General features: G+C 49.6%; 3 protein-coding genes across 8 annotated transcripts; all 3 read left to right on the top strand.

Annotated features, from left to right (window-relative positions):
- Positions 1-15,663: 15,663 nt before the first annotated feature.
- Positions 15,664-99,300, top strand: EDA (ectodysplasin A). 4 transcript variants are annotated; one of them, XM_074882787.1, is made up of 8 exons: positions 15,664-16,042; positions 66,841-66,946; positions 84,711-84,740; positions 88,463-88,642; positions 89,861-89,895; positions 90,301-90,352; positions 93,239-93,369; positions 95,327-99,300. In XM_074882787.1, the coding sequence occupies exons 1-8, from the start codon at positions 15,758-15,760 to the stop codon at positions 95,576-95,578; spliced, it is 1,071 nt and encodes a 356-aa protein (XP_074738888.1). In that variant the 5' UTR covers positions 15,664-15,757; the 3' UTR covers positions 95,579-99,300. The 4 variants fall into 4 exon arrangements, with proteins under 4 accessions (XP_074738888.1, XP_074738889.1, XP_074738890.1 ...); XM_074882788.1 differs by having other exon boundaries at positions 93,239-93,363; XM_074882789.1 differs by having other exon boundaries at positions 93,248-93,369.
- A 2,472-nt stretch (positions 99,301-101,772) lies between these two features.
- Positions 101,773-105,034, top strand: LOC141949170 (transforming growth factor beta activator LRRC32-like). Its single transcript, XM_074882432.1, has 2 exons — positions 101,773-101,938; positions 102,787-105,034. The coding sequence occupies exons 1-2, from the start codon at positions 101,819-101,821 to the stop codon at positions 104,773-104,775; spliced, it is 2,109 nt and encodes a 702-aa protein (XP_074738533.1). The 5' UTR covers positions 101,773-101,818; the 3' UTR covers positions 104,776-105,034.
- A 4,583-nt stretch (positions 105,035-109,617) lies between these two features.
- On the top strand, positions 109,618-124,531 carry LOC141949212 (protein Wnt-11b-like). 3 transcript variants are annotated; one of them, XM_074882535.1, is made up of 6 exons: positions 109,618-109,647; positions 114,470-115,680; positions 116,694-116,929; positions 117,356-117,633; positions 118,351-118,643; positions 120,055-124,531. In XM_074882535.1, the coding sequence occupies exons 2-6, from the start codon at positions 115,586-115,588 to the stop codon at positions 120,227-120,229; spliced, it is 1,077 nt and encodes a 358-aa protein (XP_074738636.1). In that variant the 5' UTR covers positions 109,618-109,647; positions 114,470-115,585; the 3' UTR covers positions 120,230-124,531. The 3 variants fall into 3 exon arrangements, with proteins under 3 accessions (XP_074738636.1, XP_074738637.1, XP_074738638.1); XM_074882536.1 differs by lacking the exon at positions 109,618-109,647 and adding an exon at positions 113,186-113,205; XM_074882537.1 differs by lacking the exons at positions 109,618-109,647; positions 114,470-115,680 and adding an exon at positions 116,482-116,549.
- The last annotated feature ends 2,256 nt before the right edge of the window (positions 124,532-126,787 follow it).

Raw genomic sequence — 126,787 nt, forward strand, 5'->3', positions numbered from 1 at the left:
ATTCAGTTGTATTAAAAATATTATCCTACTACTCTCTGTGTTCAATAGTCTCTGTACCTGTAATGCTTTCAGTTCTGTTGTATTTTGGGGCAGAGGTTTTCTCCGCTCCTTGTTTAACCCAGTAAAGAAATAAAATGTTAAGAATTGATGATAACTTCCTCCTCCCTTTCTCTGCGGTTTAATTTGGGCCGTGTAGGTCCCGGCGTGCTGCTCGCCATCCGGGGAGACACGGGGGGACAGGCTGCCAGCCCCTGCTCTCCACCAGATCCTGCCCTGCAAACTCGCTCTGTCTGTCCTACGGGTGTTTTTTTCCTGCAAAATCCAATCTCAGATGGAGGACAGAAGAGGCAGAATGGAGGGACAATAACCCTGCCTTACTGAATTTGATTTCGTAACCTTTCTTTATATTCTTTTGTTTCTTGCCTTCACATTTCTTGCCATGGGGCTCACCTCAGAACAATAGGGGCAAAGACTGTCACCAAGAGATTCATCAGAGAATAATGACTAAACCAGGGTATCCAAATTTTGCCCAGCTGAAGTCCACACCCACATATAATCTGGAATTAATTCATCTGGACAACAGATCTCGGCATGCAACAGAGCTAGGACACTTCACTCCAAATTGAATGCTGCATGCTAGGCTGCAAAAGGCCATGTCGTAAAACTCTGAAGTTACACTTTGGCCATTCCTCCCCCGAGCTGAAAAGTCTCCCTTTGGAAAGAAGATGAGGAAAAAAAAGAGCAAAAAGAATTAAATTTTTTTTTTAAAGCGGATGGGTGCAGAAGGCGAATACGAGGGGGAGGGTGCTGGGAGGCGTCGGCTCCCGGAGACGGAGAGGAAGAAGCGGGGGGTGCAGGAGGGGAGACACGGGGAGCACAGCCAGGAGGGGGGTCTCTGGTGTGTAACCAACTGCATGAGGGGCTGGGGGGGTAAATCATGAGTTTGGATATATCATGGCTAGAACTGAAGAAGCATTTCCTGGCCTCTCGCTAGGTCCTTGTTCCCTTCTGCCTAAACCAAATCATCTCTACAAGAGACAGGTGTCCTTTGTGGCTCAGAGAGGGAAAAAAAAAAAAAAAAATATATACATTCAGCAGAGTTCCTCAAACAGAGGAGGTGGCCCAGGAGGCTGTGCTGGAGGCGTGGAGCCGGGGCTGCTGGCACCCGGCTGGGCTGAGCGCCGGGGTCCCACTGCCGCACCATCCCCTTCCCTCTCCCTTCGCCTCCGAGGATGCCTGTGGCTCTTCTCTTTGCCCCGCGCAGGGCCAATATCATAGAATCACAGAATCATTCAGGTTGGAAAAAACACTTGGGATCATCGAGTCCAACCATCAGCCTGACTCTACAAAGTTCTTCCCGTTCAGCCCTTCAGCTGAGAAATCCAAAGTGTTCCAGGGCTGCCTGTCCCTGCTGGCACCTTTTCACACGCGGGCACAGGCACGCACACGCCTCTTCCCCAGCCACCGTGGCAGATGGATGGTACCCGATTTTCATTTCCATGATGCTTTGCTCGGGTAGAAGATGGCATCACACCTCCTTTCAGAGGGAGCCACTTTGTTGCTACCTGGTTGTCTTTTTGCCCTGGTTGTTTTTTTGTCTCAACCACCTGATTGTCTTTTTGCCCACAGAACCCAGAGGCAGGAGGTTCAGGATATCGGGACAGGCGGTTGGGGGGGGTCACGGTGCGACTCCCACTTTGGGCAACTAGAGATCAGCATCCTCCCAGCCCATTTTTATCGGAAACCGTGCTGCTCACTTGTTTCTTCAGTCACATTAAGTCATCTACAACCTCTCACAAGGTCTCCAGCAGCAGTAATTGTGTGAATTCCCACCAAATTTCTCAGGTGACCTTCACAGTGGTAGGGAAGTGAGAGGAGAGTGTAGATGCTGTACAGGAGCACTGTAGATGTAAATCAGGGACAGTGGGGTCCTTTGTTCTAAAATCCATCTGTCCTGGTTTCTTCCAGCCTATAGTTTTGATTTTCAGCCAGTTCTGGTGCCGTCAAAGTGTAAAAATCAGGCAAAGTCAAGATGGTTTCCAGGACAAAGCATGAACGTGAACTTCTGACGTAGAAGCATGATGGCCAGCTAACAGAAACGGGGCAGGGGGGGTCTTTATTATTCGTGTAGCGGGGATAATGCTCAGCCCCCCAGACAAACACAAAAGCACACACCAGAGCCCTCTCCAGAGCAGCATTCAGGTGTCTCAGGTTAGCATAAACCCTGCTGAAGGCACTTAAATCCCACCCAGCCATTTCCTAATGCCTGCAGCCCCCACCCCACTTGCTTTGAAGGTACTTTCAATAGTGGTTCCTCAGGGGTGTGTCCTGAACCACCCCAATTTGAGCAGCTCTGGGCCTCAGCTGGGCTCTAGAAACTACATATAAGAGTCCTGCAAAGGGTTGTTAAATAGTCTCAGGATGCAGAAAGCAACAGATTTTTCAGAAGGTGGGTTTGGGAGCACTTTTTGTTCCAGGAGCACTGCTGGCAGGATGGGTCCCAGCAAGCCACGTCCCTTCCCACCAACCTCCTGCTGCAGCACCGAGGAAGCACTGGCTGGCGTCTCTGCCACGTGTGGGGTAGGTGGTAGCTGGTTGCTACAAAGCCTTTCAAAAAGGACCTGCTGCTGGAGATCTGGAGGTTGAGGCCCTGGCCAGGGAGGGAGAGCACAGCTGGAGAGGTGGAGGTGTAGCTTGAGCCTGTAGCGTGGCTCTGCTGGGCTGGGCTCAGGGCATTTAGAGAAGCCCTACAAGAGCAGGGCAACCAAACTGCTCCTGAATAGCCCTACATCAACATGCAATTAATGGGATTTCTGAGCCAAGTGCAAGGGATTTCCTCGTATCTCTTTGTATAACAGCTCTGGATTGATGTTGAACTGCTGAATTGTGGAGCTGCTTCCTTGGACCCAGCTGCTCCCCTGGTATCCCCCCTCCCATGGCACTGACTGCCGCAGCGCTGCATCGTGTGCTTGAGAAACTCTTTGTTCTTGGCAGCTCCTTTTGATGTCCCTGTGCCTCGTCACCTGGGACACCCCATCCCTCACCTGTGCTCTCCAGGCCTCTCGTGGCTTAACAGACCCTGAGCATCTCTCCCCTCCCTCACTGCCTTTCCAGGAAGAGACTGTGAGCAAGCCCTGTCTCCCTGCCTCCAGGATGCCCTGAAAGAGGCGTCTGTTGGGCTTGGCCACTCTATAAAAGACCTCAAAATTTATGGGGCTGGAGAAGGGGACTAGAAGGCCCAGGAATGCCCAGCATGGGGAGTAGCGATGCTGTTCCTGAGCTTGCAATGAGCGTTGAGCAAAGCACAGGGAAAGGTTTTGGTGGCCACACAGTGCCTGAACTGATGCAGCAGCTGAAAATCCGCCCAGGAACATGCCAGTTCCCAGGGATTCTGTTAGCAGGGATTTGAAGTTGATGTGAGTTAAGTGGATATAAATTTTCATGCCTATAGGCCTGTGGACATCAAAGCTGGAAGGCAGCTGGAAGTGAGAGAAAAATTTCTGAGCTGTAAATTTGTCTTGTGATTCCATAAAATCTGAAATGGGCAGTGTAAAAAATATTTGTGCGGGAAAGAGCAAAGAAAATGCTGCACCCCTGAGAAAACAAGACAAAGTGCTGCAGACCCAAACCAAACTCCAAGCTTGGAAATGCTCTGAGGTGCCAGATGGGACTCCCCAGACGCTGAAATCATGGGTGGGGGCCAGATTTCTAACACCACCTCTTCTGGATATGAACTAGGAGTTCCCTTTGTTTCTATATTTATTTATATAGTTTAATAGATGATGCATAAGGTTCTGCATTCTGGTTTATCAAAAAATAAATATTGTTTTCAAACACGTGCATCTAGGAAACATGCTAACTGTGCAATTACATTTCAGAACAATTTCAGAGCTCCTGAATCTTCTCCATCTCCCCTGGGCACAGGAGTACTCGGGACTCACGAAAATCAGGCAACTTGTTACCTCAGATCTAAAAATGTGCTTGAGGGCCTCGCTTTTCACACCAACATTGGAAGGTGGGAGACTGAGAATCCTGAAGAGAGAGCCTGTGTTTTATTGTCCCTCCCACTCTTCACTATAAGAGTGCAGGTTCAGGTTGTGTTTTCCACCTACCAGGAAGCTCAAGGAAGTTTCTAGGCCTCTCAAAGTCTGTATGTTCTGGATACATTCAAATTGGGGTGCTCTGATGTTGGCGAGGAGTTCTTCACTTATTTTTATGGGGTCAAACAGGTATTTTTTTTTTGGTGGATTTATGGATTTTTGTGACTGGAAAGTTAGTGTAATGCCACCTCAGAAAACTGATGAAAATCTTGTAGTTAAGAGTTGAAGAAATTATTAATGATTGTAATTTTCCACATTTTTTGCCTAGAGGACTCCTTTGTTCTCTTCTTTTTGTCTAAAATTTGTGTTAAGTAAGAGCTTACAATTTAATTTTCATTAGCAACCCCTTTGCAGTCGCAGAGCAGGGTTTGGCTGGATGGGCTGTAGAAGGTGGGCTTATGTGGTTTTATGTGTTAGATCCTATGAGCCAGGTGGGTTTTACTGTGCGACTTCTTCCTCTCTTGTTCTGTTTCTCCTGGTGCCCGCTTTGGATCAGATCCTTGACACTGCACGACAGCCTGTGTCATTCTATTAGATCTGGTTTGGTCGCTGGGGAAGATCAAGGACATACTGAGGTGTTTCCTCCACTGAAAACATCAACATCTTTATTAATTCACCTTTAGTTGTATTGAAGTGAAGGCCCTTGGTGGGAAAAGGCTGGGAAGGAGTTTATTTTCTGCCTTCACGTGAGAGCAGTGGAAGTTCCTTTCCTTTATTTCATCAATATTCAGAGAGATGCATATTTCAAGGAAAGGATCAGGCACAGAAGAAGGTGTTGCTGGACTTGGATGATTGTCCTCTCTCGTGAGCTTTACCCAAAAACCCTGTTAATTAAACCACAGCAGGTAAACCTGTAGGTCCTGGTATTCTGAAAAAAATAAAACAAAAAATTCAAAGGCCTGCAAAGGAAGCACTGGAGGTGGGATGGCCTTGGTCATGTGTTCCGAGGGCAGATCCCCAGCAGCAGAGAAAACCTGGTGGTGGTCAGCAGGAATGTGCTGGTCCCATCCTGGGGACTTCTCTTTAAATAACGACAGAGGAGACTTCGTGAGGTTGGGCTGGATGTTGTAGGTTGAGTTTGGGAAGGCCTGGACATGCTCCTCCTCCTATTGCCCTAATGAGTAAATAGATCTGGAAGGTGGGATGTGCTTAGTTATGAGTTATTTCCAGTCCAACTGTATTATCCAAAAAGTCCACTGGTGTTTTTTTTATTCCCTGTCAACCCTCTACTCTTCTTGGGCCCCAAGGAGTCTTTCCTCCTGCAGCCCTGTTCCAGCCATGACCCCTCAGAGCAGTGTCCTGTTTCTCTCCTTCACCAGCATATCATCCCTGTGATAAAATCAGTTGTACGTTAAGAAAACTCGCTCCTGGTGAGAGCAAGCAAGAGCCTTCAGCTGGTGAAGGTGAGGGCTCCCAGGACGAGGTCCTGGAGGTGAATCTGGCATTGTGTTAGGGGAGCACCACAGGCATGGCAGGTCCAGGATGCCACGGGTATTCATCTGGTGCTACCCAACACTGATCCACCCCTTGTGCTGCCCTTTCGGCTGCTTTCTGTAAGGAAAAATGTGCTGGATCTGGTTTTCCTTTGTGGAGGGAAGTGTTAAGTGCAAGCAAAGATCACAGACATGATAAATTCAAGGGATGTCAAATTGCATCAAACTTCCTTGTCTTAACGTGGAAACATCAAGTGACCTGAACCAAGTAACAGAAATTGCTCTCTGAGAGCAATTCCTTGTATTGTTATCTTTGTATTGTCCGTGGCACATCACTCATTTACACGCGTTCCTTTTCCCTCCCGGTCCTGTTCATGTTTTTAGTACAAAATGAGTCCCATGTATGTGATAATTAGGATTATAGCTTCTGTCTTGCTCTCAGGCTTCCTAGCAACCCTTCACATTTGATCTGTCACCTTTTCCAAGGTTTGCTCCAGCAAGTTCTCACCCTCTTCTTCCTCCAGTCTTTCTCAGCTCCTTCCCACCACCCTCCTCTCTATCACTCAGCCTTCTTGCCGGTGACTTGATCCTTGCTCCAAAACTAATCAGGATTGCCCCACACCACCTCTGCACAGGGATCATTTGGTCATATCTAGCCCAGCATTTGTTCCTTGCAAAATCTGCCTTCCCTAGAGCCATTTCTCCCATCGCTGGGTGCTAACCTGGGCTTCCAGTAAACCCCCAGGTAAGCTTGCGACCAGCTCGGAGGGAAGTCTTGCTGCCAGAGGATCCCCTGACATGTTTGTATTCACAAGCTTGTCAACATTTGGCTTTTTTTTTCTCTTGGGGAAAGTTGCTACTGTTTCTAACACCATTTCAGATCTTCCGAGCCTAGTTGTGAACAAGTCTAGCATCAGTGCTAAAATGCCAGATGCTGTGGAGACCCGTTCCGGGTAAGTCTACGCTAGAAACTGTCACTATGTTGGCATTAGGGATGGTGGAGTTAGGAAGCCAAAGAGAGAACCTCTTTTATATAAACTGTAAGTTTTTCATAAAAGCCTTTCTAATTTGTACCAAAGAGACTCTAGCACACCCTTGGGACTGGTAAAAATAATAATAGCTTAAGTGGTAGAAGACTGTGAATTTGAAACAGAAGGTTATGAGATGTAGAAGTATTACAAAAAGTCAACGTTGTATATCAATAAATGTAATTTAGATATACAAAGGAGATAGCAAAGATTTCAGCAAAGACCTGTCAAGTCTTACCTCTTCAGATCTCTTTGAAATAAAGCAGATGTCTTCATCCAATTGATCCAGACTGAAGAAACTGGCCTTCACATCCAAAAGTATGTTATTTCAAATCACGGATGAATTACTCCTTTCAAAAATTACATGGTTTGCTATTTTTCAATCATTTTTTTTTTTATTCCGAGATGAAACACACATGTTTATATTGGCTGGTTTAGCCTAGAAACGCGGCATTCCCCAAAGCTAGAGATCCAGAGCTTGTGGAGCCACGGCTGCTGGACCTGTAATAAAGGAGGTGAAGGCAAATGGCACTCGTTAGAGCTCTGTCTGCTTGGGGCTTGAAATGTGCCTCTCTAATAAGCAATTTAATTTTTACAATTCCGTACCATAACAAACAGCTACTGCCCCTCTCCAAATCCTCTAATCGATGCTCAAAGGACGTGCTTTAGCAAGCCTTGACCTGATGTGGGCTCCACAGAGGAAATTGCTGGTTTAAGGCTGCGTTACTCTAGGATATTACGTCTGAGCCTTGTCATCTTTCTCCTTGCTTAAATCTGCAACTGCCAGGATGCCTCTAAGAACAAACACTCGGTTTTTCCTTCCCCTGCTTATTGCTGTCATGTAATATTCACAGTCTCGAGGTTACAAATTGCTGAAATCCTGGGTCAGCTGGAAACTAAGCCCCTTATGTTGGAGGTCCTGGAGCTGGATCAGGGCCTTGTGTGTGCAGTTTCCAACAACTTGAGTGAGCAGACAAAGCCGGTTCCATGTGTCCTCCTTATGACTGCTCCTCCTTTGATAGAAATTACTTGGATTTACCCTTCCCAAAGCCTTCAGTGCTTTACCCTGGACTCACCCTACCTTACCCGAGATGCTTAAAAATTCATGTTTAGTCCAAAACTATGTGGGAAGACTCTGATCCCTGGCTCCCAACAACTACTGGCCTCTCCTCCCCACTGGCACCTTTGCAGGTGCAGCTTTGAGGGGAAACACTTGACCTTCAGGAGGGTAGGGATGAGAGGGATTCCCTCCCCTGTCTCCCACCCTGCAGCAGCTTTCTTTGCTGGGCAGACTGGGGCTGCAGGACAGCTGAGCTGGGACCCTCCACATCTGGCCCTGGCCACTGAGGAAACGCTGCTGGGAGGCAGTGTATTTGCATGGACACCCATGTGCATCGGGCACAAGGACACGCTGGTCACCGCACTACCAAAACCCACTGCCATCTGGCTAATTTGTCATTCTTTTTTCATTCTTCAATAATGTTTAATTTATTACTCTTTTTTTGCTTAGCCCAGAAGAGCCACTTACAGCAGCCTGAATCGTCTGTGCAGCTGTGACCAGAGAGACGTGGTGTGTTACCAGAACCAAAGCGCAAGGCCTCCCCCAGACCCTGCGCTTTGTGATGCTAATAACGAAGCACCGTTAATCTATCTACGTGGTGGCTCCGGGGGGGTTCTGGAGGGCAAATGGGCTCGGGTGACAAAGGAGAGACGCTGCAGCCCACAACACCTCCCTTGTGAGGAGTAATAAGCCCATGGCGTCGGTCCTGCGCGAGTCCCTGCTCTATGAGAAGGGACAGGTGAGGGGGAGATGGGCCACTGGTCAGTGCCACGGGGCTCTCCAGAGCCTCCGCCCACCCCGAGCACTGCTCGCTGTGCTGATGGACCCTGAGGACTTCAGCAGCACAAGACAAGTCTGTGGCTTTCCTTCGAGGTGCAGACTAAATGTAGGTTTAGCTGGTGAGTACCAAACCTTCAGGTCTGTTGAGCTGTAGGACAGGGCTGTGGGGTCAGGACAACGCCGTACAGCCAGGCTGGGAAGAGCCTTGCACAGACCAGGTTAGATCAGCAGGGAGAGATGTGAGCACGGGGTAGTCCTTGAGCTCACAGAAATCGAGCTTATATCATTTAGAATTAACTCTGCTGACACACTGGTGCATTTTGTGCATAGGCTTATCCCTGCAGAGCAGGTTGTAACCCCCTTTCATGACCGCAATGTCTCCTCCAGCCAGAGGGAAATCTGACAGAAGATGTCCTGGAAACCCCCTGCCCGGGGTTTGTGGCGTGTGTGAGTATTTCAGCCTCTTTGGCTTCTGCTTCTCTTGCTTTAGAGCTTTAAATTCTGTGGATAATAATTTAATCAGGTTTGTTTCTTCAAAGAGGTAATTTGTGCCATGCGTTAACAGAGACAAATATAAAGTGACCGAAATCATTTGCAGATGGACCAGGGCCACAGCTTGAGCACCGGGACAGGCAAAGAGTGCTGCAAGAGCCCTCTGCTTCTGCTCTGAGGGCGCTCGCTGGGTCTGGCTTAGGTGGGAAGGGACGTGCTTTGGGGGTCTACCCCCTGCACAGAGGGAGCACGACGCTGCAGGATGGCTTCCTCCCCCTCCCTGAGAAGTACCAAATCCAGAGCCGTGCTCCCCGGCAGACAGGTCAGGCAAATGCTGGAGCCTGGGGAAAGCCCTGCCATCCTCTGGCAACTCGCAGAGAAGAGGAGCACCCTCCCCTTGTCAAGCGAAGCGTGAGCTGGATGGTGCAGCTCCCTCCTCCTCCTCCCTGTTTTCACACGGGCTGTTGGTCGAGCGAGTGTTACCGATACAAGGGGCAAAGCAGGCTCGGGGCTTTCTGGAAGGATGTCTTTCATATATCACGTATATTCCTTGAGGCAAAGATCATATCCTCTTTCACTGGCAACAGCAAATCCTGAAACCAGCACTCCAGGACAATAACTTGGAAGAGTCCTCCGCTGCCCGCTCGCCTGAGCGACCTGGGATGTGGGGAGCCGAAGGGTCAGGGGCGCTGAGGCAGCGAGTACCGGGGAGGTTGTATAACGTGGTGTGGAATATCATTGTTCCAGCCAGGATGAGTAAGAGCACAGCTGATGCTGGTCACCGACTGCACTTCCATGTGTCTGAGGGAGGGGGAGGCTGAGAGACGGTTGCACAGTTGAAAATAAAGACAATAAGTCTATAAAAGTTTAAGAACTGAATAGATTCCTGACATTTGCTTTTCATTATCACCAAATAACATATAAATAAACATACAACAGAACCAAGAGCAACATCCTAGTTACCCTCTCTAGAAGAAGCTGTGTTTAGACTCAACTGAGCCTTCTTTGCCCAAACCTCCTCCTCGTGTACTCTGTCATGAAATGAAATAGCAAAGCTGGCTAAGCAGTTAGGCCTCCATCTTCGTTTAAAACAGAAAGCAAAGCAAAGGCTTGTCTATACAGGAAAGCTAGATGTCAACGTGCTGCTAATTCTTAGAAGTCAGTAGTATAGGGGGAAGAACGTGTGAAAATAAGCACAGGAGGAATCAATAGACCCTTTTTTCCCTCTCTCTCTGTAAAAAGGACACGAGCATGCATAACTCTTTTTGTTATTATTATCGCTTGCTGCTAATTATTAGTGAATCTCAAAGACGAAATGTCTGTCAACACGTGGCGGTAGGTGTTGCTTTTCCTTTTCTCATGTTTAATGATGTAAAATGGCCCCTCGAGCAGTGCTGTGCGCACGGCTCTCTGTAAACACTGCCTAGTGCTGGCAAGAAAAAAAATAATCCAGGCTTAAAATGAAGTGGCTGCCTAGACACGGGGATATCGAGTGGTTTCTAATTATCCTCTGTCTTGCACATCTTGGAGAAGCCTGTTACATTGACTGCCAGTCCGGGGGGGGGACTGGGATGATCCTGGTGCGGGAGAGTTTGAGGAGTGAGAAGCTTGGTAGGTGTCATGTTAAATGACAGTTGTAAGAATTGTGGAGTATGATGGGAGGGACAGAGGAATGATCAGAGAGAGGAAGTGATGGCCTGAGAGAGGGAAAATCTCAGAGGAGTTGTAGAGAGAGCCAGGAAAGAGGCATCCCATGAATGCAATTGCTTGGTACATGTTGCTCTTGTAACATGAACATCTTGTTCAATCCGTGCCCCTGTGGAAGCAGCCGGACGCAAATAACCACCTCTTCTGTGCAGGCAGAACTCGTAGTGAGTGAAAAAACGATCTTAAGTAAACCAGATTGTGTGAAACAGCTCGGCTCTCGTTGAGGAAAAATAACTGTAATTGCAGTGATGTGTGGAGGCTTTATACAAGCCAGGATCCTTTGTCCTAAGGGCTTATAAACATACCTGAGGACACACTGTTGGTATTATGACTTCAGGCGACTTTATTGTACTGATGTTGTTGCTAACATCACCGAGAGAGTGAAAGAGATGGTTTTCCTGCAATTTAGCAGCGCTTTTCTCAAAGGAAAGTCATGAATTCCAAAGCTTTTAGGTCACGCATGTTAAAATCTACCCTATTGCTGCTGCAAATATTACAGCTGTTGCCAAAATGTAAATGGGGAATGGGCTAAAATCTTCTTTACAACATCCTCCTAAGAGATCCCCCCATCTGCTGAATATGCACAGCAACTGGCACTTGGACCTGCCATAAAGCACCCTGTGTTATGCTGAGAGAGTTTTACCTAGACGCCAAAAGAAAGGGAGATCTTCTAAACTGACAAGGCTGCTGTCGCAGGTCCTCCTCCCACCTTTGCTTAAATCCTGCTGGGACGGGAAGGCTCTGCTGCACTGTGATGCTGGAAAAAAACAGCGAGTTTAGGAATCCAGAAGAAAAGTCCCCTGGCATTAGAGACGTTGTCTCTGTGCTTTCTTCTCCTCTTCGGCCTCTGCCCACCCTCCAGAGGACTCTGTCGCACTACATGGGCTGGAGGGAACAATGCCTTTATTTTTGGAATGTTTCCTTTTTTCCTAGATTTCTCTCCATTGTTCAGAGGAAAAAAAAGCAGGGGCAGCTGGACCCAATAAAGTCCAGCAGATATAAAGGGGCAAAATTTGGGTGGGGGGACCTCTTCCTTGTGAAAGAAGTAATGTTTGCTGATTAAAAAGAACTGTTCTTTATTTTCCTATTGTGGACCCTGCCTTTGATCAGCCCATCCGAAGCATTACAAATCGGTGTCATTTCGGCAGCCGTTAGGAGCGGGAGGTTTTTCTGTCCGCTGGCTCCTGCCTCGCCTGGACTGGGACTCCACGGAGCGATGAGGCTGGGCTACAGAACACAACTGACACCTTTGAGCTTCTCCATCCATAAAACGAAGTTTCTCAGGGGTGGCATAGCAAAAGGGGATGAAACTCGTAAAAGAAGCGGCACCGGTTGCATTCATCAGCAAAAGAGGACCCACGGCTCAGAAAGAAAACTTCTGTGGCAGGGGAGGGCCCCCCTGCCACACACTCTCACCAAAGCCTGAAGTTGGCAGCAATGCTTAGAACAAGAGAAATTAAGATAAAATCCTGGAGAAACAGTGCAACACCTCCGTTTGTGGAGCTTGACAGGTGCCACGGGGTCAATGCATGAGGATCTCTCTCAGGTCTGGGATGACACATTAATTAGATATGAATTATATCATCAGATGGGATTTCTTTTTAATTGGTGGGATGTTGCACGATGACCTGTTCTAGGAGGCAGAAGTACCTTAATCCGAGGATTTGGCAAATGTCCCTAATGAAATCTGAGCAGAAATGGTGGACTCACTTCTTATGCACAGTTAATATTAATAACCACTTGACCCAGCTACACCGCTCGGACTTAGGACATCTGCAATACCGACCCTATGAATATACATGCTACAAAGTATTTCAGGGACTTCTGGGCTTACTTGACCTCTAAAATTAATCTTAAAAGTAACATAAATTACTCTTGACAATGGAACTAGGCTATTGCGAGTCTCAGTAGGTCAATGTATGACTGTTTTTAAATAATTTGGCTCTTGATCTTGAAAAACAGTAACAACCCTAAGCATTCAAGTAATTATAAATTGTCCTAAAATAACTAAGAGAATTTTAAACAGAGGGTTCATTTGCTTTTATTTGCTTTTTGCTCTTGAGATGTTAGGGTTGGCAGTAGTTAATGCTTCCAGTTTTTTCTTCACAAATATTAGGGAAACATTTCTTTCTTAAATGAAAACAGAGACTCTCATATAATTTCATGACTGTTACACAGAACTTACAGAAAAAAAACCTTACTGCAGAAAAATAAGGCTAGGAAGGACTACAAAGAGGTCATCTAGTTCATCCTCCTCCCCAAAGGCAGGATAAACAGCAACTATAGTATTCTTTATAGATGTAATCTATGAAATACTGAGCGATGGAGACCCCACAAATTCCCAGGCAATCTGTTCCAGGGCTTGGAAGGCTTTTCTCCTGGAAAGGACAGCCTTGTGTAAAACTCACCCTGCCCAGGGGATGACAGAGCAGGGGAACACAGCCCTGCAAGGGACCACCCAGCTCGCCAAGTCGAGCCCCGGCAGCTGGGCATCGTCACCCAGAAGCCCTGAGCCTCGGGGATTTGTTAGGTGACAGTCCCTGGTGCGGCCACCTTTCCTGTAGATCTGTGAGAATGACAACACGTCCTCTCAGCGCTCGCTTCCCCAGCTCTGCTGATCTGCTCTGCGTTATCTGAGCCTCCAAAACCAGCTGGACCTCAGCAGTGCCACCTAGCCACTCCTGCCTCACCCTCTGCAGCCTCAGCTGCTCCTTCTTCCTTCCATTAAGACCTTTGCACTCTTTTTTTTGTCCCTTTTTATTCTTTCCATCTTTCAAATGGTATCCCATTTTCTTCAGGCCACCTCTCCAATTTGTTAAGATAATTTCTAACGCTCTATTTGAACTTCCTTGCAGCCTGTGGCATGCAGGCATCATACAGAATCTTATTAATCACAGAATCATCTAGCTTGGAAAAGACCTTGAAGATTGTCTAGTCCAACCATTAACCTTTTAATCTCACCATTAACCATTAATCTCACTCTCTATTTCATTATCAAGTGAAACCCCTGATTGGTAATAGACCCAAGGGGTTCCTGCCTTCCTCCCGCATCTGCTCTTGCAAGCCCAGGGGCTGGTGGGCCTTACAGTGACCCAGACGAGGGAGCCAGTCAGCAGGAACGTCAAAGCATCGTGGAAATCAAGATAAAGCAGCTGCCAGTTTTGCTGTACCTGCTCACCAAGGAGGTCAGATTGGCCTGACAGGGTCACCCTCACCAAATCCCCGTTAGCTGTGCTGCCCATCTCACCATCCAGGTGCTAACAGACACCTGGATTATGTGCAGTGGTTTGGGGATATTTAGCCAAGCTGTGTGGCCTCTATAACAACATTTTATTCATCCTCACCCAGTCTTTTAAGCTCTCCCTGACCCCACGAATTCCCAATGATAACCCTAACGATTTGGCTAAAACACCATCTTCATTAGGCCCAGCTATTTGCAAAAATCCTGATGTTTCTGCCCTACTCCACCTTCCCTTCCCTAGTACCTGTTGCTGGCGTTAGCAATTGCCTGACTGAAACTTGAATGGTTTTTTTTTTAATATAATTTCTCACTGAAATTGTTCCCAACCCTTCACTTCCATTCCAGCTGTCCATGTTCCTCTCCTGTGAGGAGAACCACCTGGTTTTTCTCTCCTTGTTTACTGACATACTTGTTGATGTTTCCTTATCTCCCACGCCACTTGCTGTCTGTCCTCGCACTCCCCTGCGGTCGGAGCCTTGCTCCTTCCAGCTCTGTCCCCACAGGCTTGTGCTATTCTTTTACACTTGGTATTAGGGACTGGTCTGATTTATACTTTCTGTGCGTGTTCATTATTGTGTTGGAGATGACCAAGCTGATCTCATGCTATTCTTTCTATCTCGCTTCTGCATTGGGATGGTCTGCAGATGTGCCATTATTCTAATTCTAATAAGGAACCAGCAACTCCCTGGACATCTTCCCCCACCCCTTGTTTTCTGAGGGATATATACCCAAACTCATGGTTTATTCAAGACTGTTTTCTTGAAGTTCACGGTCTTCCCTCTCAGAACCCACACTTCTTCCTGGTTAACTTCTGCCCATGATGTTTTCCACCTTTGATTTGTTTCTAGCAGTCAGAATCAACCTTTAAAAAGCTGGAGAAGGTGTTGATAGTTGCCCCAAAAAATCCAAAAAACCTGCTGGGCACCCAGCACTCCGCTGCATTCGCCTTCCAAGCGGTGCCGATGGAATTAAAGTCAGCCTGCTGAGCTAGCTGCTTGCAGAAATCCTCCTCTGCCGTCTCACTGCAGAGAATCCTCCACACATGCAGCCGCTGGGCAATGAAACTCATTTTGAGAGACGATTTGCCTAACGTGACCACACTCTCAGGTGTTCACAGTCCCACGGGGGGGCTGCAGCAAACCGCCCTTCCTACGAGACGACCTCTGGGTTTCCACCCTCGTCTAGCTCACGCCCAACGCTAGTGATGTAGAACCCCGGGCCCCAGCAGCCGCCCAGCCCCTTATTTGCAGCTTTGGTTTGTAACTCTTTTGCTGTATTTGCTTAAAGAACAAAGAAGGGGTTGGAAGCCCCAGGTGTGTTGGGGCAGAGCAGGGGTATGGCCACTGAGGAGGCCTGGGGGTGGGAGACGTGGCCTGGGGGTGAGAGACGTGTCTTGTGGGTGGGAGATGAGTCCTGGGGGTGGGAGACGTGGCCTGTGGTGTGGGCACTGCGCAAGGCGGCTTCACACCCCTCTGTGGGCTCCGCTCCTGCACCCGTCCCCCATTCCCTGCGTGCTGGCAGCCCCCACACCCCCTCATGCCAAAATACCGCCCCTCCCTCGGGCTGCCGCCACCCCACCCTGGCTGCCCTCCAGCATGCCGCTGCCCACCGACATCCCACCCCGGGCCTTGCCCTCACCCCGGGCCTTGCCCTCACCCCGGGCCTTGCCCTCACCCCGGGCCTTGCCCTCACCCCGGGCCTTGCCCTCACCCCGGGCCTTGCCCTCACTGGGGCGGGGCTCGGGCGCGCTTTGGCCACGCCCCCCCGGCGCGGAGCCCCGCCCCCGGCGCGGGGCCCCGCCCACTGGCGGGGCGCTGGGGCGGCCCCGGCCGCGCAGCCCCGCGGCGGCTCGGCGCGCCCCGGCCGAGCATGGAGCAGTAGCGGCTCGGCGCCTCTTCGCTCCGGTACCGCCGGCCATGGGTGCGGAGCGCAGGGGGGAGGCGGCGGCGGTGCCCCGCGGTGGCTGCGCCTGCGGTGGCGGCGGCGGCGGCGGGAGCTGGCGGCTCTTCCTCGGTTTCTTCGCGCTGTCGCTGGCGCTGCACGTCCTGACGCTGGGCTGTTACCTGGAGCTGCGCTCCGAGCTCCGCCGAGGCCCGCAGCCCGTCGCCCCGCCGCGGCGGGACGGGACGGCGGCAGCACCGGGGTCTCCCACCGCCGGCCGGCCGCAGCGGCCCGCCGAGGGAGCGGACCGGCGACAGCAGGTGGGTGCCCGCCGGGGGATGGGATGGGATTGGGGGGGGGGTCCCGAGCGGGACCGCACTTGTCGAGGAGCCCCGCGCACCCCAACCCCCCCCCGCGCACCCCCAACCCCCCCCCCCACACCCCCGTACCCGGGGGATCCCGGCGGTGGCGGCTCCATCCTTCCGCCCGCGGATGCGGTTTCGGGCCGTCCCCCTCCCGTCGGCGCTTTTAAAAAAGAAACCAAACTCCAAACCCTTGTGTTTATTTAGAAAAATGGGGGGGGGAAGCCCCACACTCGCGCTGGCGGGAGTTAAATTTGGAGAGAACTTGGCTGCCGCCGCCTTGGCCGGGAGCGCGCAGGGGGCGCCGGGGGTCTCGGAGGGGCTGCCCGGGGCCGCCCGCGCTCCACCTGCCGCTTCCCGGTCGTGCCAGCCCCGCCGTGTCGGCTCCGCTCCCGGCAGCCGGGGCCTGTTGTGGGGCTGCTGCGGACGGGAGGAGGCGGCTCGGCCCGGGGAGCGGGGGGGGGGGGGGGGGGGGGTCGGGGTCTCCTCCCCGGGATGGGGAGGGGGAGGCCGGGACGGCGTCTCCCCCGCGGCCATCCTGGCGCTGAAGAGCTCAGCCCAGCTCTGCTTTAACTCCGCTCCTCCGGTGAAAATCCTGTTCCCTGCACACCCCGTGCTTGCTTCTCCCCTCCTGGGGTGGTTTTGATTATTTAAAATTTTTTTATTCGCGCGCCCCCCCGCCCCACAACCAAGATGCATCAAGTTTTTTGGTGATGGCTGGGCATCCCCCCACCCTTACCCCAGCAGCAGTTTATAAATCTGAATTGTGCAGGACAGGTTGGCTTCTGCCTCTGGTTTTCCTCGCTGCAGCATCGAGCCCCTGGGAGTGATGGTGCCCGGAGGGGCTCGCCTGTCCCGAGAGCCTCCGGGAGAGCAGGAGTGGAGCCGGGGCCTCCGCTCGCAAACTTAGCTCATTTTTTCCAGGCACGAAACTTCGCTGCAAGCAGGAGAAGCTGGAGGGAAGGAGTTTCCTCCCCTTCGAGCCTCGTGAGCGGATGGCCCGCTCCCCAAAGTGTGCCGGGTGGCTTTGCCGGGGGGTCCCGGGGGGAGCGGGGACACACAGCCCTGCCTCGGCACCCCAGCAGGCCTTGCCATGTTGGTTATCAATGCGTGGAGGGGGGGAAGCAGGACAAAAATAGCTTTGATAAAGCTGCGAGTTTGGAAACTCTTCCTCCTACTTGGCAGCGGGCAGCCTGTTCCGCTGTGCCGGCCTCGGCTGCTCCCGGGAAAGCCGGGCTCATGCCTTCCAGTGGGTCTTTGGATTCTGCAGCTTCCGATCATAAAATGGAAGTAAGCGTTGAACCGGAGAGAACCTGTGCTATCTGCACATCGCTTTTTTTTTCCCCCTCTTCGGTACTTAAGTGGTGTCAACATAAAGCGGGTCAGAGCGGCTTGATGTAGTTGAATTCTTAGGTTGTCTTGTAATAGCATGCGGCTGAAGTTGCTTTCGTGTTATCGTGCTGGATCTGTTTAGTCTTTAGAGCTTTTCTTTCCAGTGAATGTATAATGAAATACCAGGGTAAATAGTTGAGGCATTCATAAATTACAGTGTTAGATAATTTGTCTCTGGATGTGTACGAAGATCCAAGCGTCGCTCGCTACAGCTGACATACTCCAGATAAGGTAACGCTAATTATTTATTTCTTTATTTTACATCTGGCCTGTCAGGCGTAAGATGAAAAATTCTCTTGGACATATTGAAGCAGTTGGTCGTGAGAGAAAGTTTCCTCGTGGTAAGGGCAGGCGAAACGCTGAGCTTAATGGGCAGCGTACAGCTTGCAGCCCAACTGCTGGCACTGAAAACGCCCTGTTTGGAAACTGGTGCTGTGACAACGTGTAATTAATATTATTTGTAGTAGCGCTGCTCTCCTGTGCCTCACTCACTTTTCTGCCTTACTGTTTGCTTGAGTATGTGCAGCTAAAAAACACCTTCTGTGGCTTATGGTGCTGTGAATATATCCCTTCTGTGATTAAAGGAATGAAATGAGGTATTTGCAAACAGCCTTATTTAAAAAGTTATCAGCAATAATGTTGAAATCCTTGGGGTACGTACAGGGTTCTTAGCTGCTTCCCAACCTGTCACAGCCAAGCTGCGCTGCTGGTAAACCCAAAGTGCGGTCCCAGGCACGTGTATCGGGAGACAGATGCTTACATAAATCAAGCAGAAATTACTAAATAATGACTTCAAGAGATCTGATCGATGACATGTCCCTCCCAGGGACCTGGGGATGGGGCGGTCAGAGTCGGGGTGCGTTGGGGGGATCCAGCATCCCGATACACGCGGTGCTCTGAGCCCTCAAACCATCCTTGCACCGTGTTTCGCTGTGTGAAGTGTTTTCAGTCAAGAGGCCGAGTAATTGCTACATATATTACGATTGTACACGCTGATTTAAAAACAAAAAGTATTCCCCTCCCTGACCTTGGGGTTTGGGTTTTTTTTTTTTTCTTATTTTCCTTTCCTGACCTGAGGCAGGAGGGAGAGGAGCAGGGGGAAGGTCTGGGAGCGATGGTCAGCACCGAGCTTTTGGCAGAAATCTCACCTGGCCGCCTGCCAGAAATGACCTCATGACAGGAGTGAGATCTGGCAGCTCGATAACGGCCCGCTTCCCTATCTTACAGGGTATTCGAATGTGTAACTCATTTAAGATACAAGGGCAATTTTTCATGGCAGAGGTTGAGGCATTGTAGTTCACATCTTTGTCCCAGAAGCTGCGGGGTGTTGCATCACTGGTTTGGCTTCGAGATGAAAAGTTGGTTGATGCCGCTTTAATTCATCGATTGCTGGTCCCTCGGAGAGGCGATAGCGGATTTGGGGATTGCTGGTACATTCAGCCTTGCCTGATGTTCTAAAATCTAAATAATCCCTTCAGATGGATGTGCTGTGGAATACAAAAGTGATTCTGTCAGCGTGTTCGTTAGCGTTTGGCAGGCGCTTCGCTAATGGCTCCGCTCGCGGAGAACAGGCAGCAGAGTACAACGTACCGCTCATTAAAATATTTTATGCCTTAACTAGGTTGCGTTTTGTTGTCAAAAAAAATCATCCCTGTAATATTTGAGCCTCGCGGAGCGTTGTTTCTGTGTTTTTTCTCCGAGCAAGTCTGTGTCATGCCACGTTTCTGCAAAAACTTGTTTTTTCCGCAAACACCAAAAAGTAGCAGTCGGGGTCCTCCTGTTCCAGCAGTCGTTAGGTGGTACATGGCCACGTTCATTTATATCTGCCTTGTAAAAGCCTGCTTGCTCATTTGATGAGGGAATTGTAGGAATAAAGCTTTAGAGGTGAATTTTGTTTGTAGTCACGGATAACATACAGTGAGGGTGTGCAACGTAGTCTATGCACGCTGCTTTTTGTTATATCTAGTGAAAATGAGTAACTGGCTTTACTTGAGAGGGAGGCAGGAAAAGATTTAGGGAGTAATATATAGATTTTTCTCTGTTTCTGGTCAGGGTGCTGTGGCAGAGTAATTCTTGGTGAATTATTTGTGCTGTTTCACCTGGAGAAGGGTCGTGGCGTGTTGGCCCCTGTAACTGGCCGTGGGAAAGGGCTGTAGGTTGGAGAGGACAGACGGACATCGTGTTGTCTTTCACGCTTAGCCTGTTGCCTGCCCTCTGCCACGGAAGGGTCGTAACCGAAAATAGGGAATTGTGGCCAGGTACTTGCTGCCGTTTATCCTCAGAATAATTGTGCGGTGTTTCTCAAAATAATGTTGTTGGTCTAGTGTAAGTAGCTCTATATGGAAACGCAGCTTTGGAGGTTGGTCAGAACGTCTAGGCAAGGCTTATCTGGTGTAAAAGCAGAAGGGTATTAGTGCTCAGCCGTGAGGGCACCTGGGTGTCTTTTGCCTCACCAATGTGAAATTGCAGTTATTTTGTCCTTCCTTCTCAATTCCAGCTCCGGAGTACAAGACGGCATTCGGGTGCGATTTGCACAACGTTTAGATGGGTCTAAAAGGCCCTGAAGCTGCTTTGGAGGCTTCTCCCTCCCCAAGCATGCCTCGAACTCATCCAGGCGCGCTCATCCCTGTGCCTGCTTCCCGCACCCCGAGCCGGGAGGCTGCACCGGCGCGTGATGGATCAGGGACGAGCTGAAACCCGACAGCGTGCTGAAAGCTTTGAGCAGGGCGTCTTGTTGGAAACACTGCTCCGGCATGAGCCGCCTCCCTGCGGGGCACAAACCTTTAAATACCTGCTCAGGGCTCGTGCTTTGGGGTTTCATGGCTTCTGATCTCGGGTTATGAAAACCCCGGGTCGGTGCAGGCGGGCTGTGGAGCAGAAGGAAGATGGTGTTTCGGGATGTGCTTCGTGGTGGGTTTTCCCTTGAATTACGCTCGGCGGTCTTGGTTGTAGCTGGAGGAAGCTCTTTGGGGGCAATAAAGGGCGACTGCAGTGCGTTATCTGGCTAATAACACATCGGGGCTCTGGTAAACTTCACTCATGTTTTAATGGTGCCCATCCCTCGACAGAGGATAACATTCCTGAGGCTGCGTGAGGTTCAGGGTCTGTGCTGGGGAGAGGGGGCTGCAGCAGGGTTGCCTGAAATCAAATAGAAAACATATTTCTGCTACTATGCCTATGAATATTCTGTGCAAAATCTGGCATGAATCCATCAAACTCCTCCTTTTAAAAAGAAAATGGTACAGAGCATCAGGAGAGTGGCAGTGACTGCTGGGTGTGCTTCATTAATTGGTAAATTAACCGTGTCGTGCACTTTGCCCGGAGGGTTTGAGGCGCATCCGTGCGCTGTGGGTTTAACCGCCAGCGTGCAGAGGAACCGTGTCCTTCGGCTGCGCGGGGGCTGCCCGGCTGGGGCACTGCCCTGGCACCTTTCCAGTGAGCTCATTTACAGAGATTTACGCCGCTGCTTGGGTGCGTTTTGTTCCGCCTCCTCGCACCAAGCAGGTGAGGTGGACGCCGTGTCGGATGCGGTGGGATGTCGTTGCTCCCAAGCTGTTCAGCTGCGAGGGCTGGAGCTCAGGAATTCCCCTTTGGGAAGGGGGAAACAGTCAGTGAGAAAATAAATAACTGTGGCTGTGGGTTCCTGGGGTGCCTGGACACATCTCACCGGGGACACCCTCAGAGTGCTGGGGATGGTGGCGAGAATAGTGAAGCGGTAAAAAAAGAAGAATCTCATGTCGGGAGAGAAGAAGCAGTTGGAAAACATTAAATATATTTTGCAACTGCTGTGTCGAAGCTTGCGGCCACGTCAGGCGGGTTATCTACCCGGGCAGCCTCGCTCCGTGGCCAGTGGGGGACAGGTGTGACATTAATTCAGCGATGCACAGGAAGGGGGACGGGCTTCAGCTCACCTGGGAACATGGGGATGCTGGTATCTTGCTGGAAACAGAAAAACACAAATAACAGAGGAATAAGGCACCAGGACGGGGCGGCCCCAGCATCCTGCCCGCGCCGGGAGGAGCGGATGCCAAGGGAAGCGTGCAGCAGTGCTCTAGAAATAATTTAAGCGAGCAAGAGCGCAGCCGAAGAGAGCCGGCGCGGGGTTAGCCGCTGTCCTGAGGAGGCTGGGCGCTGGGACGGCGGGCACATGGAGCACGGTGCTTCCTTCCTTCCCAGGCTCTAGTGAGCTCTGCCCCGTCTTCCTCTTCCGGAGCTGAATTTGATGGTGTATTTTCTTTATTTTTTATTTTCTGCTTGTTCCATGACAGATAAATATTGCAACTTCGCGTGAGGACTCAGGACTTTTTATCAGCATTTAGTGAATTCCTTGATGGAGAATGTAGTTGCTGTTGCCAAAGTAAGTGTTTGACTGACACGTGACCAAAGTTGCAGAGTTTTTCCACAATTTTGAGATAACTGGCAAACACTCAAACCTGTGTTTTAAGGAACACTCAGTGGCATTCCAAAGTTATCTTTCCCTTAACCTCAGAGTACATAGTGCTTTATCAAACTGATATTATTCTAACCTTTTAACATTTTTTTTTTACCACATAATACTATAAATCTTCTCTGCTCTTCCATACACATGTAGTATCTTGTAATGCTAATTAAACTGCACATTATCCTAATTTTGCTCTCATACTAATCCAATATATTTTTCTTGACTGGAAGCCAAACCCTGAGAGCTTCAGAGCATGTGAAGCTCTCATTCCAGTCTTATTATATGTTAATGACTTTATATTTTAATATCTTTCAACACTTTAAGAGGATGTTATTTTTAGAGGTGTCTGGCTGCGAAAGGTAACCTGTATGTGAGAGGCCAAGGGGATTTTGTGAGTATAAAGCACTAAGTAAACTCTGTGCAATGAGTGTGTCTCTGAAGATGTGTAATCTGTCAGGACTCATTGTGCACGAGTACAAAATTACAGTGATATTTGGATGCAATTTTAAAATAGTTAACTGCCTTTATAGGAAAGAAAAATAAAACTCTTGCCTGGACGTTTACATGTTGCAGTTGTAAGTGCTCTCTTGTTAAACTCTTGGGGAAACACACTGTTTTTGTATGCTAATGGTGCTGATGCCAGTTGGGCCTGGATGCTACTATAACAGAAATAATTACTCACAGATGGGTGGATATTAAAATGAGCTCTTTCCATAAGCCCGAATAAAATTCTGTTGTAAGTGCAAAGTACTAAATATGCAAGATCGTATTGATGAAATGCCAGTGCTGTAATGTATTCCAAATGGCGAGTGCCAGCATCCTCCTGCTGAAGCTGCACCTCGGCTGCAGCCTGTCGTTCTCCAGTCTATCTGCACTTCCTCAGAAATGGCTCTCGCAGCAGGAGAGACAGAACAGCGACTTGAAATGAGATGTAAATCTGCAAGCGATTTCGCTCTGCCTCCTGTCTGTGCGTGGAAAGGAGGAATACGGCGCGAGGCTGAGCGCCTGCCGCCAGAGCCTTCCTCTCGGAGTCGTTCAGGAGACCTGAATGCGTTCAGAAACGCCTGGGATGCCAGCGGCGGGCACCGCGTTGCGTGGCTTTGCAGCCGTGGGCACTGCATGGCATGATTCTGTGGTGGATGTTGCGTGGTGTGACGTTGCAGTCATGGGCATTGCATGGCATGATTCTGTGGCGGGTGTTGCGTGGAGCGGCGCGTGGTGTGGGGTTGTGTTGCGTGGCTTTGCGGCCGTGGGCTTTGCATGCCATGATGCTGTGGTGGATGTTGCGTTGCGTGGCGTTGCAGCTGTCGGCATTACATGGCATGACACTGGCGGGCATTGCATGGCATTGCGTGGCATGGGGTTGCATTACATGGCTTTGCAGCCGTGGGCATTGCATGCCGTGATTCTGCGGTGGATGTTGTGTTGCGTGGTGTGGTATTGTGTGGCATTGAAGGAGCTGGGACTGTTCAGTGTGAGGAGGAGAAGGCTGAGGGGAGACCTCATCACTCTCTACAGCTCCCTGAAAGGACATTGTAGAGAGGTTGGTGCTGGTCTCTTCTCACAGGTGATTAGTGACAGAACAAGAGGGAACGGCTTTAAACTGCAACAGGGGAGGTTCAGACTGGACATGAGGAACAAATGTTTCACAGAAAGAGTGATCAGACAATGAATAGGCTGCCCAGGGAGGGGGTGGAGTCCCCATCCCTGGGTGTGTTTAAGGGTCGTTTAGATGAGCTGTGGGGGGATGTGGTGTAAGGGAGAACTTTGTAGAGTTGGGCTGAGGGTTGGACTTGATGATCCTGAGGGGCTTTTCCAACCTGAATGATTCTGGGATTCTGTGGTTGTGTGGTGTCACAGCTGTGGGTGTTTTGTGGCATGGTGTTGCGCTGCGTGGCTTTGCAGCTCTGGGCGTTGCGTGGCGTTGTGTGGTGTGGCGTTGCATGGCTTTGCTGCAGTGGGCATCGCGTGGTGTGACACTGGGGTGGATGATGCTTTGCGTGGCTTTGCAACAGCAGGTGTTGCGTGGTGTGGGGGTTGCGTTGTGTGGCTTTGCAGCCGTGGGCATCGCATGGCGTGATGTGGTGGGGTGGCGTGGCATTGCCGCAGCAGGCATTGCGTGGCATGCTGTTGTGTTTCACGACACGGCGGGGCGTTGCAGCGGCGTGTCTTTGTGTTGTGTGGCTTTGCCGTGGCGGGCGCCGCTCGCCGCGGTGTTGCCGCGGGCCTCGCCTGGCACGACGAGGCATTGTGGTGGTGCATGGGGCCACGCGGGGTGGGCATCGTGGTGTCACAGGGCTCTGCAGAGTGGGGCTGGCGCCGCATGGCAGCAGGACTTCGCAGCGGCTGGCAGAGCCCTGGCCGGGAGCCACTGCCTGGTCCGGCGGCCAGGAGGGTGTAGGAGAGGCCTGGGGCAGGCGCCCTGCCTGCTCTCCCTGCCCGCCATGCCTGTGCTGACAGAGCTGCCCCTGGTTTGGCCCAGCCATGAGCTACACGTGGGCCAGCACAGAGCTTCCAGCCAGCCACAGAAATGATGGCAAATGTGGCTTTGCAAGATCAGGCCCCCCTCGTCTCTGCTGGTTTTGCCTCCGCCATGCCACCACAGACACAGTGTCCCGGTGGCAGCCAGGAGTGACAAAGCCCCCATCCCCTGCGGCCATGCGGTGCTGGCTCCCTCCTGGTCCCTCTGTCCTTCCTGTGCTGCCTTTGTCCGGCCGCCCTTAATCCCGCTTTGCAATGCAATTCACCTCTGTGCTTTAAATCTCTCTTGAGGCGCATAACAAGGTGGGAGGGGGAAGATGGTGAGGAAATTTAAGCCAGGATTTGAGTAAAATCCACCTCAGAGCACACAACAGCTCTATAATTGTAAATTATATATGGGTGGAAGGGTTGGGGAGATGCTGTGTTGGGGCTCTGGTCTCCACCGTGGTCGAGGCTGAGCCACATCCGTGCTCAGACCAGCACTGATGCTCCTGGCCCTGCTCCGGGTTGTCGCGTGGCTTTGCTGCTGCTCCCTGCATGAACCTCATCACGCTTCTTAAATCAGCTTTTCTGTTGTCTTGTCCCTTCTCCAGTTTCTGTTTTGTTGTTTTAGAGGAGTGCGACATCTCCTCCGTCCCCGGCACCCTGGCAGCCCCCGTCCTGCGCTGGGGAGCAGGAGGTGGCCGGGTGCTCCCTTACCAAGAGACCCTCTGTCCCCCAGAATAAGGCTTGTGCCGTCTCAAAGAAGTGCTGTCCCTTGGCTTTTGGCTCTTCAGTTGTTTTATTCAATGTTTTCTATCTCCGTTACAGTCAGCATTTCTCTGTAGGTCTGCACTTGTGGGGTTGTAAAAAATAAATAAAACACTGAGCACTTGCAACAGGCAAAAAGGTGAGACCAGCGCTCTTGATGGTAGATCCTGTGCTGAGCAAGAAGATGGATATTTAGGCTGTGTTGGCTGCAGGTGCTCATCTGCCCCCACCCCTGCTCCCTCCAAGGGCAGCCCCCGTGAGGAAGGGGCTGCTTGGGGAGGATAAAATAATATCCTGCATCCAGATACACAGCCAATAACTGGTTAGCGGTAGTGGCGAGAAAGCATAAATGCAGCATATGTTGTCCAGCAGAAAAAAAAAATCTTTGAATTCTTCCTTTTATTTTCTCGTGGGTGAAGTGGCAGCAGCGTTTCCCGGGGAGGCGTGGGGCTGTGGGCACCGCGTGGGGCAGGCGCTGATGGCCTAAACAGACTTCACATGATCCTTCCAGTCTTCTCCGCATGCCGGCCTCGGTGAAATTAATCCAGGAAATAATTTTGGAGCAATTATTTCCTTCGACCTGTGCAAATAAGTTGCTGAGCTACTGCAAACCTTAACCAGCGCTTTTTAAAATTTTCCCCATGGGATAGAAAAATAGGATAAATCATTTAAAGCTGATAGCTGGAACTGTTGCTAACCTGCTGTGACACTGAGAGGACTAAACAGTTCAAAATCAAAAATTAGATTTTTTTTTTTTTTCTTTTTTCCTGCAGTTGCAGGGTGCTGCCTTAATGCCTGTCAGTGCGTTTCGGCCAGGGTCTCATCAGGCGTGGAGAAACCTGGGGCTGCCAGAGTTAGGAGGAGTGTTGTTTTGGCCTGGAAAGCTTTCATTCTCATGCCTTCCCATAAAACATACCCTATGGCGGAAAAACTAGATCAAAATAGGAATTGCTGGACGTGCAGCTGATGGGGTGTATCTAGAGAGCAGGATGAAAACGTGTAAAGAAAATAGTTGTTTTTTAACTGCAGCTGTTACTATCTTTTTAGTGATAATGAACTAAATGAGTAGGTTGGCTGCCTTTGAGCTATAGGATAGGCTTGTCGGTGCTTGCTGGGTTTGTGGTGTTAACTCTTGGCGGAGAGTGGGGGATCCTGTCCGAGGGGCCCTCTGGGCTGGGCGGGGGGAAGCCCCGCTCCATGGACCCGAATTACCTCTGTTGTGCCCTTGCGAGTCGATTGTGGGAGATTTTCGCTTTTAAAGATCAGAAGGAGACCTTTTCTGTGTGCTGGGAGATGTAAAGTTTAAAGATGTTAATTGTCATTTTTAAAGGATTATTGTATCTTCTTTTTAGCAACATCTTTATTGCTGACTTGGAGTTTTCTTCTGCTGTTGGAAGGGGTTGTTTTGACTCGGAATATGGCTCATGTGCAGATACCCAGACTGCTCAGAACTTGGTGGTATTCAGCAGAATAAGCAGCTGTTTTACTGGTGATGCTGTGCTTTAATTCCAGCTCCTCTGCCAGCACAGAGGGATCGTCACACTGCCGGTCCTCTTTGGTGCCTGCTGGCCCATCCTCATCCCTTCCCAAAGGTGGTGGAACTTAATTTTGAAAGCCCCGACGTACAAGTAAACTGTATGTGTAGGATTTGAGCTCCGATCCAGGAATTGGTGATTTTTGCAGCATTGGTGAAGTTTTCTGGGCTCTGGTGGTAGCAAAGAGCAGGTAAACGGGGGGAAAAAGAGGTTTCCCACACCAAGGGTCATGTGGCAGAGCTTCCCGAGGCACTTCTGCAGGAAAATGTGGCAGTGATGGGCTTTCAGGCGCAGGATGCTGCTGCACTGGAATGGGCTGGATGTGCAGAATCACCCCAGTGAGGTTCAATCCTGCTGCTGTGATAACTGCTAGAAAAAAATTGAGATACCCAGATATTTTTTTTTTTTAAAGCGAGGAACGGGTGTTTCCCAGGGCATTCCTGGGCAGGGGCTGTGGGTGAACCACCTGCCTGAGAAGAGCATCCCGGGGGCTCCTGGTCGTGGGGCTCGCTGCGGAGCAGCCCTTGGCCCAGGCACGGGGGAAGGTGGCCTCTGCGCTTTTCCAGACATGGTTAGAAGCAGGTTTGGAGACTTCAGTTAACTCTGTGTGATCTCTTGGTTGCTTGGTAGTCACCAGCACAGTGTAGCCAGAAGCTGCCTATCTGCTGGCTGCTGCTTTTGGGTGGGTTTTTTTCCCCTTCTTTTTTGAAACCCAGTCGGCCTGTTGTGTGAGACCAATTAACCCCAAATCACTTTGTTCTGGTGCTGCTTCTGTTGGAGTTGAAGTATTCTTCTGGGGAAAGCTTGTATCACCCGAGCACTGTCCTGGGGTTGCTTGGGGTTTTGGAGGGTTTGGTGGTTTTTTTGGTTTTGGTTTTCCTCATCTCTGCTTTACTGTAAGTGTGGGAAATCCCAGGACTGCTGCTAGCAAACAAGCTGTTTGGGTAGCAAAGCTCACGGGATGATGGAGACCTTCCCTTGTTGAAGGAGAACACACAAACCTCTTTCCTTCTGCATGCTTCTCTTCTAGGCTATGTATGTTTTCATGAATGAGTTTTTGCTTGTTTTCCTTAAGCAAAAGGTTCAGCCACAGCTGGACTTTGCAGCAGATATTTGCTTTTAGTGGTGAGCGATGGGATTGAAGCTCATTTTTCAACAGGAGTGGTGCTGGGATCTCGTTCGATGTAGAAGAAGGGAATGTGTGCAGGAAAAGCCTGACTAAAGCCTTCAGCTGAGCCTGGGGAGGCTCAGCACTAATCTTGCTCAGCTGCACTTGGCCTCTGCATCTGGCAAGACACCAGATCGATGAGAAATACCAAACCTTTTGCTCGTAGGGTGGATTTTCCTTAGGAGTTGGAGGGAGCCTCTATGCTCAGTAGTCATGTGGACGGTGACATTTTTAATCCGGAGAGACCCTGTATCGCGTCGAGCCCTGCAAAGCTCTGACTCTGTCCTGCGTGTTGCCGCTGCATGCCAGCATGGTGCATGGGGGCTGATTCTCATTTTGGGCTCAGCACTGGCAGCAGGTGGGGAGTGGGGAGCCCTGTACCCCCATGTGGGAGCCAGGCTGGGCTCCGTGGCTGCACCCCGCTACCTCGGCATCACCCCTCGCTGCAAATACCCCAGCTGGCGGCGAAGTCACGTAGCAGGGAGCGGCAGCCGGTGCAGCGCTCTGAAGAGGAAAGCAGCACACCCCTAATAAAAGCAGGATCTGACTTCAAACAAATGTGTACTGCACAGTTGTTGTTAGCACTCTGATGTGCGGCTGCAAGGCTTGGACAATTTATAGGCGCTGCATCAAGCGCCTTAGTCGGTTCCATATGTGCTGTCTTCGTGCGCTGGCTGGTATGAAGTGGTAGGATGAGCTCTCGGAAGTTGAGGTCTTCAAGTGTTAAATACAAAGCGTTGCTCCTGCAGGCTCAGCTCTGCCGATCCAGGCGTCTGGCGCACATTTCTAGCAACAGGCTGGATTTGCCAAAGAAAATTACGCTAGATACAGCAAATAGCTGTCAACTCTTTCCTCCCTAGCCTGCCAGTCTGCTTTTCTCTCGCTTTTCAGAATAACCGGGCTATTTGGAAGTGATATGGAAGTCGGGGCTTCTCAACACCTTAGCGATGCTTCCACTCGCTCAGCAAAGCCCCATCCCCTTCCCGCTGTCCTTGCAGCCCCTTCCAGCCAACAGCACCCCGCGCGAGGGCCGTTGGATCCCTCTGCAAACCCATTTTGGAGGTGAGGGTTGAGGGTCGCATCAGGCTGAGAATAACTTGAGTTCATCTCAGCTGGTACCTAAATATTGTACCAAAGTATTCAAGGGGGGAATGTTTGGCTGGAATATTAACTATTCCCATTTTAAATATTAACTGTTCCTGTTTAATGAAGACTTTGGGGTTTCTGAGCCCAGTTGTGTGCAGGTGGCTGCCGTTGGGCTCAGAAGAAAAGCAGAGACCCCTGGGCTGGTGACCTGGACTGTGAGCTGCTCTGCTGTTGGTTCCTCCTGACTCAAAACCATTTCTTCTTCCCATGTCTGAAGATGCTGGAAAACCAATTTTATAAATGATAATTCTGATAACAATAGTCTATGGGGGCAGTTGGGGCAGTTAAACTTTCCGCCAGGTCCCAGTGAAGGTTCCAGTGTGGCTTCAAGCTACTTGTCAGATCAGGTACTCAAGCAGTTAAATATTCCTACTGCTGGTGTGCAAAAGCCACGCCAGGTATCTTCCAGGGGATCCAAGTTTGCTATCTGAAATCTGGCAAATAGCAAAAATTTTTGTCGTGAACAGAAATCACACCCCAAGGCTACGGCTGACAGGGAAGGTCTCACTGACATATTTACCTAGCAATTTTGTTATCGTGCAGTACGCTTTCTCGAAAAGCCCAAACCCTGAGAACAATAGCAACAAAAAACCACTGCAGGTTTTGTGAGCAGATGCAGCTTCGAGATAACAAATTATTTTTGCTCTTTGTTTGACTACTTGGCGTTTAGTGGTTAATTAGAGTGAGGCCAAGTATAGTTAGTTCATAAAGTTAAAAAAAAAAAAGCTGGAATTGAAAGTGTTTGCATTACGCTTTTAACTTCAGTCCATGAGGCTGTTAGAGGCAGGCAAAGCAGCGGTTTAGAAACAACTAAAAGTAAACATTTGTTTTGGACAGTAAAAGATTGAGTTTGGAAAGGGCAGGAAGGCGGGGGGGGAATAGCTTGTGCAGCCCTTCCTGCAGGGATTTATCCTGAGGGTGCTGTGGAAATGGCACCGAAAAGCCAGCTTTCCCCCCGCCCCGCCCGCGCTTCGGCTTCGCCTTGCGCTGGGACTGGAATTGGTCTTAAACGTTGCTGGGAGGAGGTGGGCTGCCATGCCATGCGTTCATCTGCTGCCCTGTCTGTCCTGGTGCTTTTGGAGAATGAAGCAAAATTTGTAAGAAATAGGGGCACTCTGCTGTGAAAAATCAGTAATAGTTCAGGTTATTAGTTCTGATTCAGCTGTTCCCCTTTCTTTTAAGATTAATTTACATGATACAGAAAGGCACTGACATTGAAGTTGGTCCAAACGACATCTAGGATGCTCTGTTAACGTTGGCATTTATAATACCGAGTAATAAAACATTGTCTGGACTTAGAGGGTTATTGTACAAAGAAGGGCATAAGAAACATGACACTCAAATTGTGATTCCTGGCAGAAATGCTTTGCAATGGGGAAATTTCAGTTTAGCTAGGGTTGCTTACATGCCTTTCTTCTAGCTGAAGGGCAAATGACACTGTTAGCATTAAATGTTAGTAAATGACATCTTAACATGAAATATGCCTTACGTCTCCAAAACTGAGTTGAAGTTATTGCTGTTCCAGAAATTCTTCTTCCCTGGTCTTTATTTTCAGTCTTGCCCCAAAATGGACCCAAATTAAATGTTCATGCTACTAAAGAGCTTGGTTGTGAAGGAAAAACACAGATTAATTGTGCTTCGGGGAAAGGTCTGACAAAGAGCAAGAGAATACATGGGGGAGCTGGACAGCCCCGTGGTTCATTTTGTTGGTTCGCCTGTGGGCTCTCGTGTCGGTACGTGTCAGGCTGATGGGTGCCTGCGATGTAACAACAGTAACAAAACCCAGGGCAATTTCTTGGGTTTATTTTTTTTCTGGCTTTTAGTTTTTTTAAGGCCAAGAACTCTGATCTTGGACTTTTGTGGGGAAATTTTATGGTGGTTACCAGTGGTTTAGAGATTGAAGAGATTGTCCGTGTTGTAAGCGATGCCCTGCATCCCAGGCAGCTGCTGTTGTGGTGGCTCTTGGGTTGGTTGGTATAGCTGGGCTAGGTGTACTAATGGCTTTCACACCTTACGATGAGTGATTTAGGAAGAGCTGCTTTGATGTAGGTTGACTGAAAGCTAGTGAAGATGTGTTTGACAGCTTGAGCTGCAGGAAGAATGGACCGTCTTGCACAGCGCTCAGTTTTAGCTTTAGGTGCAATGAATTGTGCCACTTGTTTCAGAGATAATGAATTGGTGGTTGTTTTGGGCTCTTCATCTACAGAAGTTTTTTTCCAACACAATCTGCCAGGGTGGTTGTCCACGGGGAAAAGAGAGGTGTCAATCTGTTTAGGAAGTGCCGAATGCTACATCTGCAGAAGATCAGCAGAGTTGGGCTTTGCTGGTAAAGAAGCTTCAGTGACACGCTGGACTTAATCCATTGCTGCTTGACTTTCTTCAAGAAGATGCTGGAAGATGTAGTTGAGTATTGGGTGAGAATGATGGCTGTGTTGCAGGTTGGGTTCTCAGCTCCACCTCCAAGACCGGAGAGAGGTCCAGCCGTGTCATTGAGGCGGGGAGGTTCACCCTCTGTGGTGGCCTGAGGGCTAATTCTGAGGGGGGCTGTGGTAGCCCATGCAGGGCTTTGATGCAAACGATGGTTTTGGGACCCCTAGGCTGGTGGCTCTTATCTCTGAGTGAACCTCTGAGCAAAATAAGCACTTAGAAAAGGAAAGGAGGACAAGTTGGCTTCTTGGTGGAGCTGTTAAATCTTTTGGACATTGCCCACTTTTTCAAGCCTTGCCTATTTTTGTGGGGACACTTCTCTTTTATCACCAGTATGGTACTACCTGCTGCTCTTCTGGCCAGCCTGGGTCTGTTTTGCAGCAAGTAAGTAGTGTTTTGAAAGTTCTTGAACTTTGCAGGCTTCGAAACTGTTTTTGTTCAGTTGGAGGCAGCAGAGCATGTAATCTGGCGGGGTGGATATTTTTTCCAGGCAGCTCTATACGTTTTCAGTTTATTATATCAGTGGAGTATGTTGACAGCTCTGTGTACCATTCGGTGTTCGGGGCTCGTGTCTGGACTGCGCGGGCTGTGTCGCGCTGTTGATTCCCTACACAAAATAGCTTTCAGGCCTGTAAAGCTGTCACTCAATCGGTAATGGCTACGCCGAGCGGCGGCTGGGGAGAAACGTCTCCTGCTTTAATTGTTGGATAAAAGCAAGTGAGTGCATGTGCAAATTGTATGTCTGTGGCAGGATTTCCCTTTTGCTATTCTTCTGTTGCCTGCTTTCTCCAAGACCCCGATGAAATGACTTTTGGCTGGAGTCGGTTCTTACCGCAACCAGCTTTTGGTTCGCTCTCAGGCTACATCCACCCCCCAAAAATATCAGACTTTTTCTGTTAGCGCAGCAGGGCTTTGTAGAAATTTTTTCTTTTTTTCTTGGCCAAAAATCCAAAGGAATTTTGGTGAGGACCAAAAGACCTGAAATGAGGTGCAGCCTCGGGCGATGCCACGCTGGGTCTGAGCGTGACCCGGTGCTGCCGAAGGAGAGCAGGCAGCCGAGGTTTGCAGGGCCCTCGCTTTGCCTTTTGGAGCACTTGTCTGTGTTTGTAAATAGCTGCAAGGGGAATGAAACTTTTTCTTTGCAGATTCAGTTAGGGTGAGGTGGGTCATGGGTCTCTGAGGAGCACAGATCAAACCAACAAGCCTTGGTTTGATCTCACACCTCTCAAGTATTACTTTGATAATACCAAGCCTCGGATATTCTTAAAAAATTGCTGTAGGTTAAAATTGGATTAAGTTTTAAATTTTCATGCTACCCAGCTGGAAACACATCATTATGTATATTTTTCCACTTTGAGGATCCCTTTGGTGAATAAAAATATTTTGCTTTTTCCCAGTCTCATGCTAAGAATGAAGAAGATTATTCTCAGGTTTCTGCTGTCATTGCACAATGCCGACATTTTCAGATTGCAAAGATTTGGGTTATTTCTTACAGGATCCTAGTTCCGCCCCCTGCCCCGATATCTCCATATCGTAACTGTTTGCACATAAATTAAGCAGAATTCTTTGGCTGACTCTTGTGCACACCTGTGCACTCACATGTTCTGCCAATAAATTGCTGCAATTAAATGTTGCTTCTAAAACACTTGCTGAGGAATGATTTTGGAAATCTAAAAATTATTCTTCGAAGACTTGGACTTCTTACATCATCATTTGTGAATTAAGGCTACATGAAAATAGGTTATTGTTGAAGCAAATGAACTGTTCTTGAAAGTAGTCCGTTGGGTCTTCTGGAGCCGCAGCCAAGTCCCGTTTCTTCAATTTGAGGGTAAATTTGTCGGTGCCGCGGACTCCTCGGCACGCCATCTCCCCTCTGCTGCCAGAGTGGGCTCCCTCCTTCTGGAGCTTCAGCCATCAGGGGGGACTTTTTGTTCACTGACGGTGGTTAAAACCCCCCTGATGTTGGGGAGCATCTTCTCTTGAAGACTCCCCCAAAGACACTACCCACCAGTGCTGCTGTAAGGCATCATGACCCCGGCCAGGGCGGTGGGTGCTCGGTGCAGGTGTCACCCTGGGTGTTCGCTTTCAGGTGACCTCTTCCCCTACAGCCCATTGTTACTGGTATTGTTACCTGCATGAGGAACCCCCAGCAGACCTGCAGGCAAGGTGTTACCCAACAGGCCTGGAGGGAAAATTATAATAAGGCAAACAGGGAGAACCGCAGCAAGTTTGGAGTGTTCGGTGAAGGCTCCTGAGGCTCGGGCTGGTGTTGGGGTGATGTGCTGGAGATGTGGGGCTGCTGTGATGGAGCTGGACCAGCAAGTCTGGGGAACTGCAAAGAGACTTGGCCAGTTGTGAAATAATTTGGCTTTCGGGAAACGTGCTTCTTCCCTTGTACAGCTAGGATGTCTCTTGGATGTTGAATAATGAGCATTTCTATCTCTCTCTAATTTTATGCTATCTTTTGTTATTTTGTGCGATCTTGTTGTCCAAATGGGTGAGTATTGCCTGTAATTATTTGAGGCTCTTGACTGTGGTGATACCTGACAGCAAAGAATTCCCTAGGTACAACTTTTAATGGTTATCAGGATGAGGTTTTAGTCTTACATGAAAGGCTGAATGCATTGGATTTTCCTGTCATTCCCTGCTTTTTATTTCAAGCTGTTTCAGAATTGGCAATTATCAGGACTGGCCGTAGAGGTTTGAGAATGCTAATTATCATCCTGGTTATGAGGAGTTACCATAAGGGTAATTTCTTGCTGGTAAGGTGACGGTCCATCTGCTGTTATTACAATTAACCCATAAAGTTCCTCAGTGAGCTGAGTACGCAAGAAAGCTGCTTGTCATAGCATTAACGAAATATCACAGCACCAAGCTTTTCTTTCAAGTCTCAGGGTCACAGCCCTGCACCTTGGAATAAAAGGGGGGTGTTTATGGCTCCATATCAATCACCTCCAGACCAAGAGGTGTCCTGTGAGCTGTTGCCCTTCCCAGGGCTCCCCGTCCCAGTGTCTGACCTATGCTGGTGTGATAAAGTGATGAAAAACGCTGGGCTCTGATGAATATGTATAGGGTTATTTAATTTTTTTTTTTTTTAACTAGCTCTCTATTTGTAATCAGTGGCTAAGGTTAGCCGAGGTGACGGGAAGAAGATGCTGAGGATAATGCAGCGAGCCCCTGTGTGCTGCAGAGGTAGGATTTACAGTAGGAGAATGCCCTCCGAAGAGCGTGTGTTTGTGCCCACAGCCATTAAGCTTAATAATCTTGCTGTCTGTATCGACTTACAAATGAAAGCTTGCAGTAATTTGGAGCAGCATTTGAATTGTGAGTGGTAGTGATGATGCTGAGCTTGTCTTTTAATGCTGAGTTTAGAGTCTTTGAGGTTTGGATTAAAAAAAACTTCAATGAAACCACAAAAAAGACATTGGAAGCATAACTGAACAGGTGGAACAAATTTGTTAAATCTGTTATTGGGAAAACAGCAACTTGCTTTTAAGAAATAAATCAATCTGCAGCTCAGTGTTTCATAATGAGGAGTGGGATAGGAAAATCTAAAAATATCTACAAATGAGAGCTAATGCTCTGAAGGAACAGATCCAAACTAGAATATAATATTGCCCATTGTGGTGACAATAAGTATTTTAAAGTTCATTGAGATCCTTGCTGTGATGCAGATGGGACTTTAAGAGCCAGCATATTTCACTTGGCTGAGTCCAGTTTTTATTTGCATAATAACTTATTATATGTATTGCCAGTAGCTCGCAGAGCCCCTGGTCAGGATTGGGAAACCACGATGAGTTCATACTCCTCTGCCTGGTGAGACAATATATTCAGCGAAGAATTGGGAGGGAGGCGTCTCTAGCAACTAATGCAAGTGATTATGTGCTTGAAATGGCAGGAAAAAAACACAGCTTTTAACCCCTGCTTTGGGATGGGGGTGACCTTTGTGTATCTTGGCTCTTCTCTCCAAGTGCTGTTTCAAGGGTCTTTGTCCTTCAGCCGCGTTTGTCCCCGGTCCCCCCGCCTGTGGCCTGAGCTCTAGCAGCTTATTTTAATAAAGTGAAGGAGTTTATCCAGGTGGAAAATACGTCCATTGGCACCTGGGTTGTCAGGAGATGGGTGTCACCGTTGTGCTCTGCGTTCTGCTGCTTTTCTTGATTTCCCCTTCACCGTTCGGGCAGCAGAGCCAGCTCTGCTTCCATTTTTCTTGGAAAGCTTATTCCATATCCTCATCCCTCTCAGCAGGTCTTCCTAGCATTATTCCAGAGTTTTCCTTGCTTGGCTGAGCCCGGGAGCTCTGTCACACCCGGCCAGGCGAGTCTTGGCCATTGCCATCGGCTTTCGTGATCTGTCCTATCTTTCTTCACTCTTTGATATTTGCCGAGAGCTTCTCTGCGCAGGGGGTTTCTTGTGAGCGCCATTTCGGAGTAGCTGCTCCGAAATAACTGAATCCACATGGACAGCTGTTGCTCAGAGGGGAGTAGGTAAGTGCATCCATAAAGCTTTGGGTTTTCTGCCGCAGGGAGCGCGGCGTGGCCAGTGCAGCTGGTGCACGGCGATGGCCCGTCTGTAGAGCCCTGTGCGCTGGGGCTTTTCTTACAGTGCTTAAATTGAGGGGGAAAAAAACCCAAAAATGCTCCATCTTTCAAATTCTGGTTGGTGGGGAGAATCGGGGAGTTCAGGAGTTGTAAATGAGCTGGGCCGTTTTTCACAGCCGGGTATTTTAGACTGGCTCTTAGGAAGTATTTCTTTGCAGAAGGGGTTGTTGGGCGTTGGAATGGGCTGCCCAGGGCAGGGGGGGAGTCCCCATCCCTGGAGGGGTTGAAGAGTCGGGTTGACCCAGCGCTGAGGGATCTGGTGGAGTTGAGAACGGTCAGTGTGAGGTTCATGGTTGGACTGGAGGATCTTCAGGGGCTTTTCCAACCCAGATGATTCTGGGATTCTGTGTTGCTTGTGCTGGGACAGCGACGGTTGCTCGTGCTTGGCTGTTCCAGAGTGGCTCCTTGGCTTTGGGGCTGCAGAAGGTTTAGCTGAAACCAGTTTTGGCGGAACCAGGGCAGGCAACGGCGGAGTATCTGGGTGGCAATGCCGCTGTCGTCTTCTGTGGCAGGTCGAGATGCCTTCAGGGTGCTGGAGCACGGGGCCATGGCTGCCCACACACTTGTTGCTCAGCGTTGATGTTTGGCCAGTGCACGGGACCAGGTTGCCCAGAGAGGTGGTAGGTGGCCCATCCGTGGAAACGTTCAAGGCCAGGTTAGGACAGGGCTTGGAGCAACCTGATCTAGTTGAGTGTGTCCCTGCTCATCACAGAGGGGTTGTACTAGATCAGCTTTACAGGTCCCTTCCAACCCAAACTATTCTATGAATCTGTGAAACCGGCCAGGGCTGCCATTTTGCTTTGCAAGAGGTGCCGAGGGCTGTCGCCGGGTCCGGGAGTGCAGGGGATGCTTTTGCATGGCTGGGATTCCCTGAGCGTACTGCAACACGGCTTTCTGCCCCAAACCTCATCGCAAACTTAAAGGACTTTTTTTTTTTTTTTCCTCAACTAGCTGGGCTTTGGAAAGCCAAGTCATAACCGTCATCAACCTGATTATTAATGTGCTGGGCTCTGGAAGGATCCGTGGTTTTTAGAAACTCCGCCTGTTGCTTTAATGAAGAGTGGGGCTCTGCTTTCGGGGCTCGTGTGGCAATTGTGCTGACTCCTCCTGATGCTGCTGGAAGCCCTGCTCGCCTTCTGTTTCCGTGGTTTGCGAGCACTTTTATGTGATGCTCGGGCCATGAGAGAGCATCTCTGCTCCAGCCATGAGGAGCCGCACAATGGCGATGGGCTGCGCCCGGCAGCCCGGGGCAGGGGTGGAGGGGAACCGGAGAGGGGAGGGGAGGGGAGGGGAGGGGGGGACCCGCTGGCCAGGAGCCACCGTGGGTTTAGAGCCACCGGGAGTGGCCGAGAGGCAGGGAGCTGGCACCCATGGGTGCTGACGGAGGTGCGGAGGCTTTCAGGAGGTACACCGGCCACGCTGTCGGCGATTTTTCAAGGCCAAGGGGTTCATGGAGGCTTTGTGTTCCCGCTTTGAAGCTCGGGTCTGAAAGTGTTGTAATGAGATTTTATTATGTATTCTGGCAAGGTCTTGTTATTTTGTGTGTGGATTTATTGTATAATGAATTGAGTGATTTTGAAATGTTTTGTGCAACAATTTTTTGGAAAGGACATTGTATTTTGTTTATGGGATGTGTGAGTTTTTATGAAACTTTATTTAGCTTTTAGCAAGAATAATCTTTATTCAACAAATAGTGCAAATAAATCTTTAATTGAACAAATATGTGCCAACTTTCAAACACAGTAACAAACAATGACATGAAACAAGGAAACTTTGGAACAATATACAACTTTAAACATAGTATTTAAAAAAACCCCCACAACCCCAAAACCCTAACAGAGCAGAGTTTGGACCGTATAGCAGGGGAGCAGCTACGTGCACATATATGTGGGACCTGCCCAGCTGGAGGGAGCAGAGGAGGGAGCTTGGTGCCTGTCGGCTTTCCAGGGGTGCCCAGTGGGTTGGGGGGCAGCGGGTGCCCCCCCCCAAGCCGGGGTTCGGAGGGAGCCGCTGCTGCCAGCTCGCACCGGGCTGCCAGACGTGACTGGGCTGCGCGAGCGCTCGTAGCTGTGGGGCGATGTGGAAACATGGTCTCCAGCAAAGCCGGCTGTCTCCGCGGCCGCTCCAGGAAACGTTTCATATATGTCCCTGTCCTTTCTCAGCCGCCTTCCCAGGGCGGCCGATGCTCCCCTCTTCGCGGGGGCATCTCCAGCCCCCCTCCCGGCCTCTCTGAGGAGGGGTGACAGGGTGCACCGCAGGGTCGAAGCTTTGCATCTTCCAGCCCGGCATTATTTTCGGGCTCTTTGCAGGCAGCCGAGTGCCGTCAGTCTCTCGACGTTTCTGCGTCTCACGTTCACGAGTCTTGTAGTAGCTGCAAACTTGTGCAGGCCGTTGCTCAACCAGGGAAATGACGTTAGCATCCCCTTACTCCTCTCTGTTTCATCTTTTGCCGCTTGTGCTGCCATTAAAGTTCATCTTTCACTCCCGTCTGAGCTTGCTGCTGGGAGCAGAGCTCTGGGAAGGGCCGAGGCAGCGGCGTGGGGAGGGCAGGCAGCACATCCCCGTGCCCAGGCTTGGCTGCTGCAGCCTGGGTTGAAAATGGAGCTTTCCATCGCCATCCCCGCTTGGGCTGCACGGCGAGAGGCAGCAAGAGCCTTTCCCGGGACGGCCGGTGCCGTTGCTGAGATAGTTGTGTCGTGGGTGGTGATAAAATGGTCCACATTGTGCACGTCATGCCGTTCTCAACCCCTGGGTGCTGGAGCCAGGATGGCACAGCGGTGCTGCCGGATTGAGGATTGCACAGCAGCTGCGTGAAAGTTTGTACCAACTTGGCTGGAAATTACTGCAAAACTCTCCTATCCACCGTGAAAGGGATTTAAATGAGTGTAGGGAGCCAAAGGGCAGTAGTTTGTGATACCTAGAAACAGGCAGGCTCGTAGTATTTTGTGTGCGGTTTTCTTAGAGCTTTATTAGCCCACATCCTCCATCTCTGCTGATTTTTACTCCTCTGTGAAATCTCCTTTTACTTGTTAAAGTACCTTTATCAGGAGTAAATATTTGCAATTGATCCTGGATTTCCCAGAGTTTTGCATCGACTCTGTACAAAGAGATTGCAGTACTAAATTTCTCATCTGTAAAACATACGCTAGTTTTCAAAAAAACCTCCTTTTGCAACCTGATGAGTGACTTTTATTCCTCTTTTTACCTTCAGGGCTGTCTCAGCATTTGTTTCACTTCACTTTTTTGAATGTTAGCCTTTAGGGAAGAAGGGCAGAGTCACCTTGCTGTTTATATTAATCTGATTCTACTGGATTTCCTTCCTTGTTCCAACACCTCTAGCTGGATTATGCTTTTCTCTTTACATGCCAATAATTATCCTAATGTATGGAAGGAGCTTATTAATGAAGGTGCTCATATCCCTGTATGGCTGCTGCTTTCCCTGGGGTTTGTGGGGTTCCTATATTGAAGAGAAAATAACTTGGCAGTTTATGGCAGGAGGAGACCAAACTCTGCTTCTAAGTGGCTTCCCTACACTTTCTAACCTCTGAAATATCAGGAATATGAAGCCTGATATTGCTTATTTCTGTGGGCAATCTTGTGTAGCGAATCCATTGTTATGGGGAGGAGCATTTTCAGCCCTTCATTGGCCTTTTCAGCCCCTACAAATTTTAACAAAAGAGCTTTTCTTCTAATAGTGAGCAATGGAATTGGGTGTTAATGAAAACAAATTAATTCTGAATGGAAAATTCCTTCTTGTCTGTGTTGTGCCATTCTCTTTTTATAGCACAAACCTACCAGATCTCTCTTCAGTTGCCCATACTTTTCCAGGAAGAATAAATGAGGCTTATGTTTCCAGAACTGTGAGCTAGGGGCATCTCGCCTTTCCACGCACCCTTGGGTTGAACCAGCCAACCTTCATCAGACCTTTTGTATGACCCCAAAAGGGCACAACGCTGCCCTTTGCTGTGCACCTCACTATTAAGCATTGCTTTTTCTTTGGTTTTGGCCTCATTTTCTGTGTCTCTCCAAGCCTCAGCTCCTTCGTCTTTCTTGCACATTGCGGTTATTTTATATACCTAGAGAATCTGGTCAAGGCTCTTCCTTTTCAGCTGCAAATATAGGCTTTGCTTTTCGTTTCCAGTCATGTTTGCAACATGGGTGGACTTTGTCCTTGCAGGAGCTGTGCAGAGCAGGAGGAGGCCAGTTGGGTTGGGGACAGTGTCACCCCGGTTCATAAATGGAAGATGTTGGTGCAGAGCAGCCTCGTTGGCCAAAGGTTGTGCCGGAGGCTTGTGGCGGAGCCAACATTTTGAATCCAGATCTCCTGGAACGCAGCCCAGCGTGCTGAGACACCATGCCACCACCTCCAGCCAGACCCGTGCCACTTTCCTAAAGCTCCCGTTAGCTGTTCTTGCATATAAAACAGAGACAAAAGGCCAACTGCAGAGAAGAACACCTGCCTGCGTGTTTTATTTTGAAACCCATATTAACTTCTGAGATCAATGAGCTGATGTCACTTGCACCATGCAGAAGGGATCAAGGAAAGCCATTGATGTGCCAGATGTGGGGTTGTAAGATCTGCCGCCTTCAGAGCAGTTGGTGGTGGTTTTGCCCAGGATTTCTCATCTTTGGTCAGGAAAGTAGGTAGGGAGGTGGTGACTGAAAAGGCTGCGAGCGGTGGTCTCCTCTCTGTGATAAATCCTCCTTTCAGCCAGCGCTTGAGCTGCAGCAGGCAGGAAAACTGATCAGGCAGGGGCATTTGCTAGTGAAACATTGGCATTTCAGCAAAAGGTACTTAAATATTGATTATAGGATTGTTCTCTAAACATCTTTTGCCTTAGGTAGGACATGGCCTGAATCTATGGAATGGCTAGTGATGGTGTTAAGGATAGACTTTCTTGATTCATGGTTTGATTTTTTTTTTTTTTTTAACTACTTAATTTCCCATTTAGTAAGAAGGGTATGATTCCTCTCAGGACCAAACTATAAGCATCAAAGCTCTCTCTCCGTGCTGAGCTGGTGCTCCAAACGCACAGCCTTCGTACCTCCCTCCAGCAGAAAGTGAGATGGTGATCTTGGTGTCCAGCCTGTTGGGAGCCACCAGTAAGGAGAAGATCCACATCCTCCTCTTCTGGGCGAACCACCCCCAGCACTGTGCGGAGGAAAGGGACGTTCCTTGGGCTGAGGCTGCATCATCCCTGGACCCACAAGAGGTGCCATGAGGACCACGGGGGCCGATTACATCGGTGTTGGAGCTGGTGTCCTTCCGAAAAGTGGGAGAGGAGGAGTGTCAGCAGGATCTTGGTGCTGGTGCTTGGTCAACCTTGGCCGGTTTGGAGTTGGGTGGAGGTCAAGGATGGCGAGGTGCAGAGAACGGGGCCAGTGTCCTGCTCACCAGCAAGGTGTATTCATATCGCTGTCTCATTTCTGACCTGTGAGAGAGATTTGCTTCTTGCTAATTGACTATATTTAAGTGCCTTTTCAGATCTCCCCACGTCTCGGCCCCAGTGTGTAGCTGCGGCTGCTCCTCTGCAGGTTGAGGGCTCAGATCTGCCTCGTGGGACGTGGTGGCCCAGGGTGGGAGGACATCCCTGCATCCCTGTGGGATGTGCAGGTGTCTGTGTCACAGCACAGGGCTGCCAAACGGTTTTACCTCGGATAGACCAGGATCCCGTGCAAGCCCTGGCTGGCAGCAGTGCTGCATTTCATATCAGCAGATCACCTGCTGCACGTTGGAAGTGGTAAGCCTTTTCTGGCTCCGTGTCAACAGTATATCAGGCATGTAAACGTGTTGGCAGGCAACCTTCATCTTTCTCAGACTTTTGAATCACGAGGGGAGGATCAACCAGATGTCTTCAAAATCCTGCCTATCCTGTAGCCAGCCTGAAGTCCAACAAGGAGAACTTTGCTGCTTGGCTCCGTGTCCGGGTCTGCCGAATCTCTCCCAGGTCTTGTAACCTCCGCCGGGGAACGCGCCGTGCCCCTGCCTGGGCACCCTTGGTGGGGTTTTGGCAAAGCCATCCCCTCCTGGCAGTCACCGGCCAGGAGCTGGAGTTCAGAGCCAATCACACACAGCCTGGCCCCTCGCTCCATCCCTCCTGCCACTCAGTCAGTGTTTCTGCCTTGGGCTGCAGGCTGAGAGCAGGTTAAGGTGAGACCTTATTCCACCCATGTGGAAGACTAGAAAGGCGCCGAGCTTGTCCTGCACGTACTGCAAGGAAGGAACGTGTTTGACAGTGCAGCTGATTTTCCCTGCAGACTGAAGAAAGGGGATCAGGGCTGCATGGCTTGGAGGATATCAGTTGTTCGAATAAAGAAATAATTTATTTGCACCAAGCTTGGCATTTAAATGGTCACTGCTAAGAAGAAATAATGAGTGGCGCTTCATGGTACCTGTCTAAAATAGCTTAGTTGGAGTCCCAAGTCCAGACATTGAGGTTTTTGGTTTCCATGTCTTTGGTTTCAGAGTGTCCGCTTGCTCCAGGATCTTCCTTTGGAAAGAATGCAACGCTCTGCGTCAGCACTTGCAGCTTGTAGTTGCCACAAAGATCCTCATCCTGGTTTTAGGATGGAGATTTTGATCTTAACCTGTGAGTCAAAGCACGCACTTCAACAGCATCTTAATGAGCTTATGGTTCAAAGCTATTTATTATCTGTTATAACAGGCCTTTTATTACACTGGAAGACTAATTTGCATTGCTTATTGTAATTAACACTGTAAAATGTTTAAACAAAAGTACAGATAGAAATTAAATTTACAGGCATTGAATTCAATAGCATTAAAATAAACCTTTGATTTGTTTTTCTCCTTTGGCAAGAAAGTGATTAGCTCAAATTAAATTTACGGAAAGCTCTCAACTTGGAACGAGTGATTTAATGAAAAAAAGGCATCCCAAACTGCCAGAGCAGCTTGAGGAAGAGCCCAGCTTTCACTTGCAGAAGGCTGTCAAAGTCAAACTTAACTGTTTCAGGTGGGAGAGGCACATGCCCTGAAAACCTTCATCAGCCGGCGGGACGCGTGCGGGCAGGACAGTGGCTTGGCTTTTGCGAGCCGTCGGTTCCATTTCTCCGTGCCCTAGCAACTCTTTTGGAGGCACTGAGGGGTTTCTATGGAGTGGGACAGCGATATTTATTCCCTGTTAAGAACCGCGTGCGGTGGCGAGCGCCACGTCAGGTTTCGGAGCAGGATCTTGCCCAGCACGGCCGCGGGATGCTGGCCCTGTGTCGTGCCTTTGCTCTGAGCCTCGGGGCATCGAGGTGGGCAGGTCGAATGGAGCTGGCACGGAGCACCCCATGCTGCAGGAGTGTTTTACTCCAGTGCCGCAGGTTAACCATCCTGTCGGGTTAAATGGAAAAGGATTGTGGGTTATTTTGGGGTGGTTTGGGGTTTTTTTTTGCCTACCAGTTCTCCCTCTCCACCGCTGCCTGTCTTGTGGCAGGACGGCGGGCATCTTCCTCTTGCCTAAGTGCCAGGTACGGGCAGGCTGTTCCATGGAGATGAGAAACATTGGAAAATCAGCCTTTTTAGCTGCTACTGGTCCCTGAGCAAAGGGGATGGGAACCATGCCACGTCCCCTCTGCTCCCTGGGCACTGGCACAGGCACCCCTGCGAACCTGCCATCAGTAAATCTGCTGCAGAGCACGTCAGGTGAATCTGGAAAAGTCTTTTTTTGCTCTAGAAGAGGCTTCGACGCATTCATCCTCAAATGAAGTCATCAAAACCGGGCCATTTCTGCTCTGATTTATGGAGCAAGCTTTGACAAAAAATTACATTGCGAGAAAATGGTCTCTTGGTAAGGTTTGGATTCTCTTCTATTGTTTTGAATTTTTTTGTTTTATGGCTGTGATTTGCATAGTTAGAACTAATTTGTAGCGTCTGGGACCAAGGCTCTGAGTTGTCCATGTGTTGGTATTGAGCTGCTGCAGAGATTAATGGGTGAGTACGTGTTCCCCGGTGTCGGGACTGCCATGATTTATGGCTTCTAGACCTCTCGGGGACTGCTCCAGTCTGTCTGGCAGAAAGTTATGGTAGTCAAAAAAATAAAAAAGGTAGGGTATAGTGTGCCCCTGCGTCTCTTTGGGTCTTCTGTGACGCTGAGTTGCCCAGGAAAGTTGGGGTTTGGAGGGTGATTTGCAGCCGCAGGGAAATGCTCTGCAAACCTGAGGGTATTTGCTCAAAACCGATTTAGTGGGGTATCACCATAGAGGATGTTCAGCAACAGGCTTGGGTTTGTAGTAGTTAAAAATGTCTGTCCCGGAGGTTTGTGGGATGAAGATTCGGGTACTGATGAAGTGGATTGGAAGTTTCGGGTCTTTGCCTGCTGCTGGGTGGTTTGGTAGCCTTAAAATGGCATTTCCTCCTGAAATCCCTCCTGCGTCAGGGTGAAAACCACCAACAAGGACGTGCCTGTATAGAGGACATGAAAAACTGAGAGGAACTGAACTAAAAGCAACAATTAAAAGCAAGTTAAAAAAAAAAAAGCTAGCATGCACTGATGCCTTGGAGCAGCGATAGAAATTGCATTTTCTTGGGCAGATCATGCACAAACCAGATTTTTTTAGAAATTTTTATTTGAAGGTTTCTGTCACCCTGCAGCAGGTAGTTTTCCTTGTTGGTTTGTTCTCTCTTTTGAAGCATTTTTATTTTTAGATCGAGCTCATATTGCTCCTCCATCCAATGGTTGCTTCTCACTATTTGCAAAATAAATCTTTAAAAGTTCAAGTATCGGTGCATTATCTGTGTTAATCTGGAAAGATTGTCAGCTGATACGGAATCTCTTTCAAACCCTGCCAGAGTATTCGGTAACCTTTATTCTTTTTTTTTTTTCCAGGCTCTTTGCTTATGTAGGCACTGTGTTTATGTACTGTTCTTTCTCCAGATTATTTTGTAAAGTCTCTTAGGCAACATATGACTTCAAGCTGGCGAAATGCACTTCAAACCCATGTGCATATTTTCATTACAACTGTTTGAAACGATTCTTGAAATTGCATCGCTCCGTCGTCTCCGCTGAAAAATGAGCGATAAGCCTGTAAATCTGCTGATGGGTGGGTGTTGGTTAAAATTGTTTAAATGTGATACATAATTCCTTCTCACCCCAAAAATTGCTGTACTGGGTCCTGCAAATAGAGGCTCTGCTAGCGAGGCACTGCAGCGGCGGAGCAGGCTCCTAACTGATTCCTCAACAGAACTGGCCTGTGCTTGCATTTGCATGAGCTTATTTTTTTCCTCCTAACACTAATTTTTTTTAGTTTTTATTTTTATGTTCGTTATAATATCTCCTCGCCTCTCCATTTTATCTGTGTGCCCCAGCTACCCAGTACATTTGAGATGAGCATTGTCCCTTCTACCAGAAGAAAGACAAACATGACCTCAAGCTATATAAAAGCTCATGTTTTGTGTCTTGTTTAATTCCTTTTTTGCTGTTGCTGTTGTTGATTTGTGAAGAGAAAGCCAGCCCTTCAGACATTGAGTAATGGAGCTTCTGAGCATTTGCTCTACAGAAAATAAGAATTAATTTTGCACAAGTTGTTTGACCTAGGATAAACTGGAAAGAAGGAGCATCTTGCTAGCTGTGACAGTGTCTGCGAACAGAGCGCTCTTCTGTTTTCAGAGGGATTTGTCATGCCCAAACTACTGATTGCAAAGCATGAATAAAGCTTTTTTTCCTCTCGTTCTGCTTGGCTGTGCTTTTTGATGTAATGGGCCACCGAGGGGCCCTATTCTTGGATTTGAAGTTTAAGTCTCTTAATCAGTTGTTAGGAAAAGAGAGGTTGCGTAATTAGTGAAGATACAGGATTTAATGCCTAGAGTTTGATAAATGCGTTCTGTTGGGTTTGTTGGGGTTTTTTTTAAACTTAAAATTAGAGTTTTGGTAACATGGCAAGCTGGCAGTATGCACATCAGAGGCACAGGACTTTAATTTGAAATTTGTTTTCTCTAATAGTTTTTTTTCAAGAGCAGATTCTCTCTGTATTTACTGTCAGTTACTCTGGCTTTCTCTAGTGGCACATGTAGAAATGACAAATTAGGACCAATGTTGTTAGAGTTTGAGGGGGCTTGGGGTGGGATTTTCTTGGCTCAGGCAATCACGACCGAGTTTTTGGCTGAGGAGTCCTGGTCGGCCTCGCAGCTGACGTGGCCCGTGCCGAATGTGACCCAAGGTGTTTGTGGTGTCAGCTGAAGTCTGTGAGCAGCTCGCGCCTCGTGCATGCCCGGGCAGATGGCAGGAGTGAAATGGGGAGCGGAGCAGCTATTTAAGGGTATTATCCCAACCTTGTTTGTAACCTATGAATGATAGCCCTCCCCTACGTGATGTGACCGTGGAGGTCTTCTCCAAGCACTCCTGTGAGACATTGGTCTTGTGCTCTGGGCTCCTCGTGCTTGTAACCCAGGGTTTTGCGGGTACATTTCTGCTTTTCCCTAGGTCAGAGGTTTTCTGATCTGGTTACAGCAAGAGGCATTGACTACCATGACCACATGGATGGAAAGACTCCCGTACCACGTCATGACACGTCTCAAAATCTGCTTGCCAGTAAATAACTGCTCTTAAACGATATGGTCTGACACTGGTGTCAAGAACGGATGCTGGAACGTGGATGAACCTCTAACTGCAGCACGATCTTCTCCTACAGTGGGTGTTCTTCATTCTCCCAGTGAAGCCTTTGCCTTCTGTGTCTTGGGTGGTGTGACTGAAGCACTTGTTGGTGAAGACTGAGGCAAAAAACAGAGTACCTCAGCCTTCTCCATATTCTGGGTAACCAGGTCTCCTGTTTCCTTCCAGAGAGGGCTCACATTTTCCCTAGTTTTCCTTTTATCACCGATGTACCTATGGAAGCTTTTCTTGTTGCCCTTGTCGCCCCTGGCCAGATTTAATTCTCTCAGGGCTTTGGCCTTCCTAACCTGATCCCTGGCTGCTCGGACAGTTTCTCTGTATCCCTCCCAGGCTCGCGGTCTGTGCTTCCACCCTCTGTAGGCTTCCGTTTTGTGTTTGAGCTTGTCCAGGAGCTTCTTGTTGATCCATGCAGCCTCCTGGTGTTCTTGCCTGACTTCCTCTTTGTCAGGATGCGTCGCTCCTAAGCTTGGAGGAGGTGATCCGTGAATATTAACCAGCTTTCTTGGGCCCCTATTCCCTCCAGGGCTTTATCCCATGCTACTCTGCCAAGCAGATCCCTGAAGAGGCCAGAGGCTGCTCTCCTGAAGTCCAGGGCAGCGAGCTTGCTGTGTACCCTCCTCGCTGCCCTAAGGACCTTGAACTCCACCATTTCATGGATGCTGCAGCTGAGGCTGCCCTTGAGCTTCCACACTCCCCTCCAGCCCCTCCTGGTTGGTGAGAACAAGGTCCAGCACAGCAAACAAGGTCCAACATAGCAACAAGTTTGTTATGGTGCTTTAAAGTGTTTCTAACTTTTATTGAGTATTCTGCTTAATGCATGTGTAAGAGAATTATCTTGATAAATACACAGTACAAGTACTGCTCCTGGCTAGAAGGATGATAGCAGCTAATCCACAGAAACATGCGCAGCCCAACCTTTTGTTGCTTTCCATTTTGCATAATTCTGCAGAACAGGATATGTCAACACTCCGGTGTCTGACAAAGAGCCACTTAAGGGGTGTGGGTGAGATGATAAGGCAGCACCAAAGGGGTAGGTGTTGGGACATGCTGCTGGATATCGTGTCTGCACAGAAACAGCTGTTTTATAAATCCCTGCTGTCTTTTGCTAATGGAAGACTGACAGCATCTGAGAAGAAAGCAAATTCAGGAGGTGCAGAGTGGTTTGCACGTTTGGTTGAAGTGGTTTCTTAGCAGAGTTAGCTGACTTTTGGGGGGATTTACCTCTAGTGCTTCTAGGGTGCTGGGCATATTTCATCCCTTTCAGATACTCCTTTTCCTTTTTTTTCCTCCACTCTAAAAGTTGAAAGAGGACTTGGATTTCTTCTCCTTTTGAATGTTGACCTTGCTGCATAAAGTTGTCTGACTTTCTGCTATCCCTGCCGAGTGATATATGTGAGCATCTGGTACCGAGGCAGGGGCTGATCATCATTTTTTCTGGATTTCTGTAACTAAGGTCACGCGTGTACTTCAGGATCTCTTCCCAGTATTGCTGTACTGGGGAAGCATTCCCACTTTGAACTCAGCCCTGCGTGCAGAGCCGCAGTGTGAAGGGCTGTAGGCAGAAACGTGCCCTTTTGGGGGCCTAGAATATTCTGGTATTGCGAAGTGTATCTGAATTAGTCCGATGTATGTATCTGTTATTTGAGTTTACCTCTGACCCGAAGCAATATGGTCTCCTTCTGTCTTTCTGGGCATGTCGTGTTTTGGTAGGCTGCTGTATGTCGTCAGTATTGGTCGTGACATTACTATTAACGTTAGGATGGTTTTAGCGTTCTCGTTTCACTGAGCTCGTGGGGCTGCTGTGGGAAGAGAGGTGCTGGGTGAAGGCTTGAGCCCCCATCGTACCCATTTCAGATGTGTGTGGCAGCTCTGGCCTCGCTGGGGGGCTGCACTGCAAAGCCCTCCCAAGCCATAGGGTCTTGGTTTGTTCGCATCTTAAAAACTTGACCTCAGCTGCTCTTTGGCAGCAGTCAGTGCAGAAGGGAGCATTTCCTTCCCTCCTCCTCCTCCTCAGCTGCCTCTGCTCTCCTGCGGTCAGACCTTTGCTGAGCAAACCTGCCTGACACCGGTGTCTGGGCAGCCCATGGGTGTCACCCGGTGTCACACATCGCACCCAGCGGTGAGGAGCCCAGCCACCCTTCCTGACACCTCGGGGCAGAGGCAGCTGCAGCTCTGGTGTTTCTCCTCTTGGCATCACAGCATCTTGCTCTTCTCTTGATGCCGGGGCTGCCGCAGCTCCTCCACGGGAACCTGTGGAGCCTGGAGAGCAGAGAGAGGTGAGATCAGCCGGGGTTTGGCACACCGCGTAGGCACACCAGCTTTTAATGCTCTGCCTTCTCCAAAGTTTTGGATTGCTCTGAGCATCAAGACATTTCCTCGCATGTTAAAGCCCCTATCTTACCTCCTCGGTGGGTTTGTTCTTCTGTAGGACACTTGTAGGACACTCCTGAGAGATGGGATTCAAATCAAATGTGGGTTGAGCTGGGCAATTGGTTGTTGACCTACCGAGTGTCAACAGAGCGCGGTCTGAGTTCATGGGAAGGAGCAGGGCTACGCTTTAAAAAGCTTAACCCCAGTCCAGCTAAATATTTACCTTGCCTGGTGCTGCTTCTGCATGTTTGGCAGATGGATTTCACGGATACTGGGGAGGAAGCTGAGGGTGTGGGAGCAGACAGGACCCTGAGTCTCATCAATAATACAGCATTTTTAATTTTTTGTAAAATAAAAACTCAGCTGTGAGTGAAGGTGTTGCCAGAGGAGCGGGAGTGACCCTCCGGAGGGACACAAATCCGGTGGACTGCTGCTACCAAAATACCATCATCTCAGTGTTGGTGTAATTCCAAAATAATCCATTTTATAAGGCTGTTTTATTGGTAGTTTCTATTCTTTGCTACTTCCTGTTTATGGAGGTTTTCTTCTTTTGAGTAAGGACAGTCAGGTCCAGCACAAGAGCCTGGTTCCTCACACTGGCTGTGTTCGCTCTGCTTCCCCAGTCTGCTAATAAAACCCCAAACTGTTCTTTCTGTGCACGAAAAGCTAAGGAAGGCCAGAACTGAGTCTGAATATGATCCAGACCAAGCATCTCCATCTCCTTTTGGCTGTTGGGCATCAGATCTCTGTGGTAATAAAACCACCAAAAGCATTTCCCACCTTGGGGACCTTAAGACCTCTGCATCAGCATTTCCAGCATCCTTCTCTCCATGTGAGATCCTTTATCATTTGTTCTTTTCTCATCACAATATTACTAATTTCTACTGTCCTGGATTTTATTTGTGGGCTTTTTCAGGATAAGCAGGTAATGCTTATAAATTGAAATTTGACTGCGTAACGTGGTTTCTGGCTGCAGTTGAATTCATTCCTCGTGGGCGTGGGGACGTATCCCATGTGTTGCTCTGCAGTGCAAATGATGAAAACATCCATCTGCTTTATCTGCTGTTGTGTTTGCAATTGCCCTTTGTAGTTCCTGGCAGCATCTTGTCCCCTCTGCTTTTTGTTTATTTAAGGTTGTGGTAAAATATCCCTTTTCTTTGGGGGTGCGTGGGAGCCTTCCCCAGTTTGGCTGATCCCAGGGTCAGGGGAATAAAACATCATGACACCAAAATCATCCCAGGAGCTCCGGTGTGACCCAGACAGTGGCAGTTCCAGCCGGTCGCTGATGCTGTTGCTCCTTAGGAACAGGATTTTAGCCAGATCCTGCCCTTGACCTGAGTTGGGCTTTGCAGGCAGCATGGCCGGCTGCATCGATGACCAGTTTTTAGCAGATTCAGTGTGTACTATGGGAAAAATAAAGGCTTTGGTGCACTTAATTTGTAGCAAAACCTGGCCAGTGGAATAATTTTTGTTTGGTTATTGAATCAGGGTGATGTCCCTATTTGTTTGTCTGACTAGGATGATTTAGAAAGCCAGTTTCAGCTTTAGAAAAAAAAATAAAAATACAACAAACAAACACAAACCAAACTGTCTGAAAAATCCAGTGAGGATATATTTGATACTTTTTCCTGGCAAAAGTTAAACAGTTTCCATCCTTCTTCAGTTTCAAGCTCTCAGAAGGTTTGTGGGTCCGTCCTTAGCACGTGCTGCTGCGGGTGCATGCCCGCGCTGGCAGCGCCGCGGGGCTGGCGGCTGCACGGTGCCGCGTGGGGCTGCGCAGGCTTCGGCGTTGTGCTCAGGTTTTGTGTCCCCATCACGGGCAAAAATATGACCTGGGGTGACGTTTGGAGAGGTTGCAAAATTCTGTCTGTAGACAGTATTTTTTTTGTTATACCGAGCCCCAAGCTATGTAGCTGTTCGTCTCACCCGGAAAAGTAGGAAAATGCTCCCTGGCTTGTAGGAGTGGGTTGTTTTCCTAATTTTCCTCCGCTGCAGCAGTGTTTCCCATTAACGGTGAGCGTGCGGAGTGTGTGGATGAGACCCCCCCATCCGTGTGCCGCACCGAGCTGTGGGTTTGGGGATCTGCGGGACACAGTGGTGTGTTCCCCGTCCTCTGCTCCTGGGCTTGTTGCCTGTTTCCCAGTGCCCAAAGTCAAGCAAAAAGCTACTGGCCAGCTCCAGTAGTCCAAGGAGTTCTGCTGGTCCATATGTGGTACCCAGCAGTTTTCTGGGTTAAAAGAAGAGGATAATGATACAATGAATGATTGTAAAAAAAGAGAGAGTGGTAAAATCAGATTTTTCCTGGGGAAGAGTCGGTGGGGTTCACTTCAGAGGAGCAGCTCAGGAATACCCTCGTGCACCATGTGTACACTTAGAACTGAACGTTGAGCTTTAAAGGATTGGGAGTAAGCTGGGGGTAAGTGGTATTTCAGAAAGACGAGAGCCCGCTTGCAAATCTTACAAGCCAGTTTAGTCCTCGTTTTAGGAATTGAGCGTGGACAGAACTATTTATGAAGTTGTTTTCCTGACTTTTTTCTTTATACCTCAAGAAAGTCTTTTCAGTGCCTTGGTCTACAGTGTCCATATGATGGAGAAAGCAGCTACTGCAGTGGCACAAGCAGTACCCACCAGCTTAAAATAATACTTAAACACTTTAATTCATCTTGGCAAACTGATAGGACTGTACAAAACCATTTTGTTTCTGCGTCAGAAAGTAAGAACCTGTAAGCGAGCCACGAGCGAGCGCTTCCCCATCGCGGCTTTTGCACCAGAGCTAACAAAGCCCGGCTTGAGGCAGCTGTGCAGCAGCTGGCCTGGCTCACTGGATGGAAACATCTGGATGGTCTGACAACGTATGGACCCTCGCAGTGTGAGACGCTGTGCTGACTGCTGCTGTGTGCAGCATCTTGCTGCCGCTGCTCTCGCCTGCTTGAAAGACACGCTCTCCAGTTCATCACATCAAAGTCTGAAGCAGAAGGGCTTGGCTTGCACAAAACTAACACCTCTCTTTTCTTGCCTGGTGCTGCTGCGTCTCTTGCCCGCAACCAGAGACCAAGTGGCGTAATTGAGGTTTGTTTGCTGAAAAGAAAATGTAATTCTTTTGCTCAGCTTCAAAATGCACTTGCTAGTGCTGTGCCAGCTGCGCCGCCTCCTCGATGGACGGCTGCTCAGAGGATGGCGTGGTGTAGTGCAGTTTTATTTCGATTAAAAGCAGTCTTTGCTTCCATGTAGGGAGTGAACAGAGAATGTTTTTCTGATTATGAACCCGTCTGGGCCTTACAGCAGCAAGTGGAGCTGGGTTGTTTGGCAGCCCCAAAGCTCAGCCCAGAACGTGGCTGGGGATGTGCACGTTGCCGGTATTCAGGACCAACTGTGTGAGATAGCGTGTTACGGAAAATTCACATTCCTGAATTCCTCCCAGCTCTTTTCCCATAGTTTCCATTTCTACAGCCCATCCTGGGGTTTCTCGTGCAGATCAGCCAGGCACCATGAGCTCCTTCAAAGCTCAGTTTTCTGCTGTTCCACTGGGTGGTTTATGCAGTCCCTGGGTAGACCCAGTGACACTCGCTCGGTCTCTGCGTGACCGGGCAGTGCCGGCTGCTGGCGTGGCAACCTGGCAAGCACAGCCTCTGCCTTTGCAGAGCCATCAGAGCTGCAGAAGGAATTTCCAGCAGAGGGTCGTTTATCCCTCCTGTTATACTCTGAATTTTCCTGGCGTTCCTACGTGTCACCCCTTCCTCCCTCTGCCTAAATAACCAAGAGCAAGCTGGGAGGGGTGGTGAGATGGCACAGCTGGCAGACGAGGTCAGGCTGCTGTAGGCTTGACTTCTTGAAGGAGCCACATGTGAAGTGCTGTGGGTGGGGTTTTTTTATCATGCTGGTGGTTTCAGCAGGGGCCAGGGCGGTGGGAGCGTGCTTCGGGTGTCTCTGCTTCCAGAGGAGACAACTACTGAGCTAACACAGCCAAGGGAAGCCAAGCCAGGAGGGAACTAAACAGCAGCATAATTTCAATTTTTAGCAAGAAATACGTAGATCTGAAGACAGCTTGCTTCCCAGGTGCCACGTACTGGGTCTGGAGCACAGGTCTTATGACGAGCAGCTGAGGGAACTGGGGGAGTTTAGTCTGGAGAAGAGGAGGCTGAGGGGAGACCTCATGGCCCTCTACAACTCCCTGAAAGGAGGGTGCAGAGAGGAGGGATGAGTCTCTTGAGCCAAGGAACAAGCTCCAGGACAAGAGGGAATGGCCTCAAGCTGCGCCAGGGCAGGGTCAGACTGGCTCTTAGGAAGTATTTCTTTGCAGAAGGGGTTGTTGGGCGTTGGAATGGGCTGCCCAGGGCAGGGGTGGAGTCCCCATCCCTGGAGGGGTTGAAGAGTGGGGTTGACCCAGCGCTGAGGGATCTGGTGGAGTTGGGAACGGTCAGTGTGAGGTTCATGGTTGGCCTGGAGGAGCTTCAAGGGCTTTTCCAACCCAGATGATTCTGGGATTCTGTACTGAGCAGTACCCTGGCGCACCCTGTTTTCTGGAGCCGGAGCTCGAGGGGTCGTTCCCTCCTTCCCCCCTTCCCGTGCTGTGTCCCGTTTGCTCCCGACACGTCCCGGTTTGCACGACGTTCCTTGCAGGATGTGGTGGTTTACAGTTCCCACACGGAAGGAGCGTTGCTGGCACGCCGCGGCGCCGCACCCCGCCTCTGCCGTGCGGTGACTTGTTTGCATCGCCATGCCCTGGAACAAAACGAGCGCTTTCAGAGCTTTTAATCCTGTTTGTATGAGCTCATAGTCTCTTTTGACATTAATTGCAGTGGATCTGATTAATTAGGCAACAAAGCATAATTTATTTGAACAGATTAATTTTATAGAATTAAACTGGCAGCCGCCATCTCCTACCATAATACCACGTGTTCCTGCAGGTACGGGAATCGGCGTTAAAACCTTCACCGTCTAAGTAGATGTTTTTATAAAACAATTCAAGTCCAAGGTTGTGAACTGTCTGATGTGCCAGCCGGGGGCCGGCACGGCAGGTCCGGGCACATCGCGGTGCCGCTGTCTAACCCCTGTGATGAGGGGTGCGCTGCTTGCAAGATGGGAATTGGCAACTGAAAAGTGGACAATTAGTTTATTCTTGGTTTTCAGGCTTTTTTTCATTAAGGGCTTGAGTATAGAATCTATTTTAAATACACAGGTAATAATTTGATTGAGATTATTTCCCAGTTGCTGTAGTGGACTTTTCATCCTTATATTGGATGCATTATTTCATGGATGTTACATTTACAGTGGACTTGTTTTTCTTTTAACCATAATGCTATTTGATTTGTACTACTTGATTCCCTCCTCCTGTTTCCTTCCCTTCCGTTTTTTTCCTTCCAATAAAATGTCATAAAAATTAATCATAGCTGAAGGCCAGTTTTAACATCCAGATTTAGAAAACAGGATTTTAAAACCCTTGTGCTGAAAGGAAAAGTGCACTCTGAGAGGAAATCTTTGTTTTGTTATGGAACAAGGAAAAATGTTTTTAAAACTTTATCTGTCTAAGCAGTTTATAGCAAAAAGTTTTCAAAATTATGAAGATTTTTAAAGATTTCCAAAAAAAAAGGGGTGGGAGTGGATGTCTGATAGCAAGGGCAGAATGAAGTTTGTCAGTTCCATTGTCTGACAAATGTTCTACTGTAGGGGTCATCTCAGGGAGTGAATCCAAACCCATTCTTTGCTGCAACTGCTCCTATCTCATACAATGGGTTTATGTAGAACTTTGAAAGATAAAAGGATGAATACCAGAGAACTGAAAAATGTCATAAATTCAGGTGCTGTGGCCGTGTTCTCAATGGGAAGTTCCACAGCAGGATCTGGTTGCATCTCTTCCACTGGTTGGTTACTTCTTGCAAGAAGAGGTGGCTTTATGACCTTGGGTGTATGTCTGCTTTGGAGATGGGGTTCAAAAAAGAGATGGCTGTTCATTCAAGAAGCTGTTCTTCTCAGCTATCTCAGATGTTGAGACTTCAGTGCTCCTGTCTCATAAGAAACATCTGAAAGTGGTGCAAGTTGAAGGTGTTGGGTAGAAGAGAACCACACTCAGTGGAGAGTGGCCCAACGGCATCTTCTGGGAACAGTCTCTCCGTCTCATTATGGTTCACGTTATATTGGTTGTGGAAGCCAGATGAGGTCAGTGTTTCAGTAACAGAACATGCCAGGTAGTCCTAAAAATGTTTTCAAACACAGCAAAAGGAAAGTTCCTCCTAAGGAGGAGACCCAAGGGTGGTTGAAGGCGAGTCTTTGCAGGCTGGAGAGAACCCAATTCTTGATTTCACAGGGCAACGGAGGTGCTCCAAGTAGAGTAGCGGAGCCCTGCAGCTCTTTGCTGGAGCAGCGCCTGATTTCGGGAGGGTTTTTTAAGAGGTATTATGGCTTTGAGGAGGATTGTGCTGTTGATCTCATGCTGTCCTGGATGTACTGGAGAAGATCCAGGTCATGGGAAAGCATGAATAAAAGCACAGATGGAGAAACAGGCAAAAGGAGAAAATAGAGCTGATATTGAGTCACTTAAACTTACAGGGTTTCCCCCCAAAGCAAGCACACACAGTGCTTTTTAAAGTGCACAAATGCTTTGATAATATAAATGCTAAAATAAGAAAAGAATTGCTGTTGGTATGCAGGAGAAGAAACTGTGACCTCCATATGGAGGGGGACGTAACCCAGCTGGCTGAAAATGGGACTGAAAAAGACTATGAAGGCTAATTAAAATGTGAAAAACTGAGAATTCATACTAATAGACAGCAGATCTCTGTCTGGCACTGGTTCACAGCTAAATTTGATTTCCTTGGGAGACGAAAGGAACTGATTTAAGTTCCTTACCTTGCACTGACATTGATACTTTTCAGAACCAGTATGTTCCCAGCGAAGCGCTCGGTTCCTGCAGGTCTGCTGTGCCCGGACAGGAAGGGCTGCAGCAGGAATCTCTTACTCCTGCTCCCATTAAAAAATTTACTACAGGTGTCTTCATATATGGTGTTAAACTTGGCTTTGACCTTGTTCTACCTCACATCTGGGTTGTGGTTTTAGCTTTCCCTTTCGGTGCCAACAGGTGTAATAAATTGGAAAGCTCAGCCCTCGTGCCGTGCCGTACGTCGCGTGCGCGCTGCTGAGGTCACGTCTGCCTGCAGCGCCAGCGGCATCATGCCACCATCCAGCGTCCTCACGGGAGGCACCGGCTCCCCTCCAGAGCAAGGCAGCTCCACCAAGGGTGTCTCAAGACAAACGTTTGGGCAGACAACCTTATAAAGCAAGTTGTGGTCTTCTAGGCTTGAGGTGATGCTGGTTTGATATCAAATTTAGCTATTTAGGTGCTCCTGCAAAGTCAAAGTTGTGATGTACATGTAACTCAGGGATTTGGACTGTGTACCTGGTTCCATTTTATGCTAGAAAAAAATTTTATATGGAGATTTATGACAGAAGCTGTGTTTCTCAGGGTTGTATGGGTTATTCTGCCTGTGCAGAAGGAATGCCAGAACCCTTCCTTCTCCAAAGTTACACTCTTCCCTTCTCCCATGAAGAGCAAATCCATCTGTCCGCTGCTTCTGCCATGTTCTTCCTTGTCAGGGTTTAAGTGCATTTCACAGAATCATTCAGGTTGGAAAAGACCCTCGGGATCATCGAGTCCAGCCATCAGCCCGACTCTACAAAGTTCTCCCTTACACCACATCCCCCAACAGCTCATCTAAACGACCCTTAAACACACCCAGGGATGGGGACTCCACCCCCTCCCTGGGCAGCCTATTCCACTCTCTGACCACTCTTGCTGGGAAACATTTGTTCCTCATGTCCAGTCTGAACCTCCCCTGTTGCAGTTTAAAGCCGTTCCCTCTTGTTCTGTCACTAATCACCTGTGAGAAGAGACCAGCACCAACCTCTCTACAATGTCCTTTCAGGGAGCTGTAGAGAGTGATGAGGTCTCCCCTCACCTTCTCCTCCTCACACTGAACAGTCCCAGCTCCTTCAATCACTCCTCATAGGATTTATTCTCCAGGCCCTTCACCAGCTTCGTTGCCCTCCTCTGCACTCGCTCCAGCACCTCGAGATCTCTCTCGTATTGAGGTGCCCAAAACTGGACACAATACTCCAGGTGTCATTTCCTTCAGGTTCCCTGATCTGACAGAAAATGAAAAGCAAGTGGTATGTTCAGTTGGATCAGGTTTTCCCTTCACTTACACTTTTATATCCTGTTTCAAAAAGTGCAGAAAACACCGCTGTTTGTAGAGTTGTTCCCTGAAGCCCATTCTCCCAGGGTTGGCTTCTGTTTAAGATGTACCAGGGTGAAATCCTTGGGTAGTCATCCATGTGGGAAGTGAAGACCTGCACCCATGGTCACCACTCCGTGCTTCCAGGTGGAAGTAAGGGATGTTGTACATGGACACTGGCACCTCTCATGCCCTTGCCCCACAGCCCAGATGTGACTGCTAAGGGAAATTGTGAAAATAATACCACGAGGAGTTATTCCCCAGTGCGTCATGATATCAGTGTTGGCCCAGAACCGCTTTCGTCTTGCGTTTAGCCTGCGGCTCTGACTTGAGCCTCAAATTTTGTCTCCTCGGCAGTGTCTGTGGAGCTCCTGCTTTAATTACTGTGGCTCAGATTTTCACGTGAGCGAAACTCTCCCTCTAGGCTAAATTCATGTACCAGCAGCTGAAAATATGGAAGAGCAGCCGTAGCCTGGATAATAAATGTTTGAGCCAAGTCAGAGTGATCACCAAACAAGACTTGGACTCCCAAGTCAGTAGAAAGTCCTGTTGCCTGGTGGAGCCACCGAAACCAGGGGCTGGAAGAGCGTACCTTGTGCCTCGCTGTCCAGTGGGCTGCGACTGCTGGGCTTCAACCTGCAGGATTTAAAGCACGTTGCTATTGAAAATTTCCTTTTGCATGCGTGTGTGGGGTCCATGATTAACAGAAATATACGGAAGGAATGAAGCTGTTGCTGATTTGATCCTTCACAAACAACAGTTAACAGGTGGAAAAGTAGAAATGAGTCAGTGGTGGAAATATAAATACTTGGTACGTTGCATATTGAACTAAACGCTAAATTCATGGAACGCGCAGAAGTTGGGCTTGATCCGCTGTCCGGAGCCTCTAGACTTGATGTGGTCGGAGAAACCACCATGAGACAGCATTGTAGTGTTGGAAATACGTGGTGAGGCTCTTCATATTGGGAAGTAATGTCTTTTATCACGAGCTGAGCAGTTTCAGTAGCAGTTGGATCGGTGTGCAGCTTTAACTTGCCTTCCTGCCTGCATTGCTGGAATTTGCTACCTGGAGCAGGTGGCACGAGAGTGGCCTGCTCCTGATTTTGAGGGCCTTTTGGTAGGGGAAGAAAATGCTTTTGTTTTCAAAATAGACTTGTTTCTGGAAAATGGTATGGCATTTGGTGGGTTAGTTTGATCTAGCCATTTTGCTGCTGAAGTTCAAATGAAATTTTGAAATAATCTGTGTTCTGGTTTACCTCCGCTGGGACAGGTTATCCACTTTGACAGTAAAAGCTGTAACTGGGAGTTTGCAGTGTGTGAAAAGATGACTGCTGTTGTAGATCCAGGACTCCTAAAAGCTCTGTAACCCCTGGGAGGGAGGAAGGGAGAGGAAGGTTTCTGGGAAGGGTTCAGTTCCAAAGGGAAGCTTATGAGCTGCGCTATACCCTCCAATGGCAATTAATTCACTATGTTCGTCACTTTGTAATGAGGCTTGAACTGATAACTGGCAATCAGATTTAATGTTCTGTGCTGAAAAATACAGTGGCTTTCCTGGGTAATGAAGTTAAAATACCAATAAAAACTTAGGAAAATATGCTCCCTCCTCTTTTATTGTTCTCTAATGATTTTCTGTTACCACAGTGCCTAGAAGACCCAGGAGTGTGACTCACTGGCCTTCTGAAAACTGGGATTGCGCAGTCCTCTTTGTAAAGGCTTTTCAACCCAAGGACAGAAATGCTCAGTAGATCAAAAGCATCTCAAATCCGCTTCTTAAAAGCAGCGGTGGCATGTTAAGGGCCGTAGATTTACCGAGGCAGGCGTTCCTGCCCGCTGGCAGGAGCTGGTGCAGTGCCACTGGTCCATGGCGTTACCTGGTCCACCTCCGTCTATGAGAGCAAGGTCATTTCTGTTTTCTAACGGCCAAATATTTGCTTGGCTCCTCGGTCGTCACTCGTCAGGAAGCTCCTCATGAGTACTGGGATGGAGGTGGCTCTGCTGTTACAGCTCACACCCGGAGGCACAGCTCAATCCTTCCTTCCACCCAAACTTCCCGCCCAGCTTTGGATAAGCTTCTCAGCATCGCTGGTGCTTTTAGTCTCTAGATTATCGAATTGCTTTGCCTCATCGCTTTGGGTGGAGAAAGCTTTGAAAGATCACCGTTGGGTCTAAAAGCCTCAGCATGGATCCTTGCGTGCAGATGAGAATGAGGGGGAGTTGTGGTGGGTTTCCTATGAACTTGCCCCTGGGCCCTCAGGCTCCAGGGTGAAGAGCTGGTGAGAGCAGGGATGTGGCTGGTGTCGGGAGGGGAGGAAGGGTGACGGGGAGTGATGAGAGATGAAGCAATAGGGATGAGAAGAGTTATGGGCAGTCTTGAAGGGAAGGACCATACTTGAGCTTTCAGGCAGAAAAAAAGCCGGTGGAGGGGTTTGCAGAAGACAGCGTGTAACCTACTCCAGACCCCGGGAAAGGATGCACGCAGCCAGGCTGGGCTGAAAGCACCAGATTTGGGGGAGGAAGATGGGTTATGAGAATTCCGGCTTAGGGAAAGTCTAATCTCTACTCTCCCCATCGCTATCTCTGACCACCTTCTGGCTCCTGGTATATATCACGTTACAAGAGTTCTGCGTTCGGGGCTGTGGCTTGTCTTGCAGACAAGACATCGTGTATAAATTTTTGTCATGTTGAAATGGGAATTGTTCACTCTTTCGCTGCTTGCGTTTTTATGAGGAAAAAGTAATGATGACAAAAACAAGACTTAAAATATGTTGAATGGTTGGGGTTTTTTTTCAATAAAGCAAAGCTACTCCCCAAGCTTCTTTCTAGTCTATTTGAAAATAAATAATCTACTTAATTTTTTTTTTTTTTTTGCACCACGTGTTACCAGAGGCGAATTTCTCATGGAGGACAATGGGGTTGATATTCAAGTAGCTGCTACTCTGAACCGCAACCTCCGACAGCTGAACTTCAGAGCACCAGAAAAACAACAGTATTGCTTGCAAAGAATGCCTCTACAGAGTTTGGTCTTGTTATTAGTCTTCTCACACTAATGATCTTCAAAACTGCAAATGATGAGGGAATTTGACTTTAACAATACCATTAAACAATAATGCAAGGGGATGATTTCATGCTTTTTTGTTGGGGTTTTTTTTTTTCCTCTGGTGCTTTAAGACACTGTGCTGTAGGACAGCGTGGGTTTTAGTGATTAGATCTAAAGCTGGCTGGTCTGGCTTTCTCATGATGGATTGGAAGACAACTTTGTAATACAGCATGCAGAGAATTCTTTGGGGGGTTTGGTAGTGAGAAATATGCTCTAAAAGACTTTGCAGGAATGCACTTTTCACTGAAAAGGGCTTGTGCACCTGAGTGCTTGCGTGCTTTTCCCAATCCTGCTGTTAATCAGGAGGAAGACACCAGTTCTTCCTACCAACTTGGCTTTGCCTAAGGAAAAAAACCACACCTTTTGTGCCTAATTGCATAGGTTGGGTTATATTTTTCCATTTCTCTCATTTTCACACTGTTTGACCGTTGGAGATACATTCCCTTGGTGTCCAGTGGATGTTCATTCCTGTGAAGTGTGTCTGAGGGCTGTGCATTATTTCAGGCATTTACAGAGGGCTGCAATTAGATATGCAAACCTTAACAGTTATTTCAGCATCCCAGCATTGTTTTCCTTATTGCGTGTGGTTTGTATATCCAGCCAGAGCTCTGTGGTACATTTGGGTTTCACAGCCTGAAGAAAGCTTCCTATTTAATGGTACCTTTACAAAAAATAAAATAAAAAAAAATATATCTTTATTCTTACTTCTGTGGAGCGTGGAACATCCATCCCTATAAACCAGACGAGTTTCTGAGTGACTGCAGGCTACATTATTTTGGGGGTTCCCACTGTGCTCCCTTGACATCCCAGAGCTGCTTTGTTCCACATTTCCAGAGCGGGTTCTGCATGTGGCTGCAGAGAAAATCAGCACTTTTGTATGCATGCCTTTGTTTTTCTTTATTTTGCTGAGAGAAAACAAGGTAGAACCGATTCATTCTGGTGAGGCATGCCTTTACTATTGTTTCAGAGGTTATTTTGAGGTATGGTTTCCCCTGGGATTTTTCCTCTCGGCTTTTTGACCTTTTTGCATCCTATAGCGATTTTCTTGATTAAAAGTATGGAGTCGTAATGGGTTTACATGGTGTTTCTAAAATTAAGGTAATCTGAGGGCTTTGGGTTGGAAGAGGAGGGAAATGGTGATTGTTCCAGACTTTTCTGCCACTGTTCTGTAGCTATTCAGAGAAAATACGACTTCTTTTTTGGGAGCAGGTATGTGCTTGCTGGGCTCCTCAAAAATACTCTCGCTCTACAAGCGCGGAGGCCGAGAGAATCAGTTCTCCGTGACTTTGAGGATGAGGAGTTTCAGTGAAATGATGGACCAGGAGAGTAATTTCTTTTTAGACCTCCCCAGAAGGGATGGGTGCCGCAGGCAGGGTGCTCCAGCGAAGCCCTGCCCTGCCCTGGCTGCCTCACTGGCGCGGGGGGCTCGGCCGGCGCAGATGTGTTTGTGCCGCACCCCACCTCCTCATCCTCCCGGCCCTCGGCCAGGGCCACCCACGCTCCTGGTCCTTCTCTATCAGCTCCAGCATCTCATCTCCTAGACCCGGCAAAGGTCTGGGTCTTGCACCTCCAAATCACCGGCCGCGACTGGGGGGGTGAGCGTGGGGCACCCGAGCAGGTGCCCCTTCGATCTCTGCAAGTGTGTTGGCTCCACTTTTTTCTAAAAGGATGCAACTGATACTTGTGCAAAGTATTTCTGGGTGGTTTTAAAAATGCTGGGAAGCGTTCAGCCGTGGGAATGGCTGCGGTGGGTTGACCAAGACGCCTGCCCAGCCCACTGCTTTGCTCCCCACGCACCGAGGGAACCCACGGAAGCCGTCCTTGCTCTTCAGCATGTTTTTTCAGCCATGTGAAGCGTAGCTTTCAGCGGCCCCCGTGTTGTAATGCTGTGCTAGTGTCCAGCCAGCAGCGGTTTCACTGAAGGTTATTTCTCCTTTTGCATCTGTCTGTGTGGCTGCATCATATTTTGCTAGATGGGTGGCAAACATCTGCTAGTTCTGCTCCGCAAATCCTCTCCCTTGTTGTGGCCACACCGAGGAACAGGGAGTAGATGAGTTTAGTTTAAGGCACAACAACATGCACCCTTACATCCAGACCAAAAGCTGCAGAGTCCAAGAGCTGCGAGCGAATATATTAATCATATCTCAGGGGTGGTGAATGGAAAAAGCATTGCTTGCTCGTCCAGCCGGCGCAGCTGTGCCAGGCGCCGGGCCCCGGCCGGACAGCGCGGCCCTTCACAGGCTGACCCGGCGGCCGAGCATCCCCCGACCTCCCGCAGCTGCAGCCCCTGGAACAACGAATCCCTTGAGTCATCGGGGAGAAACTTTTTGCCTTCCTCAGTGTGGGGAGCTCGCAGCAGAGCGGGGTGTTTCTGGTGTAGCTGCACCCCAGCAAGCAGCTTGGCCGCCCTCTAACCTGCCCCTGCGCTCCGGAGCGTGATCCTGGGCAGCTCCCTCCATCCCGAGCTGGACCTCTGGGAGCCCCAGTACGCTGCTTGCCAGAGGTTAAATGCCGTTCCTTGCATAATTAAAAGTGTTGTGGAAGTTGTCCCTAGGACAAACTCTTCTCTTTCTCTTTTTGCTTGCACCAGTGGTGTCCATTACCGGGAGGACTGGTGTGTTACTTCTTCAGGAAAGTTGGTTTCATAGAGGTCGGTGTCAAAGCAGGGTGTGCTCGTAGCTGGTGTGGTCACAACTGCTGTCAGAAGCTTTTTCTTTTTTTTTTTTAATTTTTATCCCCTAAGTAAAAGCTATGTTTCAGTCATTTGCCCTCCCTGTCATTTCTCTTTCTGACTTGGTCTTATTAGAAAGACAAAGTTCAACAGGTAGATTACTTTTAGCCAATATTTAGTATTTTTCTGACTGATCAGTGGTAAGTGTGCTATAAAAATAAAACTTCTGTGAGAACAGAGTATAGTGGAGTTGGGATTGTTCAGCCTGGAGAAGAGAAGGCTCCAGGGAGACCGTAGAGTGGCCTCCCAGGACTGAAAGGGGCTACAGGAAAGGGGGGAGGGACTCTTGATCAGAGGGGTAGGGATAGGACAAGGGGTAACGGTTTTAAACTGACAGAGGGGAGATTTAGATGAGATCTAAGGAAGAAATTCTTCCCTGTGAGGGGGGTGAGGCCCTGGCACAGGTTGCCCAGAGAAGCTGTGGCTGCCCCCTCCCTGGAAGGGTTCAAGGCCAGGTTGGACGGGGCTTTGGGCAACCTGGGCTAGTGGAAGGTGTCCCTGCCCAGGGCAGGGGGTGGGACTGGGTGGGCTTTAAGGTCCCTTCCAACCCAAACCATTCTGTGATCCTATGAAGGTTTGAGCAATTGTCTTTATTTAAAAAAAAAAATCACAAGAATGCTCATCAATGTTGAATGTTTGTTCTCCCAGCCAAAACCAAATAGCTTTGTACACCACGTTCGTGATCTGAAGAGCCTCTTCTGAGGACGAGAGGGGGTGTGGCAGATGCTGCAGGTGACATGGGTGGCACAAGCCGTGGGTGCCTGTGATGATTCCAGTGACAGCAGGCAGGGCCACACCGCGGGACCTGCCCAGGGGAGGCGGCTTCTGGAAAGGTGCTCTGGCTCCGGAGGGACACGGCGCAGCCGAGAGGCTGCTTGGGGGGCTCAGGAGGGGCCCAGGGACAGGGACAGGGCAGGGGGTCAGTCCCAATTTCAATGCTTTCCAGTGTTAGTTTTGTGGAAGTGGCAATGGAGGGCTGGGACTGTGCTGGTGGCTCTCACTGCATCCGTGGTGGGAGGAGGAGGAAGGTCCGGCTGGGTGATGTGCTTCGGTAGCCATCATTTGAGTTTGTGTTTTATTTGCTTTTTTAATTTTTAATCTGAGGTTTCACGTTACTATTAACGCTGACCAAAGCATGCTTAGAGCCCCATTACTCAAGTTTTGTGAAGAAAAGGGTTATTTTCATGAACTGTCCAGGAAAATAAACATATTGTGTCAATCTCTTGTATTTCCCCTTCTGAGACTAAACTTTAATGGTTTTGTTTAGATTATGAAAAGCTTTCAAGTCTCTTAAGAAATTTTGATTGTTTCACTGAAAACGACAAGGCCCGTCGCTCAAAATGAGAAATTGGGCTTTTTCATCTGTTCTAAATCCTTATGATTTTCCAGGTGAAACTCTCCTCTGAATTATTCTAAGCCAACTGGTAGTTCTGTTTCTGTACAGTGTGAGGGGAGCATGGCATGCAAGGATCCAGCTTATACCTGGCAGGAGAAGGAATCAGTGTATTAATCAATAATCTTTGTGACAATGCCCAGATGTGGAGAAGGAGGTGGCGTGGAGTGGGCTGTATGTTATGCTGCAGCTTTTCAAAATTGTGGTTAATGTTGTGTTAAAGTGGTATTTGTAATAGCGGGGAAAGGAAGCCTGTTTGTTTTGACACGATGAGGGTGGTGCCCTTACAAAAATCTCATGATGAAAAACGTCGTTTTTAGCCCTAGCGCTGGGTGCCGCTTTGACAAAGTCAGCAGGGTTATTTGGGGTGGGAAGCTGCACATCTTAACGGGCTGGTCCCCACCACTTCATTTTCAGTGCTTTTATTTAGTTGTGTTTTCCAAAGCTCAAATAAGACAGCCAAGCAATAACAGCATTCAAAAGCAGCGCTGATGGTTTCGTTGAATTTTTAACCTGAATTACAATGCAATCTGTTCCTTCAACTAGTTCTACAGTTTGAACTTGATTTAAAGATGTGGTTTAAAATAAAAACCTTCCGTTTTTGCTCATCCCTTGGCCTGCTTCGTTGTGTAGGGGCAGGTACCGGCGGTGCCTGCAGGAGCATCCTGCTCCATGTCGGGGTCAGCGTGGTGGGATGCAGGAGGTTGGGGAGGATGTTGTAAATGGGAGATTTCAGTTCTCCATCCAACCATGGCTGGTCCTTGCCTAGGCCGGTAAGTGCCAGTTTTACTTGTCATTGCTTTTTAGGCACACTTAAGAGTATAACTGTGCTTGTGAGGCTGCGGGGAGCTGGGCCCAGGCCATCCCGCAGCGTTTCGGGGTCCTTTTGGACACAACATCATTGCAATGACAAAATATCAGGAATTCCAGTAAATTCAGATCAGCCTGCACACAGGCGGAAATAAATAGCAACAGCTGGGAATTTGGGAAACCCTTTGGGGTTATTTTTTTGGGGGGGAAACCCTTTGGTTTTCCAAATTCCCTTTTATGCGGCTGCATTGGGGTTTATTGGAGTAAAGCAGATGCAAATGTAAAATCCAGCAGCTGCTCCTTAGGGAACAGGAATGGGGTGTTCTTGGGCTGGAAGAAGAGTGTGGCTGGGGGAAATAACTTGGAAATAGGCGTTTGTGCTGGGGCTGGGGGGGTGGGAGAGGGGAGGCGAGAGCCCCAGGGCATGTCAAAGGCAAAGAGACCTTGAATAATCATTACTTTTGATAGGGATTTTTATGGCCTGTAGCTTAATGAGCCACCCTTTTTAACTAGCAATTCACGGAAGAAATTTATTCTCTGCTATTTCAAAGATGCTTTTGATGCCACAGGTTTTGTTCTCAGAACAATAACGCACTTGATAAGCTTTGGTGCTGCTTTTTTGAAGCCTCTTCGTTCTTGTCTTGGGCTGTATTTGGCTTGTGTGTTTATTTATGGCTTAAATAATTGTGATTAAGTTTCTTCAGCATAAAGAAAACCCCATCCCAGTCAGAGCAGCCCTGGTTGGAAGCGGGTGCGGTAACACACAGAACAAGATGTTTGGCTCCTAATTCATCTTTCATCAAATTCCTTGTTTTAGGAAGTGGAAATACCTGTGGGAAATGCTGCTGGTGATGAGCTGCCACACCCTGGGGTGACTGGGAGGACTGGTCAAGTTTCTAAACCAAAATTCCAGTTTCTGGGTAGGGATGTTGATTTAATAACTGTCAGAGAGTTTTTAATGTAGTAACTATTTTTTCATGAATAAGAGGTCGCTACATAAAATTTTTTGCCCCTTGGCAAAAATCATGTTACAAAGATGTGCTTGCTCTAGGTTTAAAGTGTTAATTTATGTGGTATACTGAATTGGATTTAAAGGTCCCTGAAGACCTTTGAATCTCAGCGGCTAATGAGCCTTGCAGAAGAGAGCTTGAGAGAGGAAAAACTTACTGGCAGTGAGTAATACTGGTGAAAGAGCTCCAGGATTGAGCAAGTTTTGCAGAGAATAATTAGAAATGATCGCACTGGCATTTGGGGTGTTTGATTATTTCCAGCTATAGATCTCCCCTGACGCTGCCCACGTCCCTGTCCCTGCAGCCCCTTGTGCCCCGGAGGGATCTTTCTCCCTGCCGAAACCCTTCAGGTTGAGCTTTCCCAAGTCTTGGGCTGATCCAAGGGGACACAGCTCCTTGTGGTTTCCCTTGGGATGAGCTGAGCATCCATGGGCAGCCATCTCACATCTCCTGTGTCTCTCCCCCCTCGGCTCCTGATGGAAAGGATTTGGTGTTCCGGCTCCGATCTCTCCGCTCGGCTCAGTCACGCTTGCCAAAGATGTTTAAACTTGTCCTTCTTCTTCCAGCTGGCCTTGCCAAACTTCTTTCACCCTGAAGAAAAGCTGCACGTTGGAGAAGAAGGTAGACGCGTCCGTCGAAATAAAAGGAGTAAAGGCAGCGAAGGGCCAGACGGTGAGTCCCGCTTTGTTCCTCGCCGCTGCACTTCTTGTCTTCGCACAGACAAGCAGAAGGCTGACTTTTTTTTTTCAGATCATGGTTATGATCATGCTACAGAATTCTGTGTGTGGGGAAAAACAAATTAGGATCTGTGGCTTTTAATAGTTTCTATCTGATTTTGATTGCCTTCCAGATGAAGAGTTCCAGTAGTTCTGGTTTCTGCAACTGTAAGTCTAGTGATTTTGTGCAAATTCATGCTGCTTAGTAATTTCGCCCTTGACTCTTCTTCTTTAATAGTGAGGCTCTGTGCTCATTTAAGGCTATAAATTTGTACTTATATACCTGTATCTGTTGTTCTGTACACCTGTCTGCTTAAAATCATCAAGTAGCTGTTCGTAGTCTAACAAACAGCTTGAACATCTGCATCAGGGTAACTGCTCTAACAGGGTTTCGCAGTGCCGTGGATTCTCAGGTGGGTTCAAAGCCCATGTGAAGGGAGGTCAGAGTTGTACAGAGCCTGTATTAAGAGGGCGCAGAGTTATAAAAAAAAAAATCACAATTATGTATCTGTGATTTGATAAATATGAGTATGTATGATAAAACCCCCAGGGATATTGGGCTTCCTTGGTGGTGGAGATGTCCCTGGTGTGATGATGCTGTCGCTTTCCTTTGCTGTCACCGTCCCTTGGTGAGATCATCGTCCTCCTCATGTCCTGCTCTGCTACACTCAGATGCCAGAGCCCTTCTCTTCTATCTGGTCTCTTTATTTTAGACCTTCTGGTTGGTTTTGGACTTGATGTCTGACAACGCGTGTCCTCTGCGTGGACAGTCCCACCACCCTCTCCATGATGGGATGGGCCATGCCATGATTTGTTGTACATGCACCTTATGCAAGTACTAAATATTAGAACTTGCTGCTGTCTGAGAGGGGTGTTTCTTAAAGCATTTTAATCTTTAATCTGGGAAGTTCTGGAAGACAGAGGCCATTCCTGATGGCTACGAAGGTGCTGAGCTTTTCACATGGCAGGTGTCCTCTGAAGGCCCTGGACATCTGAAGGGTGCTTTGAAATGGAGAATGAACCCTACCAAAGTTACATTTCATACTTGACGTCATGTAATGTCACCTTTTTTGTTCTTCTAAGGAGTGCCAAAATCCCTAGGTAGAGCATAATTTAGGGTAAGTCCTGTGACATCTTTATTGCGCCAAAAACACTCTCAACACTTATTGAGAACTTAAGTAATAAATACGAAAATAATTAAAATCTCCTTCACCTTCAGTCCTTTCCCCCAGCTTGAATCCTGCCTGATTTCAGTATGAGGAATTTTATTTCTGTCTTTTTGTTTTGTCCAGCTACACTGAGACACGAGGACTGCCTCCCGTGTCGAGCTGCTGGAAGAGCTCCCACACTTCCCTGCTGTGGAAGAGCACGGGCCCATTTTTATACAGAGAGGAGAAGGGGACTGGGTGCCAGGGAAAGAAATAATGGAGTAGTGGTCTGTGCGTGGCTTGATGCAAAACCCAAGTCCTGACTGCATTACAAACCTCTCGGCCATCGTTAGTTTTCCCCTCCAGCTCCATGAGTTTCCCATCTCCCCTGCAGCCCTCACAATTTCACAGTGGAAAAGCGTTTCCCTGTGGCTCTGCTCCAAGAAAAAGCTTCATGAAACTGCCCAGATTCCTCCTCCCCGAAACACTGACAAGTATAATGCATTTGGTACAGACTCCCTGAGTGATTCCAGCGAAATGTGGTCCATCATCTTTCGAGCCGGTGTCGCTCTGATGCTCAGATGGCTCAGGCGGGATCCAAGTCCTGTTGCTCTGACTCCTTGAAATCTATTCCAGTGTCTTCACAAGTCGGTTGTGTAAGTAGCAAGTTTTCCCTGTACACGAGCGGTGGAAGTGGAGCGCTGCAGGCAGATGTTCCGAGGAGTTAGCCTGGCCCTAAGTGCTGCCTTTCTATTGCCAGATGTGCAGAGAATTAGAATTAGGTGAGCAATAGATGCTGCGAGTCGGTGGACTGACGAAGGCTCTTCTCACTGACCTTGTGCCCGGGTGAAAGCGTGTCATACTTTTATAACTTCCACTCCTTGCCCAGATTTCCTTTATGTTCCCTGAATGCATCGGAGTTGAGTCACTCCAGAAACGTCACACGCTTCCACCGATTATATATGTCTTTTAGTAAATTGACTGCCATAAAATGACCCCATAGCGTGATGGAGATGGGGAACATTGCCAGATTTCCCCAGTGGCGTTAGCAAGGCGGGTTATGTTGGCAAGCAGTTACTTCGTGTTTGGTCATCTCAGTTTTATTAGGAAGAGCAGTATTTAACAAGTGTAAGCTGTCAGGGCAGGGACTGACCTTGTAACAACCATAAAATCAATAAATAAACAGAATAGCTTTCTTGTGTAACTTGTGCTGTTTGTTTTAGACCTACGCGAAGGAATCTTACTTTTTAGAGAAGGGTGATTAAAAAAAAATAAAGTCATGTCACAGTACTGATAACACCGTTTTCTTCATGAGTTTTGCAAAGGGAAAGTTGATCAAATCTTTGATCTCCAAAGAGCCTCCAGAAGATAAAAGTGGATGAACTATAAATTCCCAGAAGGAAGGAGATGTGCTTTCCACTTGAGGCCTCACTAATATTTGTCTGGAATTAATTTTATGAACTTTCAAGTCCTTTCACACATGCAGTGAAAGACCAAAGTGATCCAAGTGTGGAAGCCGTGGTTGGAGGGAGGCTGCTCAGTCTCCTTCCACGGCTGTTTGAGTCCTGCTCATCTTGGTACCAACCACGGGATGGCTTTGATGATTTATAAATGTCAAAGATAACATGGTTCCTTTCCTAAAAGTTTTTTTCTTTTAGGAAAATTTGCTTTCAGGTCTTTTGATTTGAAAAAGGTGGTTTTGATACAGGTCAGAGCAGGTCCCGTGGGGCCAGGGGAGGGTGATGGCCACAGCTGTGCCCAGAGCTACAGGGACAGGACATGGGAGGCCACGAGTAGCAAAGCTGCTTCGGTGCCTCCTTGTTCCTTGCTGAAAAACCCCAAGAAAAACTGTGTGTGATGGTGCAAAGCTCTCGGTTGGATCCTGTCACTTCCAAACATGACTCCAGTATTTTGAGGACTCCAGCTTCACTCCTCCTACCTGCTTCTCATGTTTTGTGATCATGTTTGCTTAATTTTTGTTTGTGTCCCTCCACGCACAGTGCCCTGGCAGCGGTGAAGCCGAGATCGTGTCCTGGGCGGAGGTGCCTGCCTGGCTGCCTTGCTCTGCCGTGGGTCACCCTGCCCCGGGCAGAGGGGATTGATGGGAGGCTGGTGCCTGGCCCAGTCCTGAGGAGCACAGATCATCTTTCAAGTCAGCTTCCTGTCCATGCCCCCAAAACCAACATTTGCACAGCTTTAAAACTTGCTGCTATTTTTTTCTACTTCTCAAGGACCAGGATTATCCCCTTTACAGCTCAGTTTTACAGTGTTCTTTCTAGTTCGTGTTACCGACTCCACCTGTCACTTTATTTGCTTTAGTTCACTAAAACTTGACCCTCTTCAATGTCTCTCTCTTATTTTTCTTTTTCCCCTCCTTCCTGCTTTTTCTTGGTGTATTTATGCTGCTGTGGAACTGCTGCTGCTCCCAGATTAACAAATCATTCTGGAGCTGGTAATTAGCAACAGTTGTGCTAAAAGGAACCATCAAGAATGTTAAATTAGTCCACTTTTAAATAAACTGTGTATGAAATGTTAGATCTCTATTCCCAGAGCACCAGTAAAAATGCTGCTGGCTCTTTGCTAACAAAGCCAAAATATGGGAGTAGCATGGTTGTAACTACAGAGACAATTCCGTGCTCTTGAGGTTATAAATAATGACAGAGCATTTACAAAGCAGATGTCAATAGGACTCTTTAAAAAACATTGTTTTAAAAAAAAAAATAGTTTCTTTTTCTCCTACTTTCATCTCTGTTCCCAGTTAGATCCCTGCCGTGCTGCTTTCCTGGTTTGTTTGGTTTTTGCTTTTTGGTTTGCCTTTTTTTTTTTTTTTTTCCCCCTTCCTAGATTTTTTCATATTGAGCTTGGTGAGAAACATAAGTGATTGTTATCCATTCTTTGATTTGGAGCATGGCAGCTGGGAAGAGGCTGAGCAGATGGCTGTCCTTAAGCTGACAACAATTTGGTTCCTACTACTTTGGCAGTCCTTACTGCCGAGGAAAGTCCTTGATGAGAACTCACGGGTTTCAGCGCTGCAAATGGCTTTTGTGGAAATGAAAATTAAATTCTGGGAGAGCAGAAGCTCATCTCCATCCCTGCTTCTACCTGAAGCTTTGGAAGGGATGTGCCAGCTACGTGGGTCCAGCGTTTCACCCTGCTGTTAGTATTCTTTGGTGGGTTTAGGATGGGTTTAGGATGATTTAGCTCCCTGCATCCCCCCCGGCAGCCCCCGGTCCTGCAGGTGCTGTGTCTCGGCCGTGTCCCCCCTTCTGACCTGGCAGTACTGACGATGCAATAGGGCTTTTTTTTTTTTTTTTATATCCAGATCACAATAGCAACTTTTCCTGCTGGCTTCCTCTCCTTTGGAAAGGGCAGGTTCGTCCCTCTGCCTCCAGAACAATCAGTGCCTTTGTGTCGGCCCCGTGCAATTCCCCAAAGCCCAGGCATTCCCAGAAACGCAGATGTATGAAGGGCGATAGAGCCTTATTGTGCTCCGAAACCATGGTGATGAGCACGCAGTAAATACAGAACATTTCCTGGATACTGGAGCGCAGGAGACGGTCCCAAAAGAAAGACTCACCACAAAGTGCTTGCACTGACTGATTTCCCCCAGAATTTCTGTGTGATTTCCACCAGAATGGGAGAAGGGAGGAGTTGAGATGATGTTTGAATCTTCATGGACAGTCTCCATCCCTTTCGTGTGACGTGGCTGTCAGTACTTGTTATTACTATGGTAAAATTAAGACTACAGCTCCTTTACAGATCCTTACTTACATGTTAGACCTATGCTTAGGTTAATAAGGCAGGTATCTGTATGAGGTCTTATTCCTCAGGCACTTTTCAGCCATGAAGATGCATAAATATATGGGTAACTTATTTCAGACCATGGTCTTGTGTCTGTGCTCATTTCTAACCAACTGAGAAAGATCCAGAGAAGCTTAACAACTGGCTAAAACCCCAGAATGACGTTTAGGTCCTGGTTTCAGCTCTGTTACAGCAGTGGTAGATTAATACCATGTCATTTCTGGAAACAAGTGAAAGCAAAGGTGAAGATGATATTAAAGGGGATCTTCCTGCGTTAGGTAAAGCTTTTAAGAGAATATCTTTTTAGACAGCTGACACATTTTCATCGTAACCTTGGGTCAAACTACTCTGAATCCATTTTTTTTACTACTGAAATTACTTTGAGCTCAAGTTTGCTGTAGTGTCCATTAACAACCTTTGCTGAAGCCTGTCTTGGGAAACCACAGGCGGTTGTTTGTCATCCAGCAGCATGATGTGCTAGATACTCAAGTAAGACTTAATTTGAGGGAAGCTCAACGTAGCCTGGGCACCTTGGGAAAGCAGAGGTGTTAACATCTAGGCTTGAGCCAATATGCTATTTCAGCTTAAAAATTTTGGAGTCACTTTCTGTGCCTAGAAAGTCTGTGAGATGCCGGAAGCCCAAGTGGTGACGTTCGTTCCCGCAGTACGTGTTGAGGGTGATAGTTTCGTGAGGATGTGCTGCGTCAGCCAGCAAGAGGGAAACAGGGTCTGGAAACTGATGGAGTCCAGAATTCTTCACTGAACTCGGGTATGTTGCTGTCCAAGCTGGGTCTTAAATATTAAAAGCAATTAACTTGCTGGGAGAGGTACAAGCCTAATTGTGTGGCAGCCGTGATGAGGAATCGTTCCAGGTCACAGGGTTCACAGTGTAATGATTAACCTGTCTTGATCCATACACAACCTCCGTTTGCCTCCTGTCTTTTTCACCAGCCCTTCCAGTTGTGATCTGGATTGTTCCAAAAGAAACCCTGCTTCATTATTCTTAATATTTATAAAACCCTGCTTCATTATTCTTAATATTTATAAACCCGTGATGAGGTGCTGTTGATTTGTTCCATCCGTAGAGCTGCTTTGATGTGTGTTTGTCCTTCCCTGATACCTCCCGTCTGGTTTGGATAAGGTGGTGGGATGACCACTGGAAGATTTTGAGATGCTGAGGATATTCAGGAGGCTTGAGAAGGAATTCTCTGCTCAGAATCTCACCTCGGTTGCGTTTTCAGATACTTGCATTGATTCCACTGATGGGGTGGATTTCAGAGTTGTCCTGATGGATCCTCAGTGCGTAGCCTACGGTGTGTGCTCCAGCAGGCTTTGCTGAAACTTGAACTAAACTTCGAAGCTTTTTTTACAACTGCATGTTAAGCAGGGACCAACGTTATTAGAAGTGACTGGTGATGCCGTATGAATTCCACTTCTGAAAACCGGGGCTTTTCATAACGCCTCGGGTCAAATACTGAAGTTCAGGAATCTCAGATAGTTTCTTCTATTACAAAACACGGCCAGGACTAATGAGAGGGGAACAGATGTTCCAGCCGGACAGGAATGCGATTGCATCTGAGCTATGTGTGCATCTGAACTATGGATGCCATGCACCAAGCGTTGTAAATGCTGAACTCAACTAGTAGCTGCTGATTTCTTTCCCACAGCATGAGAGGCTCTATTGTCTGTCTTGCTGAAGTATTTGCAGCTGAGCTTTGATTTCTGTGAATAAACTGGCTCTCTGGCCACATCCACAGAGTATTTTGCAGGCAGATGCAAGTTTGCTTAGCACATGCTCCAAGCCCATCTGGTTGCAGATCGGCTCTAGCACAAAAGTTGAGGAACTGGTGCTGAGCTGGAGCACGTGCACCTTTGCGAAGGGCCAGGTATGGGAGTCCAGGCTCAGGGTCCTGCTGCAGCGACTGCAGGGTGTCTGCCTTCTGCAGATCTTGGGCTGAATAAGTGTATTTTTCTGTCTGCGGGGGCCGGGGCGGGACTGAATAGCCAAACCCAGAGCAGCTGCACTAGCGGTGGGAATTATGAAGTTGTCTTCAGTTGTGGCCTGTCTGGGCACTCATTAAAAATCCGCTTGGTTATAGCAGACCAGATACATTAGCCATAAGAAAAGTACTGTTGCATGAAGCTGAAGAACACCACCACTGGGAAACTCTTTGGGGAAAAAGTTGTGAATGAGGCACGGCAGTTGCATGTTTTCATTAGGACTTTGTGGGCCGTGATGTATAGCAACATTGTTGGATTCGTAACTGATCTCGTTAATACGAGCAGGATTTGGTGAAGTCCATTAATCTGTTTGAAATGCTGTAAATGGGTAAACTCAAGAGTTGGCTGAGCCAGGCAACACTTTGCTGCGTCAGGACTGCTGCAGGGACTTGACTTTGGCTTCCCTGAGAGCAGAGGGGTCTCTCGTGGGCTTCCTTCAGACCCCCTGTTCAGATTCATACAAATAGAAGCACATGTATGCGCATACAGATCTATCCTTGGGTGTAGATCCCATGCTAACCCCTGTAATTAAACCATCCGTTTACAGACAGCTGTTCAACACTACAGAGATTTTCGATCCAATTAGGCAGAATTACATACGGGAGGAAGAAAACCATGTAGAGTTCTGCAGGGATGAGGTAGTCGAAGAGATTTCCTCCACCTGCCCTCGATTCCTTATGGATAGCTGTGGTGGGGAAGAGTGCATTTAAAACATTCAGCAAACGATTTAAGAGAGCCTTTCGTATGCTTGGTTAAAACCTTGCTGCAGCACCACTTGGGAATCATTTCTACTGGAATTCATGACATATGTTAGTTGTTTATCTTAGTGGGATATGACTTAAAATGTCAGAATGTTTTGTGTTAAGCAACAACCGAATAAAACAAACAAAATAAAAACACAGCTGTAATACTATGCTTTAAATTGTTGAATTCAAATATGTGGTATTGATAAAGTAAGCAATAGGGTGCAGTGGTGTATAGAAAATAAGCCTTGTGAGTCCAGCCAGCAAGCCAAAAAAAGCCTTGAGATACTTGAATTAGAAATAGTAATGTTGTTTGTCAGCTCTGCTGTAAAGATCCAGCATTTGGAATCCAACCTAAATGCCTGAAGGAAAACAAAAGGCACATCATATTCTTCTTCCATAGCCAGTGAGAGTGTGGAAAATGAAATATGATGGCCACAGGTTCTGGTGTGAACCCCAGGAACTTGGCTGGGACTGATTATGTGGGAGCGGAGTTAAGAAGGGTGGAGATTTATGTTTGATTGGTTTTTTGTGTTTTTGAGAAGGCAGTGCAAAATTATTTTGCCAGCAACAGTGGCTCTGTAGTTAATTGGGAGCAGGATTTTGTCTTTGTTCATGAACACATTTGCACTGTGGTGTGCTTGCACCTACTCAGTGGAGACTGGATATTTTTTCTAAAAGCTTTCAGGGGATCAGTAGGCTGTCCTGGTACCTGGACACCGATCCCAGAGTGGATCTGGATGGGGCTGAGGAGACAAATCAACTTGGTTGTTCTTTATGTCATATAAAGTGATGGAAATTCCTGTTGCAGTAAGGATACCTCTGCCTTACTCAAGAAAGCAGCGAGTAGTGATTTTCAGCAGAGCTCTGGCAGTTGGAGAAGCAGAGCTGAGGTTGTGGAGTAGCGTAGAGTGGAGGGGACCCCGGGAGGTGACGGGATCCAGCCCTCTTGAGACCCCAAAGAGGGACCAACACCATGACAGAGGTGACAACGGCAGAGGTGACAGACTTCTAAAGGACAGTTGCTGTTCCAACCTGATTCCTCTATAACTCTGCACCTTGTTGTTCCTCATGCCAAAAAGCCCTTAGGAGATACACAGGGCTGGTGGGTCTCTGCATGCTCCAGCACGGGACCCTTCAAACAGCAACTGGTGTTCTGTGAGTCTCACCATCCTTTTTAAGGTGGAAAAAAACTGGTAAATGCATGAGAGCAATTACATTCATCCTACTCCTTCCTCCTCTCCAGCTGGGGCAGAGGGTGGTCGCTCAACAAGGCGCCTTTACCTGGACCAGTGGTATGGGTTGTTGAGTGATGGTCTCTTAGGTCTGTCTCTTTTGCTCTCACTTCATTTCTGATCATCTTGAACTGCAGTAACTGAAGATTTTTTCCCTTTAATGAGGTTAAAGATCAGTGTAAAGTACATCACAACCTACTGCCACTGTTGGTCAGTATCTCTGTATCTTTAACTGTCCTCCCATTCCTTATGAGCTTGACCAAGTTATTCCCCGACTTGAAGAATCCTGGTTTTTAATTGCCAAACCAGGCAAAAATCTCTCTGAGTACTGGCAGGAGAAAAAAAACTTTGGCAACAACAACAAAAAAAAACCTGTTACGTGATGAGATCTTACATGGTCTGAAGCTGTCTGAGGAAGAGAGATTGTGGCTCTCTGGAATCTAGTGTCACTCCAAGGACTCGAAAGATGGGGCAGGAATGAGCTGTGACTTCTCTCCATTTGTTTTCAGACTGATAAGCTTGAACTGGGGTCTGGTGTATGGGATCAGAGGAATAGGGAGGGAGCAGGCTACTGATCCATGGAGCTCCTGGAGCAGCATCGGATCATCTGGATGACACATGGATGTAGGCTTGTCCTTTGGCAGAGTGCTCAGAGGAGAAGAGCAGTGAGGCAGCAGAAGGCCATTCTCATACCTAACTCACCACAAGAGAAATGATTCTCAGCCTTTGGTGTTGATGCACAAGCTCTTCCCAGACCCTCTGGCCAAGCAGCATAGTGTCCAGAAGTGTTGGAGGAGACCTCAGTGCAGGATACTTCCTCTGGAGACGTATGGAGACGTGTGAAAAGTCTGTAATAGAGATGAGGAATAGCCTTAAAAAGTGGATGTAGCCAAGGGAGTCCCTCAAAAGAGTTACAGAATGAGCTGCAAACTCTTCTGGATCTGTCGGGCTGGAGGAGACTGGCTTTGAACGTTAGGCAGTTTAGTTCAGCACAGGGGTGGGATATCAGAAGAAGCGTCAGCTATAAATTGGCTCTGAGCCAGTGTTGGGGACTTAGCAGCCTATAACTCCAGAATATGACAGGGCTACCACCCAGTACAGACTCCTGAAATTTAGGGCCTGTGTTTCTACTGTGCACAGAGTTTAAATGCAGTGAAGGCAGAGCATCAGGCTGGGATGGCCTCCAGGCATGACTCCAGATGACTCTTGGTCTTGCAGTGGAAGGAAGATGCCATTTGCTGAAGGACAAGGAGGGAACACTGCTTTATGGGCTGCTGTCGTGGAACATCTCAATTTAAGATGTAACCAGAAAACGGCAATTAAGGGTGACTGTGTTCACACATGAATTTTGAAGGGTTTAAAACAAATGGAAACAAAAGCAGAGAGAAAAGCAACAATGGTGGTTGAGGAAAAACTGAATGGCCTTGGGCTCTGCCTTACGTACTAATATATCAAGCAGCACTGTTTCATTCTTCCCCCACTCTGTACAATGAGTTCTTCATTCGGTTATGTAATATATTCACCATATTTTGATTTATTGAAATTAGTACTAGCCTTGTACCAGGGACATCACATCCCTAACTTGGATTCACCCATCCTGCCTGTAATTGCAGGCAGTGTCTTTCCTCCACACTTATCAGAAGACCTCCCTTCCTCATCCTACCCCCCCAAAAAAACCCACTTTGGCAATGCCTGCCAGAACTTTTGAGTAGCACACAATGTGTTTTACTTCTGGTATAGTTTTTCCTAGATCTTTAATTTATCATATTTTCTAAATATTCTGAACGAATAATACCAAAGCTGTACTTCAAGATCTGTTGCCTTTTTCTCTGCAATTGGTGAAGAAGCACTTTATTTTTCAGGGAATGGGAAAAAATTCATCTTGTTTCAGTATTTGTATCACTGACTGGTATTTCAGTAGGGTCCAAGAAGCTTTCATCTGGATAGACCAAATTTCCTGAAAACGTTGAAAACATATTGGTTCCAAACCTCCCCCAAAACCACATGTTCTAGATTAAGCATGTGTTTGGGAGCTAACATCCCTCTTTCCCCAACTCCACCATAGTCTGGCATTAATGACACCACACTTAAGAATATTTGAAAAGCCTTACATATCTCATACCTATGTCAATGAAGTAAATATCATTACACCAGATCTGGAAATGAAACAACTGAGTTTTGGTGGATTGACTAAGTGGAGTTTTTTGATCTTGTTCATTGGGACAACTTACATCAAAAAAGGTAGTAGATTCTTTATTGCTTGAAATCTCAAGTAACACTTAAGCTTTTCTTTCCACCCCCTCCACCTTTAGTATTGGTCAAATAGAGATGGAGGGATTGATGGAAGGCTTAACGTGTAGAACTTCTTTAATATTTGGTCATCATAAAGGTTCCTTCTGCTCTTAATGTCTGTGAAAGTTGATGGGACTGGTTAATTCCCAGGCACGGGTCAGGAACAGTAACATTTTCATAGCTGCTTTGCCCCTCTTCTTTAGGAAGCCCCAAGTGGCAGAGAACTTCCTTCCTGGAGAGGTGGAAATTCTCACAGCTGGAGGGCACTTGGTGGTCAGAGCTTTCTGTGAGAGATGGCAACACCCTGCATTGTTGGGTTGAACGATTGGCAGGACTTGAGTCCAGGGACACTCATCCGCTCTACTACAGAGCCTGGTTGTCGTGCTCGGCTTCTGTTTCTTCTCCATTAGTAATGGTAACCCAACTAATCTCCAGAAACTCATTTCAAATTCTGTAAGCTATCAATTCTCCAGAAGTTACTGGTGGATTTGGGCAGTACTCAGAGCTTTGTCTGAGATTTAGCAAGTGGTCTCTTTGTTAAACCAGATGGTTAGCAGGGTTTGGAAAAATACTTTACACAAATTTCCATAGCTGTTGAGAACAGTGATCATTAAACGTAATATTCTTCTTCCAACTACAGCCAGAAGCTCATACTTCAAAGAAAAAGCTGCATTTTTTTTTTTAGTGCACAAAGACAATATTGTTTTGAAAATGTGCATATTAGATAAGTCACATAGAGTTCCCCGCTTCTGTTTTCATGTTCAAAATTAGACATTCATCTTGAAAGTTAGCTGTGGACTTAACGATTTCAGGTCATCTTATGCTTATTTTACGAATGAGTGAGAAGTGATGTGGTGTTTGTGGAAGAGAACAACATCTCATTAATCACTGAGATTTTGTCTCTGAGTCTGTTGGTAACCTGGGATGAGGTTAACTTCTCAGTACCTCCACCTTCTTATCTCTTGGAGGCAGAGCGGTGATGGTAATATGGAGATGGCTCAGGTGTGTTAATCTGGTTTTACATATTCCCCAAACCAGAGTCGTGCTTAGGTACAAAGATTGATGATACACCACAGTAACTTAGGAAAGTAGAAGACGGATGCCTTGATAATCCTAGGGGCGAGCAGGGAATGCTGAAAACAGGTTGGCACAGCCCGTAGAGGACATGTGGCTGCTGCAGCCGAAACTGGTTGAACACCTTGAAGACATCAGTAGATGTCTTTGTTCTGAATTGAATGTGGACACTGCTAGAAGATGGTAGTGGCACTCGCTGACTTTGTTATGCTCTTGGCAGCTGAGAATTTGAGGAAGTTCAGCAGCCTTCCTAGGTACTCGTCCTTTGTTTGACTCATTTCTATAATGGTCAACCTTTTATAGGCTTTATATAAAATAAGCGTAATTACAAAGATCTGTTCCCATCAATAAAAGCAGTTTGAACTGTTTTGCAGGAATTTAAACTATTTCTTGTTAATCTACACACACAACTAATAAGTGAATGCAGGGTTTTTTTAATATGCTATTTATATCAGCATATGTCCTAAAGAAGTTTTTGATATTTTTGTATTTATAGTAAATCATAGCAGTGTGTAGCGTGCAGAAAGAAAAATAAGGGGGGGGAAGTAAACTCTATTAATCTTTATAAGAGAAAACATGTCATATGTAATATCCTCGAGTTGCATCACCATCTGTTTTTTTTTCTGAAGCCCTTGGAAATGATCCAGCAGATGCTAGGGCTGCAGGAGCTGGGGGCTGGAACCTGCTCCCTGAAGCACGGTTAGATGTCTTCTACTGCTTGCTGGGCCACAGCTGCGGTTTTACACAACAAGAACTCATCTACTGCAAATATTTTCTTCAGCTTAAGTGAGAAGCTTGCATCTGAACTGCCTCATCACGGAAACCGTGGTCAAAGTGCTTCTGCTAGAAGAATTGACTTGGCATGGCTTGGAGCCTTCCCCTCGCAGATGCCCAGCTCTGCGGGCGGGCTTCCAAGGTGGCTCTTCTGTTGGGGTTGGGGTATTTTCTTATCATATAGAGCTGTCTTTTCCTGCTTGTGCCTTTCCCTCAGAGTTTACCACTCTTTCTGGTTTTATATTCCCTCCTTTTCTGTTATCATTCCCTTTTATTTTCCCAACAGATGTGGAAAATAAGCTTTTGGAGAAGTCTAGGTCTTGAGTGCTGTTCAAAGCCAGGGTCTTCAAAAGCCCAGTGTGCAGCATTGCTGCTCTAAGACCTTTGCTGGGGTAATCCCTTCCTGTGATGAAGAACTCGGCTGGCAGATGATAGAGCTGGCCTGAGTTATTATGGCAGGAGTCAGTGGACTTTTCCTACAGGAAATCCAATGAAAGAGATTATAAATTTTAGAAGTAGATCAGGTTAAATGTTTCAAGTCAGGCTACCAGCCCGCTTCATAGCTTAGTAGCTATGTCTTTACTAGTTAGGCAAAAAATAACCTCACCACTTTCCAAAGGGACTGATGAACTTTTGAGACTTTTAAGCCATGACCTGTGACACCTGAGGGCTTGCTCTGAGCCAGACACCCCCTCCAAACCTGTGCTCCTCCTCCTGGAGATTAGAAGAAGCCTTCTCATTCTCAGCTTAATGGTCTTGGGGAGCAATTTGCACACATGAGGACATGCCAGTGCTGTTCTTTAAGCCCTGACAGGTCTTCTCCCTCCATGCCCATCACCTTTCCCATTGGTGGTCTCATCCCTTTCCCAGCATTGATGGCCAACCAGGCAAGCTCTGCTCGACCACTTCTTAACCTTCCCAGGAGCCCTTCTGTGAAATTATTCTCATTTAAATTCATCTTTCTTTATGTAGATGATCAGGGTTAACTGCATTACTCCCAGGATTTTCACCCCCACCTACTGAGCGGCATCAGTATTGCCCCATGTCTGCCAGATGTATTTCCACGGATCCGTTTTAGGATTGTATTTCTGCCTTTCCTGGCTGTGCGACAGCAACTCAGCGCGTGCAGACGTTGACCTCCACAGCTCCATTTGAGGAGCTCCACCAATCCAGCAGAAAAGTTAATTATTCCCCGTGTATATATAATTTATAGGGCTATACATTTTGTATGACTGAATCTCATTCCATGCTTATTATCCTTCAAAGCCATCCAGCCTGTCCTCTCTGATATCCCAGTCCTCTTCTGTATTAGCAGTTCTTGTCAACTTTCCTTCCTCTGCAGAGCGAAGCTAAAATGAGGGGTGGAATAGAGCTGACAGCTCTTTCAAGGACGGATTAGAGCATAAGCATAAATTTAATTTCAGATGAAAGACAGGAAATGTAGAATGGGATGGACTTCCCTAGGTCTGGGGTCTGGTTTGACCTCAAACATGAGCAGACAGCATGCAGAAAGGAGGTGGGAGATAGGTGGGATTAGTAGGAAGAAGCACAAAAGCTGAGCACAAGCACATATGGAGAAGAATAGCTGTGCTTGGGTGGCTGTCGTGTTTAATACCAGCAGTCCAGACCACGAGCTTGATCTCTGGGGCGTTCATAACAGATACTTAAAGGAATTCATGAGGACCGGAGGTGATGCCAGAAAAGTGCAGAAAAGCGAACTCGAGGTTATTTTTATAAAGAAGGGAAAAGAGGTGCTGGGGAACAGCTGACCCTGGTCGGGTCGCTCTCGGATCCCACCAGGAGTTCAATAAATCCTCAAATGCGCTGCGGGGAAACCCCAGAAAGCAGAGACGAGGGTGGTAGCAGACAACGTTGATCAGTGGAAAACTGAGTCAAACAAATTTTTTTCTGCAAGAAGATGGCAGGTCTTGTGGACTCCAGAGCAGCAGTAGGGATCCTGTGACATGGGTTTTTATAAGGCTTTTGATACTGTAGAGAAACGTAGCGCATTGCCTGTAGTCTGCATCTTGGAGCGGAAAAAAGTGTCTTCTCCTGGACCTTCCTTGGAATCAAGTCATCTAATGGCCCCCATGAAACTACGCTAAATAAACGTGGGTAGTGTGAAAGGCTCTGAGACCAGGAGCCTCTCCCCAGGAGGAGTGGGATGGCGGGGTGGGATTAACGGCGTAGGGGAAAACTCTAGGAAAGATTTAGGCTTGCCTAACGTGTAGGTATTTAACCCACTCCATCAATTAACAGATAACTAGTGGGTCACGTGCATTCAACCGCTGCAGCGTTTAACAAGCTTTATTACTTAAATATCGGGGTGTGGCCTCAGAAAAGCATGGCAGAAAGGATCTTCTTTTTTTTTTCCTCCTCTGCACACAAGTGTTGGGACAATGTACAGCAAGTAAAGTTTTCAAGCCTTGTGCCTCAGCACCTTTTGTCCTGAGGGGAATACAGATCTGATGTTCCAGTGGCACTCTGCTTCTCAAACTCAGTAAGAGGCTTTGTTACCAATTTAGACTAAATTGGGAAAGAGACAATGAGTTTACCATTTTGAGCAAAAATGAGGAAAATTCTGTCTTCTGGTGTATCGGATGAACCTTATGGCTCCCTGCTACAATTAAATTATCCACCCCCTCCTATTGGGAGATGAACAGATGCAAACCCCAGAGACCCAGAAGCTCCCAGGGCTAATAATGCTGTGTTTTTTTCATGTCAGAAGTATTTTTGTGTTTGTCGAAAGATTCACTTGCACAGCCGTAACATCTCTCTCTGCCGTGCCTGGAACAGATGCGTGTGTTGTAATATAGACTGTGAACATTGACATCGCATGTGGTTCTCATTCCTCCCATTCATCTTTGAAGCTAATTGGTTCCATCCATTTCAAATGTGTTTGGCTCGCCGCAGCTATTTGTACTTTCACTCTGGTTATAGCGCTAATGGTGTGATATATATAACATGAAATAAACTCTCGTGACTCCGAGGTCTGAAGAGACACATACGTAGCACTTGCATTTTGCTTGCTGTGTTAGGTTTTGGTTGTGGGGGTTTTTTTGTTAAATTATGTCCCCCAGACAATTTTTTCCTCTTCACTGGAAATGTTATGAACTAGCTGGTGCTTAAGATGAGGGCCGGTGTGATCGCGGCTCATTCTGCCTCACGGGAGCTCAGAAAATGCAAAAAGAGGAGCCTGTTGGTGTTTGCCAAACATAAAAGGTTTTGCAGTTCATCTGCTGGTGGTGGACCTGCTGGTTGGCTTTGGTGCAGCTCCCTGGCAGATACCGAGACTGGCATTGTTAGAAACCCATGTGTTGTCCTATCTATGTGGTTTAATACTGTGAATATATGGATTAGTAAAAAAAACAGTAAATTAGCAGAAATAATAAATCAGATAATACCATTATTTTCCTGTGACTCAAGAGCATAATGTAGGCAAATTAATATTCCTGTTGAAAAGGCATCAGTAAGGCTATAGGGTATTTCTCTGGTCCTTCTCCCATCTTTCCTCTAACTAACCCTGGGAATATGGCACTTTGGTACTAATTGGTAATTTGTCTTTCTTTACCAACACCGACCCAAAGCAACCTCATTACCTTGCATTCATTATACACAAATCCCAGTTAAAAGTCGTTTCAGTCTTTGATGTGTGCTTAGACCCAGATTTTAGAGGCATTTCACTGATGAACAGCGAGGGAATATTTGGGGATTTTTGCAGTTCTTTCCCATCCATGACTAATTTTTGAGGAAGCAATGGAACATGTTTCACACTTCAGCTTTTGCTCAAAAAGTCATGTAGTTCCTCAGCTTCACTATAAATATTTTCACTTCTTGCTCGGGAGGCTTGTACTCCCATTGTTTAAATAAGCTGTTCATACTAATTCTTTGCTTTTGTTTTTTTTTAGGGTTTGTTTTTTTTTTAAACAACTTGAGTTGCAAGTATTTGGGTTACTGCTCTCAGCTGAGAGTCATGCGAACTTCCTTCTACCCTGTCCTCATTGGGAAGTAAACTGTGTCAGCTTTAAATGTTAATGTTGGTGATTTCAGGCTAACAGAGAGAATTCATGTATGGCTGCATAGACCACGAATGCATCCATTGTCCACTTGAAAAATAATCTGCTGTTTAGGGACCGTATTTTTAAATGGTTTCAGTTGAGTCTCAGGATTTTTGCTGTCTGAAGGTTTGACGTGCTGTACTTCTGTCAGCGACTTTGGTGGATACAGATGGCAAAACTCTGAGCAGTGTTGAGCAGAGCTGGGACTAAGCTGGTACCTGAGAGTAAAGCTCTGGCTCAAGATTGAAGAGCATCTGTCACCTGCGCTTTGCCATTGGCCACAAGCAGATGGTTTAACTCTTCGCAGGAAGGGGTAGAGGTGCCCACCAAAACTCATGCACTCGCGTTATACCAGCCACGGGTTGCTAGTTTGAGAGAGGGTACATCAGGTCTGGGTCTGGTAACATCGTTATGCCTTCTCAGCAGTTGTTTGTAGAGAACAGAAGAATACATCTTTGGCTTACCAGTTTCATGGCCAGTTTTGTTCCAGCTCTGGAGAGACACCCTCTGGGTTGGTGGGTGTTGATAGAAGTGGGGATTTTCTAAGTTGAAATGACCGCTGAATTTCATTCGTTTTCTTCCTTTCCTTTGTAGGTCCAAGTTCAGTCAAAAACAAGAAAAAGGGTAAGTTTGAGTTTTAATTTAATTTTCCTTTCTGTGCCTGCGGTACCCATCTATGAATTTTCTGTAGCCAACATGAAGGAGAAAGCAAGGAGAGGTTCCCTCTCCAGGAAGGGCAGGGATGAGCGTGGTGCGTGGGCCCACAACACGGACCACGAGCTGCTCTCACACGCCTTTGCCATGGCAGGACTGTGTGACCCAGTGGTGGTGGGGAGCATCAGCGCTCGTTAAAACCTGCCTGAAAAGCTAAAGGAAGTTAATTACATTGTATAGAAGTCATTCTGAAGATGATATAATTAAATAGTTGAGTGAAGCTGAGTCACGTACCAGCTATCAGGAGCCGCTTGCTGTTTGCCAGGCCGAAGCAGTTTTAGCTTTCATCCCTGTCCTGCTATGGGTCTGCTGCAGGTTGGGGTCTCCTTCCGACCCACCAAAGTCAACATTGATATGCTCTGCATCTCATATATGGTTGTGTATTAACTGCAGAAGTATTATTTTATGTGTCCATTCTGAGTGTAGGTCAGCCCCCAGGTATTTTATCTGGCTTGTTTATGTTCCGCGAGCTGTTTGCGATGGGTAATTGGGAATTTTTTAAATCGCGTATCACTGAGTTGTGGTGACTTGGGTTATTCAGGAGGCAGCCCTGTGTTTCCATGGGGTGCCTGATGCCGTCCCTGTTTGTGTAGGACTCTTGAGGGATGCTCATGGTCACACACTTGCTCCCAGGAACTTGAGCGAGTCAAAGAATCTGAGGTGCTTCATGCTGCAGTCTTGAATTCAGGCCAACGCAGTCAGATTGCCCGTTTTTCCTCCTTGTAACCATCAAAACGCTTCTGTGCACGTTTTAAAAACTGCAGTGCATGCTGGCAACGGGCTGTGGGTCGTGAGAAGTGCAGAAACTGTGAGCAACTCGGGGTCGTGCTGCCTCTGAAGCCCAGGGAGCTCGATTTATCAAGAGGCTCGTGCCGGCGTCAGTGTGCAGCACGTGCTCGTGGCCAGGCCTGTGCAGCAAAGCGCTGACACGTGCAACGGCAGCTCTCTGCTTACTACCTATTGCACTTAACGTATATTTAATTAACAGGAAAGTTAGCTGTTTGACACTTTGCTGTGTCCCCTGAGAGACTTCCAGGAGCATGCTGGTCCATGGCCTGGGCTCCAGCCCACCGTGGCAACCTGCGGCAGCAAGAGCAGCCGAGCTTTGCACGTCTTTGCTACTTTAATAGCACAGCAAATCGCTTTTAATCCTTGGATACAAACTCCAGTTATGGCTCAGAGGTTGAGACAGGCCACAGTTAGAAACTTAGTTTATATTTACCCTCAAAAGCAGCATAAAATTTTATGTTTGAGAAGCTTGTCCTAACAAAACTCTGAAACCCTAAACCCGTGTTAAATCAGCTGAACTAATAACAAATGATGACTGTGGTATTCATAGCGATTCTGGAGTAGCTGGGAAATCTCATAGGGCTGTATTACATACAGCTGTAACGCTGTATAAAATAGTTTAATTTTATGGTATTGTCACATTTAATTTTTTTTAGAATTAGAGCTTATTGTTTGGCAAACAATGATTAAGGAAAACTTACTGTTCTGCCTGCTTTGAGTTTTGGAGCCTGCCTAGTGCATGTGGGTAAAGACGGAGCCTTGGCATGCTGGGACTTGGGTGCTGGAGACCCTCCCTGGAGAGCTGCTCATGGGGGGGCTGGGCTCCCCTCCTTTCGAAGATGAATCAAGAGCTTTATACTTACTGAATACCTATTTTTTGCCTCATGACTTTAATAAGCAAGGTGCCATTAATGCAGAAAAGTAGTTGAAAATACTTGAGTGAGCGGGAATGCACAGAAAATAAGTGTCCCTGTGCGGCATCAGAATTATGTGCAATTGTTTTACTGCTATAAACTAGCAGCTCATTTAGTAGCAGACCAGATTTCTGAGACAGATTAGTTAAACCAGCTGTAATGTGTATCCCTCATGGGAAGGAAAGCAAGGAGTGACAGCAGCAGGATTCCTGACTCACTGCATGTGATCCTTCGTTCGGGTGGCCTGGATCGGAGGGGATGTGAACGAAAAGAATTTAGTAAGTGTGCTTTAGGGGAAATAGGTAAGGGGTTTGATTCAAGGTGATAATTTCCAAATCGTGACGTTATCCCAAGGAGGAGGAGAATTGCTGGATTAGAGGAAGGCTGGCTTGTTGCCAGCTTAGATTTGACCACACAGCTGCTAATCTGGGCAGAAATACTGTGGGCGGTTTGTCCCCCTAAGCCTTTGCCCCGTTTTTGTAGGATACCAGTATTATTTAATCACCCATGTTTACTTGAACTTAAGTTTTCTGCACGTTGAAGCTAAACCGCACATTTGTCCTGCGCTGATTTCCGTGTTTGTGGCTAGTGGCCATCTAGAGATTTCCACTTCTGTGCTAACTAAAATAGATGGGGTTTTCCTTATAGTTTTGTTCCATGGCAAAGACAGATGAATATTTAATGGAGAAACAAGTACATAAATATCCTCAGAAACCATTCCCATAACCATTATTTCATATCCTAACTGCTGCTGTCATCTAAAGAAATGTTTAATTCTGTCCTACAGCAGAGTTTGTTTCAGCAATTGAAGCAATTTTGCTAAGTTAATAAAGCTCTTTGGCATAAAAGCTGTTATAAAGTTTCAGTTTAAAAGCTATCTCAAAAAAACATAAATTGTATCAGGGTTCTGGAGAATCCGGAGAGCACAGATCAGACTTTCCCTGCAGACCTTCTTTCGAGTCCACTGTGTTTGTGCCTGATAAGGGTCTTTACTTGCATGGTTGCGCTATTTCTCTTCCTGGGACCGCGTGTTGGGATGTGTTTGAGGATTGTGGCAATTCTGCAGTGCTTTCATCCTCCTGAGTGGGTTAGTCCCCGCCTTACCCGTCCACCCAAAGCCCAAAACGCACGTGTGATTCTTTGGAGGCATTGTAGCACCTAAGTCTTTGGTGGATGTTCAGTGCATCCTGGTAGAAAGGTGTGAAGCAGCAGGGATGTGGGGATGCAGGGATGTGGGGATGCCTCCTGCATGGCCCTGGGCGCTCAGCAGCTGGCGGAGAGGAGCTGAAGCTCAGCTCTGAACTGCCCTCTGGAGGCACCTCTCTCCCTCAGACGGGAGATCAAGCCACGGGGATTATGTGCTAATGTATGCATACACAGCAGGTAGAAAAGATTGCAGCTGTTTTCCATCAAAAAATGGAAAAATTGAGAAACTGCAGAGCAGTTCACCTCTGCTTTTAATACTCCAACTTTTGCCATGTTGCAGTGCAGCTGGTCAAAGGGAGCATCCCACCCTGCCGTCGGGGTACGACCCGCTGCCTTTGGGGGCTGCGGGACCACCCAGCCCCGTGCCCAGAGCAGTGTGGCCAGGCCAGGGCTGCAGCCAGAGCTCTGGGACAGAGACCATCTGAGCCTCCATCTCTTGGGAGGCCTCAGAGAGTCCACATGCCTTGTTTAAATGTAATTACATATGCTGGGAGGAGTCTGCAAGGCAGCGACCTGCTCCTGCCATGCCGGTAGAGTTGTCCTCATGGTGCCATGGGACCCCCACCCTGGCCGCTTGGGTGCTCCTCCTTGTCCCAGCCCTCCAGCCAGCAATGAGCTACCCCCAACCTTCTGCTTCCCTTGTTCCCGGGGCTTTCCCATAGGTAAAAGACCATCCCACGCTCCATGTGCAGAGAAGCTAATGTTTGACCTTCTATTTTTCAGGTAAGAAGGCTGGTCCTCCAGGACCCAACGGTCCCCAAGGGCCACCAGGTCCTCCTGGGCCCCAGGGTCCCCCCGGCATTCCTGGCATCCCAGGGATTCCTGGCACAACCGTCATGGGACCGCCCGGGCCCCCCGGCCCGCCAGGCCCTCAGGGACCACCTGGACTGCAGGGCCCCTCAGGTAACGGGGTTTGTCCCCTTCTCTGCTCAGAGCCTTTCCGAAGGGACGCAGGAGATGCCACGGCGGCACCGCCGCTCTACAAAGAAATAAATAAGCGCCAGGTTTCCACCCGAGGCCAGCGTAGGGCCCAAATACCGATGGCGCAGCACCTTTGTGTAGGGCTCAGGCGTTCCTGGGCTCATCCTTGCACCCGCGGCGGGACGAGAGGAGCAGCCAAGACCTGCAGAGCCTCAGTTGCTTCGGAAGTCTGCCGGTGACCGATGGCTGTGTGCGCAAACCGGCTGCGGGGCGGCTCTTCCCGTCGTGTTTGTGTTCATTCCTCTTCAGCTGAGGCAAAGCCGAGCTTTGCATCGGCACCGGGAAGGCTGACACTGAGCACGGCCGCTGAGCCAGCCCAGGAACTGCATGAACCGCGGCAGCTTGCCCTCCCAGATGAAAATAGGGTTTTTCTCCTGCAGTTCTTGGTTTCGTTTTCCTTTGTTTCTTTGTATCTGCACTATATTGTTTCTCCACGGAGTCCTGTGCCAACTATTTTGTTAAAATCCTGGCATTTAATAACTCTTTAAAATGCGGATTAATGGAAGTTCACATAAGTGTTGTTTGTTTTACATATATACAGTCTAGTATTAAAAAATACATCTTTAGAGAAATCAGGCCTATTACCCTATAGCTCACATGGCTCTCAAAGGAAAACTTGGTTGTCTTCTCAGTTTATATCTCAGAAATTGCCAAAGCAGAGGCCAGGAGCAGCATGAGGTCCTTAGCACTCCAGAGTGCTGCCCACAAGCATGTCCTCTTTAATAGAGATTTGGCTCTCGGAGAAAAGAGATTTCAGCATGTAGCTTGAATGCAATGAATGACCTGAGTTACTGCAGAGTGAAACTTGTAATCTTTGCAGCCAAGAGGCTTTATTGCCACTACCGATCAGGAAAGGGGTTGTGCAATTTGTCCTTCTAGTGGAAACTGGTTGAATAACGATGGGGAATTTTGATGTTAGACAGAAATGTAAGAATAAAGTAGGGAAAAGTAGGAGGAATCTTTTTCTTGTTTATGTACTTTTTAACATTAACCTGCACCCCATACCACTGATACTGTCCTCCTCCTGGTAAAAATGGGGTTTTAATGGTTATTACGGGGTGAGAGAAGTTTTCTTTATAGGAGTGTTTACTGCAGCTCTTTCACACTTCCTCTTCAATGATGTGAAATTGCATTTTGCAGGTGCCACAGACAAGGCCGGCTCCAGAGACATCCAGGTTGGTTGATCTTCTTCGAAGGGAAAAAACAGCTTTGGCTGGATTTTTGTAAACATTACCGGCTATGTTTGCTAATGTTGTGTTTGATGTGTCTGAAAAAACCGCCCCCCCTTCCTGTGTGTGCTGAATCCCAGCCACACAGAGTGACTGCCTGAGCTCACCCTTTTTATTGCTCAAAAAAAAAGCCACATTAATCTGGCTTGGGCTTCTCACCCCTTCTCCAGTACCTAAACATGTTGTTGTCAGCTGCTCTGATCTTCTTTTTTCATTTATGAACAGCATTAATGATTTCAGGGTACTGTCATGCCTCTGTACTGGTCAGCAGTGCTGCGGAGGTGTGTCGAGTGGCTGTGAAACGACACAGTGTTCCCCATTAACTTCAGATCCCTCTGATCTTGTTTGCAGCCAGCTGTGGTCCACCTTCAAGGCCAAGGCTCAGCAATCCAAGTGAAGAATGGTAAGGATCTCATGATATTGACAGTTGTTGAAAAGAGCCCATCCTGCACCCGTAGCCTCGTATCTGGGTTGGAGTCCCTCCTGTAACACAGGTCCCTGATTATCCCTGCTGTTGGCCTCCCCCCTGAGATAGACTCATTCCCCTCCTTAGAGGGGTCTTCTGCTGAGTCCCCATTTCTCCTGCACTCCTGTTTCTCTCCCAGATTATCTTGTGTGCATCCCAGTAATTCTGTCCCACTGAATCTCACTTCTTGACCTCCAGATCCGTGTTGTGCCTCCTCCAACCTGCTGTTGTATCACCAATTTTCCTCAGCTCCTCAAAGGCCAAACCTTCTTTCCCACTCTCTTCTTTTTTACACCCTCAGGGTCTCCTTTTCCTGTCTCAGCCCTGTGTTTTAGCCTGTGTTTTTTTCTCCAGTAATTTATGGCAGGGGAAGGCACAGCTGTAGTGTGAGGACACAGAGGTGCACAGCCCCTGGCTCCTCCTGTGTTACACTGCGAGCGTGCCCCCACGCAGCCTCTGTGGTCCCTCAATGCCTCTCTACCCCCACCAACAGCCTTCAAGCCTTTAAGCTCCGAGTCCTGCCAAGCCATTTCACATCCGCAGGCAGCTTCCTTGCTCTCCTCCTTCCTCCCCGGATCCTTATCCAATTTCTGCTCAAGTTCCTGCTCTTCTTGCCAACAGCTGGGTCTCATTCATTAGCTGCTGCCTCCCTGCTCACGACGTCTGGCTGTGCCGCAGAGGAGCTGGCTGATTGTCCCCTGCCTAAGTCACCATGAGCAGGTCGCCGGGGAGGGCAGGGGGCAGTCCCGGAGCACCTACCCCCATCCCCGACCTGGGGGGCTGCAGCTCCCAAGGATTGGTGCTGCAGGAACCTGTGGCCACCAACTCCTGCCCTGTCCATGGGATGATGAGGGTTGGCCACCGCTTCTGTTGAAAGGCAGTTTCTCTCTTTCAGCAGACGTGAGCTGTGGGAGCTGAAATTTCTCCTGGTTAGGGAAGTTGGCTTGCAGCGGGGTGGGGGGAAGCTCCCCAAAACAAAAAGGAAGCCGGCCGTTCCTAAGAACAATACGAGGGAAAAGATGCTGGTTTGCTTACGTTCAGAAAGTAATTATCCCTTTATTAATGGGAAGCCTGTATGTTTACAGAGCGTACACTACTCTCTAAGAGTGGGAATTGCCCTGTGAGTGTCCTTCCCTGCTGCTTGGGAACAATCTGATGCTGCGAGCCATTAATGCTGTCCAGCTGCCAGCCAGCACAAAACAGCCTGGCTGGTTTGCGACGGGGGTGCAGGGAGCTGAAAAGCAGATGAAAACCGGGAGGAGAAGAGTTGTATTTGATAAACCAAGGCACCTCCGGAGAGCAGCTCTGTTCTGGGCTCACAGCGGAGCGTGTCCTCTGGACCTGCTTGTTGGCCCGGCCAGGGGACAGGGGCCGTCTCATGTTGTCAGTTGTTCCACTGGCTCCAGTGCCGGGGGGCTGGGTGGTGGATCTATAAATCCCCGACTGCGTTGAGGACCCCAGTTAGGGGTTAATGTGGTGTGACGTGATGCAATTTCGTACTTTGTTGTTATTTTGGCTTTATAAAAACCTAGGAAATGTTATGAGAAAGCATTTGTTAAAATAATGCTAGTTACAAAGTCAAGAATGTTGAAGTAAAGGAATACCAGAATTAAAATCGATTGTGTAACCCTCAGTTGGCCTCCGTGCACAGACGTGTCCTGAGAGACGGTGTAGTCCTGCAGTTGCACGTGGTTTTTCTCCATAATAATGTTGTCCCTTCTGCTGCAAGGACTAGTTTTCTTCTAAGGATGATCCCAAGGCTTAAAGTGAGGGTGAAGGCCCTATCATGACACATCTGCTGAGGACATCTGCCAGCCCAGCAGCACTGAGAGGGGGGCAGACAGATTGGCCACGTGTAGCCCCATTCCAATGAGGACAGGAATCACCGTTGTCATCCTCGCCTTGCGGTGGTCCTCCAGGACATGCCTGGTGATACCTTCAGCACACCGTCTGCTGAAGGTCCCCTTCGTTCAGCGTGGAAGCTGGGTAGAGAGGTGTGGGGAGGGGAATAAATGAGATGGGAAGTAGAAGAAGAGGTTTAGTGGTCTCAAGGCTGGGTGGTGTCAACTGAGGATCTTTCTTGGAGAATTGGATCCTGGTCCTACCTGTGCTGCGGAGTTTCTTCCATGACACCAGGGAAGTCACCAGTAACAAAGCTTTTAGAAGGGCCATGAACAAATGCTCTTCAGGAGGCACCTGAAGAAGTGCTGTTATAATCGCAGCTGCACTAAGTCGTTTGGGATCTGTGGCTGAACGTAAAAAAAATAGAGAGAAAAATCAGCCCCTGGCCTCTCAGGTCAATTAAGAAAACTTAGCAAATACCTCCTCGCAGTACTGGCATTGATCTGCATGTGCTGGAGTGTCTTTGCTCTGGAGTGGGGATGATACTGGCAACATGTTTTCAGGCCTGTAAAACACTCAGATATGATAATAAGCTCAACTTAGTGTCAAGAGGAGGCAAGTTAGTCTGTATCCAGCACTGGGGATGAACGTAGTGTAGTACAAAAGGCCATACACTGATGTTCAGGGATGAGGAGAGCTCCTCTTGATGAGCACAAGTAGAGACATGAATCAGTTGTGCTGTGCACTGAACGACATGGGTGTCCACCAGCAAGAGATGGTGTAATTGGAGCTGTAGAGAGGCGTCCAAACTTAACGCCCCGTAGTCTTTAATTCTGGGAATTTCTTACCGAGTAACTTGACTTTTCAACTCGAGTCTGTGCCAGCTGTTGTGTATGAAACCTTGCAATGTCACTGTATTTCTGTGCTCCTGCGCTTTTCATTCTGACGGGTACTGAGTGACTGCCATTTTCTCATACTGAGATCTTTCAGGTGGAGTCCTCAATGACTGGTCTCGCATCACTATGAACCCCAAGGTGTTTAAGCTGCATGCCCGCAGTGGGGAGCTGGAGGTACTGGTGGACGGCACATACTTCATCTATAGTCAGGTAGAAGTGAGTACGGTCCTAGGCCTAACTCCTATTCTTGTGTTCCAATGGAAGCCTTGCATGAACCACGAGAGGGCTCCAGACAACTAGCAAATGCCAAGAACTTGTATGTACTTTTAACCGCTTCGTGCTCTAGGAGATGTGTGTCCGAGGAAGACGTTAGCATTTCGAAGTGCGAGGTCACACGTTTCGCCGTGACACCAGCTGCCAGAGATTAGTTACCGAAACACGTGCGCAGGCACCCAGCCCGATCCCACGTGCCACCGAGGCCTCTTTTTAATCCTCCGTATTGTCTGTGCAGTCATTCACCAGCCCGTCTAAACCCCCTTGCAGAACAAGGGTCCCAGCAGGATGCTAGGCTCTGTGCTTTAAGATGTAAAACTAAACCGTGGCCATTTCAAAGCCATGTCACTCTTTGTAAGCGTAGGCCCGGCCAAACTCCAGCCCAGGTAACTCCCTTTTGCCTCCACCTTCTTCGTGTAGCTTCAGACCGACACGATGCGCCAGCAGCCGCGTTGTGCAGCGGGATGGCTCAGCTGCTGCTTTAGTTGGTACCGACGGTGGACGTACGGACCTGCTTCTGTAAAAAGGGCTAAACAAAGTAATAAATTACTGCATTATGCTTTAGTATACAGCTAATTAAGGCATCATTTCCTCAGACGGACTGTCATTTAACGCACTGCTCCCAGTGTCTTGTAAATCTCTGACCAGAGTTGCTGAAGCTCTCCCCTTCCAGAGCAGGGTGTCCACTCACCTGTGGGCTGAAAAACCGCCCAGGTTCCAGAACAGATTTTAGCAAGACGAGGGTTGCTGTGTGACAACCACAATTAAGCAACTTCCACCTCACTCCAGGCTTCTAATATTACCCTCCCACTCATGATTTGCCTCTGTTCAGTTGCAGCCCCACTGGGACTGTACCGAGTCGGATAAAGTTGGCTGTGGGTGTCAGGTTAGGTGCTCCTCCGTGGAACTGGTTACATGTCTGGTTTGGATGGAGGCAGGAAAAGTAAATCCAGTGAGCCAAAGTATAATTTTTTCCTGAGTGCTTAATGCTAATCGTTGGCCACAAGGTTGTGCCTCTGGAGCCTTTGTCATTTGTAGCCCATCAAGGAAAAAAAAGGGACTCGGTCTTGTGTAGCTTCTGTGGTCACAGGGTGTAGGCTAAGAAGAATTAGCAGATGCACCCAGATTGGCTGGTTTTCTTCTATCAGGAAGAAGCAGCTCCCTGGGACTGACTTCTCTTTGGACAGGCCTTTCTCCTGCATCTCGTGGTTCTTCAGAATCAGTGTGTGGGAGATGGTTAAGTAACGAGAAGTGGAGTCATGGGGACTTAGGCACTAGATCTAAGAGTTCAGTGGGTACAAACACGATAAGGTCATTTGCTTCCAAGCAGTGGAGGTTGGGAGAGTGTCTTCCCTGTAATAGCTGATGCCTTTGCAAGCACCTCAAGTCCAATTACAAAGAAGGCAACTCCCAGTACATCTTAGGGCATTTTTGATGTCAACACTAAAGGAGGCTCATGGGACCCAGAAAGCAGGACTGGCCAGGTAAGTGAAAGAGGACTTCAGTTAAAATATTTGTTTGTTTGTTGGATAAAAAGCTGTTTGTAGCAGATAGGGCTGTCTACACATTTTTGTAACTAGGCCTGTGCAGGTTTGTAATTTTTCCTGTAATAAGCAGGGTCTAAAGCGAGGATTTGTAGCTCAGCCATAGATATGTGGATTCACAGATGCTTGCATGCTTGTGTTAGTGTGAAGTGGAATACAGAGTTTCCTCATGTTTGGTTTGCTTGGGGTTCTTTCTGCCTCGAAGAAATCAACCTCCCATGAGTACAGGTGTCCCAGGGCCAAGGAAGGGATCATTAGCAGAGGGAACGTGTGTGTACACACTGCAAGGAATGCGGACTTGTTCCACGCGCACAAATACACCCCCTAACACCTTTCTTCTTCCTGCTTCACATCAGGTATACTACATAAACTTCACAGATTTTGCCAGCTATGAGGTGGTGGTGGATGAAAAGCCCTTTCTGCAATGCACTCGGAGTATTGAGACCGGCAAGACCAACTTCAATACCTGCTACACAGCTGGGGTCTGCCTCCTCAAAGCCAGGCAGAAGATTGCTGTGAAAATGGTCCATGCTGACATCTCCATCAACATGAGCAAGCACACAACTTTCTTTGGGGCCATACGCCTAGGAGATGCACCAGCATCCTAGATGAACTTGGCGTGTCCAAGGATACTCACAGAACTGCACAGTGCTGCTGTTCATAAGCGTATCAGTATTTCAGGGGGTTCTGTAATCCGGCCATAAAGAAAACTGATCCAGAGCTATTTATTCCTATATGTGAATGCAGGAAGCACAATTGTCTTCTGTGACTTGTGTGGAGACTTGGATCAAAAAGCTAGTTGAAAAAGCGTTGTGAGGAAGAAAGGCTGTTGTGTCTGCCTTGTCTCAGTATTTCAAGTATTACTGCACTGATATTCTGCTCTGTGATCTTCACACGAGGCTTGTTGAGAGTGGTGTGGGTCTCTGCTTTTATGTTGCACTAGCAAGAGCATCCCAGGCGGTAGCGGGAGAAGACAGACTAATGTCCAAATCGTCCTATCCAGGCACTCCTGCTTCTCCACGCTAACAAAAGGAAGAAAAAGGGGGTTTCTGGCTTTCTGCCTTCCCAGTTCAACCTGGGAACGGCCACAGGGCGCGAAGGGAGGTGAATAAGACAGGGTCAGTGGTGTTTACGTTCATCCTCAGGAGTGCGCGCAAAGAAGGCGAAGCGCCTCTGCCTCGAGCTTGGAAGCAGGCTGCAAAAGCAGTAAGTGTGAGAGGAAGATGAATACTTCGTAGAGCAGGCTTAGCGGATAGGAAACTGCCTCCCCATTCCAGAAATCACAAAGTCCCAAAGAAAAGGCCGATTACCGGTTCCAGCACCTCTGCTACTTTCAGCTCCTGCCATTACCCCAGAGGTATACCTTGCCCTAACGGGGGCTGCCTTAAAGTACTGCTGCTGTTACAGCAATTTGTGTTTTGTTGGGGTTTTTTGTTGGGTTTTGGTTTTTTGGGGGTTTTTTTTGGTCTTTTTAATTAATATTTTGCAAACCAGAACACATTTCTACAGGCTTCACCAAGCCGCGTAGAGCAGACACAAGTACTTGTGAAAACACTCTGAAGAAGTTTGTCATGTTTAAGAATAAAATTATTCAAACAGGAAATTTTTTTTTTCTGTTTTAATAGCAACTGCCCTGCTTTTAGATGTGGTTTTCATCCTTCCTCCCCCCACCCCTTTCCTTTTGGCACCCTTCTACCTAAAATGCTCTAATAAGTGGTGATGGAGTCTCTAGCAAAAAAATTTGTATTTAAAAAGTCTGGTCCAGCATGAAGTCACCACTTTTTCTTTTCTCTGAGCCCTGCTGAGTCTAGTCATAACTCGATTTCTGGTGACTAATAGAAGAGCTGGGACACTATTGTTTCTTTTGGCTTCTTGAGCAACTCTCTCCCGTTACCTCCCCTCAACTGGGGAGACCTAAAGCTATAAGATGTGCTCGAGCTGAGGAAGAGGCTGAAGCGCTAATTGCTCTTTTGTGTCATGCCTTGGCTTGTGCTTAGTTGTGTTGGGTTTTTTTTTTTTAAACCGGATTTCTTTTCAGAGCGTGTTTTTCTTTAAAAAAGAGGGGAGTGAAGTTTCAGCCGATGTAGCAAATGGGACAAGTCCCGAACCGCTGTCTTGGTGATGACCTCCATCTCCAAGCAGAGGTGGCTCAGCCATGGTCACCTGCAGGGCTGTGGGAGCGGACGTGTCTCAGCACCGTGCTGTAGCGACTGATCTGACCGCAGGAGGGTCCACCCTGGCTGAAGCATTCTTGGCTCCGTCGCTTTTCCCCATCCGTAGCGAGTGATCTCACTTGCCAAGTATTGCAGTTATTGGGAGATAAATATTTCTTGGGGGCACCCAGCTTTGGCTACAGCCTCGCTATTCACAGGAGGCGTGCAGTTTGTAAAACAACTGCATGAAAAATTGCCTGCTATTTCTTTTTCAATATGCTCTCCTCCTTTCTAGCCTTAACATGTTGGACTAGCAAGAGCCTTAGGGACACTTAACTCGTCTTTGTGGTTTATTTCCTTTAGAATGGATTAAGAAGGACATGTTCCTCTGACAAGAATGAATCAGGACAACTGTGTACAGTGAGAACATTAAGCAAATCATTAACAGAATTGCTTTAGAATACAGCCTGAACAGCAAGACTTAGGGGCAAGCGTAAATAACGCAATGACTTGGGAGAGCGCAGTGGATGGACTTTGCATTCCTCGTCCCCCACTGACAGGTTCTGTGATCTGCTCCTGACTCCGGCAGCGGGCAGGAGGAGGCAGAGGGGTAATTCCTTCTCTCCATAAGAGCCCCCCGCATCGCTTTCACCCTCCCTCTCTGGCGTGTGCCTGGGGTGCGGGAGGAGAGCAGGAGGGGGCCGTTCCTGCCTCCCTCGTCATGAGCCATGGAAGATGTTAACGGGCTCTTTCTGATGCTCACGTTACACCAAAGCGTGAGCTGAGTGTAGCCATGTTGGAGATGTGGAGTTGGAATTGGACATGGAGTTGGAGAGCAGAGAACACCTGACTACAGGTGGCCTTGGTGCTGGGAGCCGGGTTCATCCCTGGGATGAGCAGGATCACCAGTCCCGTAGCAGCCATGGGGAGTCTTTATACTTGAAACCCTTTGGCCTCTCTAGCAACAAGTTCTCACTGATAAAGTAGTCCAGTGCAGGTTACCTAGGCTGTAGTATAGCAGCTGCTGTGCTGCCTCTCTTGATGATGTCCCACCGACTTTGGTGTCTCTTTCCCTTAACTGGAGCCGAAAGGGCCTGGAAGCAGCTGAGAGGAGCGTGAGGAGGATGCGTATGGGAGGTCTGAACAAACTCGAGCAGGAACAGGGCCTTGCTCCAGTCTTTCCCTCTGATGTCTTTGAATTTTGATGCGTCTCGGTTCCTAGTCTGGTTGAGAAGTGCTTCGCTTATAGGCAAAGATCTGTGTATCCAAGACGGTGGACACAAAACCAGTCGCCACTGGCTTCCCATGTGCCAGCCTTCCTCCCCGGTACGTGCTGGCTCCTCTTACCAACGTGCCTTGGCTCCGCTGCCCGACTGTCAGCTGAACTCCAGCTGCAGAAAGGTAGCGAGCAGCTACTCGGTATATAACGCATCATCTGAAACCCTGTCCCTCCCAAGCTCCTCTCCACAGAGACAGTTCCTAGGGAGGCCAGCTCAGCTGTTGTGTTCAGGGCCCCTTTTGAAGGAAGGATTCCCTTCAGTAAAGGCGTTAGGTCGTGGCTCCCTACCCAAAACTACCTGCTCTTGCTTCCCTCCAGCACCTTTCTCACCCAGGTAAGCAGTTGTGGTCTCCGTGCCACTCACTGTCCCCATCTGCGGGCTTGGCATCATCCTTCCGCTGAACGAGCAATGTCGGGTGCTTAGAAAAGGGCACCTGAGCTGCGCTGGGGGAAGATGAGCAAAGTGCATGAGCTCATTTTAGTTCATGTTTCTTCCCCTCTTCCCAGTAAGAGGTGGAGTGCAGGGAATCCTTCCCTCTCGTTCCCATCCTGGCCCCGGGCTGTCGGGGCACAAGTTTTGGGGAAAAGGGGAAGGGACAACTGCAGCCACCCCCTTACAAGCCTGACCCCCCCACACCCTGTGTTCCTCCCCCCAGGCTGGGAGGAAGCCTCTGAGAGTCCCCAGAAAAAGCATAATGGGAGAAGAGTTGTGGGAAGAGAGACAGGACTCCTCCCGTTACCTGTTAGAGCTGCACAGTGATGTACTGATGCTGTTTTGTGCTTCAACATCTTTATTCAAGACACTATCTGTATATAAAATATACATAATGTATATAAATTAGGATGTAAGTTTATGTAAATTGTCAATATTTTCTTTGCAAATAAAGCTTTTTCCTGATCTTGGTGTTCTCAGTGGGACGTCCTTCCCCAGCCAAAGCAGGAGTTGCTGTGGAAAGTCTGAAGAGCTACAGCAAAGTGTTTCAACAGTGCTCGTGCGGTGGGAGGCAAAGTTCCTCCATCCTTGGGGAGTATTTGGCTGTGGCTGCCGATGCCAGAGGCACCGGTCCCCTCGTCAGGCTGGGAGCTGCTCAGCATTTGTCTTCAAACTCTGCAGCCAGGGGAATGTACAGGAAACATCATCGCTGTCACTTCTTACTGGGAACAAAGTAGATTGGATGTAAGGAGGGTGCAGAGAGCTGGGGATGAGTCTCTTTAACAAAGTAACAAGCGCCAGGACAAGAGGGAATGGCCTCAAGCTGCGCCAGGGCAGGGTCAGACTGGCTCTTAGGAAGTATTTCTTTGCAGAAGGGGTTGTTGGGCGTTGGAATGGGCTGCCCAGGGCAGGGGGGGAGTCCCCATCCCTGGAGGGGTTGAAGAGTCGGGTTGACCCAGCGCTGAGGGATCTGGTGGAGTTGGGAACGGTCAGTGTGAGGTTCATGGTTGGACTGGAGGAGCTTCAAGGGCTTTTCCAACCAAGATGATTCTGTGATTCTGTACTTGGATAACCAGATAACCAGATACCCTTCTGCCTGCTTAACGCCCAGGAGGGGAGCATCTGTCACCCTGTGGTACAGCTGTGACATTGGGGGAGCAGCTTTATCCCCTTTTCGACCAAGTCTCAGCCCTGCAGCTCGTTCCTCCTGTCCTTTGGAGACCTCTCAGGTGAAAGCCTCGGGGGGGGGAACGAGGCATCTCTCCTTAATGGACCACGCTGGAGACCTGGGAGCCAGCCTGGAGGCCAGGAGTGGCAAGAGGCAGGGGATGCCCCACGATTTGCAGGAGCAAATCTCTCCCCGTCGGCGCTGTGCGGTTCGCTCTGCCTTCGGCACAGGCCGTGAAAAGCCTCTGGGTGTTTGCAGGGCGCCGTGGAGGGCTCGGGGCCCGCGGCCATCGCGCTCGGCCGGGCGCTCCTGCAAAAGGGAGTTCACAGACTTGGGATGCAAATGCCCAGGGATTCTCCGCAGAAGTCCCTGATCAAAATTAGGGACTTTTCAGCTGATTTCATCGGCCATGCCCGCTCAGTAGACCTGTGCCAAGCAATTTGGGATGCAGGGAGGAGAGGGCCGGGGTTCCCCCGGGCGAGGCGGCACCGGGGGCTGGAGCCCTTGCACGGCACGGTTCCTCCCCCGCGCCGCCTTCCGCTTTCGGGGCTCGGCTGCTGCTGGCGGACGAGGGACGCTGGAGGCAAAGGTTCATCCAGAGGTCGGCGTTTCCTTGGCCCACAGGATTTCACATCTGCACAGATGTGCTGTCCTCACCGCGCCTCCAAAAACAACAGCGGGTCGGGCGCTCGCAGCCGCTGCTGGAGCCCAGGTCCTCTTGCCGTGCGCAGGGAGGGCGGCAGCCCAAAACTCCGGCCCTGGCCTCGGGGCTGAGCCCGGCTGCCTGGTGACGCTGGTCTAACTCAAGGCTGAACCACATCCCGGAGGTGACAAAGTGCTCCCCACCGTGTCAGGAGGGTGGGAGGCAACAACAGACACCAGGCTGCTTCATCTTCCAGATCTGAACCTCTGTGTTTATATTATTTTATATATAATTTTTTTTTTTCCTGCCAGACACATCTAGGACTAGAGCAATAGCTCTACAGCCGAAACTACAGCAAAACACACCCTCGGACAACCACGCAGCAGCCTGGAGGTGCTCCTTCGGGCAGGAAGGAAATTGGCTGTGTTGAGCCAAAAACCCCAAAAGCGTGCATTTTGCAGAACGCAAGGAGCACGTCGCCAGGGAGCGTGTCAGCCCTAAGTGGCACAGTGACACGGAGATGTCACCGCAAAATAATCCCTGGGGGTGGGGTTCAGCTCTGGGCACCCTGATACCACCTGGAGATGCTACTGGGAAAGTCCCCACCTGGTTCCTGTGCTGTGTGAGGGGGTGACCCAGCAGCCGTCCTCCAGGTCTGGTGGGGACACGGGGACGTGGCAGGGACACAGCGACGTGGCAGTGAGGAGCCCAGCGCTTGCGGCACAGCAGACTCCTGAGGAGGAGGAGGAGGAGGGGGGATGCCAGCTCTGCACATCCCACTGGGAATGGGTGGTGGCACAGGGCAGGGGAAGTGGGAGGAAGAGCAGGTCCATGCAGGGGAACTCCCCAGAACCTCCTGCCTTTCCCCAGCACCACCTCTGCCTCCTGGCACTACGATGTCAGCGCTCAGGCCGGCTGATCACCTGAGCGCCGGTGCAGCCCTGCCTCCTCCCTGTCCCGCCGTTTCCCTTCCTTGTGGCTTTCTGCACTGTTTTTCCCCCTCTGCAATCTTAGGCCTTTCTTTTCCCACTTCCGTAGCTACAAACACCCACATGCGTTATCTCCTTCCCCCGTCCCATCCTGAAGCCTATTTATACAGAGCCCGGCTCCTGCCCGGCTTGCCAGAGCGCGCTGGGGGAGCGGGACGGGGCTGGCAGCGCCCGCAGCCCATCATGCTCCTCTTTGAACACCGCCTGGCTGAAAGAGGATGCTTGCTGCTCTGGCTGCTCCCGTCTGTCCTCAGAGCCCAGTCTAGCGGGGAGGCGAGGCCCAGGGCCACGCCGTGCCACCAGGTAAGGCTGTTTTCCAAGGAGCCCCTGGGCATTGCTGGGTCCCAGCGGGGCCGCAAGCATCCCTCTGCGCAGCACAGGGTCCATCTCCCCACGGCTTTCACCTCCCTCCAGCCTCCATCTCTTTAACCTTCCTAGCTTTGCTCTCCTCTCTGCTCTCCCATCCTCAGTGCCCAGCTGCTCTCACGTCCCTGCTCTGCTGGTGGCACCTTCCAGCTGTCCCTGCCACGGGGATGTCAGCTCAAGATGCTCAGAGGCAGGATGGGGAGCAGGGTCTCACCGGGACTCAGGCAGCTGCTGTGGATGGTAGAAAGGCAGTTGGGAGCCTGGACGTGGAGCAGCTGGTGTCTGTCCACCCCTCCACGTTCCATGTTCATGATGGAGGGGGTGGACAGACACCAGCTGCTCCATGTCCAGGCTCCCAACACCAAACTGGCAGAGGAAACCAGTTTGGAGGGGGAGGGAAGGTGAAGCCCACCAGGATGTTGTTCTTCCTCTACCCAGACAGGACAGGGATGCTCTGGACCAGTCCCTGGACTGTCCCAGTGCTCTCCAGGGCTGGATTTTCCCCACCAGCCTGCTGCATCTTCAGTGCTTATGCTACTTTTTTGCCCATCTTGCTTGCTGGGACGCATGGGAGGACAACCTGTGGGGCCAGAGGCTGAGCCTTCTCCTTGCACCATCAGAAACAAGCCGGTTAAGCTCACCTTAGCAAGCTACTTGTCTCTGAGCTGGGCTTGGGAAGGGGGAGCGGTGCTTGTTGCCATGGTGCTCATGCCTGTGTTGGACAGCAAATGGCTTGGCTGGAGCTGTGGTTTGTAGACTCTCTCATGCTGATGCTTCTCCTGTAGAGCCCCACGAAGGTGTCGTGCAAAGGCGTTGGCCTGCACAAGTTCCCGAAGGAGCTTGGCCATGGAGTGAAGTACCTTGAGCTCTCCAACAACTTCATCCAAAACCTGTCGGGCAGCCACATGCTGGGGTTCGGGCAGCTCGAGTACCTGGACGTGTGCTTCAACCAGCTGGAAGCCGTGTCAGCCGCGGCCTTGGCTCAGCTGCCCCAGCTGCGCTCTCTCCTCCTGGGATCAAACCGCCTGGACCACAATTACGTTGCTAACGGGCAAGCCTTCCGTCTGCTCAGGAATATAGAGGTCCTGGACCTGTCGGCAAATAACCTGGAGAGCCACATGGCAGGCTGGTACATCAGCAACCTCACCAAGCTGAGGATGCTGGATCTTTCCGGGAACAAGATGACCAGGCTGCCGGCGGGAATCTTCTGGAGCACACGGCAGCTGCGCGAGCTCGATCTCAGCAACAACTACATCATGGAAATCGAGGAGGGACCTTTTGAGGCTCTGGAAGAGCTGGAGGTGGTGAACTTGGCTCTGAATTCCCTCCACTGTATCTCTGGCTTCAGCCTCACGCAGCTGCGAGTTTTAAATCTCAGCCACAACGCCCTGGAGCTCTTTGTCTCGGAGGAGGGAGCGGAGCCCTACCTGCTTCAAGTGCTTGACTTGAGCCATAACAGACTCCTCTATTTTCCAGAGCTCCCCAAAGCCCATTATCTCACACACTTAAACCTCTCCAACAACCTTATTGCTTCCCTGCTCCCAGGCTCACACCATCTGGGGGAGTTTGTACTGCGCTACAAGGAGATGGCGAGCTTTAACGGGACCTCGCCTGCTGCGGCCGGTCTGACACATGTAGCTGACTTGGATCTCAGCAATAACCGGCTGCAGCTGTTCCCGTTTACCTTCTTCCACAGCCTGGGCTCCCTGCGCAGCCTCAGCCTGGCTATGAACTGTCTCCAGGAGGTAGCCAGGGAGTCGCTCGCCAGCAGCACAGAGCCCAGCGACCGCTCGCCCGCGCTCCCAGAGCACGCCGCCCTCTCCGTGCGCTCGCTGGACCTCCGCAGCAATGCCATCCGCGTGCTGCCGCGCTGGTTTTTTGATTCTCTGCCTCAGCTGGAAACGATCGATCTGGGCTCCAACAGCCTCCAGCCTTGTGAGAGCCAGGGGAGTGACTGGGGAGGGAATTCAGGCAGCGGTTCTCATGTGCCAGCCCCGGGGGGCAACTGCACCCCCTTCTACAACGTGCCTCGCTTGAAGCACCTAAATCTTCACAAGAACAACATTACCAGGCTGCGCCCCTACGCCTTCAACCAGACCTTGCTGCTCTCCCTGGACCTGTCAGGGAACAAGGACTTGTTCATGCCTAAGGAAGCCCTGGGAGGGTTGGAGTTCTCCCTGCAGAAACTCTCTCTGAGGGACAACCAGATGGACAACAGTAAGGCAGAGCTCCCCTGCCTGGGCACACTCAAAGTCTTGGACCTCTCGGGCAATAATTTGAGCCTTTTGCCTACGGGTCTTTTCTGCTCCCCACTGGAAAGCCTGGATGTTCGCCATAACAACCTGCTGACGTTGGAAAAGCCGGCGCTCACGAGCTGGTCCCACAGCCTGAAGGACGTGGCCGTCGCTGGCAACCCCTTCAGCTGCTGCTCGCTGGCCTGGCTGGACACGCTGCAGGTGGCCGGCGTGGGCGTGCGGGACCTGGACGAAGCCCTTTGCGCCTACCGGGACGGGAGCAAGAACTTCTCCGCCAAGATAACCAGCAGTCCTCGGTGGCTTTGTCCACATCCCAGGAGCACCAGCCCTCTGGCTCTGCTCGTGGTCATCATCGGTATTTTCTCTCTCAGCTCCGGGGCTTGCTGCCTTCTGAAGAAAGGGCAGAAGTCACCGGGGTGTGCGGGACCCCGCACCAACAAGGTGGGGGTCTTCCCCTCCCACCCCAAAAGAGACGAGCCAGCCGAGGCAAAGCCAGCAGACAGCATCACCAAAGTGTAGCCCAGCCCTGGGGAGCAGGAACTGTAGCAATTGGTCAGAACTCTAACTATTATTAATAATTATTAATAATATTATTGCATTTTAGGTGTTCTCCCCTCACCGGTGTCCTCTGTGTTTTGCAAACCCAGTAAAGTTTATTGCAAACCCGATAAAGAGTAGCCCAGCCCTGGGGAGCAGGAACTGTAGTGATCAGTCAGGACTCTATTTATTATTAATAATATTAATATTATTGTATTTTAGGTGTCCTCCCCTCACCGGTGTCCTCTGTGTTTTGCAAACCAAATAAAGGGAGCGTGGTTGGTGCTGAGCTCTGGGCTGGGCAGAGGTGGTCTCTGGGCCACCTCTCCTTCTCCAGAAGGAACTGGCCCCTATTTCCTCTGTTTCCTGCAAGAAATTAAATGCTCTATAAGCAATTGGGGGGGGGGGAGGGGGGATTCTGCCCTGCCATCATACCTCCTCATCACCCAGGACAAGAAACCTGGGCTGGTTGGATTGATCTGCCCCCCGCTGAACCCACCCTGCTCTGCTTGTGGGAAGGGAATTGTCTCCATTGGTGCCACCTGAGCGTTTCACAGCCTTCCCAGCAGTAGTTAAGTAGGTTTGATTGCTCATTAAATACCTGCTCCTGCTGCCAGAGGCATTCCCCAGCCCAGCCCAGCCGGCAGCGGCAGGCAACGCTGCCTGTTGGAAGCCCTGCTGGAGGGCTGGCTTGGCGCGGGGGGGTCACGGTGCTGGGGTGGGGAGGGGGTTTTTGCAGGATCCAATGTGCTTCTTGTCTACTTTTTCCTGCCAAGTTGTCATCTGAATGATGCTGTGAAGTTGGCAGGGCTTAAAACGACCAGTGACCTGGGTTGGCTGCGATGGGTGCGATGCTCCTGGTAAGCACTGGACGGACGGACGGACAGACGGCTGTCCCGGGTGCGACGTGTCCAGCTTCCCAGGGCGGACTGGTGCTGCACCCCCTCCCTCCCCGACGAGTACCTGCAGGGCTGGGGAGGGCTTTGGGGAAGGAGAAAAACAAGGCTGTAATGAAACTTTTTACATTTCACATCTCTTTGGTTCCACCTTGAAAGTCCCCAGCTGGCCCAGGCCACCTACTTGTCCACACACCTGTTGGTTTAGAGGCTGTGAGAGAAAAAGGGCTGGGAAGTCACTTAAAATCCCAATTACTTAACTTCTTTTTCTTTTCCTTTCAAGCTTATCGTGGTTTTACTGTGAAGCAAAGGGCATTTTTGCTGTAAAACATACGCCTTCCCCATGCTGCCCGCATTGCTGCTGGGGCTGCAGCTTCCCAGCCTGTGACGGGCATCCAGCTCCCTCGAGGACCCCCAGCGCCTTTGATGGCCCCGCGTTTCCATCCCCACCTCAGTTTCCCTTTGATCTGATGCTCTGTGCCTTGTCACAGCGAGTGACCGGCCATGCTGGTGCCCGGGCTGTCACAGGGGGAGCCTGGCACTGCGTATCACCACCCTGCAGGGACCTTTGGGACAAGTGGGCAGCCCGTGCTGCTGGTGAAAACCCAACCTCCTGCTCGAGGGCGGCTGTTTGCCAGATCTCCTGCTTCCACACACACCCTTCCCCTTTTTGCTCCTGCTCCCGTGTCCCTCTCCTTCGCCAAAGTCCTGGTGCGTGCCAGCCACCCTCCCACCATCATGGTGAGCCCTCATGCTCTCACATCCCGGTGCTCCCCACTCCATCCCTGGCTCCAGCCAGTCCCCCTGGGGGCACGCAGCCCGCTGGGCTCTGGGCATGAAGTGCTAGGAGCTGCCATGCCCACCCTGGTCTCTTCTGCACTTCTCCTCAGGAGGGTCCCCTCTCCTCGGGTGCCACCCTGGGGCAGGGACGGGCTTTCCTACGTGCCCACAAAGTGCCACGGGAGCAGGTGGGTGAGCTCAGCCTGGCTTTGGCCCGTCCCTAAAGCCGTGCCAGCCTCCTTCCCCTGCCCCGGTGACATTCCAGGGACACTCTTAGGGGCTGCCTGGCCGGAGCCCAAAGTGCTGCTGTTGCCTTTGATGGCTGTTTCTGGTACATTTTGTGTGGCCTCTGTTCCTCATTTAAACCCCCTCCCAGGCTGTACTTTCCACACGTGTTGCCGTAAGATGTCCTGCCCTTTGTGCTGCTTCTTCACCGGCTCCCACCAGCGTCTTCCTCACATGAGGGTTAGCAGGGGGCTGGAGCCTTGCAGCCGCCCAGAGCTGGGTGACCGGCGGGGACACTGGGTGCTCGGGGACACCATGCGCAGGGGATGCTCCCCTGCTGTGTTTATCCAGCGCTGTTGACACCGGTGTCGTGTCCCCAGCAGCTGGTGGTTGACCCACATGAAGACAGTGGCATTTGGGGACAAATGCCTGCTGGCGCCCAAAGTTTTGTCCAGGGATTAGAGCATCTGCTAAAGCATGCACTAAAAATAGGAGAAAGGATCCTGGTGCTGGTTTTAACCTGCAGGGAAGGCTCCCAAAGACACATAAAGCTTAGGGTAGGAGGGGTAGAAGCTTGATGCTGGCCTTGCTAAGGGACAAGAAGGCCTGGAGAACCCTCAAGGCCCAAGAAGAGTTGTGAAGGTACAGAAACTGAGCCAGGGAAACGGCGTGTTGGGTTATTATTTTTATCGATGTCTGTGTGCTTTTCTGATTTAAAGAAAATCAGGATTCCAGGTCGTGGTCTCACAGGTACTACAAGAACTGAATCCACGTCAGTGCCGAGGGCAATGTCCCTTTCTCCCAGCGATAGGAAAAGCAACGTGCTTTCAGCTTGGCCGGGAGCTGGGCACGGGGTGAGCCCCCAGGGCACAGGGGATGCCAAGGTGTGACCCTGCCCCATGAACCACGTTCACGTCAGCAGAAACCAGCACGAATTACCCACCAGGTCAAGAGAAACGCGGCTGTGGTACTGAACAGGAGGGGTATGTCCGATGTTCCGCATTGCTCCTCGGCCTGAGCTATCCCAGGGGTGTCTTGGCATTCCAGGCTTTTCCTTGATCCAAAATAAGGGTAAAAGATCTGTCGAATATCAAAGTTCAAACAAACAAAGCGATGATGCTAAAACTGTTGCATTTTCACATCGAGCTGCAAGGCAGTAGGAGTATAAATCTTGGTCTGAAAAAAATAGCAGCAGTGGTTAAAATATTGTGACCATTTGCACATTTTCTAGAGAACTAGCTGAGAAATCCAGCAAAACTCATTCTTTCCAGTGAAAAGCCTTCACATATCACTGGATCTGCATTTTCAAAGAGAAATAGATCTTATCAAAAATTTCCAACTAGCTGTTCTGCTAACTCATGCGGAAATTACCTTGTCTGCAACTAACTTGAATTCGAGTGCGCTTTTTTTTTTTCATTTTTCCCTTTCTCTCCATGAAGACGAGAGCCTTCATCTGCTTCAAGAGCTGAAGAATTTCCTGGTCGCTGGCTGGCAGGTATCGCTCCTCGAGCTGTCCCTGCGTGGCAGAGTGGGGAAAGCCCTCCTCATCCTCCAGGTTTGGACAGCGCATAGGTTACCCTAAATCCCCCCAACTCTATGTAACATAACAGGACATAACGTGCTTTAGGCTGTTGCAAGGTGTGAAACCATCATAGCAGAGAACACTCTGTTCTTCCCTCTGCCCAGGAGCTCCTGCCCGGGTTTCACCCAGCCGCAGAGCTCAGGTAAGTCCACTGGAAAGTATCATTTTTTTTAATTTTTGCTGATATTGCTGCAATATGCATTCCCAAATGGGGCTGATCTCATAAACCACCATCCTCTTTCCGTAGCCTGGCTCCCCGCAGCCGGGTGCCTTTTACGTGCTTCTAGTTAATGTGGCATCTTCTCTGCAGCTTTGGGGTGGGACAGGAGGTTGGTGACAGTGGCTTGTCCCCATATGTCAGCTCAGGGACATCAGCCCGTCTGTCCCTCCCGTTCGTAGGGCTGTGCGGCCGCTGCTTTCCATTATCACCCACGGCCACAGCCTCTTCTGCGTGACTCAACAGAACTCCCCTGGCAGCTATTTCTGGCCTAGTTAGTGAGGTCGGGCATGTTATTCATGACACTTTCTTCCTCTCTGGTGGGGCTCTGGCCGGGCTGGGACCTGCCCCCGGCTCTCCAGCACACAGACCTTCAGCCAGAGGAGACTCTGGCAGGGAGCAGATGGGGAACGCAGCTCCCAACATCTCCTCACAAAGCACTGTGCTGCCTTTTGCAGCATCGCTAGCCCGGGCTGCTGGGTTGGGGGTCCAGAAGCCGACAGATGTTGGGGTCCAGAAGCCGACAGATATTGGGGCCCTGGGGACAGGCTGTGCTGCAGAGCCTGCTCTGGGCTGCCTCGGTGTGTGCACCCCTGGTCCCAGCAGCATGTGAAGCATCACCAGGTGCCTCTCTGTCTTCTTACAACTCGAACCCCCCAAACTGGTGCAGCCCCATGGCACCTGGTCCCAGCTTTGGGGCACTGGAAGCCTGTGGGAGGGCGGGTGAAGCTGGGAGGCAGCACCGTGCGTAAGCGACTGCGGAGATCAGCTGGCAGGAGCAAATCCTCGCAGCCACCCTCAGCCCGCTTCTCAGTATCCATCCTGTGGTGAGGTCACTGACTCCACTGCTACATCAGAAAGAGGAAGGAGGGCGGTTTCGCTAAAGGAAAGCAGCCCTCAGCAGCAGGATGGTCACCTGGCACCCAGGGTGACCCTCACCAGCATCCCCAGCCTCCAGAGGGGACAGGACGCTCCCAGGCACCCGCCGGCAGCAGGGATCTCACCTACAACCTCTGGGACGTGGCCAAGGAGCACGACCTGCCTTCTTGCCAAGACGTCAGTGCCACATCACAGCATGCCACCGACACCTGCGTCACCACAGCCCTGTCACAGCCTCCCAGGGAAAAGGATGTGGCTCCTCGCGCAGTCAGTTGGTAGGTGAGCATGGGATGGGGAGCGCCGAGGTCGCCAGGGGCTTGAGGGGACATGGGGCACTTTGATGGCCAGGGAACCCCTGGAAGGTCCTTGCACGAGCTGCCTCTCCCGAGCCTGGAAGCCACAAGCCATTGCAAGCTGGGACAGGATGTGGGGAGGGGTCCCTGTGTGCTTCCACAGGTCACAAAGCACTCATTTGCTTTGGCCCCTGTCTGAGTCCCAGTAGTGGGGGACACAAACTTTTAGCCATCCAGGACAACTGTTTGATGTTCCTCCACTAATTAGCTTAATTGCAGGAGCATACTCTGTGTGCAGGCAAGCCCCAACCCAGCAGCAGGTCTTCTCCTTGACCTCCTATGAGCTCCTGCTTGAGCTTTCCCCCCTTGGCTGTGTCCTCAGGGCAGCCAGGCAGTCAGGGACTGAGCTTTTCCAGTGTTCCTCCCTGCTCCTCACCTGCTTCCCTCTGGTCTTTCTCTCTGCTCAGCACCTGCAGATGAAGCCCCAGCAGCGCGGCTGCACTTTCTCCCCATGGTGGCTCTCCAGTGCGGGCAGGCTGGGGAAGGGAAGCCTTTCTCCTGGGCTGGGAATCCCCTCCTGCCCCCCTCCTTCCCCAAGAGAGAGCCTGACACAGAAGGGGAAGGGGTATTTTTAGCACTTACCCCACGCTTGTTTCAAGGATTGAGCTAAGAAGAGGAATTGACATCAAATGAAGGGTTGCTTTTGCTTTAAAAGGAAGCCTTTTTTTTCTTTTCCTACTACTCAGTCATTGCAAAAATTCTGTGAAGAGGGATTGGTAAAAATCACCTTTTGTAGGAGGTTGGCGTCAGAAATCGCTGGACACTGTTCTCTACGCTGGCACTGGCTTCTGGTGCCCAGCTCCCACAGTGACTCGCGTCCCAGAGGAAGGGGATGGGCTGGTACTGAGCCCCTCTGCCCCAGCACTGGTCATGGCTCCCAGCACCCACAAAGCCAAGAGATGCCTCCACCAGCCAGACCATCCTCGCACATGTCCTCTCTCTGCATTCCTGCTCTCCAGCAGCTTTTCCTGACCATTGGCTTCTCCTGGAACCCCAGGAACGCGGGTGCTCTCGCCTTCCCAGCTGCCATTCCACCCCAGTATGCACTGGCTGTGGTGACCCATTTGAGATCCTCCAGGTCCCAGAATAAGACGCCATCCACACCTTGAGGAGTTTTCCTGAAAGCAATATGGTTAATAGGGGAAAAAAGTCCTTTGCTGCAACATGAGACTTGCCAGCACCAACATGGCAGGCAGGAGTGTGGTGAACGTGTGATCTCACCCCTGTGCTCGGCACTGCTGAGGCCGCACCTCAATGAGTGGGTTCAGTTTTGGGCCCCTCACTCCAAAAAGGCCATTGAATGACTCGAGCGTGTCCAGAGAAGGGCAACGGAGCTGGTGCAGGGTCTGGAGCACAGGTCTGATGGGGAGCGGCTGAGGGAACTGCGGGGGTTTAGTCTGGAGAAGAGGCTGAGGGGAGACCTCATGGCCCTCTACAACTCCCTGACAGGAGGGTGCAGGGAGGGGGGATGAGTCTCTTGAGCCAAGGAACCAGCGCCAGGACAAGAGGGAATGACCTCAAGCTGCGCCAAGGCAGGGTCAGACTGGCTCTTAGGAAGTATTTCTTTGCAGAAGGGGTTGTTGTGCGTTGGAATGGGCTGCCCAGGGCAGGGGGGGAGTCCCCATCCCTGGAGGGGTTGAAGAGTTGGGTTGACCCAGCGCTGAGGGATCTGGTGGAGTTGGGAATGGTCAGTGTGAGGTTCATGGTTGGACTGGAGGAGCTTCAAGGGCTTTTCCACCCGAGATGATTCTGTGAAAACAGGTTCTCCAGGGACCCGAAGAGGAGATGGTGGTCCTTAAAAGGAAAACCACTGGCCAGAAGGTGGCAATATCCCCTCTCCTTTCTGGGCCTGACTGCGCAGAGCAGAGAAGGGGTCAGCCCCTTGTCAGGGATGGGTCCATTTTGGTTTGGAAGCTCTAACCCCACTCAGACCTCCCCTTTGGATTGACCAGCTCAGGCAGTGGCAGGACAATTTCCCACCCAGGTGGCCAGGCACCCCGGTGTCCATCTCCTGAAGCTCAGCTTGCACCGGCCATTGTGGGTGCTGGTGGAGTGAATGCCACAGCACCTCGGGCCAGCGAGGAGGAGGGTGTGCAACAGGGGGGGTGCAAAGTCCTGCCCCAGCGAGGGACAGCCCCGGGAACTGGTATATGCTGGGGCCACCCAGCTGGAAAGCTGCTTCACCCAGATAGCAACCCTGGACCTTCCTCCCCCCACACCTGCACAGAGATGAGCTTGTACTTTGCCCACCTTCGCGTCTCGCTCAGGGGAGATTAGGGCATTCCTGACCTTCCCGACCCTCTTCTCTGAAATCCTCTGTCGTAGGGTCTAGTTGTGCTGATGGTTGCTTTTTCTTGGGCCGTGTGGGGCTGCTCCAGGCAGCTGATGAGATAATGTTAGAAATCACCCCAGGATTAGTGTCTCCCACCTCCGTTCCCGCTGCGACCTCCTCACCCCGCAGCAGAGATGTGGCACTGGGACACTTTGGAGCAACAACCAGCAAAGCAGCTGCTCCAGGCAGGCTGGATGCAGGACACCTCCTGCAAAGGAGTCCAGGGCAGAGTGACTGTAACTGGGAGGGACTGGAAACCACTGGAGCCCCTGCATCCCTCTGAAGATGGAGGTGCCTGGCTGGACATGCCCAGCACACGGGATTGCCCTTGCTTGGCAATTCCTGCTTTGCACATTCTTGATGAACCGCTGCCCTCCCTCTGCCCACGGAGCGCATGATGCCCAAAAAAAGCACCCAGACAGCTCCTGACATTGACAGAAGCAGTTTTTCCTGGTCAGAAAATTCCTAATCCCTCCAGAAGCTATTCAGGTTTCCCTGCAATGTCCCCCTCGGGGCCCAAGGCAATTGTCCATCCCCCAAGGCTGAAAAGGGAATTTACAGAGAAAGGTGAAAGCTGAACTGTGTTGCTGTTGTGAGACCAGTCTGACTTTGGTTTCTCACCAAAAATGACAAGTAACTTCATGGCAAAGGACCCCAGCTTTACCCCAGGCCCTAAGGAGTCTCGCAGCACCAAGCTGGTGGTCATACAGTGGGGCCCCAGGCACCCCAGGGTGCTGTCACCCTGTCCCACACAGCACCAGAATTTGGCCCCAACAGCGGGTGCTGCTTCATGGGGCTTTTCTAACTTCCACCCTCGGGGTCCTGTGATGCATAAAGCAAAATCCACCATGTCAGGGACTTAACAGGGACTATCTCTCATTGCAGAGCCCTCAGTAGAAGCAGACCAGGTTCAGAGATCAGGTTCATTTCTGCCACGTGCCACCTAGGGTGGAGCCAGGGAGAGTTTGATCTTCCACAGGACGGCAGTACCAAGCCTCAGGTGCCAGTGAAGCAAAACAAACAGCAGCTTTCTTAAACAGCAGGGATGCTGGAGGAGACATTGGACTGACGAGGGAGCAGCTGAGTTGGGCTGAAGATCTGGGGGCTTGTAGAATATGGAGAAAATTGTCGCCTGTCCTACAGCACTGGTGAGTTTTGGCTCTTGGAGGGTGCACTGAGGTGTCTCAAAGCTCCGGATCGGTGTGGGCAGTGGGTCTTTGCAGCAGATCATACAGGATATGTGAGCTGAGCAGTGGTGAGACCCTTCCCCACCAGTTCTGCCTGGCTCTTTCCGTATGGCATGGTGCAGCTCCAACCCCCTTGCACGCGCTTGTGTCTCAAACCACTTTGTGGATTTTGTCACAGGTACTCCAAGGCCACGTGCGATTCTCCAAGAGAGAGTTTTTTTCATGGGCATCACCTAATGTGATATAAAAAAAAAGTTGAATTGCATTGCGGAACTGTTCAGGGTGTTTGAATCATGTCTGGGACCATAAGGAAGCCTAGGGAGTAGAAGATGCTCCAGGGGCTCCCCAGGATGGATGCCCTGTGCATGGATGAAGTCTGCCCAGATGCTCGACCTCCCCGCAGGCCGTGAGTTACCCACCCCACAGCTATGGGGGTGTAGTTTCTGACCTGCCCTTACACCTCCCTCTGCAGGTCAATGGTCAGGGCAGGAGATGGGCAGGAGCTGGGCAGGACCTGCCTTGATGTCCCACAGGTGCTGGAGGACTCTTGTACCTTGGTCTGTAGTGGTTGGGAGCAGCGTGTGCTACAGGGGAGGGCGTGCTCATTGCTACCTTCTTGTTTCATCTTATCCCATAAAAATTTAAAAATCGTTGTTATTTTAATCAGCTTAGTCCCTCATTTTAGAGACAGAAACCAAAGCATGGGGTTTGGTGTTTAGGGAATATAGACTTGGATTATCCCTGGTCCTCTCCAACATGGACTCTGCTTTCTGCAGCTGGAAAAGCATTTCCCACCCTGAAATACTCAAGGATCATTTTCTAAGTACTGGTTACAGTGAGAAAAGGCTTCTCTTGCCCTAAACCAGGGAATTCCAGCCCAATAGTGCCATTGTCCAGGCAGCCGCATGTCTAGAGCAGGGCAGGCCTCCTGCACTCCGAAGCAGAAATCCATGGATGGTGCTTGCTGGCCTCCACGTGCCCGCTGCAGAGACATCCCAGCTCTGCACCCCGACGAGCAGCTCAGCAAATTTTGCTTTTTTCCTGCATCTTTCCTACTCCTGCTGAAAAATCATTCCTCAGCTGACAAGAGCTTGCTGTAACGTGGGGGCCCTTTGGTGACAGTTCACAGGCATCAGGGAGAGGGAGGTTAATGGGATCAGAGCCAGCCAGTTCCAGGGACACTGAATACAGCATCTCTTTCTTTTCTCTCTGTCCTTTAATTAAGCCCCTTGTAACTCTGCTTGGGATTTGGGAGTGACCTCGGCGCTTTCCTAGCAGGAGCCTTCCTCATGGGCCATTGCTCCGGCACAATGCACCTTGGCCTTTTCATCCCAAGGGAAGTAGTTTGGGCAGGTCAACCATTCAAGCTGCGTGTCCTAGTTTTAGTGCCTGTGATAGCAAGTCAAAGGGAGGTCGTGGGGGGATGCTAACCAACCACCCAGCTGCGTCCTGGAAAGGGAAAGCACCTTCCAGTGAGAAGGGAAGTTGCACAGCGAGGGAGAAAGTGAAAGCCCAAAGTAGAAATCTTCAACCTGGGACTGCTTCTAAAAGAAGCTGCTGTTGGCTGGACTCGTCCCTCAAACATCACCTCCCACTGTAGGAAAATATCAGCCTACCTGGTTCCTGCAGGTCTTCACAGCAGCAAGGTTGCGCTTTGGGTTTTCTACTTGGGGAATGGAAAGGTTGCAGAAGAAAACACCTCGTCACAAGCACCATGCAACGTCACACCAAAGCAGCCCCTGTCCATGCAGGCACCGTCTCCCTGGCTGCGTCATTTCTGCCAGCTGTAATCTGGTCCCTGAGATGGAACGGGCCCTTCTGCAGCTGATACCGGTGCCCAGCGCTGGCTCATGGACGATGTGCACGTGGTCAGTCCACAGCACCAGCCCAACTCCCCTCTGGGCTGCCTGTGAGGCAGCCGGTGGACTTTAAGCTCATTTTTTTTGGCCTGGAGAGGCAAATTGCGGCAGAAGCTGTTTTCACGAGCCTGGAATTAGCAGTACACATCAAAGAATTAGTCCTGATCCGAAAAGCCCAGCGACAGACTCAAAGCAAAGTCCTTCAGCTGTCCCTCCTGCGCTTTGGGGTGCTGAAGGCAACAGAAAACCCCGTGCCAACCACGGGCTGGGGTTTGAAGCGCTGACAAGCTCCAGACAGCCCCACGCTGAGTTAGATCCTGCTCTGACCACATGTTTTCTAATGGGAGCATTCGGTTTTAGGGCTTTTCTCAAGTTCACACGGCTGTAGAGCGGCAGCAGCCCTGGCACTGCAGCCCTGCACCTTCCTGCAGCAGGGAGAGGGTGATTTAACCCAATTAATTTGAAATGAGCCGGCGGGCTGCATGCCGAGAGCCCTTCCACGTGTCTCCTTCCGCTCACCCTCTGTCTCTGCAGTTATGAAACCACTAGCAGCGGCCGATGCCCTGACCAAGCACAGGTCAGTAGGATGATTTGGCTGTAAGAAAAGGGGCTGGGGGTGAAGCCGGTGTCTCGGGGCAGGATTTCCCCACATTCAGTCCTCTCCAGCCTGGTGAGAGCTGTGTCTGCACCCCTGATTGACACGTATACAGCAGGAGTCTTGGTTATGACAGAATCCTGGGCGTCTTCGGTGGGGTCTGGAGACAGAGGAGGCAGACAGTCAAGACTTTCACTCTTTCTGGCTCAAGGAAAATGTATTTTTTAAAGGTTCTTGCAAAAAAAAAAAAAAAAAAAAAAAAGCCAGAAATTATTATCAGGCTATGCCAACCCCATCTGTCCTTTACCAACGTTCTCCCTTTCCGACTCCTGCTAGCCAGGGACAGGGAGGAGTTTTAGGTGCTGAGCAAAAATACGTGTATTTGCTTTGTGATCCACTGGCTCTCCCGAAGCTGCCAAAGGCATCGGGCCCAGCATCTGGGGTCACAAAGGGGTCCGCGGCAGCTGGGCTCTCAGCAGGGTGAGGTGCCAGCCCAGATGGCCCCCAGCTCCCTGTCACACAGAGCCTCTCCCGCATCCCTTCATCCCTTCCCAGGTGCTGTTTCAGGGATGGTCGCTACTAATTACAGCTGTACCCCTCCACCCCCCACCCCCCACCCCCCCCCACGGCCCTAACCCGCTGTGAATGGCACCGAAACCGCCTTTGTTCCCCTCCCCGGGGGGCGGGGGGGAGGACAGCGCTGCCCTCGGCTATAAAAGGGGGCGGTGGTGGCTGGTGGCCCCAGCCCCGCTCCCAGCCCCGGTGCCGGTCCCATCCCTGGCCATGGGCCACCCCAGTGCAGTTGCCACGCTGCTCTGTCAGCTGGGGCTCTCCGTGGCCATCCAGTGGCTGTGAGTAGTGGCCCCAGGGATGGGGGGATGCACCCCCTCCCTCCCCGGTGCCCTTCTTTGGGGGTCCCCCTCTGCAGCCGGCTCCCCCAGAGGGGTGCTCCGGGCCCCCCCCTCACCCCACTGACCCCCATCCTCTCCCCACAGCGGGCTGACAGAGAGCGGCAGCGGGGTGGCCTGGAACGAAAGCCACCACTGCCGGCTGCTTGCCGGGCTGGTGCCCGACCAGTTCCAGCTGTGCCGCAGGAACCTGGAGGTGATGCACAGCATCGTCCGGGCCGCCCACCAGACCAAGAGCGTCTGCCAGAAGACCTTTGCAGACATGAGGTGGAACTGCTCCTCCATCCAGCGTGCCCCCAGCTTTGGCCCTGACCTGCTGAAAGGTAAAGGACGCTTCATCCGCTGCGTTCATGCTCCTCTTTCTGCCCCACGTAGCTTTGCAGGCAGCCTTTAATCTACAGTGCTTGGGTGTTAATTTTGCCTCAGATGCATGTTTTGGAGAAAACTTGCTGCCGTTACACCCGCATTAATCCTGTGCAACTTATATCTGCAGGAACGGACAGACAGTAACTTCTATTTCAAACAAAAAACAGCTGCTAGAGGCTCCATAAAAAAGGGGGCAGAGGTGGGGACACTGATAGTGTAATATAATGGGTGGCACAGGGTAAAAGTACAGTGCAAAAAAACCCGTTGGGCTTTGGTTTTATTCTGTTGCAAGAAAAAAAACCACCCTCCTTTGCACTGTGAGAGCTTTGAGAGGAGTGCTTGGCTGGGCAGGGAGGAAGGACATCTCCCCCTCTTCTTCCCAGGAACCCGGGAATCCGCCTTTGTCTACGCCCTGGCTGCCGCCGCCGTCTCGCACTCCATCGCCCAAGCCTGCACCTCGGGAGAGCTCCCCCTCTGCTCCTGCGGCTCTGTCCCCTCCGAGGTCCCCGGGCCCGACTTCAGATGGGGTGGCTGTGGGGACAACCTGCGCTACGGCCTCCAGCTTGGCACCGCTTTTGCTGACAGCCCCTTAAAATCCAGCAAGCTGGGGACCCAGGGGCTCAAGGCCATGAATCTGCATAACAATGCAGCGGGGCGGCAGGTGGGTATGGTGCCCACCCGGATTTCTCTCAGCAGCCCAGCACACCTCACAGCACCCCGGGGGGTGGCAGAGGTGCCTAATATAAGGTGGCAGACTCCGGCCAGGCTGTTGGGATGCTGTCCTTAAATTCAGGAGGCAACTAAATGGTTAAAATGAAGTTAAAGGTGTTTGCAGAGACATCCCCTGCTGCTACCCACCCCCCCCCGCCCAACCATGCTTGCACCCTTTCCACAACCAGCACAAGATATTTACCACTTCACACCAGTACTTCCAGTACTTCTTCCCACCCCTCTCATGGGAAGCTGAGGCCTGTCCAGCTGATTTGCCTCATTCATGGAAGCTTTCCACCTAGCACCCTGTGCAGAATAAAGCAATATCTCCTCTCTAAACTAATCTCTGGTTTTGAGAGACTTTATTTCAGGTAAGAGGCTCCCCAGCCCTGCCCAGAGCTGTGGGGTTTTGTGCTTTCAAGCCCTCGTGTTCCCCAGGTGAGGACGTGGCCATCCTGCACCCGCGCTGGCTGGGGAAGCCACCAGCTCCACTGCAAGCTCCAGCACGGCTGAGCTCCCCAAGGGCTTTTTAAATTTAAAGGTGGCAATACGCAGCTGAGCTCTTTCATCTCTTGAAACTTCTCATGTATGCTCTTACAAATTGATCTGTAGGGTGGGTACCAGGAGAAAGCAGAAGTGAATTCATCTGGTTTCTTGTCCTCTGCAGGTGCTGAGTGACTCCCTGGATACCAAGTGTAAATGCCATGGTGTTTCAGGCTCCTGTTCGGTGAAGACCTGCTGGAAAGGACTGCCAAACTTGGATGAAATTGCCTCTGACCTCAAGTCCAAGTACCTGGCAGCCATCAGGGTGACCCACCGGCTCATAGGGCCCAGGAAGCAGCTGATACCCAAAGAAATGGATGTCAGGCCAGTGAAGGAGACGGATCTGGTTTATCTCATCAACTCTCCCGACTACTGCATGCCGAATCAACAGCTGGGGTCTCTGGGGACACAGGACAGGTAAGAAACTGCTGCAAATACTCTCTAACTCAGGCTCTAATTTGATGAGTGTCTGCTTTGAGAGCATGCTCTGGGAAGCTGGTGTGGGTGGGGACACCACAGGGACCGCTGCAAAACCTTTGCATCTTAAAGTCCCCGGGAGGGCAGGAAGGCAGATGTTGTTCTTACAGAGCTATGCAGGTGTAAAGGCAAGGGAGAGGCCTTCCTGAGAGTCCGTCAGCTCCGCTCTCCAGCAGAGGATGCACCATGTGAGGAGTCAGAAAGGGAAACGCCACCTCTCCCTGCAAGCCCGTGGGTGCTGCCTGCCAGTAACCAGAGTGGTTCGGCAGTCCGGAGTCTGCGGTGCTTCCCAGACATCTCCTGTCTGGAGCGATTGCGGGGCAGGGGGCAGTTTTTAGAGGGATGAAGAAGCCTTGTCTGAAGGTTGAGCCAGGGCTGCCTCAGGGCTGTGACTTGCAATCCCTGTTAGATTTACCAGGAGCAGAAGTTCCTGGTCCTAGCCCTTCCTTCTCCATGGGAAGTTCCTGCCCACAGGATGATACAGAGTGTGCCCAACCTCCACCCCAGGTGCTCAAACACCCTCACAGAAACCCAAGCTGACATCGACCCCAGTTTGCAAGCAGACCCGTGCGTCTCAGTCAGAGAGGGACCTTGGGGGGTTGATTGCCAGCCGGCTGAACAGGAGCCAGCAGTGTGCCCAGGTGGCCAAGAAGGCCAATGGTATGCTGGCTTGTATCAGCACTAGCGTGGCCAGCAGGGACAGGGAAGGGATCTCACCCCTGTGCTCGGCACTGGTGAGGCCGCACCTCGATGACTGGGTTCAGTTTTGGGCCCCTCACTCCAAAAAGGCCATTGAATGACTCGAGCGTGTCCAGAGAAGGGCAACGGAGCTGGTGCAGGGTCTGGAGCACAGGTCTGATGGGGAGCGGCTGAGGGAACTGGGGGGGTTTAGTCTGGAGAAGAGGAGGCTGAGGGGAGACCTCATGGCCCTCTACAACTCCCTGAAAGGAGGGTGCAGAGAGGGGGGATGAGTCTCTTGAGCCAAGGAACAAGTGCCAGGACAAGAGGGAATGGCCTCAAGCTGCGCCAGGGCAGGGTCAGACTGGCTCTTAGGAAGTATTTCTTTGCAGAAGGGGTTGTTGGGCGTTGGAATGGGCTGCCCAGGGCAGGGGGGGAGTCCCCATCCCTGGAGGGGTTGAAGAGTCGGGTTGACCCAGCGCTGAGGGATCTGGTGGAGTTGGGAACGGTCAGTGTGAGGTTCATGGTTGGACTGGAGGAGTTTCAAGGGCTTTTCCAACCCAGATAATTCTGGGATTCTGTCTCACTGACTCCTGCTATGGGCACATAAGGGCTGGGAAGAGGCCATGGGTACGGTCCCTCAGCTCCCGCTCGTGCATCCTCCCCTTGACAGGCAGTGCAACAAGACCTCCGTGAGCAGCGACAGTTGCAACCTGATGTGCTGCGGCCGCGGCTACAACACCTACACGGAGGAGGTGGTGGAGAGGTGTCACTGCAAGTATCACTGGTGCTGCTACGTGGTGTGCAAGAAGTGTCGGCGGAAGGTGGAGAGATACGTCTGTAAATAACACTGGCGGTGTCACGGCAGGTGGGAGGACTCTCATGCTGGTGTCCTCCAGGGCACCAAATGCCAACTGCGAGGGATGCTCGGAGCTCCAGCAAGAAGCGGGCTGTGCGGGAAGCCTGGACTCTCACATTACCACAGAAGATCTCAAACTGAGTGATACTGGGAAGCCAAAGACCAGAGGCCGACCTCTGTTCCACCTCTCCAGAGCGAGACAAAGGGCTGCCCTCCTGCAGCTGGTCGGCAGTGCCCAGCCCTCTGTCTCCAGCTGGGGACAAACCATTTATCATGCTGCACGCACAGGCCCTTTTCTCCAGGGGTGAATGCGGACCCTGGGCTGCTATTGTCTCTTTGCAGGAGGTTTCTGACAGTGGCCTGAAAGACAGGAGTGATGGATGGGAAGGGGGGTAGAGAGCTGTCGGTTGGGAGGAGGCTGCAGGGGAAGAAAGCTGCTTCAGGTGAGGGGGTCATGGGCAGCTTCTCTGGGGACAGGCTTCTGCTGTGGGCTCACCCAGCACCACTGAATGTTCCTCCTCAGGGGCAAATACTGGTCCAGAGCCCTTTGCAGCATCTGAAATGAAGACAGGCAGAGCCAGTTATTGGTCCAGGAGACAGAACTCATCAATCCTCCCCACGACCTGCATGGAGATTGCCACTGCTCTCGGGGGTGACTGATGATAACAGACAGACCTGGAGACAGGAGCAGTCCCGGCGGCTGCCGAAGCAGGGCAGCATGGAAAAACTGCCTTCTATTAACAAGGCAGCCACGGCAGCACTGTAGCTTCTGCCCTCTGGGCTTGTGTTGGAGGTGGAAGCCCTCTCAAGGTGTGGCATACTCATGGCTTCTCCTTCCTGCCCCTTCTTGTAGACCACTAAGGTTTTCAGCCCACTCCTTCCACCCCCTTAATACCAGGTGTGCTGGCACTCTGGCCTGGAGAGAGGATCTTGGGAAATAAGAATGAACCTTTAGTCTCTATCCTTAATCTAAGTGGGATTCTGGTACATGTTTTTTAAAATAAATGTATTATATCATACCTCTGTGTGACATGTTTCCTAGGTCAACCTCCCTCCTCCATCTCTGGCCACAGAGAAAGCAAGAGCATATCTAAGGAGATCCTAAAGCCCCGTGTCCCCTCCTTTACACACAGGGGGGGACCAGTTCTGTCTTAACTCTTTCTGCTGCTCATTGGCTCAGGTTTGTCTTTAATTACAGGTATCTGTCAGCCCCAGCTACTGTGCACATATGGTAAAGGTGCTGGAAGGTTTCTATCACCTGCTTCCTCAGGTCTCTGACCAGCCAGCTTCTGGGATCAGTGCTGGGGGCTGGAAACTGAGGCAGTTGGGGATTATTTTCTGATCTGAATGTGGGCTGGACTAGCCAAGCGTGTGTGTGTGAATGGCAAGGAGTCAGGAGCTGGGGATGGGGGCTCCGACAGCCCCCCGTTTCCCCTAGCATGGAAGCTGGCCAAGCACTTGAACGGGGTGAGAGATTCCTGGTCATGCAGCCTTTGGTGAGAAAGGGTGAGTCTAAGCAGACAGGTGCTGAGGAGAACCCAGAGCACCAGGAAGGCAGGTAAACATCGTGGAAATCCGAGGGCAACTTCCCGCAGCTCATACCACGACCTAGAGACTCTGGTGGCTTTGCGTGAGCTTTGCTTTATTTGTGGTTTGCATTGAATGGAGCTGGCCGCCTTCAGCCTGAGTCCAGCTGTACAATTACTCATTTCCATATTCATTCAATCATTTTTAATAGCCTCTGCAGGGTCACGGAATCAATTCATGAGCTTTTATTGTAAACCATCCCCTCCACTTAATGTGCTCCAGGTTTCTGTATTAACAGTGAATAAGAGCTGAGAGTCAAAGGTGGCTTGAGAGAAGCCCGGGAGCGGCAAGTTGAAATGCTCAGGGGTGAAGCATATGCTCGCATAGTTAACCGAGTGAGTTAACTATCATTATCAGTTGTTAATGTGCCATTGACTTGATCTGGCTGCTGACATCTAGCCTTCCCAGAGCGACAGTAAAGCCACAGCTGCCAGGTTTCCATCACAGCTGCTGAAGACCAAAAAGCTATCTTTTAAAATGCAATTAGGGGTTAGTCACCGGCATTCCTCAGAAAAGGGAGTCTTCAGCTGCTAAGCTGCAAAATAGCTGCAGTTTCTGTGTCCCGAGCCAGGCTGAGCCGAGGGGTGATGCAGGTACTTAATTAGGAGGATTGCTTAAATACCTTCCCTATAGCCACCTCCTGTGCATCCCCAGATCAGAGGAAGGTGAAACCGGGAGGGGCTGTGAACTCCGCAGAGCACTGCAAAACGAGCCGGTGAGAGAGGGAAAAAAAAACCAAAAAACAAAAAACAAAACCCAAACCAGGGGCAGGATCTTGTGGAGTGGGAGATTCAGCCAGGAGGGTGGGAAATGTGATTTGCATTTGGTAACTACAAACACACATAGCCTGGGGTAGAGGAGAGGAGCCACAATAGCTAGGAATGCCCCGGGGAGATGTCGTGATCCCCTCCTAGAGAGGTCCCATTTGAATTTCTGCCTGGGAAAAGGCAGGGTCAAGTGCTGAATATGCAGAGTCCTCTCCTCCTCTTGCTCCTCGCATCCTGACTGCAAACCCAACAGGGAAGAGCTGGGAAAGGACTGGAGGGGTCAGTCAGCAGCGAGGGGCTTGGGCTCCGTTTGGGTCCTGCAGGAAATCGGAAAACGCTGTAATTAGTTGAAGGATGCAAAGGGTCAGGCTGGCAGGAAGGACGATGGTGGGGAGGTGACAGCTAAGTGACAGTGCTCTGAGTGGAGGGTGTTATAATCTGGGCCCACACCTGGATTTACCAGGCTTGTGAGATCTGCGGGACTGGAAGAGTCTCTGAGGGAGGGAGAGCCAGAGCAAGGCAGTCGGCAGCAGAGGGAATAAACCCTGCGCTTGGCCCCAGGGGCTGAGGGGACCCGTCTGACTGGATGTATTTTATCTCTCTAACCCTGCTTGGGCAGCAAAACCAGCAGGAAGGTGTCAGGGGAACATGGAGCCCCTTCACCCCACCCGGGCTAGCACAAGCACCCTCTGAGGTAAAAGATGGGAAAACCTGGACGCTGACATCACCCTCCAGTGGCTTCCAGCAACCCTCTGCCAGAGAAATCGGTGCAAAAGGGTTTTTCTCTAACCCTCTACACCTTCACTTCCACCCCAGACGTCTCCAGCTCTGGCAGACAGCCCTTCAGGACCTGAATAAACCTGGGCAAGGACGGTAGCAGCGTCCCCAAAAACGAGAGCATCTCTGTAACAATTGTGGCTTTGCAGCCCTTCAGACACTTCCTCACGCATTTCTTTTGCCCCGCTTTCACAATCGTCCTCTCCAGACTGTGGTAGGCTGCTGTCATTACCCTCTGCTTCACGAACCCTCGCCGGGCTCACTGCTAATGTGACGGATCTACCTCTTTGACTTTTCTGTCATTAGCCATTTTTCCCTATGTCTTGTGGCTTTTTGTTTATCTGTCTCTCTGGAAATGAGACTCCCTGGAGCTGAATTCTCCATGGCCATGGCAGAAGTCTTTCACTTTCTGGTGCTGGGAGCTGACGTGGGAGAGATGGCTCTGAAAATGGCTTGCGCGTAGAACAAAACCATCCCTCTACACGAAATGTGGTGAGAACCAGGCAAAGGGTTTGCTTTGAAAAGCCTCCTCTCGGTTACTGCCTGACTTTTAATTTGGGTTTGAAAGGAATAACACTGGTATGAATGTGATCGTTCCCTGATGGTTAGACTTGTGCAGACAATGAAGTCTGGAGAAAAGCGAGTGATTTTCATGGACTCTTTTGACTTTCCTGCTAAAGCATTGATTTTTTTTTTTCCCTTTTATTTCTTTATTCATTGAGGGATGCTACATAACTTATTCCAGGAGGATAATCTGAGCAAAGACAACAAGCTGTTGGTAATCAAGTAAACATTTTGGAGGAAGAATGACTCTGTTCAAGAACATGTTGGGATATTTCTTCCCTACAGCTTGGCCTGGACTGTGGGTCAGGACCTCCACCTGCTTTTTGCTTGTGCTCTTCACAAAGAAAACTGAGCCAGAACAAGGAAAAGGCACAGGATGGGGCTGCTGTCTGGGGCCTCCTCAGCTGTTGATCAACGTCTGTACTGCTGTAAATATTTGGGGGATGTTGCTCTGACCTTTGGGATGGTTGGTGCCTACACTATCACACCACAAGACACAAACATGAGTAAATGCTTGTCTTTAAGGAAAAACCCTTGCATCTCTGTTCTCCTTTATTTCTGGGGTGTTCAGCAATATCATGATGCTCCTAAGAATGACAAATAATAATAGGGATTGTCCTTATGGGGATCTTCAGCTGAAGGACAGGGCCAGATCAACGTAGGTGAGTAACAGCCATAAGACCAGAGGGGGAACTAGGCTGCAGACAGACGGCCCTTGGGCATAGCTTGAAGGGCAGTCGAGGGTGAGTCTCAGAGGGGGAGCAGACCTCTGTCCCTTCTCCTAGGCTGGGCAGGCTGGCATCCTTTCCAGCTCTGAACCCCATATTTTATATATATAACCGGGCTTTTCCAGGAGCATCCCCCCCCAAGCCCAGAACCAGGGCCGTACAGATTTTGAGGACTTTCTCAGCTTGCGTATGTGTCAGCCATGACCACTGTGCATGTGCTGCATGGGGGAGTCAGGGATTTCCAGGCGTGCTCCAGTCTGGCTGGAGCAGAACCCGTGTGCTGTAGGATGACGTGCAGAAGCTCTAACACCTTCCAGGAAGACTGGATGTACATGGAATGTGCTGGAGCTCCTGGGAAGCACCGGGCAGGCCTTCTGGATGTGCACAGCCAGATGTTTTACACATGTGTGTTAAATGAAATATGCCGTGGTGGTAGGTTTTACTACCTGTATAATGGAAAGCACGTGGGCACGTTTCATTTCTGGAACTGGAAACGTACAAACCCTCCAGAAGCTGAGGCTGATCCCTAGACATTGACTTTATGCTGAAAACCTGCTGCACCAAGACACTTGGCAGAACTGGGGAGTGGGAGAGACCGATCCCCGGCTTGCCAAAACTCCGGGAACTCCCCCTTTTCACATGCAGTGGGTCTAATCACAGCTACTATTCCTGTAGTCTCCAGCTTGAGGTTCATTGTGGAACGAACAGGGACTTGCTGGGTAATTATGCCTCCCAAAGAATTGTTTATTTTTTCCTTGTATTGGGAACATTAGCTCTGTAATTAGAAGGGGCAGCTCAAAAAAACGTGTCCTGCCAGGCAGACCTCAGGCAGGAGGAGAACATGTGCGGGTACAGGCAGTTTGCTACGCTGGTGTTGAAGAGCAGACTGTGGGTGATTCTGGTCACTAACACTTACTGATTTCATGTCTCCATGGTGTAAATGAAAATTATTCTTGACCAGTTGGGACAGCAGATAAAAACAGGGGGCTGATTAGCTTCTAGAAAGGAGATTCAGGAGCTTCTAACCAGCTAACCCCCTTGGCTCTTAGAGACAAAGCCTTCTCCATCTCAAAGGAAACCCGGCCTCACACGGATTTCCTATTCTCTTGGTCTGGCTGGCCCAGTGAGTCCGGACAATGTGCTGCTCAGGGCCTCTCCTGTGCTGCCCCCACAACCTGGGTCACAACGGCCTCTCCCACCCCCCCAGTTTAAAGGGGAGGGCAGGCTGGCTGAGGTCCCACGCTCCATCAGCAGCCTATTTACAATTCCTTGGAGATCAAGCCTATGAACCTGCCTGGCTCACTCTGAGAGGTGAAGCCCTCCAAGGAGAATGCCCTAAGGAGATGTTTGTTAAAGATTAAACAGAGATATCCTATAGAAGGGTGATCTGGGAACTGCTCAGAGACCCTCTGCAGAACACAAAGGATAATGCAGCGGAGGAGTTCACTCTAGCAGTCTCTTTTGCTCTGATCCTTAGAAATGCTGCTGAAATGTTGCATCTTGGCAGTTACAGGGGGTGATGATGTGAGGGGTTTACTGGAGCTTTTAACTGATATATAAGAAGGGGTAAGATGCTGTACTGAGAGTGTTATTGCTCCGAGGAAAGTGAATTGGTTGCAATTGTTGGGGATGCCAAAGCATCTTCTGCTAGAGAAGAACAAACAGCTGTAGATTCCCGGCCCCATTCCACTTCCAATCATTCTACTAATGAGTTTTCCCACCACGAGACGCAGCGTTGTTCTTCCTCTCCTGCGTGGCGTGCAGGAGTACCACACAATGACGTAGTCAGCTCTTGCTGTACCTCACACTGCCGTGCCTGCCTTCCCAGCCCAGCAACGCGGTCACATGGAGGGAGGGTGACAGGAGACTGACATCACTGGGGGGTACTCAGGGCACAGCGAACAGGAACCTAAACCCACAGCTCTTCTGGTTTTTATGAGTAACTTTATATCAAGCTATCTCACGTAGGTATGCAGAAAGCAAACAGACTAAATTGTAAACTGTCTCATTCCTGGAGGCTGAGTGCTTCCAGCCAGCCCTGAATTATTATTACACCATATACATTTATCACATCTAGGTCAATTACCTCTGTTTCTAAGGGACCAACATCCATTCCTAAAAGCT

Source organism: Strix uralensis, chromosome 13 (assembly GCF_047716275.1).
Source record: "Strix uralensis isolate ZFMK-TIS-50842 chromosome 13, bStrUra1, whole genome shotgun sequence".
In the NCBI taxonomy this organism is placed as follows: Eukaryota; Metazoa; Chordata; class Aves; order Strigiformes; family Strigidae; genus Strix; species Strix uralensis.

Excerpts from the sequence above, each read along its gene's own strand:
- EDA (XM_074882787.1), top strand. The coding sequence starts at position 15,758 with ATGGGTGCGGAGCGCAGGGGGGAGGCGGCGGCGGTGCCCCGCGGTGGC. Across the intron at positions 16,043-66,840 it reads GAGCGGACCGGCGACAGCAG|CTGGCCTTGCCAAACTTCTT; the intron begins GTGGGTGCCCGC and ends TTCTTCTTCCAG. Across the intron at positions 66,947-84,710 it reads AGGCAGCGAAGGGCCAGACG|GTCCAAGTTCAGTCAAAAAC; the intron begins GTGAGTCCCGCT and ends TTTCCTTTGTAG.
- LOC141949170 (XM_074882432.1), top strand. The coding sequence starts at position 101,819 with ATGCTCCTCTTTGAACACCGCCTGGCTGAAAGAGGATGCTTGCTGCTC. Across the intron at positions 101,939-102,786 it reads GGGCCACGCCGTGCCACCAG|AGCCCCACGAAGGTGTCGTG; the intron begins GTAAGGCTGTTT and ends CTTCTCCTGTAG.
- LOC141949212 (XM_074882535.1), top strand. The coding sequence starts at position 115,586 with ATGCCGAGAGCCCTTCCACGTGTCTCCTTCCGCTCACCCTCTGTCTCT. Across the intron at positions 115,681-116,693 it reads GATGCCCTGACCAAGCACAG|CGGGCTGACAGAGAGCGGCA; the intron begins GTCAGTAGGATG and ends CTCTCCCCACAG. Across the intron at positions 117,634-118,350 it reads ACAATGCAGCGGGGCGGCAG|GTGCTGAGTGACTCCCTGGA; the intron begins GTGGGTATGGTG and ends TGTCCTCTGCAG.